Source organism: Sus scrofa, chromosome 5, assembly GCF_000003025.6.
Source record: "Sus scrofa isolate TJ Tabasco breed Duroc chromosome 5, Sscrofa11.1, whole genome shotgun sequence".
In the NCBI taxonomy this organism is placed as follows: Eukaryota; Metazoa; Chordata; class Mammalia; order Artiodactyla; family Suidae; genus Sus; species Sus scrofa.
In genome coordinates this window covers 76,801,625-76,932,137 of record NC_010447.5, presented here as the reverse complement: position 1 = coordinate 76,932,137, position 130,513 = coordinate 76,801,625, and the positions used below count along the sequence as shown (strand labels likewise).

Here is a 130,513-nt window from a genome sequence, read left to right as displayed (position 1 = left end):
CAAATACCATATGATATCACCTATATCTGGAATCTAATATACGGCACAAATGAACCTTTCCATAGAAAAGAAAATCATGGACTTGGCGAAGAGATGTGTGGTTGCCAAGTGGGAGGGAGAGGGAGTGGGAGGGATTGGGAGTTTGGGGTAAATAGATACAGAATGTTGCCTTCGGGATGGATTAGCAATGGGATCCTGCTGTGTAGTGCTGGGAACTCTGTCTAATCAATTATGATAGAGCATGATAATGGGAGAAAAAAGAATGTATACATGTATGTGTAACTGGGTCACCATGCTGTACAGTAGAAAAAAAAATATATATATATAAATAAATGATAAAAAAATAAAGTAGTCTGGACAAAAAAATGAACCTGAGTCTGATTAAAACTCTGGATCCAACAACAGATTTACAGGCAACTGAAAGGACAAAGGAACATGTATAACAACACTATAGGAATAGAATCAGCCAAACCTGCACCATAGGGAAGTACCAGAGAAACAAACAGGGTTCTTCAAAAATTTGAAAGGTTAAAAAGAAAGAAGGCAGAGGTGGAATCTCAAGACATATTTCCCAATTACAATGAGGGACCCTTATTTGAATTTTAATCCAAATAAATTTTTTTTGAAAAAGAGAGAGATAATTAGAAATTTGATCCCTGACTGGCAAATTTCTCATTAAAGAATTATTACTAATTTTTATGTAGTAGTATGGTAATGTTTAACTAAAAAGCATCATTTTCTTTTCCAGCTGAAATATTTATAAATAAAATAATATTGGCTGAAATTTGTTTCACAATAATTTGGAAGGGAAAAGTGAGAAAGGTAGTGGTATGCTGGTAAACATTTAAAAACCAGTCTGGAGGCGGAGTTGAGAGAGGCCTGATGTGTAGCTTTTGTATCATCTGCTAACTGCCATGGTGTAAATACTCACACTGTGGCTGACTGCAACCTCAAGAAGGTGAAGCTGTGAAGGGATGCTCACAGCTCACTTTCTGAGAGGTCTGAGCTGGTCCCAGCATAACACCAGAGTGTAGAGGTTTCAAGGTTGGCCAAGAGTTGTTAAGTTCTTTACTTCAGTGGTGGAGTCAAGCACCTTCAAAACCTTATACCATACATTTGTAGTTGTCCACAAATAAAACATTTTAAATGAAAGTAAATTCATTTACTTCCCTCAGAAAATATGCAAAACAGATCATATTAGATATCTAAGTCATTCTCAATCAACAACTGAGTTAAGAATTCTTGCTTGCTCTTGCTTTTCCTAAATTACAAGGCTGAGAGTGAAATAATATTTTTAATGTATGTGTGTAGGTATGTAGCATATGTGTGTGTGTGTCTACAAATGTATCTCCAATTCTCCATGTGACTTGAATAAGCTGGCCTTAGAATGTACCTGATTTAGGCAATGATGATTATAGACTACCTTTCTCAGGCATTTTGCCACAAACTACAAAGAAAATAGATACAAAGTTTCCCAGACAAAAATAACATCAGGACTATCTCTTTATGATATTCTCCCAATTAAAATAATGCAGAAAATGTATAAAAGTAGAGGCTCCTATTATATTTGGGACACACTAAATGACACATAGCTTTATGAGGAAGTAAACTGTTCTTTTTTTCGCAAATTCCAAGAATACTTCTCAAAAAACTCCATGATGTTTTATATTAAATTTAGCAGCCTGAAACCTAGACTTTTTCTTTCTTTCTTTCTTTCTTTCTTTCTTTCTTTCTTTCTTTCTTTCTTTCTTTCTTTCTTTTTCTTTCTTTCTTTCTTTCTTTCTTTTTCTTTCTTTCTTTCTTTCTTTCTTTCTTTCTTTCTTTCTTTCTTTCTTTCTTTCTTTCTTTCTTTCTTTCTTTCTTTCCTTCCTTCCTTCCTTCCTTCCTTCCTTCCTTCCTTCCTTCCTTCCTTCCTTCCTTCCTTCCTTCTCTTTCTTTCTTTCTCTCTCTCTCTCTCTCTCTGTCCCTCTCTCTTTCTTTCTTTCTTTTTCTTTTATATGGCTGCACCTGCAACATATGGAGGTTCCCAGGCCAGGGACTGAAACTGAGCCGCAGCTATGACCCAAGCTGCGGCTGCAGCAATGTCAGATCCTTTAACCCACTGGGCCAGGCTGGGGATGGAACCTGCAGGTCCACAGTGACCCAAGCCACTGTAGTCAGATTCTTAACCCACTGTGCCACAGCAAAAACTCTGAAACCTAGACTTTTAATCACAAATATAGTAATGATGACATTTATTTAACATTTACCATATGCCCGAAAACTGCTGTAGGCATTTTAACAAGATAATTAATTAAACATTTCAAAACCACTATGCAGCAGGTGCTATTATTATCCCATACAGATTAGGAAAGAGAGAGACAGAGAGATTAAGGTTACACTGCTAATTACAAGCAGAGCCAGGATTTCAACCCAAGTAGCTTGGATCCAGCCCTCAACGAGAGAGTGGCCTCATTTATATCATCATTCACCAAGTGGCCACTTGCGGCAGAGTGGAAAACCTGGAGCAGAGGATGAGTTCAGCCTCAAAATGGCTGTGTCATTATTAAATTACTAAATCACTGTGAGTTTCAAGTTCTTGTCCATAAAATGCAGATCTCAATCTAGAAAAAAAGTACAAATGAATTTATTTACAAAACAGAAACAGACTCACGGGCATAGAAAACAAACAGGGTTACCAAAGGGAAGGGGGGAAAGGGATAAATTGGGGGTGTGGGATTAATAAATGCTCACTACCATGTATAAAATAGAAAAACAACAAGGACTTACTATGTAGGATAGGAAACTACATTCAATATCTTGTAATAAATGATAATGGAAAAGAATCAGAAAAAAGAATACAGATATATACATCTATATGTGTAACTGAATCACTTTGCGGTACATCTGAAACCAATGCAATATTGTAAATCAATTATACTTCAATAAAAATAAACAAATACAGCTCTCTAAGGTCTTTTCCAAGTCAAAAACTCTAATCAATAACAATTTTGATAAGTGATATTATTAGTACACATTTAGTCAGTTTCCAAGATTTAAGCCTATTTTCCCAACTTTGTCTATAATGAAATATGTCTAAGGTTTATAGAAACAGATACCTCAGAGGGCTCTTTTGCAATCTAGACGCTGCATTTGTTGAATTTTATTTTCCTACTATTCCCCACCCCCACCAAATATTCCTATACTTGATCTCAATCCAGTACCTCTAAAACTTATTATTATTTTTTTTTTTTTGTCTTTTGTCTTTGTTGTTGTTGTTGTTGTTGTTGCTATTTCTTGGGCCGCTCCCGCGGCATATGGAGGTTCCCAGGCTAGGGGTCCAATCGGAGCTGTAGCCGCCGGCCTACGCCAGAGCCACAGCAACGCGGGATCCGAGCCGCGTCTGCAACCTACACCACAGCTCACGGCAGCGCCGGATCCTTAACCCACTGAGCAAGGGCAGGGACCGAACCCGCAACCTCATGGTTCCTAGTCGGATTCGTTAACCACTGCGCCACGACGGGAACTCCCTAAAACTTATTTTTAAAATTGTTACCCAAGCAGGAAGAAAGCATTGCCTTTTGGAAAGCTGAATCCAGTTTTCTCAATTAACTTCTACAGAGCCATTGTTATAAGTTATAATGTTATCAAATCCATTTAATATTTTAACTTCTAGTTCTGAGTTTTCCCAATTTTACAAAGCACATATATAGGTATCAGCTTGAACTCTTTTGAACGAGAGAGTTAGGATACAAAGAGAAACTGTCATCATGAGTTTACTTCAAATGTCCTGCTTGCCATTATCTAATTGCCTTTTGGGCATCACCAGATATTCCTAATAAACCCTGCGTATCAGAATACTTTACACCACATAATTTAGATTGAATTTTATAACCTAGACGGCAGCTTTTTATTATCTGCTGCAATTTTAAACTTCTCTGGGTCTCTATTCCCATTGTTCTTTTTTCTTTATATTCAAATACTTTCATGAAATGGACCTAGTGCCACATATTACATTGCTACTCCATCACTCACTCTATTAATCAAGATATTAAACATGTAGAGAGCAATCCCACTCAAATCCTGTTGAGTTTCACATATTGTTATTACCATGGCCTCTTTATCTATAGATACTTAGCCAGTTTTCATTGGGTCATTCCATTTTGTGATTGCTCGTGTTTAAGTCTAAGCTGAATTATTTAAAAGTCCATGAGGAATTGGCAAATGATTTGATAATGTCCAAATATAACTGTCATCCCATAAAGGGATGATTTTATAATTCTATCAAAACCGCAACTGGTTTTGTCAGAAGTGATTTGTTTTATAGAACCCATAGCTTACTCCAAATTATAGTTCCCTTGGCCTTTAGATATTTGCATTTTCTTTTAATGTTTCTGCCATTATGTAATGGCACTGAGGTAGATTAAACAAATTTATTGCTGTCCTGCATATTTAAATATGATGGTACACCGTTCTATGTGTAAGAATAGCTGAGAGACTGAAGGTGATCTGTAGGGTATGTCCAGCTGTGACACCCAGAGGGTATTTGTCGAATATTCTCTTTGTGTGTTTGGTTTGGCTTTGAAGGTTGCATGGAATGTATGCTGGACCTGAGCCATCCAAGTCTCCAATTATAGCATCTCATCCTAAACTGCCTGCTACTATCAATTCCTGGCAGTAATCTCCCAGGCTTGATTACTCACACTAGTATTTTTCCTGGGCTACTTGCTTTCTGATTTCTGGGGCATCTTGTTGTCAATTATTACTGCTGTTGTTACCATTTCATTGTCATTACACTCCCTATCATCTAGCAACATATCCTGAACTTTGTATATGCTGGATTCATACATACCACAGAGAAGGCTCATTTTCTGCTCTCAAAAGAAGATGAAATGGCTCTATAGCTTTATCTTATCACTAACCTTGTTTTACCAATAACTACCCTTTATTACAATGTGCTGGATGCCATGTTAAGCAATTTATAAGCATTCTTCTATTTAATCCTCAAGGTAGAAGATTTTATCTGCATTTAACAGATGATAAATTGAAATTCAGTGAAGGCAGGTAATTTGTTCATACAGAAATGCATTGATGGAGCTGCCCTTAATTCTTTTGGGTGAAGGATTTCTGGCCACAAGAGGACTGAAGGGGGCTGGGACCTATGTCACATTTACAGAATGTAGATTGGAGGCTCAGGGAGGAGAGAGTAAACACAGGCTCCTGAGTGGACTGATGGAAAGACAGCAAGGAGGGAACAGGAAGGAGGAGCATTGTTACAGAGGTCTACATTTTATTAACACAAAATAACCCTCCTTGGTTTTATTTAATACTTTTCACCTTGAGTTCTAATTCATCCTGTTTTAATGGAACAGTTATACTGAATGAACTGAAATTAATAAGACACAGTTTTAAAACAAATGTATCCTTCCCCATCACTCCTTACTAAACCTGTTCCATTAAACCTGCTCTTGGATGAAATCTCAGACAAGTCCCATGGTTCTTTGGGTCACCCTTAAATAACATACAAACTGTCTTTTTGTTTTGACATATAGAGGACCAATCCAGTGTGATAACAAGAATTGCAAGCTTCATTTTACCCAGTTTTTCCTTTATGCCTACTTGGGTCTGCTCCAGTCATGGAAGTCTGCAACAGGGCAGATGGATATGGTCCACTCCTCTCTCCTTTGCTCACCTCCTTCCTCCAGGGCTGAGAGGTATATTATCTACTAATACTATTTGATCTGGATGTTCCCAGGTGACTCCTTCTCTTGAGGGGCAATTTTGTGGGTTTCTCAGTGACTCCCCCAGTGGAAACATCCCATTGTTGATCCCCGGGATACCAGCTGGCTGCTTTCTACTCCTCCCTCAGCCCTGAGCTCCAATGGATCACCATTGAATTGGGTGTCCTCTCAGCACTCCTTTGGGGGAAAATCCCTCTTCTAGACTTCAGGCCAGCTCATCCCTCCCACTCCACCCCATGTGGTTCATTTTTGGTCCACAGGAAACATGCATGTTACCCTAGCTGTCATGCCACCATCAACAACCACAGCTCGCTTCCTAAGCAGCCCCGCCTCTCTCTCCTTTGCTTCTTCAAGCCAATCTAGCCACAGCTTCTGACACAGTCCACATGCTCCCCTAATTCCAGAGACCCCCATCAAGCCCTCTAAATGAAGCCCTCCTTCACGTGACACGAGGTGAAGAGGCATCACACCCTCCCCTTTCCCCATGATAGTGGAAGAAGCACATAGTATCAAACAACTCTCTCCAAAGTACATCTTTCACACCTCTACTTTTGTGGAGACTGGGGAAACAGTCTTAGGATTTCTTAGCAGGTCCTCTTTGGGGAGTCTGGTTCTTTCCTTGGTACCCACTGTACTATTTTTAGCTTTTGGACTCTCAACCAAAACTGAGACACAGAAGCCACTCCAACATTCTCTTAACATTTATATTGTTGCTTTTGCCTTCTCTCTGTAAGTATTTGCTAGTGTTATCTTTTTCCATCCTTTTATTTTCAACTTTCCTGTGTTATTTTGGTCTATTATAGTCAATTGATTTTTTTAAACCTGATACATAAGTCTCTGTATTTTAATTAGGTACATTTAACTCATTCACTGGATGTAGAATTTATTTCTGCCATCTTATGTTTTCTGTTTTATTGGTTGTTTCTTTCCCACATTCCCCCCCCCCTTTTTTTTGGCTTTGGATAAGTTGAGTTTTCTTCATTTTTTTTCTCAAATGATTTGAAAATGATAGTTTATTTCTCTTTTAATGGTTTCTCTTATTAACATACATAATAAAAAAATTTTTCTAACAATTTCTAGCACTAATCAGAATCTTCACCCCCTAAGTAAGAATCATAACAGGATTCTACTGCCCTCTGTGCTTGACCAATTCTCCCTCCCATCACCCATGTTGATGTAAATCTCCTTGGATTTTAATTACAGACTGTCATTAATTTTTTACAACCAATACCAGCTTCTTGCCTATCATGCCAATTTTATACCATTGTTTTACCAAAAAGACTTTTGATTAAATGACCATCTTCCTTGAATTCCACATACTGCTCTGCATACTTTTCTTTAAAGAATTTCTATAAACAAATTGGGACCATTATTACTGGGAGAGGCAGCAAGCAAAGTGGGCAATACCTCTGAGGCTAGGCCTCCATCCTTGGCTTTGATCTCCACAGCACCCTTGGAGGGAGCATTTTTTATCTCCTCTTGTCTCCTCCCCTGCTACGATCTGAACACAGTCCTGACCACTCTTTATCCGAGCCCCTAAATCTCTAACCAATTCTTACTCTTTATTTCACTTATGAGCACTTTAAAAAACAAAACAAAACAAAAACATCTTTAATGACTTCAACAGAGGATCCACAAAGGGAGGGAGTTTACCTGTTTCACTGGAACAATGAAGCGATTCCTGGGCTGTTTTCATGAGATGCCAGCCTCAAACGCTATCCTCAAACTAGGAAGTCAGTTGGTCTATTGTACCGAGGCCCTGGATTTTTTGAGCTCCTCCTTGTCCGCCTCCGTGTAGTCAGGCAGAGCAATATCCTTAAGTTCTATTGCCTTTGCTGCTGATCTACCTAATGATTCTCCAGGCCAATATGAATAAATGACTCTTCAAGCTCCCCAACCTCAGGCTCTGGCACCCTCTAGTGGCCATCGACACACTTCAATGTCAGCCCTGAGGTCTACACTCTTGCCTCCCAGCTGTTCTCCTCAAAGGCATCACCTTCCAGTAGAAGCCATTCAGCTGCAGGAACAAGGATAGGAATTGAAAAGGAGAACTCGGCCCAGTCTGCTACCATCACCTCCAACCTTGTCCCCCCTCCTGCTGCCACTCTTCCAGGAGAAATTCACAGACAGTTTGGAACACTCTAACGAATCTCTCTATTTTAGGCGTGCTTATCTGTGGTTTTCAGGCAAGCACTAGGGTTGACTTCCAGTTCTCAAACTTGAGAGGGTATCTGAGGGTCAGCAGTGCCTCTCTTTGGTCATGCACAGCCAGAAAAGTCCGCTAGCTTCTTAGGAGGATTAAGCTTCAGGTTCAGCGTCCCTACCTTGTGATGTCACCACTAACACTATCTGCAGACTTTGCCAGGAATCTGTCAGCAAACTGCCCAAAGGAGAAGCGCTTCACCTAAAAGCTGAAAGGGAACAATTCAGTCACGAGGTTCTAATTCTTAGAAGACCGCAGTGGGACTGGATGACAGGAGGTAATACATATTGCCAGTAGCTTGTGTGTGCCCTCCTTCCACGGGACCCACTCTAACCCTTACCCAGAGGTCCAGAGACACACAGTGTGATATTCCACCTTCTCATGGCAGGGTGGTCAGTGAGGGTGGGGGACATCTTCTCAGTAGGCAGTAAGAGACTTAGAGATGTTGGGCACCTCATGTGACACAAACTACACCACTACAGAAGAACCCTAACAATGGGTGACAAAGGACACCTTCATGGAGAGAGGAAGTGCTGGTTTTGCCACCTCTAGTCCTTGGCCTTGCTTGACTCAAAGCCCATGATCAGTGATCTCCTAGGACAGGGGCTGGTGAAGAATGGCCAATGGGATCCAGTCTTCTACCTGTTCCTATATGACCCATAGGCAAATAATTCTTTTTACACTTAAATGGCTGGGAGAAAAGTCAGAAGAAGAATAACATTTCATGACATACAAAAATTATACAAAATTAAAACTTTCATGGAGTTCCTGTTGTGGCACAGGTGGTTAATGAATCCGACTAAGAACCATGAAGATGCGGGTTCGATCCCTGGCCTTGCTCAGTGGGTTAACGATCTGGCATTGTCGTGAGCTGTGGTGTGGGTTACAGACACGTCTCGAATCCCACGTTGCTGTGGCTCTGGTGTAGGCTGGTGGCTACAGCTCCGATTCGACCCCTAGCCTGGGAGCCTCCATGTGCCACGGGGGCGGCCCAAGAAATGGCAAAAAGACAAAAAACAAAAAACAAAAACTTTCATGTCCATTAATAAGGTCTGATTGGCACATGGTCATACTAAGTCCTTTATACATTGCCTATGGCTGCTTTCATGTCATAATGGCAGCATTGAATAGTTGCAACAAATACCATATGGCCCACTAAGCTGAAAATATTTACTATTTAGCTCTTTACAGTAAGTTTGCTAACAGTGTTGGTGGTATAGTGGTGAGCATAGCTGCCTTCCAGAAAAAGTGTGCTGACTTATCTCCTAGAAGATCCATGTCTTCTAGTTCATTGTAGACTTCAGGTACTCGATTAGATAGGGTAAAAAATGTTACTGGTCGCAACACAACAATGGGAGGAAAAAGTACGTGTAACTTGGTCCCCATGCTGTACAGTGGAAAAAATAAATAAGTAAATAAATAAATGTTACTGGAGTCTTGCAGAGAAAGATTGCAAATGTATATTATGAAGGCCCTAATTGAAGACTTTGGCTTTAATCCAGTGGGCCATAGGAAGTCTTTAAAGTTAGTGCCAGGATCAAAGCAGTATATTTTAGGATACTTAACACAGCATTAGTGGGTAGGAAGGATTGACTGAGAGGAGAAATCTGAGGTAGGAGACGAGTAGTGATGAGGAATAAAAACTGAGGGCTTGAAGTAAAAGAGTCCAGGAAGAGGAAGAAGTGACTACTCATGGCATGCTGGTGACTATGGCAAAAAGCAGCAGACAGGCTACGATTGAAGAGGCAAAGACAAAGAGGCTGAGGCCATCAGTAGAATACAGTAAAGAGATACCAAGAGCCCACAGGACCTCAGGACATTCCTGAAGGTAATCTGGTTTTGCCAACGGCTATCATTCTCAACCAGATAATCCTGAAGGTAGATTTACATTGGCTTTCCACTAGCATCTTTAAAATACAACATAGCACCTGACAGATTAGAGAAGAACAAAGAGATCGACAAAGGAAGTAAGCACTTTGAGATTGATGGACATTGTTACATAAATTCATAGGGTAGAAATGGCTGGAGAACTGTGAAAGCTAAGCAGTCTTTTCCAAATCCCCCTAAAGTAACAACTTCTGCCCAGACACCTCAAGGGTCCTTGCCATACATCTTCATTAGACTGAAATTAACTCGTATGATCAGAGTAATTAAGGAGAGGAAATCATCATAATTTATAAAGAAAAGTAGGCCATATAATTGTTCCTACAAAATTAAATCAGAAGACAAGCTATTATTTCAGCCCTGAAAATTTCCATGAGAAAAATCTATTTACTACAGGAAAGGAAAATGATGAAATCACTATTTTACAAGAAAGCACATTGCAATATGAAAATAATTTTATCTTATTGCTTGAACTTATACATAGTACTATTTACACCATTCAGAACTCATCCTTAGTTTGTAAATGTACTAGAACATATACAGTCCAAATTAAACTTTGATTTTAAGATTTCAGTGATATGAACTATAGTGGAAAGAACAGTTGATTTTTATCTTTTACATTTCCATTTTTAGGGTGGAGAAATTTCATCTACGAGAATGACTTAGCAGCATAGTTTATTATAATAAACATAGATGGGATTTTTAAAATAACAATTCATTGTTGTAAGCACACATTTGAGAGTATGTCTCTAAAAAAAATTTTTTTTTGTCTTTCTGTCCTTTTTAGGGCCACACCCGCAGCATATGGAGGTTCCCAGGCTAGGGGTCTAATCGGAGCTACAGCTGCCGGCCTATGCCAGAGCCATAGCAACACTAGATCCAAGCCACGTCTGTGACCTACACCACAGCCCACGGCAACGCCAGATCCTTAACCCACTGAGTGAGGCCAAGGATTGCATCCGCAACCTCATGGTTCCTAGTCAGCTTCATTTCCACTGTGCCATGACAGGAACGTCTCTAAAATTTTTTATATGTTTAATTTTCTATCATCGATCTCAAATTTCCTACTACTCTTAGTTCATCAACTTAGAATTATAGAACTTACTAGCTCAAAATATTTTTTTGAAATAATGTTATATCTAAGTGTCTATAAGGTGGGACGTCTTTCTGAGATTTTTAGCCACAAAAAGCCAATGATGTCTATAGCATGTCCAAAGCTATACAAGAAGCAGTGACCAGAATCAGAGTAAGACTTTCAGAGAATGTATACTACACAAATGTGAAATGCTCCAAATGACTTTTAAAAATCATGATTTCAAAAGCAACTCAACATAAAAACATAAACACTTTAAATCTGTATACAGAAATACCACATTGAAAGAGGTAAAGGTGAGAAATTTAAAAATAGGAAAGCTATATGAATAAAAAACAACAAAAAAAGAGAGATCATTGGCCCATTCTCTCTGTCCTCGCCTTTTTCCAGATGATTCACATCAATTCTTCTTCCTCATAAAAGACTATCAGTGAAGCCCCTGTTTTCTGGCTCTAGTTGGGTATTGCTTAAAATGTAATATTTTCTGTGGGTGTGACCAAGATGGAACAGGAAAACCTGGAGCTCAACTCCTCCCACAGGTGAACTAAAATTGTACCATTTACAGAGCAACTACCTAGGTGAACAACTTGAAGACTAGTAGAAAAATATTTTCACATCTAAAGATATGAAGAAGAAATCAGAATCGAATGGGTAGAAAGGTTAGAAACACAGTATAGTCAAGACACATATGCCTGGGTAGGTGACCCACAAACGGTAGGATAGTCACAACCACAGAGATTCTCCCCAAGGAATGAGGGGTCTGAGACCCACATTGGGCTTCTCAGCCTGGAATTCCCTCAACAGGAAGATAAGCCCCCAGAACATGTGGCTTTGAATGCCAGCAGAGCTTGTGTACAGGATAGCCAGACAGCTGAAGGAAAGAGAGACTCTTGTCTTAAAGAGTACACGCTAAATATTATACACTCCAAGCCCCAGTGCAGAAGCAGGAATTTGAAAAGAGCCTGGGTTAGACCCAACTGCTGATCTTAGAGAGCCTCCCAAAAAACAAGATTGAATCAGCCACAAGAAATAAAAAAATATGATCAGCCCAATCGCCAGTAATGAAATTGAATCAGTAATTAAAAAAAAAAAAACTCCCAATAAGCAAAATCCAGGACCAGATGGTTTCATAGGTGAGTTCTACCAAACATTTCAAGATTTAACACCCTTCACAAACTTTTCCAAAAAGTTGGAGAGAAAGGAATGTTTCTTAACTCATTCTACAGAACCAAAACCAATGATGCCACAGAAAGAGAAAATTACAGGCCAATATCACTGATGACCATAGATGCAAAAATCCTCAACAAAATGTCCAAATTCAACAATGCAGTAAAGGATCGTATTCCATGTTCAAGTGGGATTTATCATAGGGATCTAAGGGATGGTTCAATATCCGCAAATCACTCAATGTGATACATCTCATTAACAAACTGAAGAATAAAAATCATATGATCATCTAAACAGATGCAGAAGAAGCTTTTGACAAAATTCAACATCGATTTATGATTAAAAAAAAACTCTCAACAAAGTTGTATAGAAGGAACATAACATAATAAAGGCGATATATATGACAAACCTATGTCCAACATCATACTCAATGATGAAAAACTGAAAATATTTTCTCTAAGATCACAAACAATACGAAGATGCCTACTTCTACCATTTTTATTCAGCATAGTATTGCAAGTTTAGCTACAGCAATCAGACAAGAAAAATAAATAAAAGTAATCCAAATCAGGAAAGTAAAACTGTCACTGCTTTCATATGACATGATACTAAATAATATATACATTTATATACATAGTAATACATAATAATGATATATTTATTTTATAAATGAAATTCTAAAGATATCACCAAAAAACTGTTAGAACTAGTCAATGAATTCAGTAAAGTCGCAGGATACAAAATTAATATATAGAAATCTGTTGTGAATCTAAACATTATCAATGAACTATCAAAAAGAGAAATTAAGAAAATAATCCCATCTACAATTTCAAAAAAAGAATGAAACACCTATAAATAGGATTTACCAAGGAGATGAATGGTTTATACTTGGAAAACTATAAGAATTGATAAAAGGAATTGAAGGCTACACAAAACAAATGCAAAGATACACCATGCTCATGGATTGGAAGAATTAATATTGTTAAATGACCACACTCCCCAACGCAAGCTATAGCTTCATGTAATCTCAATTAAAATGGCACTTTTCACAGAACTAGAACAATTAATTCTAAAATTTATATGGAAACACAAAAGATCCCAAATAGCCAAAATAATCTTGAGAATGAGGAACAAAGCTGGAAGTATCATGCTCTGTGATTTCAAAATATACTACAAAGGTACAGTAATCAAAACAGTATGATACTGGAACAAAAATGGATACATAGATCAATGGAAAAGAATAGATAGCTCAGAAATAAACCCAAGCTTATATGGTCAGTTACTCTATGACAAAGGAGGTAAAAATATACAATGGAGAAAAGACACCTCTTCAACAAATGGTGTTCGTGTTAGGAAAAGTGGACAGCTATGTGCAAAAGAATCAAAATGGACTGCTTTCTCACACCATCTACAAAAGTAAACTCAAAATGGATTAAACCTATTTGCCATTTCTGCCCTAAAATATACCCATGAAGTCAGGTTTAACAGTTACAATCTGGGAAACTCTGGGAAGGTTACTTCTCTATTTCAGAATCCTAACTTCTAAAATGATAACAATATAATAGGTTTTAATTCAAATTTCAAATTATGAACATAAAAAGCTACCAAAGACTACTGGGTATTGTCAAAAGGACTTATATTCCCACTTGAAAAGGCTGGCTAAACAATTTAAGCATCAGAAACAATAATGACTACTATCACTGAAACACACAAAATGTACTAAAATTCACGAGTTCATGAATTTTTTAATTTTAAAAAAGTTTGACATTTCTGAAGACTCAAGTTCATTATTCTGAAAACTAGTGAATAAAGGGGGGAAAAATCAAACATTTTTCTTGTTTTTCCAGTATAAACTATCTGGTTAAGATATGCAAATATCTGACCAAAGCATTCCAGGCAAATGTAAAGACCCTGAAAAAGCACATGCCTGCCCTATTAAAAACAAAAACAACAAAAACAACAACAACAAAAAACAGCAGAGACGCTATGTATACGGACTTCAGTACAGAAGAGGGAGACTATTGTGAAATGAGATCAGAAGTGGAAATGGGGTGAGAGTTGGTGTGTAGAGTTTTCTAGGTTATTGTAAAAGTTTTGGCTTTTACTTTGAGGTAAACAGGGAGCCACTGCAGGGTTTCGAAGAAAGAAGTATACGATTTCACTTTTGGTTTCATGGCGTCATTCTGATTGCTGTGTTGAGACTATGCCGACAGGGGAACAAGAGTAAACTCTGGGGGACCAATGAGGAGGTTATTATAATAATCATGTGTGAGATGATGGTGGCTTGAATCAAGATGGTAGCAGGGAAGATGAGAAACAGTTGAATTCAAAATGATATCTTGAAGTTAAACCTGGCAGGAATAGCTGCTGGTCTGGATGTAGAGAATGTAGAAAGAAGAAAGACAAGGACCACTGCAGAGCTTTAGTTCTGAGTAAATGGAAGAAGTATGATGTGCCTTAAATGGAGACGGTAAAGACCACAGGAGGAGTAGGTTTGGACAGAAGGTGGGGTGAGGAAGAACAGGAGCTCAATTTGGATATGTTAAGTTTGTGAAGCTTACTATATATATGCCCAAGTGAAATGACAAAGGGACACCTGGGTTTAGTGGGTCTAGAGTTCAGGAGAGATGCTTGGGCTGGAGATATATATCAAGACATTGTTTTCAAAAGGGGGGGGGGGCGGGGGAGTGTCAGATTCCCTGGTGGCCTAGTGGTTAAGGATCCAGCATTGTCACTGCTGTGGCTCATGTTCTATCCCTGGCCCGGGAACTTCCACACGCCATGTGTGTGGCACAAAAAAAAAAAAAAAAAAAAAAGTGTGTCAGTTGTGTCAAATCTTGCTGATAGGTTAAGAAAGTGAGGAAGAATCGATCATTGGATTAAGCAAGTTGGTGGCCACAGATGACCTAGATAAAAGCAGCTTCACTCACATGGTGAAGGCAAGAGTGTGACTGGAAAGAGTTCAAGAGGAAACAGGAGGAGAGAAACTGGTGACAGTCGATGATATTTCTTTTACAGAGTTTTCTGAAAAGAGAAGGAAAGAAATGAAACAGTAGCTGGCGGGAAGGTGGGCTCCAAACAGGGTTGTTTGTTTGGTTAGTTCCTTGGTTTGGTTTAGTTTGGTTTTAAGATTAGAGAAATGATAGCATGCTTGTACCTTCATGAGAAAGATACAATAGAGAAGGAAAAATTATCAGTGCAGAAGAGGAAAGTGATGTCACTGAGCAGGTGACACTGGTTGGGAAAAGTTGGCTTTGCCAGAAACACAGTTTAGCCACGGTTCTGGGGAGGACATGTATCTGGCACAGATGCAGGTAAGAACCTAGATGGAGTGCTGCCATTTGCTAAGGTGTCTGGATGCATAAAAGGAAGAACCTAAAACTTAGAGATGCCTTCCAGAACCTCAAGCAACTATAAATTTCCCCAAAGCAGTACCATTGTTCTTAAAAGCCCCTCTTCCCTAAAGCCAGAAATCTGCTCTCAGCTTTAGGTGCTCTCTGGCCCTGGCATCTACAGGGTCAAGGATACGCGGCCCCCTGGAGCCTGTGCTCACCCTCCAGGTACCTGAGATTCAGGAACTCTTGTCACCTAAACAGGTCATCTTTCAGGGTCTGTATAGGCCCTTTTCCCTTGGCTTCCTGCTGAGAGGAGAGCTGACTCTCCCACTCACCTCCTCTTCCTCAAGGTGTGCACTCTTAGTCTAGGGGATGGCCACTGGCTGACTGCAGGGCTGTATGCAGAAAAGGAGCTTTGGCAGGTGAGCTGGGGGTCTACACACATATGTGCCATCCCCTCAGGTTGCAGAGCAGAGCACTTTGCACAAGTACAGTCTACAGAAAGGAAGAGCTGGTCATTCCTGATCAGGAAGATGGTAAAATCTAGCAGTTTTAGCCATCCATGAGAACAGAGTGTGCTATTCTGTAGAAACCCAATACTATAACAAAGAATGACAGTGAAGCAGAGAGAACATGTTATTTCTAATAACTAAGTCCAAGCCATGTGACTTACGTTTCCCACTGAAATGCAGTAGGATGAAGGAGGAAGGTCCTGGGAGACTTTGCTGCAAGGCCTATCAATCTTGGAAAGTCAGAAACTGAGATGAAAAATTCCCTCAGGGGAAAGGAAAGATCAGAAATAGAGAAAGGATACTGGCAAAAACAATCTAGGGATAGGGTTGCCAGATAAAATATAGTATGCAATATTCATGATAGTCTTATACTAAGAAATTACTTGTTTATCTGAGATACAAGTCTAACTGGGCACCCTGTATTTTTATTAGCTGCATGTATCAATCCTACCTCGGAGAGGTAGTACTGCTCTGGCTCATCCATCTGCGTCTTACCCTACTTCTCCCACCATCACTCCCATATTATTCAGCAAACATGAGTAATAAAAAGGCAGACAGGAAGAAGTGAAGGAAGGGGAGAGAGAGAAAGAAGAGAGAGGGAAGAGAAGGAGAGAAGAAAGCAAAGAGAGAGACAGAAAAAGAAACAAAGGAAGATAGAGGCATGTATCTAAAACAAACAAACAAATCCAGGGAAACAGATTTTTTTAAGGTTAAAGAAATGGTTTCAAAGAAATTACAAACATGACCTTAAATTAAAAAGAGCTGAGAAAATAAATAAAATAATTCAAAGAAGACCTTACAGCCAATAGAAGAAGACTAAAAAAGTGAGCCAAGAAAAAGTAGGAAAGAAATGAAAGAAAAATGAAAAAGTCACAGAGATAAAAAGCCACATTAGAAGCAATGAAAACAGAATAAACAAAATTTAAACACAATTCTGGGGGATAGTATGCATGAGGAAATAAAATAAAATAGAACAAACTACAGGGATAGTTCTTGTGAACATGTTGTAAATGGTAGACACAGCAGATACACAATAGCTATTATTTGTGTACCTGAAGAAGAAAGCAAAACAAATGGAACCTTTTTAAAATCTGGTAACAATAGTAAATGTAATAATAGCTACTATTTATTTGAGCACTTGCTATGTGCTAGGCACTGTTCTAAGAGCTCTGATGATTACTCATTTAATCCTCATAACAATCCTGCTAGATGAGGAAATTGAAGCAGAGAGAAATTAGGTAACTTCCTTAAAGTCACACAGTAGTGGTAGAGCTAGGATTTAAAACTGGGCAGCTTGATTTAATCACCTTTATTCTTAAATACTCACGGCATTTCTAAAATCAGGAAAGGCTTAAAACTGCAGTTCTAAATTGACAGAACATTGTAAACCAGCTATAATGGAAAAAATAAAAATCATTAAAAAAAAACCAACAACCCTGCAGTTCTAGAAAGCATATCTTGTCCCAGGAAGAACTGATTCAATGTAGGTAACCCCGGTTCTTGGGGTAAAGACTAAAATTTAAGGATAAAGAATGATTGGAGAGTTCCCGTCGTGGCACAGCAAAAACAATCCGACTAGGAACCATGAGGTTATGGGTTCAATCCCTGGCCTCGATCAGTGGGTTAAGGATATGGCTTTGCCATGAGCTGTGGTATAGGTTGCAGACGTGGCTCAGATCCCATGTTGCTGTGGCTGTGGTGTAGGCCAGCAGCTGCAGGTCCAATCTGACCCCTGGTCTGAGAAACTCCATATGCCATAGGTGCAGCTCTTAAAAAAAAAATAATAAATAAGAATGATTGGAACTGGAGTTCCCCAGTAACTCATTGGGTTAAGGATCCGATGTTGTCACTGCCATGTTTCAGGTCTCTGCTGTGGTATGGGTTCGATCCCTGGCCTGGGAACTTCTACATGCCATGGGTGCAGCCAAAAAAAAAAAAAAAAAAAAAAAAAAAAAGAATGATGGGCGCTTTCAAGTGGAAAATGCAGATCATAGACCAGGAAAAAAAAAATGAGACTTCGCCATAACCAAACTTGATGCTATATGGTAGTGCTGCAGTTTGTAAGGTCTGAAAGACAGGAAGTGGAATTATGAAAAGCTTATAACAAGCTGAGTTGTTCTGAAAGTATAAAACTAATGAGAAATATTTTCAATATGAGATTCCAGGAAATTCAGTATCATTCTCCTGCTTTAGACCCTTCAAGACTGGGGGGTAAAATCCAAACTCTGTGGTCTGCCTTTATGAATTCCTTCACAGTTTCTCTTCTACCTACCTTTTCAATCTTATCTGGAGCCATTTGTTCCAAAGCCTTTGTTGTACTAAGCATCATGCTCATGCTTCTAAACCTTCCTTCATTGTTTTCAATTCAGCACCTATGATGTTGCAGGCCCTGTGCTAGGCTCTGGATCATAGCAATCGTGTAACTGAGCAGGACCCTATGGGGCCGTCCTGGGACAGACCCCTCCCCCCATGTCCTCTTGTTTGTAGAAAAGCTGTAGTCTCCCAGGCCTCTCCGGAGTCACCAAAGCCTGGCTCAAGAAATAGTGATTGAAAGGATATGAACATGTAGTGACAAAAACAACAGCGGGGCCAGGAGAACTAGTAACACTTCAAACGGTAAATCAGCTATATGACAGCCATGGAATCTTTAGTTCCTCCCTGAAATATCTAGATAACAGTATCTGATGCACATTTCCTGAGATGTTTTGCAGGTACTAAAATCCCCACCAAAGAGAAGTTAACCACTTGAGGACCATGAGCACGTAGCATCCAGACCTACCAGAGTCTGAGGATTGATAAAGTTAACCCTGGTGACACCACCCTATTACTTCACAGTCAACAAGAGGATTGTGCATGAGTGGTCACACACCCTGAGACTCCCCTCCTCCAGCTGGCCTTTATAAGCTCTTCCCTGAAACACATCAGGGAGTTCAGGTCTTTTGAGCATGAGTCATGTGTTCCCCTTGCATGGCCCTTGCAATGCATCTTTCCCTGCTCCAAACTCTGATGTTTTGGTTTGCTTGGCTTCACTGTGCGTCAGACACATGAACCTGGGTTCGACAACAATCCTGTCCTTTAGGCAGCTTATAAACTAGTGGAGGAAGTCAGATTAAGCTAGTCATTACAAGTAGGATGCATGCCACAAATGGAGAAGTACAGTTTGCTGTCTAGGATGCCAGGGAAGGCCTTCCTGAAAAATTGGCATTACTGTTGAAGGATAAAGCAGAATTAACTGGGCCAACGGGGTCAAGACTGCATTTGGGACTTGAAGAGAATTGCAAGCAGAAGGAAAAGACCCAGAGCTAAGAGAGGGTAGTGTATCTATAAGGAATTTTAAAAAAAGTTCAGTATGGCTAGAATGTAGTAATTAAGGGAAGAGTGGTATGAGATGTGGCTACAGAAAGCAAAGGAAAGCAGACCAGCTATACCTACAAGTCATGTGAACGTCTTTGTGTGGGAGCCTATGGTCACAGCTGTTTCCTGTTTGTCTTCAGTAAGAGTTATTAATAACAAAGTCTATAGTGACTGCAGAGGGCAGTGCTCTAGGTCCAGGGCACCCCACCACTGTGGTCTCCTCTGACTTGGTGAGCACAGGCTCACGGGTGCTACAGATGCCTAGGTTCACAAAGAGACAGCTGGAAGACCTGCATCACCTGCTAAGGCATCCTTATGTGCTAAGTTCTCTTTTTGAAAAATAAACTTTTCATTTTAGAAGACTTTAAACTTAGAGAACGGTTGCAAAAATAAAACAAGAATTACCACATACCTCCCACACAATTTCCCCTTTTGTTAATATCTTATATTAGTGTGGTACAACTAATTTTGTCACAACTAATAAACCCATATTGATACACTATTACTAACTAAAGTCCATATTTTATCTTGAGTTCCTTAGTTTTTACCTAATGTCCCTTTTTTTGTGTGCCAGCATCCTATCCAGGATATTACACTACATTTAGGCACCATATGTTTTTAGGCTCCTCTGAACAGTGAGAGTTTCTCACTTTTCTTGCTTCAGAGTTGCAAGGAGTATTGGTCAGGTATTTTGTAGAACGTCCCTCGATTTGGGGTTTGTCTGATGTTTTTCTTATGATTGGACTGGGTTTATGCATTTTGGAGAGAAATATTTCAGAGATAAGGGACCATTCTCAACACATCATCTCAAGGCTACCTACCATCAGCATGTTAGTGTTGATCATGATCCTGCAGTATTTTGCAGTTCTAGAAAGTAAGGCAATGCCCAAAGAAATAAAAACCACAACACGGTATGTTAATGAGACACAGGAGCCAAATGGAAGAGCTCCCAATGGCCTAAGCTGGAATGGTTTTAGCCACAAAACAAAAGAGTAGCATTGGATTATAACCCAAATTAATAAATATAGTATCTATGAATCCATACTCATATAAAGAAGTGATTAAATAGGAATTCCCGTTGTGGCTCAGCAGAAACAAATCTGACTAGTACCACGAGGACTCAGGTTTGATCCCTCCCCTCGCTCAGTGGGTTAAGGATCTGGCATTGCCATGAGCTGTGGGGTAGGTCACAGATGCGGTGCAGATCTGGCGTGGCTGTGGCTGTGGTATGGGCCAGCAGCTACAGCTCCAATTAGACCCCTAGCCTGGGAACCTCCATATGCCAAGGATGTGGCCCTAAAAAGACGAAGATGAAGAAGAGGAAGAAATGATTGAATACTTGAGTAAATAAGATCATTACAAATTTCCTATGCAGGAGCATTCCAAATTATTTAAACACTTTCTGTCAAGGAAGTGGAACATATCTTCCCACCCCTTAAGTATGGGCTCTGTGTAGTGACTTTCTAGCAAAGAATACCGTATGGAAAGGAGGAAAAAAAGAGTAACTTTCCAGTGGAGAAACCTGACAAATACTACCTTAGCCAGGTGATCGAGGTCAATACCAACATGCTGATGGTAGACAGCCTTGATATGAGGTGTTGAGAATGGTCCTTTACCTCTGAAGTATTTCTCTCCAAAATAATAACATGAGAAATATTTTTTTCTTAGCAACATGCATTTATGAGTCATACGTTTTTGCATGGTTGACAGCTCATGCCTTTTTATTGCTGAATAGTATTTCATTGTACCATACTTTGTTTATGCATTCAAGTATTGAAGGACATTGATTGCTCCCAGGTTTTTTGGCAATTTTTTTTTTTTCGGTCTTTTTGTCTTTTCTAGGGCCACACCAGTGGCATATGGAAGTTCCCAGGCTAGGGGCTGAATTGGAGCTGTAGCCGCCGGCCTACGTCACAGCCACAGCCACGCCTGATCCAAGCCACATCCGTGACCTACACCACACCCCATGGCAATCTGGATCCTTAACCCACTGAGCAAGGCCAGGGATTGAACCCGCAACCTCATCGTTCCTAGTCTGATTCGTTAACCACTGAGCCAAGACGGGAACTTCTGTTTTGGCAATTGTGACTAAATCTTCTATCAATATTTGCATTTTTTGTAAATAATTTTTAAATTAATTTGGTAAATACTTAGGGACATGATGGCTGAATCATATGGTAAGGCTATGTTTAACTTGCTAACCCTAATCTTTACAATTTCCTTCTGCTTCCTTCGGGTTTCAGGTTTTCTTCTTATTCTGACTCCTTCATGGGAGAGGCTAGGTTATTAATTTGAGACTGTCCTTCTTTTTAAATATGGTTTTTCACAGCTATAAATGTTCCTTTTAATACTGCTTTTGCTGTATCCCATAAATTCTTATGTTGTGGTTTGTTTTCCCAGATTTATCGAGGTATAATTGATGAGTTACATTAAGTTTTTTGTTTCGTTTTGTTTTGTTTTTTGCTTTTTAAGGCCGCAACCTGCAGTATATGGAAGTTCCCAGGCTAGGGGTCGAAATGGAGCTACAGCTGCCGGCTTACGCCATAGCCACCGCAATGCAGGATCCAAGCCATGTCTGCAACCTGCACCACAGCTCATGGCAATGCTGGATCCCCGACCTGCTAAGCTAGGTCAGTGATTGAACCAGACTACTCACGGATGCTAGTCAGATTCGTTTCTGCTGCACCAGCATGGGAACTCCCACGTTGTGTTAAGTGTAAGACAAGTTTATGATTTGATACACATATATTGAAAAATCGTTACCATCATGGTGTTAGCTAACACCTCCATCACATCACATAACTACAATTTCTTTTCTATGGTGAAAACATTTAGGATTCACTCTCCTAGCAAGTTTTGGAGTATATAATATAGTGTTATTAACTATAATCACCATGCTGTATATTAGATCCTCAGAACTTAATCATCTTTTAACTGGAAATTTGTACACTTTGGCCAACATGTCCCCATTTCTCCCATCCTCAGCCTGTAGCAACTGTTGTGTTTTCATTAATATTTGTTTCAAGATACTTAATTTTATGTATTTATTTTTTTCTTTTTAGGGCCACACCTGTGGCATATGGAAGTTCCCAGGCTAGGGGTAGAATTGGAGCTGCAGCTGCAGGCCTATACCACAGCCACACTGGATCCAAGCCACATCTTCAATCTACAACACAGCTTGCAGCAATGCTGGATCCTTAACCCACTGAGCAAGTCCTGGGATTGAACCCACATCCTCATGGACACTATGTTGGGTTCTTAACCCACTGAGCCACAATAGGAAGTCCCTATTTAAAGATATTTAAGTTTAATTTGCTTTACTTTGTTTTTATTTTAATTTGGTTCAAAATATTGTCTAATTCCTCTTGCTATTTCTTCTTTGACCACTGGTTAAAACTGTGTTGTTTAATTTCCACATATTTGTGAATTATCCAGACTGCCTTCTGTTATTTATATCTACTTTCATTCCATCATGCTTGGAGAAGATACTCTGAGTGATTTCTATTACTTTAAATTTGTTGAGACTTGTTTTGTGGCATAACATGATCTATCCTGTAGAATGTCCCATGAGCACTTGAGGTGTATTTGTCTGTTGTTGGGTGGAGTGTTTTGTATTTGTTAGGTATAATTATTTTATAGTGTTCTTCATGTCATCTGTTTGCTTCTCAATATTCTGTCTAGTTGTTCGCTATTGAAAGTAGGGTGGTGAAGTCTCAAGCTACTGTTATTGAACTGTTTCACTCTTCAGTTCTGTCTGTTTTGCTTCCTATATCTGGGGGCTCTGTTGTTAGTGCATATATATTCATAATTATTACATCTTCTTGATGGAGTCACCCTTTTATCAATATATAATATCTTTTTTATTTTGAAACAGTTTTTGAGTTAAAGTCTGTTTGTTCTGACATTAGTATAGCCATGCCAGCTCTCTTTTATTATTTGCATGGCATAACATATTCCATCCTTTCATTTTTCAGTATATTTGTGTTTTAGGTAACTAGTAGTCTTTCATAGTTGCATCCTCTTAAAATTCATTCTACAATCTCTGTTTCTTAATTAGAGAGTTTAATCCACTATCATTTAATATGATTACTGATGGTGGAGGAATTACTGCTGCCATTTTTCTATATACCATATCCTTCGGTTTCTCAAATCCTCTATTACACCTTTTCTTATATTTCATAGATATTTTCTGGTGTACCATTTCGATTCCCTTCTTGTTTCTTTAACTGTATACTTTTTAGTTGTTTTCTTAATGATCATCAGTAACATCTTAATTTATAAGAACTTAGTTCAAATCCAACTTAGTTTCAGTAGTGCACAAAAACATAGTGTCTATATGGCTCCATCCTCTTTATGCTGTTATTGTCACAAATTACATCTTTATACATTGAGTGCCGATTAATATATATTTATAATTATTGTTTTACGCATTTGTCTTTTAGATAATGTAGGAAAAAAGAGTTACAAACTCAAAATACATTAATGCTAACTTTATATTGATCTATGCGGTTATCTTTATTTCTTCAAATGAACTTAAATTATCATTAAATGTAGACTGGTAGGGCTACCATTACAAAATATCATAGATAGGGTGGCTTGAACAACAGAAATTAATTTTTCTCACAGTTCTGGAAGCTGGAAGTCCCAGATCAAAGTTATCAGGCAGTATTGATTTCTGATGAGGCCTCTCTCCTCAGCTTGCAGATGGCACTTTCTTGCTATGTACTTGTATGGTCTTTCCTCTGTGCCCAAGAAAGAGAAATCTGTGGCCTCTCTATCAGATCAGGGCCCTGCTCTTACAACTTTATTTATCTTTACACTAAAGTTAAGCTTTCTTTTTCTTTATTAAAGGATGTTCTGCTTGTTGTAAGCTTAAGTTTAGATTCCACAATCCCCCAGAAAAGTTTATTCTGACAGTTTTTGCCAACTTATTCATTGCTCGTGTGGAGGGATGGACTTTTTGAGTTCTCTACTTTGTCATTTACTGGTAGTTCTCTTTCACCCATTTTAAAACTCATACTGTTGAATTTTATGAGTTATTTGTATATTCAGAATACATCTATACTATTTGATATGGAATTTGCAAATATTTTCTTCCATAAAATGACTTGTCTTTTCATTTTTTTTTCCCACTGTACAGCAAGGGGATCAAGTTATCCTTACATGCATACATTATATTTACATTTTTTTCCCCACCCTTTGTTCTGTTGCAACATGAGTATCTAGACATAGTTCTCAATGCTACTCAGCAGGATCTCCTTATAAATCTATTCTAAGTTGTGTCTGATAAGCCCAAGCTCCCAATCCCTCCCACTTCCTCCCCTTCCCATCAGGCAGCCACAAGTCTCTTCTCCAAGTCCATGATTTTCTTTCTGAGATGTTCATTTGTGCTGGATATCAGATTCCAGTTATAAGTGATATCATATGGTATTTGTCTTTGTCTTTCTGGCTCATTTCACTCAGTATGATTTTCATTATTTTAACAGTGTATTTTGCAGAGAAAAAAAAAACTGAATTCTAATAAGTCCAACGTCCATTTCTTTTCTTTCATGGATCATGCTTTGGGTGTCATATCGAAAACCTCATCACCAAATGCAAAATCATATATATTGCCTCATATGTTTTCTTCCACAAGCTTTACAGTTTTGCATTTTACATTTAGGTCTGTGATCTTCTTTGAGTTAATTTTTGTGCAGGGTGTAAGATCTGTGTCCACACTCATTTTTCTTTTCTTTTTTTTTTTTTTTTTTGTCTTTTTGCTATTTCTTGGGCCGCTCCCGCGGCATATGGAGGTTCCCAGGCTAGGGGTCGAATCGGAGCTGTAGCCACCGGCCTACGCCAGAGCCACAGCAACGCGGGATCGGAGCCGCGTCTGCAACCTACCCACAGCTCATGGCAACGCCGGATCGTTAACCCACTGAGCAAGGCCAGGGATCAAACCCGCAACCTCATGGTTCCTAGTCGGATTCGTTAACCACTACGCCACGACAGGAACTCCCACACTCATTTTTTTTTTTTTTTGCATATGGATGTCCAATTGTTCTAGTAATATTTGTTGAAAAGACTCTTTTTTTCTTCATTGAACTACCTTTATACCTTTGTCAAAAATCAGTTGACTATAGCTGTGTCACTTTATCTCTGGGTTCTATAGTCTGTTTCATTGATTTATGTATTTATTATTTTGTCAATATTATGCTACTTGATTACTGAGGCTTTATAGTAAGTTTTGAAACTTGGTAGTGTGAGTCCTCGAATTTTACTCTTCTTTTTCAGTTTTGAGTTGACTATTCTATGTTTGGATCTGTATTTTTGACTTTGTCTTTTTCAGACACACCATAACTGAACAATTGCTAAGCATAGTGAGCTTTACAGTATGTAATATTAGGTAAATGTGTTTGAGAAAGTGGAATAGAGGTGTTCCAGAGGTCCCTTGCTAAGAAATCATGAAAAACACAGGAAGATTTGTTGAAAAAAACATAAGGAAGTGCAGAAAATTTATGAGGTTTGATAGCCTAAGCCACTGTGGAAAATGTGGAGTTGTTAACATTGTCATCCTACATGACACATTTCATCCATAATTACCAGTCAAAAGATCTAGTTGGGTCAATGTTCGAAATTGTGAATCTACTCACTAGAACCAAAACCTCTTCCAACATTATGATTATGACAAAGATCTCATTTTACTAGAATTAACATACACAATCTTTCAAGTAAGCCTATCCTTCAAAAATAGAATAACCAAAAATGTTGGGATTTTGATAAAAAATAATGTTTGTGACAAAAACAACTAAGAGATAAGATAGTTGTCACATTCTATACTAGTTTTTTTTCAGTGAAGAAATTTTAACTTGTTGCTAAGATGAACAAGTGCCCTATACCTATTCCTGACGTGTCTGGAAAAATTGAGTAAATCAGGGAAAAGGAATCATGACAGAAGATGCCTCTAAATATTTTAAGAGTTTCTTCAGCTTAAGGGGCAATTCAAAGCTGTCACATATTTAATGTTCCTGCTTCCAAATTAGTTTAAGTAATCAGAATGATGGATTTTCAAACAAGCCAGAAAGCTCAGGGAATTTTATTTTTATCACCATTTAAAAAGAAACAATGTTCATTTCTTCCTTTGAGTAATATAAATTTTAGTGTCTTCTTTCTTGAACTAAGTGTTTCAGAATCCTCAGGAAATGTTAAGTGTTAGAACTAAAACAATATGACATTAAAATAATCTGTGGGGGAGTTCCCATGGTGGTGCAGCAGAAAAGAATCCGACTAGGAAGCATGAGGTTGTGGGTTCGATCCCTGGCCTCGCTCAGTGGGTTAAAGATCTGGTGTTGTGGTGTAGGTCACAGACGCAGCTCGGATCTGGCGTTGGCTGGCAGCAACAGCTCCGATTAGACCCCTAACCTGGGAATTTCCATGTGCCATGGCTGCGCCCTAAAAGGTCAGAAGACATAAATAAAATAAAATAAAATAATCAGTGGGGATCCCACTTAAAATAACTTGATCTCTATTTAAGGAAAACCATCTATCCAGTATATTCCTCAGGAGACAATATGGCAAAGTAGCATTTTATAGTCAATTATCTAACATCTCATTTCCTTGTTCCTCCAAAACACATGAACTCTTTCTTATAGGTTCTATAATTGGAACTTTTTTCTGTCGGATGCTATTAAAATTTCCTTTGTGTGTTCTAATTTGGAAGTAACAGTGTTAGTGCTGGTGGCCTCTAAATTAGGATGGCATTTATTTTCAAATGCGTTTGGGAGAGGATTCAATTTCTTTAAAAGAAATTAGGATGAGTCCTTTCTTTAGTACAGACTAATACAAAACTCATTTTGAAAGTAGCATGCAGCATGACATAGGTAATAAATACTAGCTTGCTTTTACCTTTTTGATACAATTGTAAGCCAACAGGAGTTTTACTTTATCCCCTAATCAGCTAAGCATATGTCATTTTAGCAGAGGTTCTTTTACTTATTTACCTCATTCATTCACTGATAACGACTTTAGGCTAAGAAAAAAAAATCTGCTGCTTCTTACTAATAGTAACAAGGGTAGAAAGGATTTATATATCAAGATATTTAGTAGATATTAATACAATGTAGGCAAATTTCACTTGGGCAATACAATTATGTCACATATTTATCAAGGCCTAAATTTTACTTCCTAGTTACTGCCTAGTGATGATGTAGAGTCTTCTGTTTGCTTGCAAAGTACCCCAAGTGTTCCTAGGATATCTCTCATATTAAATGCTATCATATTTATTCTATTAAATTCCAACAACAACTACAAAAAACCATGCTCTCCTACTGTTCTATCTAACAAAGCAATTCTTTGCTGATGACTACTGCTGCCCTATCGAGCACTGGTGGGAACTTAATACCATCACATGCTGTTCCTCTGCATTTCACAGTCCCTCCTACAGCTCTGCCAGGTGCAGAGTTTTCCAGAGACAACCACACGTAGCTCTCAAGGGGCCCAAGTTACACGGCGGCCCATAGCAGGGAGGGTGAGATGGCTCCCTCTGATTTTTCTAACTTACTCTGAATGCAGTGCCAAAGATGTTTGGGATCCAGAGGGTTAAAGATTTTAGTAAAACAGCTCTTTGAGTTTTTACTTAAAGCCATTTAGTTTTCTCTTCCTGGGGCCCAGAAATGTGTCCAGGGTCTTAGACTCAAGGCAGATTGAATAATAACCACTGAGCTATATTCAAAATCCTTATTATTCTGCCAGCAGAAAACATGTTGTATCTCAAGCTGAGAATCTCTATGGTCAATTAGAGGGAAGCATTGACAAACTGTTTTTTCTTACTAAATATACAGAGGAATTATATATATATATATATATTTTTTTTTTTTCTTCTTTTTAGGGCCGCACCTGTGGCACACGGAAGTTCCCAGGTTAGGGGTTGATTCAGAGCTGCAGCTGCTGGCCAATGCCACAGCCACAGCAATGCTAGCCATAATGGAAACTCCATACAGAGGAATAATATTTAAATTGAATATTGATAATGTTTGAATTGAAGTTTACAGAAGGATAATATTTGAATTTTAAACTATTGTATTTTTTATTCAACAGTTCTTTGTTACTCCTTCCATTTCTTTCTATCATTAAAATGATATCACAGAACTTCCAGTTTCCAGTCCAACATATAAGGAGCTTGGAAGTTGCCACTCCATCCTGACAATAAGTAAAAAGCTGAACAAAAGGAAAAATCAAAAACTCTTTGTCCATCTGTCAGAGAAGTGAGGTCATGGGGCAAACCACTGTTCCCCAAATTAGAGAGACATACAGACCAATACAAAGAATCACAACTTAGGAGAGCAGAAACCCACAAGCCGAAACCTCAGGCCAGGGTAGGAACACCAAAATTGTCAGTGTTGAATTTCTGGAAGCTCAGTGTGGACAATTCTGATAGTTAAAACCTCCAGGGAGATCCAGGCACAGAAACGGTCCTGATACTTCGAGGGTTTTTAACTCTAGTAGGAGACCTACCAGGTTCTCATAGTGACTTTGGGGGAAATACCTTTATGCTTCCAGCAGGGGGAGAGGAATGGGAACCATTGTGAAAAAGCCAGAGCCTCCTATTCTTAAAAAGGCCTACCCTCAAGAGAAATTATTTTGGCAGGGCATAAACTATTGGAGTTTTATCAGAGTCTAACACATCTGGGGTAGGTAAATACTCAACTTCATCCCACTTGAGCCATAAGGCCTACCTAGGAGGAGGTGGAGGGCTGAGAAGAGCGTATGAAGTTCACGGTTCAGAGGCATAGGCTCACCTAAGACTGAGACCTAATCATTAGGACAAAAGAATACTTCCCTTCTCCCCATAACTTACTGCCACATTACTAAAGTCCTGTTTTTTGTTTGTTTTTTGTTTTCTTTTATGGCCACATTTGTAGTATATGGAAGTTCCTGGGCCAGGGCTGAATGGGAGCTGCAGCTGCTGGGCTATGCCACAACCACAGCAACACCAGATCTGAGCCACATCTGTGACCTATGCAGCAGCTTGCAGCAATGCTGGATTCTTAACCCACTTAACCCACTGAATGAGACCAGGGATCAAACCTGTATCCTAAGAGAGATAATGGTGGTTCTCAACATGCTGAGTCACAGCAGGAACTCCACTGAAGTCTTTTTTTTTTTCTTCTTCTTTAGGGCTGCACCTGTAGCATATGGAGGTTCCCAGGCTAGGGTTGAATAGGAGCTACGGCTGTTGGCCTACACCACAGCCACAGCAACACAGGATCTGAGCCACATCTGCAACCTATACCACAGCTCACAGCAATGCCAGATCCCCAACCCACTAAGCGAGGCCAGGGATTAAACCCAAATCCTCTTGGATACTATTCAGATTCGTTTCCACTGCACCACAATGGGAACTCCTAAAGTCCTATTTAAAACAGTTACTTTCACCCAGCATGTCTTAGTCCATTTGGGCTGCTATAACAAATACACCATTGACTGGCTGGCTTACAAACAACAGAAGCTATTTCTCAGAGTTTTTGGAGGCTAGAAAGTCCAAGATCAAGGTGCCAGCAGATTCAGTATCTGGTAAGAGCCCACTTCCTGGTTCACAGAAAACTCTCTTCTGGCTGTGTCCTCACATGGCAAAAGGGTCAAGAGAGCTCCCCGGATCTCTTTTATAAAAGCACTAGTCCTATTTGTGAGGGGCTTTACCCTCATGATCTAATCACCCTCAAAGGCCCTGCCTCCAAATACCACCACACTGGTTTCAACATTTTGGGGGTGGATATTGAATTTGGTGAATACACACATTCATTCTATAGCACAGACTGAATCGTGGATGGCTAGCACACCAAAAAATTACAAGTTATTCTAAAAGGTAAAAGACAGTTTGAAAGACAGAGCAAGCATCAGAACCAGACTCAGATGTGGCGAGGATATTGGAATTATCTGTCCAGGAATTTAAAACAACTGTAATTAATGCGATAAAGGCTCTAGTACAAAGTAGACAACATGCAAGAACAGATGGGCAATGTAAGCAGAGAGACAGATGAAAATTCTAGGAAAGAATCAAAAAGAAATGCTAGGGGTCAAAAACAGGGGAACAGAAATAAAGATACAACTGAGGGAAGAACACCTGAGCTTGAGGATATCGCAGTAGAAACTTTCAAAACTGAAATGCAAAGAGAAAACAAAAACAGGAAAAAAACACAACAGAATATCAAGAACTAAGGGACAACTATAATCAATTCTTGAACAACACAGGGATTAGGGGTGCTGACAGCTTTGTGAAGTTGATTATCTGCATATAATTTTAGAGTTGGGAGTTCCCGTCGTGGCGCAGTGGTTAACGAATCCGACTAGGAACCATGAGGTTGCGAGTTTGATCCCTGCCCTTGCTCAGTGGGTTAACGATCCAGCGTTGCTGTGAGCTGTGGTGTAGGTTGCAGACACAGCTCAGATCCCGCGTTGCTGTGGCTCTGGCGTACACCGGTGGCTACAGCTCCAAATGGACCCCTAGCCTGGGAACCTCCATATGCCGCGGGAGCGGCCCAAGAAATAGCAAAAAGACAAAAATAAAATAAAATAAAATAAAAAATAAAAAGGGACTCTTCTTTAAAAAAAAAAAATTTAGAGTCAGCCCTCCTTAACTGTGGATTCAACCAACCACAAATGGTGTAGTACTGTAGCACATATTTATTGAAAAAAAAATCCAGCATATAAATAGACGTAACATGGTTCAAACCTGTGTTAAGGGCCAATTGTAATGTAAAATAATAAAAATCACATATATATGGGTCTCTGGCCCTAGTTCTTGGCAGCAAGCTCCCAAAACCCATGTAACGTCCTAAGTGATAAGAGTATTAAAAACATTTTTTTTTTAATATTTGGTCTTTGACCCCAGTCACTGACACTGAGCCCTTAAATCCCATGGGATTCCTGGGTAATAGGTATGTCCTTTGTTCTAATGAAAGGACTCTTAGGGGGCTTTGGGATAGCTTCAGAATGGGAACTGGTCCCCAGAAACACCAAGTCATGATTAGAAGTTGCAAATTTCCACCCCAGCCCCAGCCTCTGGGAAGCGGAGAGGGCCTGAGTTCATGATTGATCATGACTGTATGATAGAGCCGCCACAAAAATCCCCAAATGGCTGGGTTCAGAGAGCTTCTGGGTTGGTGAACACCTCCATGTCCCAGGAGGGCTGTGCACCTCAGTTCCAGGGAGAGAGAGGTTCCTGCACTCGGGACCCTTTAGGACCTCACCCTATGTGTGTCTTTATCTGGCTGTTCATCTGCAGCCTTGCTCGTGTCCTTTCTCACATCCTTTACGTAAGCGATTTTTTCCCCGAGCTCAGTGAACTGTTCTAGCAAATGACCAAACCCTAAGGGGGAGATCACGGGAACCTCCAACTTATAGGAGTAAAGTGAAGTGTGGTGGTGAGAGTGTGAGAGTCAAGGAAAACCAGGGAATGTTATTTCCGCGACAACTGCCAAAGTGCAGCATTTATGTGGTGGGAATTCAGGAAAGGAAGGAAGGGACGGAGGGAGGAAGGAGCAAGGGGAGAGCGAGGAAGGGAAGGAGGAAGAGGAACAAAAAGGGAGAAAGAGGAAAGATAAGGAAGGGGAAAAGGGAAAAGAAGAAATATTTGAAGGAAAAACTATGGAGAAATTTCCCCCAATTAATATCAGATACCAAACCACAGACCTAGGGACCTTAGAGAATACTAAGCAGGTCATGCAAACAAATCAACAAACAAAAATAACAGAAACACACTACTTATACCTAGGCATACTGTATTCAAACGGTGGAAAATCAAAGATAAAAAAAAAAACCTTGGCGTTCCCCTCGTGGCGCAGCAGAAACGAATCCGACTAGGAATCGACTAGGAATCATGAGGCTGAGGGTTTGATCCCTGGCCTTGCTCAGTGGGTTAAAGGATTTGGCATTGCCTTGAGCTGGGGTATAGATCACAGACGCAGTTTGGATCTGGTGTTGCCGTGGCTGTGTCTGCAGCCAGCTCTTGTAGCACTGACAGGACTCCTAGCCTGGGAATTTTCATATGCCCTGGGTGTGGCCCTAAAAAAAATCTTGATTATATTTAAAGTGGCTAAGCAACAATGCCCTACACTGTATGGCACAGGGAACTATATCCAATCTCTTGTGATAGAACATATTGGAAGATAATATGAGAAAAATAATGTGTATATATGTAGATATATGACTGGGTCACCTAGCTATACAGTAGAAATTGGCACAACATTGTAAATCAATTACACTTAAATAAAAAAAATAATAACTAAAAAAAACAAAAAAGAAAAAAAAACTTGAAAAAGAGCCAGAGGGGGCCAAAAAAAATACAAACAAACAAAAAAACAAACAAAAAAACACCTTATTATAAAGAAGCAAAGGTAAGAATTACAGCCAACTTCTCAGAAATCATGCAGGAAGACAGTGGGGAGTTTTCCCAAAGGAAAAAAAAAAAAAAGCAAAATGACTGAAGAAGACATTTCTCACTTGTACCTCCCCCCACCAGCAATTTGCTTTTCACCTACCAAAAAAGTGTTCATGGGACCTGTGGGATCCAGCACCACACTCCAAGGGATCCAGGAGGAGTCTCGGCCACCCATGTGTTGAATAATAGGCATATGGACCTCAGTCCTGGCTGTGGACCCTGTAGTGACCCTATAAGCCAGCTCCAGTCCCCAGGAGTCTAGCAGAGAAGTTCCAGGATACTGTTGGAGCAAATAAAAAAAAAAAAAAGTTTGTACACATTAAACAGAGTATGAAGAACTTTTTGATTTTATTCATGCCACCCCTTCTCCAAAGTGGCACAGCTCAATGTTGAGAGAAAACTCAGCCCATGTTTCCTTCTGCAGGGGAAATTTATGAATGTGGAGGTTCCTGTTGTGGCTCAGCAGTAATGAATCCAACTAGTATCCATGAGGATGCAAGTTTGATCCCTGGCCTCGCTCAGTGGGTTAAGGATCTGGTGTTGCTGGGAGCTGTGGTGTAGGTCACAGACACGGCTCGAATCGCAAGTTGCTGTGGCTGTGGTAAAGGCTGGCAGCTACAGCTCCAATTCAACCCCTAGCCTAGGAACTTCCATATGATGCAGTGCGGCCCTAAAAAAACCACAACTATATGAATGAGTTCCCAGAGTCCTCTGCCATGCCCAGGTGTGAGTCTTTGGGAAGGTAACTTGCTTCCTCACCCTGGGCAAAGCTCTTGATTGAGAACCAGAGAAACATCAAGGAAGCTTTGGGGCTTTGAAGGGTAGATGGGTCTTGAGGCAGCAAGTTGGATAGAGAAATCCTCCATAGAGATGAATGATGTTAGTCTTGGCATGTCTGACCAGGAGGGCCTGAGGTCCCCTCACCCCTCCCAACTCTATGAGGAGCACATATGAAAATTCCCTGAGACTCTGAGGGCGGAGAGAGGCTCTAGATCATGTCAAGTGGGTGGATTCTTCCCCTGACAAGTAAGAAGAGCCACAGACATTAGCAGATGCAATACAAACAGAGGCTCATGCCCCAGAACTACAAGGAACAAGGTACACTGAATCCTTATCATGAATCTGTGGAGACCAAAGATCATGGATGAATTCCCTGTTTGTCTACCACGGCTTGACTCCTAAGAGAGAGGTAGAAACTGAATTAACCAGGTTTGAATTTCAACCTGGCAAATGGCAGCAAAGCACTTACTTTAACTAAGTTGGTCTGGAAGTGACCAGATTAAGTTTTTGGAATCAGTTAGAAAGGGGCCTTGGGACAGAAAGTGAATTCAATTATATAAAAATAAAATTAGGAGTTCCCCTTGTGGCTCAGTGGGTTATGGACACAACATTGTCTCTGTGAGGATGCGGGTTAGATCCCTAGCCTCCCTCAGTGGGTTAAGGATCCGGTGTTGCCACAAGCTGTCGCAGATGCTGTCACAGTTGTTGTGGCTGTGGTGTAGGCCTAAGATGCAGCTCTGATTTGACCCCTAGCCTGGGGTCATTTGACTTCCATATGCCGCAGGTACAACTGTAAAAATAAACAAATAATAACTACTAAATTTATAATTTTGTGGTCTAAGTTTCTGAGTACAAATATTCACACCCACTTTCTGGATGACTCTCCTCTGTAATCACATCCTGACGCTACAGAGGGCATCGTAACTATTGTCTGAATCCACTCATCAGTACAGGGAGTAGGGGAAGGAGGCTTCTTTGCATAGGGCTGTCTCTTTGTGCATAATATTCTGTAACCAGAATGCATTTGGGGAGAATAAGCACAAACTACCTAGACAGAATCAGTACCTACCTGTCTTCCTTTTTGTGACATTTAACTCATATAAAACTAAAGCTTATTTAAGCCTCCCATGTACTGGAAAATATTTTTTCCTCCTCAATCTTCCTAAAAACAGAGTACATCTCAGTACTTGCACCAAACATATCTATAGTGGAAGAGGGGTAAGTGCCCACCGCAACCCCTCTCAGGTGTGCCAACTTGCACTGCAGAGGCTGGGAAACTAAAACTACACTTTCTGGTGTCCCTTACATGGAAGGCTCCAAAAACGGCTTGGGTCCTTCCAGCGGACAGAGCTGCATAAGATTTAAGAGGAGGAAGTGAGCAATGTGAGATAACAGTCACACATGAGGAAGTTAATTCTTCCTGCAAAACATGAATGCAAAGTTACTGGTTCTTCTGGGGAAGTTCTGGAGGAGGTGCTATGTCTGGTCCTAGCATAATAAGTGACAATAAGGGTGAGGTGGTGGCAGTGGACTTTTTGCTAGGACAGTTCAGTGGTGTGGTTGGATGTTTCTCCTGGCTGCTATTATTGCTGGCTGTGCCGCAATCCACATCTAGTTTTCTGGCCCTCTCATAGATTTTACAAACTGCCATAACATCTAATAAATCTCTTCGTACTTAAACTTGTTAGAGTAGATTCTGATATCTGCAGTGAAAATCCTTGATCCTTTACATTAGCCCAGTGTTAGCGTATAAAGTGATCTTGATGAAACACTACCAAGGTTTAAATTACATTAACTGGAAAAGAGCTAAAGCTTTGTAAGATAAAAGGAAAAAATAATTAAATGAGTTATAGAGATCTCGACTGATGGCAGATTTAGCATAATTTATTCTTTCAGCTATTCAAGTGACAACATGACTACATAGGCATAAGATAAACTTACTATTTGCTGCTAAATATTCTGTAAGTGGTCATAAAGTCATCTGCATTAAAAAAAAAAAACCCAGTCCTCCTATTTGATCATGGAACTACTCCCAGTTGACTTTAATGACCCACCATACAAGGAAAAGAGATCAGTTACACAAAGCTTTCATGTGTTGCTATAAAAAGTGCTTCATCAGTTGCTTTAATAATGGAAAATTCTCTTCTGTGTTCTTTTCTGATTGTTTATAATGTTCTCAGGAAGTTCTCTTTGCATGCAGAAGACACTAAGCAATTTCCAACAGTAGTGGCTCTAATCCTCGGTAGAAAGAGACACCAGTCTTCTTTTAATCTAGAAGGACCCTAGAACCAGTACTGATGCTGCTATTTCTTTCTCTCTGCTAGTCCAGCCTGGAGCTGGGGGTCTGAAGTGGCAACAAAGGACAGGAACTATCACTTTTACCTTCAAGACACTGTCTTCTCATATTTGGTATGATTAGTAAAAATCTAAACTTTTGAAGTTATTGTAAATTTGTTAGATATGTACATGTTAACCTAGAAATTTGTTCAAGACATATTCAGAAAAGAAAGCTGCAGAGCAATGGATATGGTTTTATTCCATTTTTTAAAAAGAAAAATCCTTTATATTTTAATATAACTGTGTGAGCAGTCTGGAGCTCTGGTTAAGGAGGGAAATAGGTTGTATTCTTATTGATAGATACCTCCAGTGGGTGGGACTTGACAAGGAACAACTAGACAAAATATCAGTCAGAACATGGATGACCTGAAGAACACAATCCACTATCTTAACCAAATTGATATCTACAAAATAGTACACCCAATAACTGTAGAAGAGATGTTCTTTTCAAGTGTACATGGTACTTTTTATCAAGGCATACAAATATACTTGGCCATAAAAGAAGTCTCAGTAAATGCAAAATGACTAACATCATATGAATTATGTTCTTTGAACAGAGTGAAATTAAACTCGGAATCAATAATAAGATTACATTTTTAAGAAAACCCCAATATTTGAAAATTAAATAACATTATTTCAAAATAATGGGTTAAAGGGAAATGACAAAGGAAATCAGAAAATATTTAGAACTGAGTAGAAATGAAAACAAAATACATCTAAATTTCTAAGATGCAGCTAAAGCAGTGCTTAGAGTGAAGTTTATAGCTTTAAATGTTTCTGTTAGAGAATTCTAAAAACAATGATCTAAGGTTTCATCTTAAAAACTTTCTAAAAAATGAGCAAACTTAAACTAAGTAGAAAGAAGGAAATAATATGATAAGAGTGGAAATCAACAAAATACAAAACAAATAACAGGGAAAATTCAGAGGCAAATACTGTTTCTTTGAAAAGATTAGCTAAGGCCATTACCCCCTAGCTAGACTGATCAAGATAATGTGAGAGCACAAATGACTAATATCAGACATAAAAGAGGGGTCCTCCAGTACACACTTTACAGATGTCAAAAGGGAAAATAAGGGAGTTCCTGTCGTGACTCAGCGGTAACAAACCCAATTAGGATTCATGAGGATATGGGTTTGATCCCTGGCCTTGCTCAGAGAATCTGGCGTTGCCACGAGCTGTGCTCCAGTTCAAGCCCTAGCCTGAGAACTTCTGTATGCTGTGGATGTGGCCCTAAAAAGACCAGAAAAAAAGGAAAATAAAAAAATATTTTTAACATTATGCCACATTTTCAACAACTTAGATGAAATGGACAGATTCCTTGAGAAAGCCAACTTATGAAATTTGGTATGACAAAGAAATTATATCTGGTATCTAAAAACCTCCTTCAAAGAAAATGTCAGGGTCATGTGGATTCAATGGTGAACTCTGTAAAATATTTAAGGAAGAAATAATACTGTTATACAAACCTTTCAGAAATTAGAAAATAAAGGAACACTTCTCAATTCATTTTGTGAGGCCTGCATTTCCAAACACAAAATCTGAAAAAGACTGTATTAAATAAAATAGAAGCTTCATCTTAAAGTAGTGGAAAACAAAAATTTCTGTAAACAAATACCCATTTCCTAATGTATGTAGACTCACACCTAAGTGCCTATAGCTCACACTTTTCTATCTAGATTGTCTTATTAGACACAGCTGTATGAAGGTACACTGAAAACTCAGAGACATTTAATTAAATTAACACTTTTTTAAGCTTCTTTATTTATTAAACCTTTCACAAAGCTTTATTTCTATTTTAATAATCTGTTTTTATACAGCCTCAAATCCTTTTTCAAGTGTGTGAAATATAAACAACAAAGACATAATTGAAATATTCTAGTAGCTGGAAAGAAAAACAATAATTAAATTGTGAAACATCCTCATAGGAATACTGTAGTAACTCAATTTATGTCAATCAAATGGCAATAGCAGAAATTTTGTTATATAATAATAACAAAAATAAAAACATAAAATATATAAACACTTTAACTGTATGTGCTATGTGTTCTATATGAAGAAATACTGACATAAAACATGCATAAGGGAAAAAATTACTCTATGAGTAGGATGATAGCTGCTAATTTTTCCTGCTCTGTATTTTAGAGTTGTTTTAGCATCATTGAATGTTCACTGTAATTACTGGAAGGGAAAAATTAAGAACAAATTTACTTGTATTTATTGAAAAAAGCAGGTGTTTTCTAAAGAGGCAAGTTCTGAATATATTTCCTGGATGTTAGAGCTTAATCAAAGTAAAGACTAAAAAGTTTTTTATTGTTACAGAAAGCATCAAGAATAAATTAGTTTGAAATTAATTTCACCTAAGAAAAGATTCCATTTGGAAAATAAGCAATTATTGCTTATTTGTGTGTGTGTGTGTGGGTGTGTATACATATGTGTGTGGAGATATATATATACATATATATATATCTCCACACACACACACATATATATACACACACTTATTTTTTCTTTTTTTAGGGCTGCACCTGAGGCATATGGAAGTTCCCAGGCTAGGGGTCGAATTGGAGCTGCCAGCCTACTCCACAGCCTAGCAATGCCAGACCCAAGCAGCATCTGCAACCTACACCACAGCTCACAGCAGCACTGGATCCTTAGCCCACGAAGTGAGACCAGGGATCGAACCCACATTCTCATGGATACTAGTCAGGTTTGTAACTGCTAAGCCACAACATGAACTCTGCTTATTTTTATATTAATAGATCTTTCTGAGAGTAACTTCATCTCACAGATGTTTGTAATATTATTTAAAAACGGATCTATACTAGAAAGCAGAAATCAGGGAAACTCATTTGTAAATTCAGAAGAAATGCAGATCTATATATCTGTTAAATGTTAATATTCTGCTGGTTTGAGAGGTATGCAAATACACTTGTTAAAAATAAGATATAAGAACTCCTCACATATTCTGAAAGACAGTAAAAAATTAACAATAATTTGTGTAGCTGGCAAAAGTATTGCTTGTTAGCTGAATGTGAGGGTATAAATAACCTTTATATGTCAAATACCATTTTAGGAGAGAATGTGGTAGCTTTTTTGAATACTTCTGTCTTCTCTTGGGTCTAATGATTATAGGGCAGCTCCGGGTAATAGAATGGCTGGTTTATTAAACTGATGCAAATTTCCCCATGTTTTAATAAAGGAATTTCTCAAGGGTGAGTACACATTTGTCTAATAAATCCCATTGTGTCTTTTGGATTCTCAGTGCTTGAGAGAGTACTTTCTTCCTATTCCTAAGAGTTCCTAGAAAATAGCCAGCATTTTTAAAGGGTCAAAAATCTCACTTAACATTAAATAACATTTTTTAATTAAACAAAGTACCGCTATTTAGGACTGCTTTGAGTAGGGCTGCCATCTTTTCTCTAGTCTGTTTCTACCTTAAATTAGTTGTATGAACATGACCAAGTCATTTTATTAATCTGGGCATGAGTTTCTGAATTTATAATGAATTACAGATGGAGAAGAAAAAGACAGGTAAACACTTATATAATCTTCGTACCAGAGGTAGTGGGAGAAGTTTTATTAAGCATGGAACGAAATCTGAAAGTCACAAAGGAAAAGCTTGAAAGATTTTTACCAAAACCAATTACTGCTTGGTAAAACAAATAAAACTTCGGTATAAACAATGCCAAATGGCCAATAACAACCTGGGGAAATTATTTGCAATAATTTTTTGCAAATGGTCGTATACTAATATTCCCTGTATACAGAGCTTGAAGAAATTTATAAAATACAAGAAAAAGACAAAATATTCCAAAAAGAAAAATAAGTAAGATCACGGGTAATTTCCAAAAGAAGAAATGCTAGTCTCCAGTTTTTAAAAAAATTGAATTTAACAAATGCAGATTCTTATAAGTGTGTTATCTTTTACTTGTCAGATTGATTATGACAAATCAACACAGAACATCTAGTGTGGCGGAATAAAAAAGATAACTCGTTTGTTTTAGGGCAAGAGCTGCCTTATTTGTGAAAATATCTTGGTAACTTATTGGAATTGGCAAAGGAAAAAGAATTAGATAAGTTACTCAGGAAATAAACAGGGGAGTTCCTGTTGTGGTTCAGCAGGTTAAGAACTAATATCTGACTAGTGTCCATGAGGATGTGGATTCGATCCCTGGCCTCACTCAGTGGATTAAGGATCTAGTGTTGCTGTGAGCTGTGGCGTAGTTTGCAGACATGGCTCAGATCCTGTGTTGCTCTGGCTGTGGCAGAGGCCAGCAGCTGCAACTCACATTTGACTCCTAGCCTGGGAACTTCCATATGCCACAGGTGCAACCCTAAAAAATAAAAAATAAAAAAAAAGGAAAGAAAGAAAAGAAATAAACAGGGATTTGGGGATGAGATGAAAAGAAGAAAAAATAAAGAAAACAGAGTAACACTCCTTATGGAAGCCTGAAGCTTGTGTTGGGAGAAATGACCAAGGATCTTTTTTTTTTTTTTTTTTTTTTTTTAAGGTAAGTCAAATATTCCATTTTATATTATTTCCTGTGTGGTTCTTTGATGAATCTCTGACATCATCTCCTGAATTAGTAGAAGAATTCAAGCAACATTAATGCTTTGCTTTTATCTGAGAAGGCTACTAGCTGCCATAAATAAAAGTGGACTCTGGCTGAGTTAAGCAAAATGAGATTTATTAAAAGGATGTTGGACAGCTCATCGTGGTACTAGGAGGGCTAGAGAACTAGGCCTGGGACTAAGCAGCTGGGAAACATCATGCCTCAAGCCTGTTTCTGGCAGAGAAACACTTATTGGGTGTGTGGAGGAGAAGTTTTATCTCACGTTCAGTGTCATCAGATCCCAAATTCTAAACAAACTAAAGTGTATGTGATTGATCATGTGCCCCTGTCCTAGCATCAAGGGAGGTTGCAAAAGTGAACTGTTTTAATTCTTATAGTGAGAAAGAGACTCTTCTCCTTACCATGACTCACAAGAAGCTCAGATTTCAAGTACCAGGTAAATGAGAAATGATCACTACAGTGATATTTGGAGGAAAATCAAGGAGAAGTAGCCATACCCTATATTTGGGCTAATAGCTAGACACTGATGAAGAATCAACTGCAAAATATATAGGTGAACTAACAAACCTAATCCAGCTACACGTAAAAAAAATCACAGACCATAACCAGATGAGATTTATCCCAGAAATATAAAGTAGTTAATATCAGAACAATTGATTAATGCAATACGCCATAACACAAGAACAAAGACAAAAATGGCATTATTGCCTCAAAAGATGCCCAAAGAAAGGATCCAACACCCCTTCGTGATTAAAAACTAAGACTAGAAAGAAACTTCCTCAACTTGATGAAGGACGTCTATGAAACTCCACAGTTAACAGCACACTTGATGATGGAAGACTTAATGCTTTCCCCCTAAGATTAAGAAAAAGAAAGGATGTCTGTTCTCATCACTTTTATTCAATATTGTTCTAGAGATTCAAGCAAGGGCAACTAGGCAAGAAGAAATAAAATGTATCCAGATTGGAAAGGGAGAAGTAAAACTTTCCATTTGCAGATGACATAATCTTGTATACAGAAAATCCTCAGGAACCAACTAAAAAACTGCTAGAACTAGCAAATGTTTTAAGCTAGGTTGCAGGATATAAGATCAATACACAAAAAATTATATTTCCATATACTTGCAATGAACAACTTGAAATGAAATGAAGAAAACAATTCCATTTGCAATAGCATCAAAAAGAATAAAACAGAAATAAATTTAACCAAAAACCCCACAATACTTATACATTGGAAGATACAAAACATTATTGAAAGAAATGAAAGACCTAAATAAATGGAAAAGTGTCCCATGTGTTAGATCAGAAGACTTAATATGGTTAAGATGGCAACACTCCCCAAATTGATCTACAGATTCAACCTGGTCACTAATCAAAATTCCATCTGCCTTTTTTTTTTTTTTTTTTTGCAGAAACTGACAAGCTGATTTTAAAATTCATAAGAAAATTCAAGGGATTCAGAATGGCTAAAACAATCTTGAAAAAAGAAGAACAAAGTTGAAGGACCCATACTTCCTAATTTCTAAACTTACTACAAAGCTACAGTAATCAAGATGTAAGGTCACCTGGCACAAGAGTAGACATATAGATCAATGGACTAGAATGAGAGTCTAAAAATAAACCTTCACCTTTATAGTCAATTGATTTTTGAAAAGGATGCATGACAATTTAAGGGGGAAAGGAATCTTTTCAGCAAGTGACATTGGAACAAATGGATATCCACATGCAAAAGCTTAAACTGCATAAGCACAAAATTTATGTATATATACATTCCTCATCCCTCAAAAAATAATGGATCAAAGACTTAAATGTATGAGCTAAAACTATAAACTCTTGGAGGAAAACATAGGCATAAATCTTTGTGGCGTTGCCATTAGGCAACTGTTTCTTAGATATGACACCAAAGCACAAGCAACAGAAGAAAAAAATAGATGAACTGGACACCAGGACAATTAAAAACATCTGTGCTTCAAAGGACACTATCAAAAGAGTGAATCCATAGAATGAGAAAACATTTGCAATGCATGTATCTGATATGGGACTTATATCTAGAATATGTAAAAAATGACAACTAAAGGACAACTAGCACAATTAAAAATGGGTAAATGACCTGAATAGACACTTAGAAAGGTACAGCTGCTTGGGAAAGAGTTTGACAGTTCCTCAAAAGGTTAAACATAGTTACCATATGACCCAGAAATTTTACTTCTAGGTATGAACACAAGGCAAATAAAAACATGCTACATAAAAACCTGTATATGAATATTCCTAACAGTCATTTATATTAGTCAAAAAGTGGATACAACCAAAGGGCTATCAACTGATGAATAGATAAATAAAACCTGGTATATCCATACAACGAAATATCATTCAGCAATAAAAAGACATGAACAAATAATACTTCTTAAAAAAATGAAGTACTCCTACATGCTAGAAGAATAAATTTTGAAAACATTATGCTAAGTGATAGAAGCCAATCATGAAAACTTACATATTTTATGATTCCATTTATAGGAAAGGTCCGGAATAGCCAAATTCATAGCCAGAAGGCTTGCCTAAGGCTGGAGGATTGGGGTGGGGGATGAGGAATGACTGCCAGCGGGTATGGAAGTGGCAGAGGAGGGTGATGAAAACAATGTTCTAAAATCGACAGTGGTGACAGCTGCGTGTCTCTGTGGCTGTATCCCCAAACCACTGTACTGCACTCTTTAAATGGGTGAATGGTATGGTGTAGGGAGTATATCTCAATACAGACGTTATTTAAAAAAAAAAAGAAAGAGAAAGATAAATCAATTGAAATCAGAAATTAAACCCAGAAGTGACCAGGAATAAAGTACATTCCCGGAACTTTCAGAATACAGATGGTGGAGGTGGGACTCTAGATTTATTGCAGAACATAAAATACAAGTTTAAAAAAATTTTTATCTACCTCTTATCGGAAGAGCTACACCCACAGACATTAGGATCACCACTATTGTTGGTGAGCATATGGAACTGACACTCCCATGCCCTATTGGTTTATGGGTAAATTGGTGCAGTGTGTCTAAATTTCAAACATGCATACTCTTTAATGAAGCAAATCCACTCCAAAGGATGACTACATAAAGACGTTTGTCAAAGTTTTTGTAATACTGAAAACTAGAAATACTCCATGCCATCTACAAGTAAAGCTTCTCAACCTTAGCCAACTCAGTCCTCCTCCTTGAAATAAATATTTTATAACACTCCCTTTAAATCCTGAAATGAAAGCCATAGACTTCTACAACAAAATATACCTAAAAATATTATAAAAGAGAAATAAAAGGAAAGTAATTTGTAATAAAGTAATAGGTATTTCAATTTGTAAATACTCTAGACACAAAACATACTCTAGAGGGCAGTACCACCCAGTTAACTCATTACAGCAAACTGGTTAAATAATTCAAGATAGAGCCAAACACATGAATGATGTAGATCCAGATTCACTGACAAAGTGTCGAATCAGAAATCAGATTGTACAATTTGTTATTGGCACAGGAATAGACAATAGATAAACCAAGGAACAGAACAGAGTCCAAGAGTAAATTCAAATGTATTCAGAAATTTTTTTTTTTTTTTTTTTTTTTTTTTTTTTTTTTGGTCTTTTCCAGGGCCACACCTGTGGCATATGGAGGTTCCCAGGCTAGGGGTCTAATCAGGGCTATAGCCGCCAGCCTAAGCCAGAGCCACATCAACGCCAGATCCGAGCCATGTCTGCAACCCACACCCTCATGGTCCTTAGTCGGATTCGTTAACCACAGAGCCACGAAGGGAACTCCAAATTTTTTCTTTTTTTTTTTTTTAGGGCCGCCCCCGTGGCATATGGAGGGTGGAATAGGAGCTACAACTGCCAACCTACGCCACAGCCACAGCAAAGCCAGATCCAAGTTGAGTCTGCGACCTACACCACAGCTCATAGCAAGGCTGGATCCTTAATCCACTGAGCGAGGCTAGGGATCGAACCTGTAGCCTCCTTGGAAAATTATTATATGCTAAATGAGATAGTTAAAATCAGTGTGGAAAAGATGGATTGTTCAATTGTTCAATAAATGCTGTTGATAATGGAAAAGAATATGAAAAAGAATGCATGTACATATGTATAAATCATTTTGCTGAACAGTAGAAATTAACACGTTATAATTCAACTATACCTTCATAAAATAAATTTAAAAAAAATTAAAACATCAAGTTGTAAAATAGCAATTACATAGGTAATGTTCTTTACGTGACTACACACAAAAAGGTCTAAAAAGAGGCTCAACCAGGATGTTGATGAGTTGACAGGAATTATCCCCAATGATATTTGTAAGGATTTTTTTTTCTTTATGCATTTGTATATTTGAAATTCTCATCTGTGTAAAAATTTAAGTTTATGGCAGGCTCCAATGGGAGAATCAAAACACAGATCCCTAGGGTTCTAGAAGAGGGCAGGTCATTTGCAGTGGACATTTATATACTTTTTTGTAAGACAGCTCCTGGCTTTGCCCAGACAAGCTGCCGAAGGTGGCAGAGGGGCCTTTGAATATTGAGGTCACCTTCTCATCTCCAGGCAATCACTATGGTCAAGTAGTTACTGCCAGACATGGGGGTGGTAGTTATGCACTGTGAGGGCATCCACATTTCTAGTAATTTCTATAGAAGCAAGTTAGTTGCAGTCCATGCTCTTTCACAAACACATAAATACCAACTTTCCCCGAGGCGCCTACTACATCCAGGCCTCTTGCTGCTTCTGTCGGCAGAACTATGCAAAGTGCTTTGCCACTCAAGCTAAGTGAGGCCCGGCCCTGGGCTGCTTAAAGGTATCTCATGGGACACAGACCTTGGCCCCTCAAAGCAGAAGAAGGAAGAATGGATGACAGTATGTTACTCCCCCAAGGCTGTGCATCTGAGGCCCATTCAGAAGTTTGCTGACCTGGGGTACCAAGCTCACACGTTTGCCTGAAAGTACAGGTGCTGACAGCCCTCCTGGGAGAAAAGGAAGGAAAAGGCCAAGATTAGGAAGACGTTACAGTCCATGAGGCCATGGAAACAAGCTGAGAAGAATGTGGAGGAGACAACCGACAAATACAGAGAGATCCTCAATGGATTCCTCGTCTGAGTCCCACACAGACTTTTTTTGTTTTCTCATACTTAGCCTGGTCTTCTCTTTTTCCATTGCAGCCCTGAGATGTGGGAGACCTAAAAGCAGCAGTCTCAGTATCTAAATGTCCCAGGAAATCACTTAGGAGTGACCCTGAAAAACAGCAGTGAGATAAGTACCTCTAAGTGGGCAGAATTTTTGACTTGTGTCTCTGGTGTGAAAAGTACAGACACTGGCAAAAGGCTTGTCTGCTTGGTCAGAATCTGGAGCGATAAAGATGGGGAGTGGGGATAAAGAGGTCCGAGAAAAGAGGCAGGTGGAGGAATCTCTATAATAAAGTCGACATGAAATGTGAAGCTCTTTGTTTCACATGTTAATGCCCAACAGAAAGCATCACAGAAAAGGCACTGAACAAACCTCAAGAAACAATGACTTGTTCAGATGACATCAGCCAGGCTCTGCCTTTGGCCAGTGTTAGTCCAACAGGCATGTGATAAGAAAGGGGATAGGAATGGAGGTTATACATGAGCTCGTCTACATGTGCTCCCACTCACCAAGGCTTATCTCTGTACCGCCACTGTCAAATATCCAACCTGCCAACCACATAGACAAATGCTTGGCTCCCAATATGGCACTCCCTTTAGAAAACCTACCAGCTAGTTGGTGGCAAGTTGGAACCATTCCCTCCTGGAAGTAGTATCAATCTCTCTTGGCTGGAATTTAAACATATTCCAACTTAGACCTCCTGCCTGAAGGGTCTTAGCCAGTACCACTGAGGATTTAAAGTGTTTGATCTATTGACCTGGGCATTGGTGCAGCAGCGGGCACATGATCAGGGGCTCCACTGATCATTTCACATGCTACACCACCTAGATAAACTGCTAGACTGACAGAGCATTGGAAGACCTGTTGAAGTTTCAGCTGAGGAGCTAGCCTGCACAGAATACAAGGGGCACCACTTTCCAGAACTCAAGGTATACTCTAAATGGATATTATATGGTACAGGGTCCCTAATAGGGAAAATACATGGGTCTATTAGGTGAAAGGTAAAAGTGGAAGTCCCTCTGAATACTGATTCCCAGCGATTCATTTAGGGAATGTTTAACCTTCTTTCCCGAGAAGTTAAGAGATTTTGGCCTCCAAAGGGGAAATGCTTCCAACAGGGGACATAGGAAGAGTCCCACTAAATTCTAGCTTCTGGCTGGTCACTTCAGGTTCTTCATTCCAAGAAACCAGCAGGCAAGGATAATTGACCTTGATCTTTCTTAGGCAGCTGTTAGGCAACTGGGATAAGAAAGAGCAGGTTTGATACTTAGGTAATCCATCTTTGTCTTGGTTTTCACTTGCTTAATTTAGATAGTACATGGACAGGTGCAGCAGCCACACCTAGAAAAGGACCTGGTGATGAAGGTCTTAGGCTCCTTAGTGGAGCCTTAGTCCGTCACTGGACTAAGTAAGCTACCTAGAGCAGCAGAGAGCGAGGGGAGGTAGCAGTGGAAGATGATCAGCTTCAATTAGGGCCCCAAGAGCAGCTTCAAGGGCGGGGGTTAATACCACCAACTCTTTCCCAGGAAGTTTCTCAGGAGTAGAGACTCGACGGAATTTCTGAAGAGCTGTTTCTAGAACTTACTGTATGTAAATGGGTGGACAGCTATGAATATCCTGTGTAGAACTCTCTCCACCCAGGAATGAAGCAGTCATTCCAACAGCTGCTAGGAGTGTTGGAGGCTGATAGCCTTCATCTGAACCCATCTCTAGAACCCACCCTTGGCTCAAGAGAGCCACCTTACCTTTCTGGGTTAAGCCGAGATGACTGGTCCTTGTGGTAGTACAAAGTGTTCAGAGCTCCCTATAGGAATGGCTGAGGCCTTTGTTAGACTACATCACAGTTCAACTTCTTCCTCGGCCCAATCCTGCTTCCTTTACTCTTTTAACTGGTGGAATCCAAAGGCACCCCTCGGTGAAATTTCTGCACCCTAATTTTCATCTCTAAGTATATTTCCTAAGGTACTCGATTTATGGTAGGTTCCCTTCCCTGTGCATCTAATAACTGTTAGGACATTTACAATGTAAGTTTTAAAATAAGTCAAAATAACAAAGGAGATTTATTGGCTCCCACAACTGGGTAGGTTTCTGGATTACTGTGATTTGGTGGCTTAATGATGTCAAGGACCCAGTTTTGCTCCACTTCTTTGCTCGGCCTTTCACAGAAGCAGCATTAATCTAAAGCTGGCTTTGCTCACAAGTAGCTGCAGTAATTCCAGGGTTTATATTCTTAGCTCTCCCCATCTGAATGGAAAGAGAGTAGCCTTTTACTAGCTTTTATTTGAAGAACAAGGAAAAATCTTTCAGTCACCAGCTCTTCAAGGTCCTCTGATACAAACTGGCCAAAGTCTGGATTTCATAAACTATCCACTGTGACAAGAGGTATGGGATTACCCTGAATGGCTTAAATAACCAGAGTTCATTGCTGGAATGAACTTAATCCTTGCCTTCCACAACCACATGGGTGCTACTCAAGAGGGAGGGATGGGAGAGACGTTATGGAGACAAACTATATTGGTTTGCTAGGGGTGTCATAACAAAGTACAACAGACTGGGTGCTTAAACAAGAGGAATCCATTTCCTCACAGTTCTGGAGGCTAGAAGTCTTAGATGAAGGTCTTAGCAGGATTATGTCTTCTGAGGTCTCTCTCCTTGCTTGTAGATGGTCATCTTCCAGCTTCCCTTGGGCTTCCCTCTGTGTACACACATCTTGTTATATGGACACCAGTCATCTTGGATGAGGGCCTACCCTAAAGATCCTATTCAAACACAATCACCTCTTTAAAGGCCTACTCTCCAAATATTACATTCTGAGGTATGGGGGTTAGGACTTAAACATAAGAATTTTGGGGGGAACACAATTCAGCTCATAACACAAATTCAACATCTAGCATCAATTACACATTGAAATTATGTTCCTCTGCTTGACTGGTGCACTAAATTTAGGTTCTTTAAGGGTAAGGACAATATCTTATTTATTTTTATATCACTAATGCCTAGCATTGATCCTGCTACACACTGGGCAGTCAGTATAAGATAATAACTGCTTGCTGAGGACTGTAAAGAATTTGGGAGTTCACACTGTACCTCAGTGGGTTAAGAACCTGACTAGTACCCATGAGGATGTAGGTTCATCCCTGGCCTTGCTCAGCGGGCTAAGGATTCAGTGTTGCCTCAAGCTGCTGCAGAGGTCATAGATGTGGTGCTGATCCTGTACTGCTGTGGCTGTGGCCAGCAGCTGTAGCTCCTATTCGGCCCCTAGCCTGGGAACTTCCATATGCCACAGGTGTGGCCGTAAACAAAAGAAAAAAAAAAAAAAGAAAAAAAGGAAGAATTCACTGTATTTGGCATGTACAACTTTTTCCAGGAGCAGTTTCAATGGACTGGTGGTGACATGAGCCTAATGTCAGTGGATTTAAGAGTGAAAGGTCAGATTTGACAATATAAAATTAAAACCTTCTTATGAAAAGAAAAGCCACCAGGAGCAAAGTCAAAAGAGGAATATAAAAAAAATATATATGGAACGTCAAGAGTTACAAGCTCTAAGATAAAATGGATCCTAAAAAAGATCGAAAAAGGTGACAAACAATATAAAAACATACAAAGGCTATGAACACCCCAAAAATATATGAAAAGAAGTCCAAGTCCATCGGTAGTCAGGGAAACACCAATTAAAATAACAGTGAGATAGGTTTTAAGGCATATTATACTGACAAAAATTTAAGATTCATATGTGAGTCCTGGCAAGAAACAGAGAAAGACATTCTTCTACCTTTGAGTGGAGAGTAAACTGTCATAATTGTAGAGATAATCTGGCAGTGTGCCAACTCAAAACATTTTTGGTCATAAGTAACAAAAACCTAACAAACCCCCACTCCAAAAATTATTTTACAATCACATAACTGAAAATCTAGTTGTAGATGGATCAAATCTACCTAAATATAATCAGTAAAATCTAGTTTCTGTGTCTTAGTTCTGCCTTCCTGTGAGTAGTAGTCATTTTCAGTAAAGGTCTCTCTTTATGAAGAGAGCTTTACATTCTTACAGCAACAAGTCCAGCAGAGAAAAGTCCTTGATCTCATTCTTGTTGGCCAGAATTGAGTCATGTGCCCATCCTGGAACTATAGAACATTCTAATTAGTGGGATATCATACCATCAAATAGAAGCCAGTGGAGGAGTCAATACCTGTTGTAATCCCACAGATTAAGAGAGAAGGGGAAATAATTCATTTAAAGAAAACTGAGGTATTGTTATGAGAAAAAGGAGATGGATGCTGGGTGGCAAACCACACCAAACCAAACCAAAACAATATATAACCTCTATAGGCATTATTAAAATAAAAAAAACATATATCTTTTGCTTCGGTAATCTCATTTTAAGGATTTGATTCCCTAGAAAAGTCATACAGTATTAATAAGATACACGTAAAGCATAACTATTTCGGCATTGTTTATAGTGGCACAAACCCTGAACAAATTTGCATTATTAATAAAAGAATGGCTTAAAAATGTAGTACATTAATATTATACTACTATTATACTAATAATATTGTGCAGCTCATTAAAAAAGAGCTAGATAAGAGTATTTATGACACACAAGTTAAAAAAAGGAAGTTGCAGAAAAATATATATGGTATGTTTCATGATTTGTGTGAATAAAAATCAAAACTTCTAATTTTAATGTATGCGCTTCAATAACCATTGGAGAAAGTATGGAGCAAAACATCAATCTTTTAACACTGGTTTTATCTAGGATTGGGATAGAGAAAAACTATCTTTTTCTTTACATGCTTCTGAATATACTTTGTATACTTCTGTGCTGTTTGAGTTGTTAAAATGAATGCTCATTAGCTCTTAAACAGTGAATAGAAAGTGAAATGAGGAAGTGTCTTAAAACGTAAAGTATTTTTAGATTTGGAGAGAAGAGATAAATTCATCTATGGTGAAGGAGAGAGAGAAAATGTTGAAGACAGAGTAACCCATGGAAGAGCCCCGACGGCAGAGTCCTAAATGTATCAGGGCTGATGGCTTCACTGTTCCACAGAGAAATGCAAAAACCAACCAACCAACCAAAACAGAGTTGTTCCTAAAAATTTAGGGGTTTTTTGGTGTTGCAAATACATTTCTTTTTGGACATAAGAGATGGGAGGACTTTAAAAATGTATACTGTTATTTGTCAGGATTAAAAAGTTAGCCACCCTAGGTTAGTTCCCAAACGGTTAGAAATGTTAATGGTATGGAAATCCCAAAGTCTGGAAAACAAACAAACAAACAAATCTACAGCCTCAGTAGAAACATAAGCCTTCATTGATAGAAGGGATAGTTTTTCCTCTGTGATGGGGGGAACAAGTTAGTGTGGGTAGAGACAGTGATAGACTTTGTAGGTATAGGGAAAGAAGGTGAGGAAGATTATTTCCTAAGAAGACTGTGATAAGATCTTCTGCTGGGTTGGGGGTTGAGGGGCTCAGAGAGAGTGACTGTAGGGTGAGCCTTGAAAGGAGTGGTAAAAATGGGGAGGAGGTGCTATGGGGAACAGGAGACTAACTTGAGAGAATCTGGAGTCTTCAAATTTGAAATGCTATCTGACTATATTTTGGTCAGATTTACTCTTTCTGAAATTGCTCTTGGTCCTTGTATTCCCCTCCCTCCTTTGACAACCCCAGCCCCCACTAGGCACTTCGCTTTCAGTCCTTTTATGACATTTATATTCTTCCTTAGTTTTTGTATTTGTGTTATCTGTACCCATTAAACTGTCTCTGACACATTGTTCATTTATCTATGACCGCCTCACAGCACCTCCCAGACAGTGGACACCAAACTGATTGTTTGCTGAAATAAATTTAATTCCACACAGAAAACAATTGGACAATAATCAGTTTCGTTGATTCAAACCTTCACAGTTGTAAAAACCACTGGCCTTAAAACAAACCAAGCAACCAAAAAACTCCTACAAATTAACTTGGCAGGCATTTTTCATTTTTCTTACAAAAATACTGCGTATTTGGTCATAGTTTGCTTATAAAAATCCTAAACTGTACACCCTTTGAATTTATACACTTCTGCTATGAAAATGCCACAGAGGTTATTAAATGAAAAACTTCCACTGTAATAGGCATGGAAACTGAGATCAGAAAAATTGGGCCATTTGTTCAAACTGCAAAGGTCTTAAGTGACAGTCTGTGTTAGGACCCTGTTTCCCACTTAACCAAGTGTCTTTATGCCATAACTATCCCTCTTAACTTTTACTTTGTATTATATTCAAATAGTTAAATTAATAATAGCAGTTATGCCTGATAAATCTCTGTCAAAATCAACACACTGATTACCTTTCATTTCTAAGTATGCGAATACAGGTTTCTGTTGCTGCCTGACAGGTTAGATATTTTAAGTTCTGGGTAAGTGCAACACACCAATTGGACATTTAGTTACAGGAAGTTTTATGATGCATATCATTTGCTTTTTTTTAAAAATGGCTACACCTGTTGCACATGGAAGTTCCCGGGCCAGCAACTGAATCCAAGCAGCAGCTGTGACCTAACCACTGAAACAGCAACAATGGATCCTTAACTCACTGCACCAGGCTGGGGATTGAACCCATGCTGCCACAGAGACAATGCCAGATCCTTAACCTGCTGTGCCACAGTAGGAACTCCCTTTGTTTTTTTTTTGTTTTTTTTTTTGTCTTTTTTTGTCTTTTTGTCTTTTTGTTGTTGCTGTTGTTGCTATTTCTTGGGCCGCTCCCGCGGCATATGGAGGTTCCCAGGCTAGGGGTTGAATCGGAGCTGTAGCCACCGGCCTACTCCAGAGGCACAGCAACGCGGGATCCGAGCCGCATCTGCAACCTACACCACAGCTCACGGCAACGCCCGATCGTTACCCACTGAGCAAGTCAGGGATCGAACCTGCAACCTCATGTTCCTAGTCGATTGTAAATATAGATACAGGATATAACTCATCATGTAAATATTAGATGCTGCATATACAGACATATACAGTGACAAAAATCACCACCCTCTACCACACATAAAGCAGAAACCAGCATATGACTATGAGGTCTTCCTGTCTCTACCGCCCAGCATATGGAGCCAGCAGGGTCAAGCTGTGCCACCTACGCCAAACCACAGCAACTCAGATCCACTGCACGCACCTATACCACAGCTCACGGATCGTTAACCCACTGCAGCAAACGAAACCATGGAGCAACTACCAGGAAAATTGGTTTTTTCTTATTTCCATCAGTAGTTTATTCTTCCCAGTCTTTTTCTAATTAGTTAAAAATTAGAGACAGATCTTCTGCTGTTAATAACACAGATAAACCTGGAGGCCAAGTGTAAGAAAGTGAAAATTTTATCTTCTGCTGGTGAATAAATATATCAAAAGATTTGTGTTGTTCAGTTTTGCTGAAATGGTATACTATTATTGTTAATTAAAAATTATAGTTTGGAGTTCCTGTTGTGGCTCAGCAAGTTAAGAACCCAACTAGCATCCATGAGGATGCAGGTTCGATCCCTGGCTCACTCAGAGGGTTAAAGATTCAGCATTGGCAGGAGCTAAGGTGTAGGTCACAGACATGGCTTCGATTCCACATTGCTGTGGCTGTGGTGTAGGCTAGCAGCTGTAGCTCTGATTCGACCCCTAGCCTGGGAACTTCCATATGTCTCAGGTATGGTCCTAAAAAGACCAAAAAAAAAAAAAAAAATTATAGTTTTTAAAATTAAAAAAAATTTTTTTAAAATTTTTTGTCTTTTTTTGCCTTTTCTACGGCTGCTTCCTGTGGCATATGGAGGTTCCCAGCTAGGGGTCTAATTGGAGCTGTAGCCCCTGGCCTACACCAGAGCTGCAGCAACGAGGGATCTGAGCCAAGTCTGCAACCTACACCACAGCTCACGGCAACGCCAGATCCTTAACCCACTGAGCAAGGGCAGGGATTGAACCCGCAACCTCCTGGTTCCTAGTCGGATTTGTTAACCACTGCACCACGACAGGAACTCCATTTACAGTTTTTTTTATTTGGCAAACGTTATCATTTGACCTTTGATTAATTTTTAAGAGAGAACATTTTCCCCAAAAACAAGTATGTAAAGATATTCGTACATAAATTTTTACATAAAAGAATGGCACACTAGAAGTCTCTATCTGGAGTTATACTCCAAGAAGTTGGATTTTCTAGGGTGAGGATTATATATATATATATATATATATATGTAATTATACCACAAAGCTTGGTGACATTCTCATTGTATTCAGTTGAATGGCTCCTAACAATGCTTGTTGATCTGGTTATATCATATAATTTCTTAAGCAAAGTTTTCTTAAGTCATTCTTTATCATATTCTTTATAATGTACTGCTATAAACTTCTCTAGATTATCATTCTTTCAAATACCCAAACACGGTAAAGCCCATTTAAATTCCCAAAGCTTATATCAAAAACTATACATTGTAAAAAACCTCACTTTGAAAATAGAGACAACATTGCAACAACATTGCAAATCAACTACATGCCAATAAAATTTTAAAAATAATAAATTACAAAAAGAGAGACAAGCCTGCCATTCATACACTCCTTCAGCAACTATTTACCAAGTCCTTAATTGAGTAACAGGCACTGTGCCAGGAGCTGTTATTAAGAAGGTATTAAGACATTGTCCCAGTGCTCACAGTGTGAGACTGACCCTCAACAGACCAAACACGAGGCACAAGATGGGGGAGCCAGAGAAGTGAGGAGGGTCATGGCAACCAGCTACCTCGGAGGAGAGAGGCAGAGGGGTGCCCATTCGGCAGGGTCCCGAGAAAGTGAGGAGGAAAAAGTCATCCTGGGCAATGAGGACATAAAGGAAGGGGGCAGACGACACGAAAAAGTGTGAGTGGCAAGGTGGCTACAGCTGAAACTTGGGTGAGCCAAGTAGGTGGGGCGGCCCGGGAAGAGCTCCAGCACACGGTGCGGGGGTTGGGGGGTGATGGCAGGACAGTGGCGTGGACAGGGCGGGGGGCGCTGCCAGGACCTGCTGGTAGAAGAGGGGTGGACACTGAGGGCAGGAAGAGCAGTCAGGAGCCGTGAGGAAACTGTCCGGGAGAAACTATGCGGGTAAAGAGTGACTTTAAAAAAGTCTGAAAGGTATTTTGGAGGTAAAACAAAAGATTTGACGACCGGAGGGAGAAGGAGTGGCACACATGTTCCGTTAGGCGGACTCGGACACTTGCTGGAGTGAATCATTACCTGTCACTATCAACCAACGAGTGGATCATCAAGTTTAATTTTTTGTTGTGGGAATTAAGACACGGGGCTATGCCTAAGTTTGATGAGTCACGTGGGAAACTTCTCCCCTAGGCCTGTTTAAAAAGCCCACCTGGAGGGAAGAGGTGGGCTAACGAGTTCTGGCCACTTCAGCCTCCCCGCAAGATGCGGTTCAGGTGGGCAATGCTGCTGGGTGAACACTCAACCCAAAGCCAAACAACAAACACTCTTCATATCAGATTACCATAAAGAGAGGATAGCAAATGCCGCGCAAACCCCCGCACGTCCAGGTCCCCAAGAGCCTACTTCATTGTGTTTCAAACAGCTTACCCGGTACCGCTGCCAAAGCAGAGCCAGCAGCGGCGCTCCACGCACGGCGCATGCGCAGGGCCCGCGGCGTGGGGGGAGAGCCGGGCACTGAGAATGTTTCCCAGAAGCCACTAGCCGCTGTTTTCCCTCCCGCTCGCAGGCCACGGGACGTGACTCCGCCCGTCACGTTCCTCTGGCGCAAAGGGTGGTTTGCCAGCGCCCCCCTGCGGTCCGGTTGATTGCTGCGACCTTGCTCGCAGGGCTAGAGCGAGCAAATGAGTTGGGAAAGCGCCGACCGTCCTGCTGCCGCTGCCGCCGCCGCCGCCGCCGCCGTCGCCACCGTAGCGCGTCGACCAGTGGAGGCGCCGCTGAGCTGAGAGGAGCAGAGCGGGAGGGAGGGGGAAGGGGACGCGCGGAACGGGGAGGGAGGAGGCCCGGCGAGGAGCGGGGGAGGGGGAGCAGCGGTGGCGCAAGACGCGCGGAGCAGCGCAGCCCGGGTCCGCTCCCTGCTTCGCCGCCGCCACCCGCCCCAGCCAGCAGAGCCGGCGCCCCAGCGGCCCCCGGAACACCTGAAAGCGGACGAAGGAGTCCATGTTGGGGAACTTGGCGGCGGCGTGACGGGGACCTAGGGACCTGCATTGGGGCCGCCGCCGGAATCCCCGCGCCTCGACCTCGGCCTGAGGTAAACACCGGCCGACCCCAGGGGTGGACTGGCGCGGGCCGCTCTCGGGCGGGGTGGGGGTTACGCGCCGGCGCAGGGCGGGGGAGCGGGCCCGGGGCGACGCGGGAGGGCGCACAAAGTTTCGGAATCCCGCGCGGCCCAGGCGGCGTCCTGCGCTCGGAGGAAAGTTGGAGCTGCCTCTGGAGGCGGGGGAGGTTGCGGCGGGCAAGGCCCCCCTTGCCTCTCGCCACCCGGCGAGGGAGGCCGCGCTTGGGCCGCCGCCGCCTCGCTGTCGGTACCCCGTCCCATTTCCTTCTTGTGGCCTACCCGCCTCCCGTCGGCGGAACCAGTCCCCGCCCGGGGGTCCTGGGGGAATGGGTTGAGGTTAGAGGCTCGGCGACGGAGTCGCCACACGGACACCCCCCTCCCCGCGGTGGAAACGTGTCCTGCTGGGCTTCCGGGCGCTCCCCGACCCCCGCGCCCGCTTGACTTGCGAGACTTTGCTTTTGTCGGTAGCGTCCAAGCTCGCTTGTGAAACCAAACTTTACTGCGCCGTGACCTCTCGGAGTGCGCGACCAGGGCAGAGCCCGCACTTGTGAGCACCCGCGTCACCCCGTGCCCTGAATTTCAAACTCTTCTTCCACCCCCAATTTCTAAACCAGTTTCCTGGGCTGACAACAAAAGGGCCAGGAGATCTAAACTTAGCTCCATCAGGCGTCCCTCCTCAGATACAAGGAATTTTGAATCTTTAAAGACGCTGCTTACAAATGGATGTCTGTCTTGCCCCCCCCCCAACCCCCCGTATTTTGAAAAATTGTGTTAAAGTAAGCGCCTGATTTGGAGTAGTTGATTAAAGCATTCAGATTCAAATGTGGAATTTTAAAATATCCTCAAAGTGTTTCTGTGCCGTATTACGTATAGTGCCTACGAGTTGAGCTTTTTTCATTCATTTTGGCTTTCATTTTGACATCTTTATCATACTATCTGTGAGCTAAGATTTTTTAGGCCAAACTGACCAAAAAGTTTTTAATATAATGCTTTGGCTAGTACAGGCTGTTCTTAAATTTTTGCAGTTTTGGAAATTAACTGAATATTGGAAAAAGCGTATTTAAAAGGTGTTTCTTCATTTTAAAAGAAAAGCTAATTCATGCATATTACTACTTAACCTCAGTCGCAGGATTTTGAAACACATTCTTAAAATAACTGCTAGTTTTTGTGTTTTGTTGGCATTAAAATTTTGATACATAATCAAGTGTCTTTCCAGACCATTGCTTTCTCTTTCCTGTTCGGCAGTTGGCTTAATCTTTTTTTTTTTTTTTTTTTTTTTTTTTTTTGCTGTTGGCTGAGAGCTGAAATTAAAAGTTTATGGGACTTTCGTTTTTCTTGTTTTAACTTACTGTCCATAAGAATTGAAATTTTTAAATTGTTCTGGATTTCTTTTTGCATGATACTATTTTATCAAAGATAATTGGAATTTATGTTTTGTTTATGCAATGTGAAGGATTTATTTAATATTAGCCCTGCTTATTGTAACTGCACTTTTTTGCTATAATGTATTTTGGTCTTACAAGTATATAGTTTTACATTCAGATAGTGACCTTTTGTTGCCTGAGAATTTGAGTACATCTTCACATTTTGGCCGTGTAAGATTTGGATGTCTGCTTACTCCAAGGGTACTCATGTACTGTTCTGTAAAGACATTCTTCAGTATGTTAAGGGGGAAGAAATCTGTGAAAGAAAATGGAAATTGTTCCTAAATATGCTGCCTGAAACATGTGTCATGGAGAAATTTTTAAGGGGAATTTTTTTGTATGCCTTTAGGTGGTGGTAATGGGGGTCCAGGAGATTGAAACTCTTTAGGGGTCACTCAGCTTCCCCATAATCCTTTGGATACTAACCAATACTTAGGCAGTTTTCTTTAAAGTTGTGCTGTTAATCAGCAGAGATGGGATGAATCAGGGCTGTTACATGATGATGTTGATTTGTCATCAGTAGCATCTTAATAAGAGAATTCAGTATTACACTACTTCTCTACCTTTTTTTAGGTACATCAGTGAAAAATAGTCATAAAACCTAACTGGAGTGGCTGGCGTAAAGGTGATAGTCAGTGTTTGAATGATTTTCGTTGTAACTTCCTTTTAGTAAACTCTACCATTATTTACTCTTGTCTTTAAGTGAAATTGGATCTTGATTTACCTTGCCAAATGAAATAAAAATTTTTAATTATATTCTTAGTCCCAAAGAATAAATTAATAGCTTTGCACCTTATTTTACATCTGAATGGTGATAAATGTTAGTAGCACTAAGTACAGCCCAGTGTTTAAATATCTTGAATCATTTTATTGCTCTTCCCAAAACTCATCTTTGCATTGTTGCGGTCCTTGCGTTTCTTTTTTCTTTTCTTTTTTTAAGTTGTGGCTTTGTAATTCCTAATACTTAATTACATAAAAGTTCGATATAAGATGTAAAAACAACACTCATCTATCACTTGCAAAATAGCATCCCAAAAAGTCTCACTATGACCTTTGTTCACCTATAGTCTTTAATACTCAATAGCCAGAGTGATCCTGATAAAATAAATCAGATCAGGTCACTTCTCTTCTCAAATGGCTTCCCTTCTCAGTCATAGTAAAATCCATAGTCCTTATTATGGTCTACCAGGCTCTCTAACTTCATTACCTCACTCTTTCTCTAGCCACAATTCTGCTCTGCTGTTGAGGTTTTCTTTGACTCTTCTGTGTAAGACAGCACGCCTTCCTCTTATATTTCTTAGCTCTTTTTTAGCCAGATTTTTCTCCACTGCACTTATTTTCCAAGATACTGTGTAATTTACTATTTTATTTTTTTCTTCAGTTTAATACAAGTTCTGTGAAAATGGAATTTGTCATTTTGGGTCACTGTTTGGTCCCTAAACAGTAAACAATGTCTGACACATTGTAGGTGCTTAAATAGTTCATGAATTAACATGTTTTCAGCTAGAAACATTAAAGCATTAAAAAAAGTAATTGTGGTTTGAAACGTTATACAAGTCTCATTCTTTTGCATAAATTGCTAAGTTACTTATATCCATGCACTATGATCAGTTCAGTTTAAGGGAGCATATGACAGAATGTGACCCTGAAACTGAATTGCCAATATAGAAGGAACTAAGATGCTTAACCAACTGTAGAGTGGTATAACTTACTGTTAGAAATGTTGTCATTACAAGTCAGATTAGTCTTATTTTTAGTAGTTTCAAAAGGCAGAACTAATATTGTGGTGATGACTGTGGAAAAGGAGGAGAGACAACAAGAGTGGATGTGGGAAAATTAGTTAAGGCTTTTGCAGTAGCAGTCCAGAATAGACGAGGATAGCTTGAAATAGGCTGAGAATTGTGGAGATGGACAAAAGTGAATGACGTTTGTGATCATTAGGCCTCAGTTGATGGACAGAAGGTAAAGGAGAGAGAAATTTCCTGTGTCCTGAGTTCTACAGCTGAGTTCATGGTGATACCAAATAAAGATCAAATCACTTTTGAGTCTAACGTGGTGGGTTTGAAGTACCTTTGGAGCTTTCAAGTGGAAATTTCTGTAGGCAATTAGATATTTCATTCTAAAATTTAGAAGAGAACTGTGGCTGGAAATAGAAAATTAGAGTCTTTTATATAGGTTGTTGAAACTATGGGGAGGGGACTCTAACTTGGAAAAAAGTTTCTAAAATCAATCACAGTGGCCTCTAAAAGAAAAAAGAAAAAAGCTTGTTGGAGGAATGTGAGCTCCTAAAGAATACTGTGAAGGTCTGAGAAGTAGGAGCTGAGCGTGGTATTATAGAAGCCAAAGGAAGAAAGTAGTTCAAGTGGATGGATAGTCAGTAGGGTCAAGTGTTGATGACAGTTTAATAAGGTTAGAGCTAAAAGATTTTTCTTTGAATTTAACAACATGGAGCTTTTGAACAAACACTGATGCTCTTGTAATTGCTTAACTAGTTCTAAAAGTACAGAGGTCAGAGTAAGACATTACCTACTCACATTACAGAAGAGATCTAATGTTTATCGGATATTTATTATGTGCCACATATGCTGTTCTAGACATTTTGCATGGATTTTCATTTGATCTTTTCAGCAGCCTTGCAGTTTAAGTGTATCAGTCCATTTTACAGAAAGGAGTCGGAGGCTCTGGAGAAGTTAAGCAGTCAAATGACTTGCTAAGTGTCAGAGCACTTGCTGAGGATCCATATCCAAGTCCATCTGACTCTTTGGCCTTTAGTTGGTCATTTGTAGCCTCCCAAAGTGCATCAGTATTGTCTAGTAGTAGACCTTCCTGTGGTGAGGGAAGTGATCTGTATCTCTGTTGCTCAATACAGTAGCTGATAGTAACTGTAGTAGATGGTGGCTGTTGATGCAGCCAAGGAACAGAATGGTTACTGTATTGGACAGTGCAGATATAGATCAAAAGAATCCTAAAATAATAAAGCGGAGACTTTTATGATGAGAAGAGATGGAAACATATTCTTCATTTGAAAGGAGGACTGTTTTGCTTATATTCTGGTTTTAGATGCTATAAATGAATATTGTAGGTAATCTTTTTCTTTTTTATTAACAATCTCAAATTTTGAGAAAAGTTCCTGCAAAGAACTCGCCCCACCCCCAAACCATTTGAGAGTTAAGTTGCCAGATGCATTCTCATCACCCCAAAGGAGGACAAGGAGTTTCTGTTACATAAAGGATCTTAAAGATAGGAAATTAACATTGCTGTATCATTACTATCTAACCCTCAAACCTCCTCCAGGTTTTACCAGTTTTCAGTTATTTCCTTTGTAACAAAATGATCCACTTCAGAATTCTGTGTTGCACTTATTTAATTGTAATGTCTTTCTACACTTCAACCTAGAGCAGTTCTTCAGTCTTTTATTGATTTTCATGACGGTGACACTAAAAAGACTACAGATTTGTTTTGTAAAATGTCTCACAATTTGGATCTGCCTGATATTTCCTCATGATTGGATTCAAATTGTACATTTTTGGTAGGAGTAACACAGTGATGATGCTATGTTCTCATTGCATCCTATCAGATGGCATACAGTTTCTCTTTGTTCCATTACTGGTTATATGCACTTTGATCAATTAATTGAGGTTGAGGTCTCCCAAGCTTCTTCACTGTAAAGTTTTTTTTCCCCTTCTTAGTACTTTGTAGGGAAGTAATCTGAGACTACATTTAACCCAAGATTGATTCCTTGATAAGGAATTGATAATCTTGTAATTTATTAATTTTCAAATTGTCCCAGCTTTGGCCAATGAGAGCCCCTCCAAAGGCATTTTCTTTGAGCACTTCCTTACTTTTTGACACAAGAAAATGTTCCAGGCTCACCTTAAACGTCCCTTGCTACAGCCCTGGAATCAACCTTTTCTTCAAAGAGTGGTTTCTTTTAGTGGAGAAAGATATTTAGGAACCAATATTTGAACACTGTATTTATATCTGTATAAAGAAAGCCATGGGTTTTCTCCAATTTCAACACACAATGTTTTAGTTTTCTCCTTTTCAAAAGGAGTAGCAGAGCTCCCATTATCTTTAGTGTGTTTACTTATATGATCAATCCCCAGTATGTAGCCAATTTCCCATTGCCACTTCTGCTCCCTCCCTCTTCTTGAGTTAACATTTTCACTCTGCTTTGGCTCTGACACCATGTGCATCCTCACTCCACGCTTCTCATAAATCTTATATGGAAAATCTTGCCACTCTGCTTGAGTTCTAGTACCTCACTCTGGGCTCCTGCACCATCCCTTACCTTGACCACGGACTCGGGCTTCAGCGCATCCAGACAGAATAGCATAACATGTTGCTTGTTTTTACAAAAGGTTATTACACTGAAAGTTGTAATGAGAATTAGTGATCAAATATGTTCTCAAATTTTTATTTAAACCCTCTTGAGATTCTCACATCTCTATTAGTGAAGACTAATATTCCTCATTTTTCCTTCATTCTAGAGTTCTCAGATGTACTTTTAAGAGAGTCTTTTTAATGTAATTTTACTTTTTTAACATTTAGCTTGTTTTTATTGAAGGTGTTTTTATTTCCTGTTACTCTTTAGACTCTTTTTTTTTTTTTTTTTCTTCCCCCATGCCTCATAGCATGCAGAAGTTCCCAGTCAGGGGTTGAACCTGCTCCACAGAATCAGTTCTATATATAATATGTATATATAAATTTTTTTTTTTTTTTTTTTTTTGGTGTGTAGGCTTTGGAGTCAGTCAAACCTGGCTTTGAATGCTGATTGTCCCATATACTAATTGTCACCTTTTCTAGGTGACTTAATCAGTGTCCCAGTTTTCTCACCTATTTTAAGGTAACATTTACCTAAGTCCATTGGCAATGGCAGCTAACTCCATCTCTGCCTTTCGTATACCCTTAAGTTAGCTCTGTTTAGTGAATAATTTTCAGGCCTTTTTAGCAGTGTTCTAATATTCAATTTCAGTGTTGTTTTAATTTTTAGGATGTACTGTGGTATTGTATTTTGATGATTAAATGTGCAAAGGTGTGTCAGTGTTTAGTTTGTTGCTTGATATAAAGTAGACATTCTCGGAGTCCTCTTGGGACACAGCAGGTTAAGGATCCAGCATTGTTACAACAACATCCCAGGTTCAGTCCCCTGGCCTTGGAACTCCACATTTCCATGGGTGCGTCCAAAAAAATTGATATTTTCTCTGCCTCTAGTCCTACACTCCAGGTTTGTTGATATCTACGTGTCTGTTAGGTCTGAGAATGAAACATGGCCTTTGCTCTTGGGGAGTTTAGTCCTTATCAAGCCTTCTTTTTTGCTCCCCAGTGTTGTTTCTGTTTTTTTCTAACTAGTGTTCCATACCTTCCTCCCTTTCTGTTACTGCATTATCTTCAAAACCTTCAATTTAAAAATCTCAGAAACTATTCTCAAAGTAGATAAATGAGAGATAGCTGAGCTTACCCTCAGTGATTTTCTACTTTTTACAAAATACAGTTTAAATCCTACCTTGGATTTTAAGTTCCCTTACATTCTGGCCCATAATTATGTCTTTGCCCTTATCTCCTACTGCTATCCTAAATCAATTCTTTCTGACTAAATTAGTCCTGGAAAGTCATGTTTGGCCCTTAGCATATATCGTATGCTATTTTGTTGTTCATCTTTTGTATCATATTTTTCCACCTCTACTTTTTGCACTAGGAAGGGGTATAGTATCTTAATATGTCTTTGAAATTCAATGCCAGGCCCAGTACCCTAACTGCTTAAAGTAAACAAAAATGGAAATATAAACATTAAAGACAGCAGCCACAGCAACACTGCTTTGAGAATTCTCTGGGATCAGTGAAAGCTTACAATTGATATATGATTTGTTAATGTAAATATAACACTATTTTGTAATGCTTGGATGGTCTGTCAAGAAAATTATTTCTCGGAGCTCCCATTGTGGTGCGGTGAAATGAATCCGACTAGTATCCATGAGGATTTGGGTTCGATGCCTGGCCTTACTCAGTGGGTCAGGGATCTGGTGTTGCCATGAGCTGTGGTGTAGGTCACAGACTCAGCTCAGATCTGGCCTTGCAGTAGCTATAACGTACATAGGCCAGTGGTTACAACTCCGATTCAGCCCCTAGCCTGGGAACCTCCATGTTCTGTGGGTGTGGCCCGAAAAAGACAAAAAAAGAGTATTTGCTTTTACTTGTTGAAACATTTTTATACCTGCTTTAAATCTTTGTGAGACAATTCACCCAGTGTAACATTATCTGTCTTCTTGGTTTTATTTTCTGTTGGTTGTCTTTTTCCCCTGTGTTCATTTGAGATTTTCCTAGTTCACTAGTTATTTTAACTATTTTCCTAGTTATTTTAGATTGTGTTTTGGACATTTTGAGCAACTTGCTGTCTCAAGCTCTTTCTTCTCTGTTATATCCATGCTATTTTTTAGATCCTTGGGACAGCACTCCACCCCCTTTCCTTTTTGGCCCTTTCGCCAGAAAGCGCAGTCTTTGGCTAGAAAAGCTCAGTCTGCACTGTGGTGTGTAATTTCCACAATTGCATCTGGAACCAGATGACAGGAAGACAGGAGAAAAAACAAGATTAGCCTAGAGTTTCTTCAGTCAGTGAGGGTGATACCTGTCCCTTAGACTTTAGGCTTCTATTGGCCCTGGCACTGCCTCTGTTGCAGCCATCACCACCACAAGATTGATTGGGAACTGGGGCGTGGGGAATGAAGAGAGAAAGAAAAAGAGCTATGTCTTACTCTTGAGTATTAGAATACTGCTTTCCTACTGCTTGGGCAGAGCTAGAGGGCTTTTTATAGATCTCTCTCTTTTTGTTACAAGTGGTTACTTAGTAGGTTTCAGGCTACATTAAGCTCAGGCTGGGGGCAAAACTGGATGGGAAAAAAATTACAAATTCACTACCAGTTTGATAATATATCAGATTCTGGGCTCCAGTCCACTTGTTATTATTTACCTTATAACTTTCAGTTAGCTGCTTCATTTATTCTGTCTAGGTTTTATAGTTTCATTCAGTGCTATTAACAAGGTAGAATATGCTTATTCTATTTTGTGCAGAACATAAACTCTCATTATCTATTTTGAAAAGTAATAATAACTTGAATCTCCTTATTTTAATGGTTAAATATGGTCTATCATTTTTTTCAATTTATGTGATCTTACCATGTATAACAGTACAAATTCTGTTGAGATGCTATATTAAATGAAGAAGGAAAAACAAACATTCATTTTCTGTTTTAGATTAGCTCATAATTTTCATGAATTCTAATATTCCAAAATTAATTTGAAAAACTGTTTTCCTATTTTCAATTTAATCTGTTTTCTGCCTGAGAATTTCTGGCTTGCTTTTCATTTTGGAAATGTTTTAATTTTATTCATTTTAACCTTTTAAAAATGATTTGTTTTAATAATTGGTCATCATAGAGCATAGTATGAGGTGACATGCTTCATATTAGTGGACTCTGTTGTCACTCATTGCTGTTGCAGACACTGCAAGAATTTTAGTCATTCTGACGTGTGTCTTCACTTCACTTCCTTTATTGATATGTGAAACTGATTTCATTATAAGGTCTTTAAGTGTGGATTTCTTCAGCTTCTTTATTTTCAGTAAAAGAAAGTTGTTTCTGGTAAACAAAAAGATTATTTGTTCATCAATGAATGCTGCTTTGAAAACAAACCTTTTCCTAGATAGGTCCAGAACAAAGGAAATGAATATGAAAAGATTCCTTGAAATTGTTGTTGTTGATCAGCTGCTGACAAGCAACCAAATCACTGATAATGCCGTGAAAAAGAACTAGGAAGTATTTTCAGGTACTGATGTGCAATACTGAATGCAGAGCTTGTATCTTAGCCTGTTTGGGCTGCTGCAACAAAATACCAAAAGTGGTGGCTTATAAAAAACAAATTTATTTCTCAGAGTTCTAGAGGCTAGAAGTCGAAGATTAGGGTGCCAGCCTGGTTGGGTGAGGGCCCTCTTCCAGGTCTCAGATTTCCTTGAATCCTCATGTGGTAGAGGGGTTAGGGATATTTCTGGAGCTACTTTTATTAGGCATTAATCTCTCTCACGGAGGTTCTACTCTCTATAAGCACATTCCAAAGGTTCCACCTACTGATAATACCATCACCTTTAGGGGTTTGGATTTCAACATGAATTTTTGGGGAAAATAAATATTCAGACCATAGCAGCATGTGTAAATGAGTCCAATAAAACAAAAATTGATTGAAAGTCTTCTGAGTTTTAGATCCATTTCAGTTTTACTGTTGTTTGGTATTTATAAAGTTGAGGTGAAATTAAAACTGTTGGCAGAAATGAAAATTTTGTTGCTGTTTTTGTAAAAAAGATATCCTATGTTGTTGATTCTCCATTGACTTACTTTCTGATTAAGAATTTTACTTTTTTTTTTTTCTTTTTAGGGCCGCATCCGTGGCATGTGGAAGTTCCCAGGCTAGGGGTCAAATTGGAGCTGCAACTGCTGGCCTACGCCACAGCCAATCGGGATCCAAGCCATGTCTGAAACCAGTAGCACAGCTCATGACAACGCTGGATCCTTAACCCACTGAGCAACGACAGGGATCGAACCCACATCCTCATGGATACTAGTTGGGTTCGTTAACGCTGAGCCATGATGTGAACTCCAAGAAGTTTACTTTTAACTTAAAAATCAAATGCTGAAAAAATATGTCAGTATTGTGATCATAAATAGAAATTGGTTTGTTGAAAGGACAAAGACTTTGTTTATTAAAGACCTGTAGTTGTTTTTTAAAAATTTTTTATTATAGTTGATTTACAATATTTTGTGAATTTCTGCTATACAGCAAAGTGACCTAGTTATACATGCACATACACACACATTCTTTTTTTCACGTTATCCGCCATCATGTTCCATCACAAGTGATTAGATATAGTTCCCTGTGTTGTACAGCAGGATCTCATTGCTTTTCCACTCCAAATGCATTTGTTTGCATCTGCTGACCCCAAACTCCCAGTCCATCCCATTCCCTCCCCTGTGACAACCACAAGCCTGTTCTCTGAGTCCATGAGTTTGTTTCTTTTCTGTAAATAGGTTCATTTGTGCTGTATATTAGATTCCAAATGTAAATGATATCATAAATTATTTCTCTTTCTCTTACTTACTTCATTTAGTATGGGAGTCTCTAGTTCCATCCATGTTGCTGTAAATGGCATTATTTTGTTCTTTTTTGTGGCTGAGTAGTATTCCATTATGTGTATGAACCACATCTTCCTAATCCATTCATCTTTCTGTGGACATTTGGGTTGTTTCCATGTCTTGGCTACTGTGAATAGTGTTGCAGTGAAGAAAGGGGTGCGTATATCTTTTTCAATGAAAGTTTTGTCCAGATATATGCCCAAGAGTGGGATTGGTGGATCATATGGTAGCTTTTTAATTAGTTTTCTGAGTACCTACATACTGTTTTCCGTAGTGGTTGTACCAATTTACATTCCCACCAGCAGTGTAGGAGGGTTCCCTTTTCTCCACACCCTCTCTAGCATTTCTTATTTGTAGACTTGCTAATGATGGCCCTTCTGACTAGTGTGAGGTGGTACCACATTGTAGTTTTGATTTACATTTCTCTGATAATTAGTGATGTTGAGCATTTTTTCATGTGCTGCTGGCCATCTGTCTGTTTTTTTTGGAGAAAGCCTCTTTAGGTCTTCTGCCCATTTTTAAATTGGGTTGTTTGGGGGGTTTTTTTGGTTTTTTGTTTTTGTTTTTATTTTGCTGTGGAGTTCTATCAGTTGATAGTGTATGTTTTAGAGATTGAGCCTTTGTTGGTTGCAGTGTTTGAAGCTGTTTTCTCCCATTCCTTAGGTTGTCTTTTTTTTTTTTTTTTTTTTTTTTAATAGTTTCCTTCGATGTGGAAAAGCTTTAAGTTTGATTAGGTCCCATTGATTTATTTTTGTTTTTATTTCTATTGCTTTGTGAGACTAACCTAAGAAAACATTTGTATGGTTTATGTCAGAGAATGTTTTGCCTCTGTTCTCTTCTAGGAGTTTGGTGGTGTCTTGTTGGTGTCTTGTCTTAATTTTAGTTTACTTTTGTGCATGGCGTGAGGGTGTGTTCTAGTTTCATTGATTTACATGCGGCTGTCCAGTTTTCCCAGTACCACTTGCTGAGAAGACTGTCTTTTCCCCATTTCATATTCTTTCCTCCTTTGTTGAATATTAATTGAGCGTAGGTGTCTGAGTTTATTTCTGGGTTCTCTGTTCTTTCCCATTGGTCTGTATGTCTGTTTTTGAACCAGTATCACATGTCTTGATTACTGTAGCTTTGTAATACTGTCTGAAGTCTGGGAGAGTTATGCCTCGTGCTTGTTTTTTTTTTTTTTTCCTCAGGATCATTTTGGCAATTCTGGGTCTTTATGGTTCCATATAAATTTTTGGATTGTTTGTTCTAGTTCTGTGAAAAATGTCACGGGTAATTTGATAGGGTAATTTTGCATTGAATCTGTAGATTGCTTTGGGTAGTATGGCCATTTTAACAATATTAATTCTTCCAATCTAGGATCAGGGACTACCTTTACATTTGTTTGAATCCTCTTTAATATCCTAGATTAATGTTTTACAATTCTCAGCATATAAGTCCTTCACCTTAGTCAGGTACACTCCTAGGCATTTAATTTTTTGGGTGCGATTTTAAAAGATACTGTATTTGTATGTTCCTTTTCTAATATTTCATCCAGTATACAGAAATGCAACCGATTTCTGAATGTTAATGTTGTATCCTGCTACTTTGCTGAATTCGTTGATCAGTTTGGGTAGTTTTTATGTGGAGTTCTTAGGGTTATCTATATATAGTATCATGTCTTCTGCATAGGGTGACAGTTTTACCTCTTTTCTAATTTGGATATTTGTTTGTCTGATTGCTGTGGTTAGGACTCCCAATACTATTATGTTGAATAAAAGTGGTGAGGGTGGGGCATCCCTGTCTCATTCCAGATTTTAGGGGGAAGGCTTTTAGATTTTCTCCATGAGTATTATATTGTAGTTATTTTTTAAATTCATGATATTTGGTTTTAGTTAATGTGATATTATAATTGTATGAAAAATGTACTATTTTATGAAATTTGAAAAAAAAAAAAAGAGAAAAGATTCTTCCCTCCACCTCTCCATTCAAACATTAGTCTGAAAAGCTTTTTCTGGAGATAAACCTTTATTGTGTGGGGTCAGGCACAGTGTATTTTTCATGTTTGCCTAATGGTCAATAAAGGAAATATAAAATGGCCAGAAAATCAACTTACCTGTGTTCTCTTACTTGTGAATATCCTTCCTTTGTTTTGAAAGTTAAAATCCTCACTATTATGTTAAAATTGACACTTCCATTTCTGAGCCCTTTAAAGATGTAAATGTTATAATGGTACAGAACAGTTGGGAGAGGGGTAAAATATTTTTAAAATCTACTTGGTCTTAGTTGGGAATCCTTTTTTACAAAGGCTTATGTTGGAAGAATTCGGTGCTCATTGTGTCCTTCTATAGTACCTTCTGCTTACATCTATTATAGCACCTGCTATACTCTGTTGTTATTGTTGATTTTTATTTTTGTTTCTGTCAGATGTGTTAGTGCTTAAGGCTTAGTGGTGCATAGAAAATAGACAGCACTGACTAAATATTTGTTAACTTATGAACTAACAGGCTTTAGAAATGTGGGGAGTATGGTGTAGGGCTTGTTGAAAAAAAAAAGTGGTTACTGGCTAAGGATACTTAAGAACTGTAGATCAGGAAGAAATTTAAATATTAGTAGTTGAATTTATGGGCTGTTTAAATATCTTTTTCTTAATTGCCTTCTTAGACGATAAGACCTAGTCTATGTGTTGGGTAGGTTTCTTTTTCTAATTCGTCATTGCTTCGTTTTCACTTTTTTTCCCTCCATATGCTGAAATGTGATTTTTTGAGCTTCTCCTTCACTGAACAAAATGTTTTCATTATTGTTTGCTTCCAGTACCTATGTATGTCTTCATATTTGCAGGCATATAGTCACTCTATCAAAGTATCTTACATTCTAAATAAATTATACTCATATCTGGGGGCCCTCTATAATAAGTACTAATTTACACTTTCCTATTCTCATTTCTTCTAAACCCAAGTTAAGTAAGGGAGCATCTGGGTGAAAGTACAGTAAAATAGGACTAATTTTCATAATTCCCTCTCCAGAATAGTTTGATGGAAAACCCACCTGAAGAATCTTAGGTAAGAATGGTAAGAAGCCTAGGAAATACTTGTAAATTTACTAAAAATATTTAAGTGACACTCTTAGGTACCACCTAGAAAATTGTGATTGTAGCTTCACTTAAACATGACCTCTTCTTTTTTGCTGGAGTTAAAATATGTTAATAGCATTTAGTGTTTTATCTCCTTTAACTATATAAAGTAGGAAACAGGATACAAAAATCCTGGGGCTATTTACTTTGTGAATCCTAGATTTTGTGTCTTGCTTCAATATTTTTATTTCTAGATAAAAAGGAATCTTGATAAATAGTGTAAAATAAAGAACTTATCTATTTTGTATAAAATCTGTTTGAAGAATTTAATTTGACAATTTAAATTTTGTAAACTTTTTACTCATACCTTTCTATATGTGGATATTCTTTGAAATACAGGAGAGTTTAAAACTTGTTTAATAATGAAAATCTGTTCTTAATGATAGTCATACAAATTTATCAATCTTTTTTTAAATTTTTTCAGCTTTTTAGGGTCACACCTGTGGCATAGGGAGTTTCCCAGGATAGGGGTCGAATCAGAGGTGTAAGTCGCTGGCCTCTGAACCATATGCCAGCAACAACCAAATCTTAGTCACATTTATGACCTACACCACAGCTCACAGCAGTGCCGGATCCTTAACCCACTGAGAGAGGCCAGGGCTTGAACCCGCATTCTCATGGATACTAGTCAGATTCATTTCTGCTGAACAGTGGGAGCTCCTCCTGGATTTATCAATCTTAATCATATGATACACCTAAAATGTCTTTGAGGTTGGGAGAATTCGTGTGTTTGTGCATATGTGCTAGTTGTTGAGTACTTCTGTTGTGCTAGTCTGGGTGCTGAACACCCTAAATGGATTATGTGATCATGTAATTTAATCTTCATGATGACTGAAATGGTTACTACTTTATCTCCATTTTGTACATGAAGAGCAGGCATAAAGAAGTTGTCACACTACTAGCAAGTGGCAGACTAGGTGATATTTGAATCCAGCAGTCTTTTTCTAAAACCTGTGCTAAAGGGACATTCCTATCTACTGAAGAGTACTGTGCTGTCAAGTACTACTTAAATTTAATCAAAACTTAAATAAAAGTTAAGTTCCTCACTCGCCCTAGCCATATTTCAAGTGCTTTGATAGCGCATGGGTAACACTGTTAACTGAACTATCTCATACAATACTGTTACTTGAATGTACTGTAATGGCTGGTTTGAGACTCTGATGTATTCCTAGATTTGTATAGGAAAATGAATTTTTGGCTTCCTGAAAACTGATTTGTACCAATGCTTTTTTTTTACTCCAAATTTGAAGTTGATGGCTTTTATGATACATAAAATTTCTAGATTAGGTCATTCTTCCCAAACTGCTTTATGAATATATTTAGAATAGAATTTCTGACACATAACAGAAGCAAAATGTAATGAAATAGAATAGGGCAACCTGAAAGATGAGGGATATTTTTAAGATAAGGATAAGAGATTTAAAAAGATATTTTGGAAAGGTAGAAACTCTAGCCTGGGAAGAGATATTAAGGATTGAAATTTATAAATTAAAATCATCTGAAAAGTAAACGGTTTACCTAAAATTTTAGATGAATGTACATTTTTTGAAAATTGGGATAAACCGAAATTAAAAGAAATTTTGGTTTGTCTTATAGATAATTAAAGAATTTATTAGTAGAACTAATAAATGATCTAGGTGGAATATGACATGATTATAGAATCATAAATATTAATATTGTGAAATTGGGTTATATCTAACTTTTTGGATAACTGCAAGGAAGGATAGTCCAGCCCACTTATAGCTTATCTTAGGTCTTTTGTTGACCACAAATTACTCACTAGAACCATGAGTCTGTATTGTATCCCTGTATTTATGTTACTGGAAGTTCATAGCAAAACTAGTATTAAAAACCCTGGAGTTTTAGATTAAAAACTGGAGTCCAGGCAGATAGAACATGAACAAGTTGTGATAAGTTGTTGAACTGAAACTCGTGAGTTTTATCTAGTGAAGTGCTAAATAACATCCCATCACTTTGAATGAATGATTTGGTAACGTGGCATAATTGTTTTTAGGTATGGAAACAGTGAATAAAACATGGTATGTTCAAGAAGAAACACACAACTTCTAAAACTTGGAACACTTAAACAGTTTTTAAAGCAGATTTCTAGCATGTAAAAAAAGGCAGTCTGTAACTTGATAGAGGTCTCTCAATTGCTCAGTGATGAACTGTTACAGATCATTGCATGAGTTAAAGACAATATTGTAAAGTATTAATTATAAATTTTATTACATGTAATATATAAATATAAGCTTAATATTCTTAGGGAAGAAATGGGAAAATAGCATAGGTTAGACTCCCCAGTAGAGTATAAATTATTTAGCTATATAAAAGGATAGTGTATTACATTTTCTGAACACTTCCTAGGTTTCTAAAATACTGTGTTAATTTTCTTTCCTTTTTTTTTTTTTGTCCTTTTGGGGCCGCACCTGTGGATGTGGAGGTTCCCAGGCTAGGGTCTAATCAGAGCTGTAGCCGCGAGCCTGAACCACAGCCACAGCAATGCCAGATCTGATCCGCAACCTCTACCATAGCTCAAGGCAACGCTGGGATCCTTAATCTGCTGAGCAAGGCCAGGGATTGAACCCATAACCTCATGGTTCTTAGATTTGTTTCCACTATGCCACGACGGGAACTCTGAAATACTGTGTTAATTTTCAAGTTGACATTTTATTACATTGAGTTAAACTTAAATATTTCTTAATTTTCAGATAATTTAGGATAAAATGGGGAGATGGTATGAATTTGCCCAAATAAAGAATTACACTCAATTATCATACAGGAGTATACTGTGACTCTAAAATCAGCTAGGTTTGGAAGTTTCTAGAGCAGTGTTTCTTAGGCTTTACTGTACAGAAGTTCTTTGTCAAGTGCAGATTCTTATCGGCTAGTCTAGAATGGTGTCTGAGGTATCTTGAATTTGTAGCAAGTTCCAAAATCATATTGATACTGTCCTTCTGAGTAAATATCAAGTAGAATAGTAATCTGTGACTATCTGAATATTTTAAGGTAACCTCCTATCTCAGCAATTCCATCATTCTGGTTGCTGAAGTCAAAGTATTGTGGAATTATCTTGGACTCTTGCTCTCTAACACATACTCCACCCTCTGTCTGTCAGCAAATCCTTATGGCTGTATTTTGAAAACATTGCTGGAATCTGAGCACTTTTCATCACCTTTGCTACTGCTCTAGTACAAGCCACTGTCATCTCCCCCTCTAGGTTATGGCAGTAGTATCCTTGCTGGCCTCTGCTTTTCCCTTTGCCTTCTTTCTCTTCTGCTTAAAAGCCCTTACTGGCACTCTTTAAGCCAATGTATTTAACTTAGTCTGTAAGGTGTTATATGACCTAAAGAATGGCACCAGAACTAAAACAAATGTTGCAAATGTAGGCTGAAGGGGAAAAGGTTTTTTCTGTTGTCCTTGACATTCTACTTTTATTAAGGCAGACTGAAATTGAATTAACCTTTTGAAAGTAACTCTAATCCTGACTCAAATTTCAAATTTTTAACCTACTAAAACCTTTGAGTTATTCTTATATGTGTTAGTTTCTTACTTTCTACTTGGGTTTTGAACAAAAGTATGCGCCTTTGCATTTCTCCTATTTGACCTAATAGAGAATTTTCCTAGGCAATACGTATGTTTAATGTAGATACTAGCATTTGTACATTTTTTTTTAACAAACTAAAAGAAAAATTACTTCTTATATACATGGGAGATGCAACACAACTGATGAAATTGGGGATTTCTTATGCCTAGATGTTCCAAAATATATTTGAATAGTTCATTGCAATTACTTGTCTTGCATCAGTTCAAGAAAGAATTCTGAGTTGACTTAAAAAATAATTTTACCTCATAAATTTGTTCCCCTTGCCTAACAAATTCCTTTCCTTTCCTCTTTTTCTTATCTTGCTTCTTGTAATCACCATTTTCCTAGTCCTCTAGACCAGAATGATCTTTTACTCCTTCCCAGTGTTTATTCAGTCACCAAATCTCAGAAATTCTTCAGCTCTTTTGATTTCTTGCTTTTTCTCCACAACCAGTTCACTCTAGCTATTCAAGTGTCTGCCTCTAATCTCTCCCCACTGTAATCCCATTCTGTGCTTTGCAGGCAGATCATTCTTTTAAAAGATTCATTTACATTACTTAACTGCACCTCAGTCTTCTTCAGAGCAGTCATAAGACTGAATCTATCTAAACCTCTCCGTCAGTCATTAGAGAGCCTTCCTTCTGTAATCAAGCCCTGCTTGATTTATATTGTTCTTATTGCCCTTGTTACCTTCACTGTAATCTTTCAGATACATGTCTTGGTTTATATGCCTATCCCTCCTTACTGTATATACACAGTTGCGCTTTCACCCACTTTCTTTCACTTGTCAGACTGGCCTAGCTAAATGCCATTTTATTCCTTTATACTGTATTGCTCCTCAATTGCGTTAAGCTCCTTAAGCACACATAACCTATCAACTTCAATGAAAACTGTAGTCCAAACTGATCTTTTCTGTAAGTGCCAATTGTATTTATGTCTGTAGCAAAAAATTTATCATTAGTCTTTCTTACTTAATATGTCTTCTCCTTTCAGTAAGACTATGTGCTTGGTGGCAAGGAGTATAAAAGTGTATTAGTTTATTCAAAAAACTTACTGGCTTGGCTTGTATTGTGTTCTTTCATGTGTAAAATAATTTCTTACAGTTTGGTTTTTTAAAAAATATATTTATATTATTGAGACAAGGCAAACATAAAAAATTCTCTGTTATAATTCATCCTATAGGAATCCCTTTTTCAAGGAGAAATGAAGAAGAAAACTCTCTATACCCTAAATGTGGGCGATCAGGAGTATGAAGACATGGAAGGTAACTTACTTTTTATAAAGTTTGTGTGTGGAAAGCAGCACTTAGTGTTTCCAAATTGTTCATGTGTATTACATTTTAAAATAATACTGGGAGCTTTTTGTACTTATATTTTTTGTTCTTAAACTGAAATAAGCTGCCTAAATAAGAAGTACACTCTTTTTTTAACCTGTTCTCCTTCATGATAAGATTGATGTCTTATCTTCCATGTCAAGTTTTTTAGTTTGTTGAGCACTCTTAAATTTTTTGCTCCTTACTGATTTAAGAATGACATTTTTTGTTATTTTCCTTTTTTTTGTCTGTTCCTTTTCTTATTCCTAAAAAAAATCTTAAGGAAAGCTCCTTTAGTGAAAGTCTCTTGGTGGTAAACTCAAGTTTTTGTATTTATTTTATCCTATTCAGAGCTACTCAAAGATATGTAAATCTGGATTGATCATTTTTTTTGGGCTTTTAGCACTTTGAAGATATTATTAGCCATTTTCTGGTTGTCTTACTGGCTCTCAGGAAATGTCTTTTCAGCCTCATTGTCATTCTGTTGTAAATGATCTGTCTTTTCCCTCTTTTTTCCTTTAAAATCTTATTTTTATCTTTGATGTAAAGTTTTGCTACATCGTTTCTACGCATTGATTATTTTCATTTATCCTCTTTATCATGCCTTGTGTGTCCTTTATCTGTTGGATTATGTTTTATATTTGTTTTTGTTTATCATTTCCCAGACATTATTGCTTTAACTACTGCCTCCCCTTTATTCTCCTCTTCTGGGCTTCAATTAATATGTTAGATTTTGTTCTGACCTCACTTCCCAACCTCTCTTTCACAGATTTCATCTCCTTGTTTTTTACAGTCTAGATAGTTACTTCAAATCTTTCTTCCAGTTCAAAAGTAGTCTTTACTTTTGGGTCTGATCTGCTGCTAGTTATTCTACATAGTATTTGAAAGTTCAGATATTTGAAGCCAGTGGGCATCTAAATAAAGGTATAATACATAAATATGTAGATATGTAAATATATCTAAAAACATTCTTGTTTCTGCTGATGCTTACTCAAAAGGTAATGTTTGATTATGAGCTCATATTTGATCCCTGTAATCTGTGTAATCCTTAGGACCTAAATTAGGGATGCTTTCCTCCAGAGGATTTGTATGTGTTTTTTTCTGAATCCATGCTGGGGCCACTAAATTTAGCTCCATTTGAAGGTCTTGGCTTAATATTGGAATGTCTCAGGATCAGTTCCCCTACCTGGGTTGGTCCTAAGGGTTAGGACAAGATCTGAACATTAGTATGGACTTGTGCTCCCAAGACCATCTCAGCTTTTCCATTTGCTTGGTGTATACTGTTCATATTTCAGCTGACTATTTCTTTATTTTTGTTTTATTTTGAATCCTGGAGTTTCTTTTACTCTTGAGCCAGCAATGCATACTTTTTTGTGTGTTGGGTGCATTTGTTGCTGGTAGGTATTTAAATTAGTACAAATCCTAAGGGGTATAACTTGACAGTGTCTGTTCAGATTACAAATGTACATACATGTTGATCTAGCATTCCATTTTTAAGAATTTATCCTGTAGATATTCTGTTAATTGTTTCTCCACCTTTTGGCCAAGATCAAGTGTAGATATACTGATAAAAATGTGAAATGAAAGGATTTTCACTGAAGTGATGTTCGTAATAGCCAGATGTTGAAAACATGTGAATGTCCTACCTGTAGATTAAAACAACAACAAAAATGCAGATTAGTGTGTATGGTGTTTTAACATTTGTGTGAATAAAAAAGTTTGAAAGACTGTATATTGGGATTTGCTTATCTATATATTCCATCTTGTTGTCTTTGGAAGAACACAGAGCAAACTTAAAGTTTGTTACTTGTTGCATTGGGAGGAACTGGATGGATGGGGGTAGATTTGAGTGGGAGATTTGTCATTATAACCTTTTTTACTTTAAAGTATTTGAACCATGTGACTATTACTTATTTTAAAATTACATTCATGAAAAATTCTTTTCATTCCTCCATTAAAATGTAAATTAGTAAATGTTGGAGGTCTTGTGTTCAAGGTGTATCTAATATTTAATTACTTTGTAGTAGGAGGGCCCTTTTAGAGTATTTAGTCCAGGATGCTGCCACAAATAAAAATCATTTGATCTGGAGAAATTGAAAGTATATATGGCTGCTTAACTTTATAGGTGAAGAAAACAAAGATAATACTGCAACCACTGGCCTGTTGTACAGTGAAGCTGACAGATGTCCAATATGTCTCAGTTGCCTATTAGAGAAGGAAATTGGTTTTCCAGAAAGCTGTAATCATGTCTTCTGCTTGACCTGTATTCTTAAATGGGCAGAGGTGAGTCTGAGAACAAGTATTAAATATTATTGTATTTTAGTTCCCTAGTATGATTTCATTCCACCTAGTTTAAAGAGTTGATACTGCTTTTCATAAATTATTTCGTAGTAATATGTCTTCCTCCACACAGGACAAATGTCCCTGTATTGCTCAAATTTTGTCAGTATATTGCCTTCTGAATTCTTTATATTCAGCTTTCTGTTCTTTTATAAATTAAAAAAAAAATTTTAATGCTACCTTTAAAAAAAAAAACCCTGGAGTTCCCGTCGTGGCGCAGTGGTTAACGAATCCGACTAGGAACCATGAGGTTGCGGGTTCGGTCCCTGCCCTTGCTCAGTGGGTTAATGATCCGGCGTTGCCGTGAGCTGTGGTGTAGGTTGCAGACGCGGCTCGGATCCTGCGTTGCTGTGGCTCTGGCGTAGGCCGGTGGCTACAGCTCCGATTCAACCCCTAGCCTGGGAACCTCCATATGCCGCGGGAGCGGCCCAAGAAATAGCAACAACAACAACAAAAGACAAAAAGACAAAAGACAAAAAAAAAAAAAAAACAAAAAACAAAAAACCTTAATAACCTTATGGGAATAGCAGATTAAGCATTTTTTTCTGATAAGAATACAGTAATTCATTTTCAGTATACTCAATGCTCTTGGGATAATAGCTATTTAATACTAATAATACCACCTTTCTCTGCTTTTTGTTTTATATTTTTCAGAGAATTTTTACATAGATTACTAAATTTTTTCTTTATATCAGTCTTGTCGGATTTTGCAGAGCATATGTAATAGTGTCCTTCCATTTTACAATAAGGAAACATGGATTTTGTGTTCCATAACTTGGTCAAGGTCTCATAGCTTAAGAGGCAGAAGTAAATTTGTAACTGCATTTTCTAATTCCTGTTTTTGACTTACTAATTTCAAAGTTAGATATATCATTGAGGTTCCTCCTAGATAGTAAACGATTAAGAAATAGGGAAATTTCAAACTTTTTAATATATTATGTTGGTTCAATTTGGGTCAAATAGACCATGGTACTATATATTGAATATTAATATGAGCTCCATTGTTATGAATTATTAAATAAAAATTTGTCATTGATCATGCTATGTTCTGAGTTAGTAAATTGGCAGTGTGTAAAAATTAGTAAAGGAGATAAATCTTTTTTTTTTTTTTTGTCTGTTTTTAGGGCTGCACCTGCAGCATATGGAGGTTCCCAGGCTAGGGGTCTAATTGGAACTGCAGCTGCCTACCTATGCCAAAGCCACAGCAACGTGGGATCCAAGCCTCATCTTTGACTCACACCATAGCTCATGGCAATGCCAGATCCTTAACTTACTGAGTGAGGCCAGGGATTGAACCTGCATCTTCATGGATACTAGTCGGGTTTGTTACCACCGAGCCCCAACAGGAACTCCTAATGATATAAATCTTAAAAAAAAAAAAAAAAAGTATGTATGTATATATATGGTCTTTTTAAGGCCACACCCGTGGCACATGGAGGTTCCCAGGCTAGGGTTGAATTGGAGCTGCAGCTGCTGGCTTATGCCACAGCAACACCAGATCCAAGCCATGTCTACAGCCTACACTACAGCAATGCCAGATCCTAACTCACTGAGCGAGGCCAGGGATTGAACCTGTATCCCCATAGATACTGTCAGTTCATTTCCCCTAAGCCACGAAGGGAACTCCTTAAAAATATTATTATTATTTTTTTTTTGTCTTTTTGCCATTTCTAGGGCCGCTCCCGTGACGTATGAAGGTTCCCAGGCTAAGGGTCGAATCGGAGCTGTAGCCTCCGGCCTACGCCAGAGCCACAGCAACGCGGGATCTGAACCATGTCTGTGACCTACACCACAGCTCACGGCAACGCCGGATCGTTAACCCACTGAGCAAGGGCAGGGACCGAACCTGCAACCTCATGGTTCCTAGTTGGATTAGTTAACCATTGCGCCACAACGGGAACTTCCTTAAAAATATTTTTAACACAAGTGGCATTCAAATTGTTTGATATCCTTAAGCACACTGGAAATGAATCTCTTATTACATAATTGGGGTTTGAAAAGCTCTGTATTTTACTTACATTTCATTAATAGTGTAGAAAGGAGAACATAGCTTTATACTGACTCTATGGCCAAGTTCCGGGAGGAGAAAAAAAAGATTTGTTATACCATTTTAATTCATAATAGTATACTTGGAAATAGTTCTAATTTGATTAAAGTCTGAATTGGTCTTTGGCAAGCAAGGACTAAGGATAGGTGAAAATGTATTTTGGGAAAAAAGTGTTTTGAGTTTAATTATTTAATATAATTTGAAATCTCTGTGTTTGCAGGAGCATTGACTAATGAAATAAGAATGCATATTTTTCTCTGCCATCCAACTAATGATTTCATCTGTGTTGCATTTAGTGCACCATGGTTTGCTTTGTGATTAAATATCTTCAAAATAGAGGAGATTTTGCTTCCAATAGAGAAGCAGTATTACTGCATGGGTTGAAGGCTTCAGTTCAGTGCTTCTCATAAGATTGTGTTTAGTGACTATGTATTTGTGAGTTTCAATAACCGTAGTTTTGAGTATGTGCTTTTTTCTGTATGAGGAGAATAAAATAGGCTTGATTCTCTATTTTTCATTACGTCCTGCATGCATCTTTGATATAACCACCAGCTTTATCGTGGTGTACAAGTTCAGATTTCTTTAGAGTATGTATCTAGAAGTGGTACTGCTGGGTTATAGACTATGTACCTAACATATTCAACACAACTAGACAGTGTTAAACTTGTCTATGTTTTTAACTCTTGTTGAATATTTTTAGGTTGAGAATACTTGATAATATATATGCGGTCAACACTTTTCTTACATAATTATTTTCCTTTTGTATTACTCCTTTGTATATAAACATTTTGTTGAAGCCAAATTGCTTTTAAAAGAAAGTACTTATCTGCTATAAGACCTTATATTGTGATGGACAGTGGGGGAGTTGTGGTATTGTTTAAACAAAAGTAGTTAACCTTGAAAGCAGAGAACAAATGGAATATTCTGCATTATTTCATTGTTCCTAGTGGGGATAGCAGATATGAGTTAAATAAACCATTAAGTTGAGCAGTAACAAGAGCACAGTCTACTTATAAATTGTTCATTGTTAATAATAAATGAGTACTGGTTAACAAAATTACTTAGGCTTTGCACTAAATTTTCAGTTTGAATCTTTTATTTGTATGGTAAAAGTTAAATATGTCTTGGAAGTATATAAGTGCTTTGACAAATAGAAACAGATTTCATATTCATTAATGTTTTTATTCATGACCATTGGTTATTAAGATCTCTCCTTCTCATTTTCCTCATCATCCTCTGTTTTTAAAAAGAGTCATGTTCATTTACTTTGGATTTCAGGATTAGGAATAAGCATCGATATTCAGACTCTGCTAAGGCTTTCTTAAATATTCTTTCATTGAAATCACTGTGTTAATGTTTATTTAATATTCAAGGCAAGGATCCTGAACTCTTAATTTGTTTCTAAACACTTCAAGGGGTAGCCTGAAATTAAAGTAATTTAAAAAAAATTGATCCATGGTTTAAAATTTTACTGATGTTCACTTCTAGTAGGAAGTCAGAAATAAAAATTGAGATTTAGGAGTTCCCGTCGTGGCTCAGCAGAAATGAATCTGACTAGTATCCATGAGGACACAGATTCGATTCTTGGCCTTGATCAGTGGGTTAAGGATCTGGTGTTGCCAGGAGCTATGGTGTAAGTCTCAGACACGCCTCTGAAACCCAATGCTGTGGCTGTGGTATAGGCCATCAGCTACAGCTCTGATTTGACCCCTAGCCTAGGAACCTCCATATGCCACAGGCATGGCCTAAAAAGACCCCCAAAAAGAGAGATTTAGAGTGGTTGGAAACCTACATAATAGGCAAAAAGGATAAAATTATTCAAGTCCACTTTCCTAGTCTTGTATCTTTCAGAAATTTAGCTGAGCTGAGATTTGTACTCAGAGTTCTCTAAAATAGGATTCAAAATAGATATCAAGAACCAAGAAGAGTGACTCATTTATTTACTTTCACCTTAATATTTTAGGCATTGAAGAAGTTCTCCTTTAGAAACAAGTATATTTATTTTAGACACACTCCTGAAAATTTTCATCTTCTTAAAATATCTGTTTCCAAAGTCATAATTAGTTTCAATCTCTCAAATTTTGGTTCTGTGGTTATTTAAAACAAAAGCTATGTAAGGACTTTAAAGTGATTAAGTAACTGAATTTAGTCTCTAGATATTTTGTAGGATCTACCAAGGGAAGAAAGATCCAGGATAATGGAAACTAGTGGTTTTCATGGCCCATAGACTAATTGCCTCCCATTAGGGAAACTAGTACAAATTAAAATTAAACTTGTCCACTCTATGTTTAGTTTCAAGGAGCTCACAGATGGTAAGCCTGTTGGTTTATAAAACAAAAATGATGATGTAGAAGTAGAATATCGATCTAAACAAAGACACTTAAGGAAAGCTGAAGTTCTTACTAATTTAAAACATCAGTATTAGAACTGAGAATCTGAAATTAGAGGTCTTTGACCTGATAAAATGTGTATAGGACCAATATACAAAAGTTTATCAGTCACTCAGAAAATTATTTATTTTAGCTATACTGTGAGCAGAAATGCAGACTAATCATATTGAGGGCATTTAGTTTAAACATAAAGTTTTTTTTTTTTGTCTTTTTGTCTTTTGTTGTTGTTGTTGTTGCTATTTCTTGGGCTGCTCCCGCGGCATATGGAGGTTCCCAGGCTAGGGGTTGAATCGGAGCTGTAGCCACCGGCCTACGCCAGAGCCACAGCAACGCAGGATCCGAGCCGCGTCTGCAACCTACACCACAGCTCACGGCAACGCCGGATCGTTAACCCACTGAGCAAGGGCAGGGACGGAACCCGCAACCTCATGGTTCCTAGTCGGATTCGTTAACCACTGCGCCACGATGGGAACTCCAGTTTAAACATAAAGTTTAATCTTGATTGTCTGAATTGGCACATTTGAAAGTAGATATTTAAGTGAAGACTAGAGAAGTTTGACATACGGCCATAGTATTGACAGCCGATTATAATTATGATCCACAGTAGAAAAATCTACACACACACACATTCAGAACATAAGATCGATGATTTGATAGGTTGCAAGAAGTGGTTTTGACTCTTTAAAGTTTGAGGACTTAGGAACATTTCATGTTTAAAGTAAGAGTTTTTATTGTATTTAAAGGGACATGCAGTATATGTGATTAGCAGGTTCTTGATATCCACTGGGGTTCTTTTTTACGTAATGTAAATATTTCCCTTATCTTATGTAATTTTTTTATTGCAGTTAACTTTCCTAGTATAAGCACATTACCCTCCTTCGACTTATTTCTCTCAGTCCTCCATTTTATATCCAATACTGACAGCTTCAGTTTGAGAAAGTAAGGTTAATGAAATCAGAATAGGACAGTTGGCAGAGGTGTATTTTCTCCCATGAGAGTAGAAATGGAGAGAGTGTTACTGTGGTGATTTACAGTTCTCGAAGTCTGACAGCAGTGTTCAGTGCAGGCAGGTGAGGAGTATATTTTTGAACTAATAATACATACTAAAAAATACAATCAAAATATGACTTTAGTTGACTTACATCTTGACTATAGATGTGTTTAATGTACAGCTGTTCCTTTATGCAGTGAGTAGAAATTTATATATCATTCTGGTGATTAGATTACTGTTCAGTAGCATAATCCAGTGAAGTTTTATTGCCTGGATCTTCCCAACAGTTTTACCTAACACTTTAATTTTTCTTTATTCCTGAATGAAACCAAACCTCTCTCTTATATAGTTCTCTGTGAATAATAATTTAAACGTATCTGTGGAGCACTGCTCTTAGTCCTTATCTTTATAAAGCATTGTCAAATTCATTCATTTAATTATTACAGCTTGTGCAATAGGTGATTTAGGGCTGTGTGTCTTCATCCTTAAAGTGGGTTAGAGAGGTTACTATTTCTTGAATTTGTAACTAATTATTGCAAATCCTCAGTTGTTTTATTACCTTTAGTAGCACAAAGGATATTTTTAAATTGTGAGTGTTTTATTACCTAAAGCATATGTGTAGTAGATTTTTATTTAATACTCTGTTTTTACCAGTTGGGCAAATGAATGTGTATTTGTGTGTAGCCTCATTTTAAATGTCAGAATTTGTAAAATGATTTACACAGATAGTTTATGGGATTTTCCATTTTTATGCTGGAAAAAGAAAGTCATAACTATTAAATGTCAGAAGAAAAGACAGAAAAAAGAAAGAGTAAAAGTAATTCTACCCAATTGTTGTATCTTTAAGAACATGAAAGCGTTCCTTTTGATAGATAAAATGCTTTCTTGCTGTTAATTTTTATCACTGACAGCCATTTGTCCTATAGGATACATTTTTGAAAGCTGTTGTAAAGAACTATAGTTTCACTAATATGGGTCGACAAGGACTGCCTTGAAAGAACTGGTTAAATGTGATAGAATATATATAGGCCGACCACAGGTGAGCACTTTCTTTAGAGATCCAGGCTAGGTATCTTGGGACCATCAATGAGAAAAGATAGGTCCTGGTGAGTAGCTTTAGAATAAGCATCAACCTCTAATGATATGCATTCCTAAATCATCTTTATTTGATTTTGAACTGCAGTTTTATATAATGTGTTTTGTTTATTAGTAAGAGAGATAAATGTTCTAAAGTTTCCCATGATCAGACAAACCTACCTAAAGCATAGATACTGAGATTAGTCTTTAAGCACTTACCTTTAACACTTGCTTCTCTCTCTCTAGGAGGGCTTTCGGTAGGCAGCCTTTGTGATTGAGGATAGAGCAGCAGCAGAAAGCAAGAAATATTAGAAATCAAGAATCCTGAATTCCCAAATAAGGAAGGTTTCCTGTTCTTACATTTAAATGTGGGTTTGTCAGAGCTGGGAGTTTACAACGCTTCAGAATACTAGGGTATGTTTTACTGAAATCATTAGGAAGATTATTTTTTTCTATCAAAATTGCCTCCTTAACTTATAACCTTAGTACAGAGCATCACAGTAAAATGTATGCTCTGTTTTTAAATACACAGTACATTGTTAAGTAGTAATCAAATTCTGTTAATTTTGGAGCTGTATCACAAAGTTGAATGATGATATTGGATTACTTTGACTATGAAACTATTTAGGTACTTTAAAAATTATTGAAATAGAACTCATTGTTGATTTAAAATAGGTGAATACTTGAGGCTATTTTTGTTGTCTATAAGGACTCAAAATTGTGAATAACCAAAGGGTATTTGTTATTTATTTGTTTGTTTTTGTATACAAGGAAAACAAAATTCTGGGATAATTTTCTTCAAAACTAAAAGTACATTTTTAAGCAGAATTAAGTATATTAGTTAGATATTTTCAACATTAAGTTTTAAATATGAATTTTTAAAACCACACAACTTAAAAACTAAATTATTTTTAGTGACACAAACTCTGGAAACTAAGATTAAAATTTCTTTGATATTTTCTAAATAATACCTGCTGGATTATAAGGGTGAAGAATCCTTAGGGATGCTTTAAAGTTAGGTCATTTTCTAAAACTTATTTGTTAACCTTTTCTATTAAAGCTGTTTGATCATCATGTGATGTGTAACTGTATACTTGAGTACCTTTTAATGATGGTGGTCTTTGAACCTTGGCATGTGGTAATGTAAAGTAGCCATATGTTTTTCTTACAGTGCACAGTAACAAAAAATTAAAGATCTGCTTAATTTTTGAAATCTGTTTTGATTTCTTTTTTATTAAATTCTTCTTTAGCCACTATTAATTTATTGATTTATGCTGCGAAGACTTAGGATAACTTTTCCCTTTGAAATGCTTTGCTAAACTGTTTTAAGGTCTGAAATGGATATCATCATTTCTCAGTAGCCATAGCAAAGATATTTTGTTTACTATAGGTAGCTTATTTTCTGACCTGTGCTTTTTTTTTAACTGGGGTGGATATCTTGGTTTCAAGCAGTTTTTCTAATGGCTAAGCCTGAGCCAAAAAAATTCTTTTGACGTATTTTCTAGTGTTAACTAGATTGATTATCTTTAGGAAATATAATATATATATAGCTTATCATAATATATAGTAGTATATTTTTCTGGCTACTGCTTTTTTTTTTGTTTTCTCTTTCTTTTTTGTTTTTGAAGTAGCCGTGGACTCCTTTCCTCAAATGAAACCTTAGATAAATCCATGACAGTTATGCATAAGGGGAAAAAAAAACCCCACAAGAGCTTACTCAGAAGCCTATTGTCTGAAACAGATCAAAATGGAATGATCCAGGTTAAAACTCTGTCAGTTTGAACATGGTAAAGAGTGCCATTTGGCTGGTGTCAACAGAGGAAATTTAACAAAGAAAATGAGATTGTATAATTTCGGAGTTCTTGCAAGATTTGATGCATCTGATACAGAATAAACTTGTTTAACATAGTGGCTTTCTTTGGATTTAGTAGGTGTTACAACCTGAAATAGATATAATAAAATGAAATACTTTAATTTCCATAAAAATCATTGAGAATTCATGTCTCATATATATAAACATCAAATTGTGAGTTATCTTTTTATTAGTGAACTAGGCTTTGTTTAATTGTTAGTGCAGATGTTTAGAAGATTTTACACAGTACTTAGTCTATGCCATTAATTTCTGTAAAAACCCCAGAGATGATGATTATCTCCATTTTCACAAATGAGGTAACTGAGACGAGGAAAGGCTCTGTAATTTGCTCAAGGTTATACACAAGGACGAGATAGGGAAATAGTAAATCCAGAGTCTGACACATCTGTATCATAGTTTTTTTTAAAAAAAAATTGAAGGAAACAAATTTTATTATCTTTTTAATGAATGTTTAGATTTACCTTCAAAATAGAAATGAAAATATTTTGAAATTTTAGTAAAAATAGGTACTTGAAAGTTTCTACTTTCTAGTATTCTTTTGAATTACAAATGTATTTATATAACCTCTAGTCTAAGAAATTTCATGCAGTAAATGCTAATATGAACAACAGTCACACAATTATAATGTTGAGTTCTTTGAACTAGAATTGCTGTTTGCATTGCATTACTAAAAAGATGTGGACAGCTTTGCTGCTACTTGTATCAAAGCTTCTTAAGGTCAGGTTTTCTGTAGGGAAAGTAATAGCATCCTAAATCCGTAGTGTTTAGACGTAAGCTGAGCTGGCTTCTACCAGCCTGAACTGATATAATATAATACGGTCACATTTCATAATTCAGATATGATGTAAAGCATTTTATCAAGGCCTACCTACTTAGGAAAAGAAAAATCGCTTTTTAGCAGAGTAATAAAAAAGTAACTCTGTAGTTCAGCTGACCCCGAAGTGACTCTTAAGCTTTGTGAAAATAGATGATCAAGGGCCACCACACACAGTCTTTTCTACTGTACTTATATAAGCATATTTTGATATGTGCCAGCGTCCAGAAAGGAAAAAAATCACATTTTTCCACTAAGATAATTTATCAAAATTCTATTACTATCTTGTCTTTTAGGCTATTGCTATTAAATTGTTAGAATCCTGTTTTATAACCATATATATATTCAAATATCAACTTTTGGTATTTTCTTCATAGGCTACAGAATCTCCCCTCCTATCTTAGTAAACAACATACCTATCTTAAATTATTTAAATAATATAAACCAATTCCTATACAAACATTTAATAGTATCATCAGAGAAACTTTTTTTTTAATTGACCGTGCCTACAGCATGTGGAAGTTCCTGGTCTAGGGATTGAAACTGCACCACAGCAGCAACCCGAGCCACTGCGGTGACACCGCCAGATCCTTAGCCTGCTGTACCACAAGGGAGCTCCAGAAACTCTTAATTATAGTTGATGCACATTTGATTTGAAAGTACAAGAAATATATTTATGTCAAAATTAAGTTGATTTGCAGCATGATCAAAGGACAGTTTTTCTTAAATCTATACAGAAAGTCTACAATTTAGCTTGAAAAAGACCAGCAGCCTAATAAAGGAATTAGGCAAAAGGCATAAGTAGACAGTTTAAAGAAAAGCAACTTTGAAGAGTCCTTAAATATGAAAATATTTTTAACCTTAGTCATATAAAAGGAAATGTAAATTAAAACTTATGACATACCATGGTATTAAGAATGAAGCAGCTCTGCAATAGTAATATGATACATAAGAGAAAAACAAGATTCAGTTTAGCATCTGAGTTAATTATACTGTATAAGGCGTGTGTGTGTGTGTGTGTGTGTGTGTATGTGTATATATGTATATGTATAAGCATTGGCTGTCTCCAAAAGGATATGTTAAGAAACTGCTTCTGGAGAGGTCACCTATGTGGCTAAGGGAGGAGTGGAGAAATCCTTCATATCTAAAATTTTTCTATTGCTGATATAACTGCCTATTCCAAATTATTTTGGGGGAAAATACTGGCATATAATATTAAATCTATAAGGGACCTGTCCAAGCCATTCCTTCAGCTTATTTAGAGACTCACAGAGCTGATAGCTGCAGCCCAGCTTTCCTTTCATTATACTGGGCAGCAGTTCTCAACTTGGCAGCAGGTCTTACTAGGTATTGTTTTGATAACAAAGATCTTTTTTCTTGTTCATCACTGTATTCTGCTTAATTTAGCTCTCAGTAGGTGCTTTGTCAGTGTTTGAATTTTTTTAAGTTAAGGTATTTATTGCTCTGTTGTATGATAAAGGTGGAAAGTATTTCGTCTTTACCTTTGAAAGAAGAAAAAAATATTTTTCTGTTGTTTCTTGTTTCGATGAAAAACAAAAATGCATTTGTTTAATTTTGATCTATTTTAAAGAGACATTTGTAAAGTTATAATTTGTTAATCATTTTTCAGACACTGGCTTCATGTCCTATTGACCGGAAACCTTTTCAGGCAGTGTTTAAATTCAGTGCATTGGAAGGTTGTGTTAAGGTAAGACTTAGATTTTCTTTTGCAGAATGAACTGTATAAACTTAATTAAGATGATTTTGCTTTAGTAGACTTTGAACTTGAATATGTTTGTGAATTATTCATCTTTAGGTTTAATGTGTTTAATTTCCATTGGTAAAAATGTTTGGATGGAATATTAGATTCAAAGACAAACCCCACAAAAACTTAAGTCCAAAATACCTGAAAATTATGTTTTCATGAAAAACTTAAAATGTTGAGAAGATTAAACAAAAGGAATTAATTATAAAATGGCGTTTTTGTGCTTAAATGCTGGTGCTTGAAGGAAAGTCAGTTTAATTGAAGAAGAGGAAGGGGGTTTATGGAGATCTTCAGAGGGACTTCTCATAGTTTTAAGGTTGGCATGAGCAGATGATTTTTAAGTTCGATTTTATGGTAATGCTTAATCCTAATCACATCCTTGAGATGAGCATACCACACTGATGTTACTTATGATTATAAACCATGGTTATGATTTGTATTCACATTTATCTTTGAAAGAAGAAAAAAGAAATAGGAACATATTCCTGAGTTAATGAATAAAAAGTGAAAAGAAGAAAAGCATAAGTAGTTAAGTAAAATGTATGAGAAGGAGATTTCTTGAGGTATCACTAACAAGTCAGGAGTGATATACAACTGAAAACGAGAGTACTCAAATATATACATACATGATGTACCATTGATGGGGAAGACAGAGTAGCACCAGCAGCCTGGTTGCTGTCTTTGTGAGTAGGAAGAAGCATAAAAGTTACATACAACTATTCAAGCATTAGATGTTCTTAAGTGTTTATAATTTGTTTTGATATGTTCTTTCCAGAGAGTCTCAGTGACATAAGGTTGAAATAAGACTGCAATTCAAATGAAATGCCATGTGTAAAAGATTTTGCATGTTGTAATTGCCTAACTCTGGGCATCTATGCAATATTAGTATATATCTTGGAGAAAGATAAAACATTATTATATGTGTATGATATTATAATCAAAATTAAAGCATGATTTCTCTGAAAGACCTGTTCTCTATTTTTTCAGACTATATTATGTTACTAAAGATCATTAGCATGAACTGGCTTCCAAGGATATTTTCCTATAAAATTGAGTTTTGTTGTGTCATGTGAATTTTGTTCTGTTGACTGGAGTAAAAATTTGTTTCATTTATTAGAGTTTGTTCTTAAAGTTTGGCCAGTGTTAATCTAATTTTGTCAAATGTAAAAGGTATTTCTTATCATATGTGGTATTATCCACTTACTCTTCATATCTTCCTTTGCCCTTTTACTTCTTTTGAATCTTTGTTATCCTTTTCCCTTTACAGTTAAATTTAAATGAGACATCTATAGTTACTTGTATTTTCAACCACTTGTTGGACATCTCCATCTAGAATACCAAAGGAATCTAAACATTAACAAACCAGAAACTCATCTCATTTCCTGCAACCTCCCCAACCCCATTTGTATGGTACCACAGTCCCAGTCAGCCAGATCAGAAACGTCTGGGGGTTCCATTTTTTCTCTCTCCCTTATCTTTGTCTGTTTGTTCTTCTGCACAGTGTCTTAAATTTGTTCCTCCATACCTCTGCTGTTCCTTCTTTGTAGGCTCTCATGCTGTTATCTAGACCTTCTCTGCCAGTACCACTCTATAATATAAATATTTTAATAGTTATATTAAAAGAGCAAAAAGAAACAGTTAAGATGAATTTTTGTTTCATTTAATCCAACATATCTAGTGTATTATTTCACCATGTAATATTTTAGAAGAATTATTAAGGGATTTTAACTCTTATTGTTGATTTCATTGAAGTCCAGTGTATATTTTATTTACTAGTACATCTCAGTTTAAAGAAGCCACATTTCACATGTTTAATAATATGTGGCTAGTGACTGTTGTGTCATGCAGTGTAGATCTACACTGCTATAAAAACTTTCCTCTGGTTTCCTGGCTTTTAGAGTCTCTTCTTAACTGGTTCAACCTTCATATCACTGCCAAAGGAAACATATTTGATCATTTCATTCATTTGCTTTTAAAACTCCCATTTATTTTCTGGTTCCTATAGAACTGTTTTCTTATTCAAGGCCCTTTACACTCTGGTCCTTATATATTATATCACCTCTATATCCTGCTTATTTTTTCTTCCCAATCTACATTGGCTTCTCACTGTTTCTTGCAACTGTGTGTTCCCTCCATTTAGAATAGTTTTTCCTTGGATAAATTCTTACTTATTCTTTTAAGACCAACTCATAAATCATCTACTGATTAAAGTCTTCTTTGATATCCTCAGATAAAGTTAATCTCTTAGTTCTATGCATATACAAAGATCTGTGCTTCTGTTTCTCTTATGAACACTTAAGCTATTTACGTGCCACTCTCTTAACTGTTTTGTTTCTCCAGAGCTTAGTACACATACTATGTTTATAGCTTTAGCATGCTTGAATTAATAAGCATATGTATTTGGGCTACACTTTCATTCAGACAATTTTGTTTCTTTAATTTTTTGTCCTTTCAACGGAGAACGTATAGATTATCATTTGTGATGCCGGATTATCACTCTAAATAGGTGATTTTGCTTTTCTCGCAGGTTCAAGTAAAAAGACAGTTGAGAGAAACAAAAGACAAGAAAAATGAGAGCTCTTTTAAGAAACAGCTGTCCTATCAGGAAAATTCTAAAAGCTGTGTGAGGTTAGTGATGAACTTAAGAAATGAAACCCAACTGTGTAGAATCAGAAGATAGCTAGTTAAAATAAAAACAAAGCCTCCTTAAAAAATAATTTGAAGCTTAAATATATTTACTTACTTTAAAGCACACATTTAATCATTTTAAGGAAGGATCAGATGAAATCTGAGAATATAAATTGACCTCTGTCTTTGATGAATTAGTTTTTTTTTTTTTTTAGTTTTTTTCCTAATTTGTTCTAGATATTTTTGTAAAATAAAAATGTTACAGCAATGTAAACTTTCTGTAAAATTTTCTGAATGCTTACTCAGTTTTATATGTATCATAAGCCAATAAGGATAAGCATTGGTGTAGAGCCTACATTTTGAGTAACTGCCCTAGTATTTATGGACAAAAGGTAGAAAGTAGCCATTGATGCAGCATACCATTCTTCATGAGACAGTTGTAATTGGAATTACTCATTATCTTTTTCATTTTTCTTCTGTTAATATAATAAGACACTTGCTACCTATTTTAACAAATGTTTGTTAAAATTTTTAATCATGTTTGGATTTGTTTCTTTAACTGCTCTTCTTAAAACATAATTGTCCAGAAATACTTAGTACTCAAGTATAACAGGTACTAACATTTTTAGAAATAACTGATTATTATACATTTAAAATTTAATCCCTTTTGATCTGAAATATATTTTAGAGCTGTCTGAAAATTGTATTCTTTTTTTTTTTTTTTTTTACTTTAGGGTCGCACCCACGGCATATTAAAGTTCCCAGGATAGGGGTCGAATCAGAGCTGCAGCTGCCAGCCTTTGCCACAGCCACAGCAGCCAGATCCGAGCCATGTTGGCAATCTACACTGCAGCTCTGGATCCTTATTAACCCATTGAGTGGGGCCGGGGATTGAACCCACGTCCTCATGGATATTAGTTGGGTTTGTTACCAGTGAGCAACAACAGAAACTCCCAAAAGTTGTATTCTTAAGTCGGTACATTGTCAAAATGTGTGACTGGGTCACTTTGCTGTATGGTAGAAATTGACAGAACACTGTAAATAAAGTATAATGGAAAAAATAAAAATCATAACATGATTTTTGAGTACATTTATGATTCTTGAGTACATTTCTTCAGAATACTAAATATCTTAATAAATTATTTAGTTACCAAAACAGTTGACAGTATTCCTTGAGGTTTATCAAATCATGCCACTAATTTATAACACATAAGGGATTCCTGGAACATTCAGTTCAAGAGCCCACCTATAACCCTATGTTAAAAACTGCAATAGAACAAATTTTTTTTTTTTTTTTTTGGTTGCACCTGCTGTGTGAAGTTCCAAGGCCAGGGATTGAACCTGCCACGCTGCTATTTTGACCTGTGCCACAGCTGCAGCAACACCAGATACTTAACCTGCTGTGCCACATGGAAACTTCCTAGAAGAGCAAATTTTAATTATGGTTTCTTTTTCTTTTAATTATATCTGAGTCACCTTTGATTCTTGCATTTATATTTGCACTTTTTTCCCAGGCATAATGAAGAAATACCTTTTGCTAGCTTCATTCTTTTTTCAGCTCCTATTCCTGGCTGTGACAATGTCCTAGAAAGGCATTTTTCCACAGTTACCAGTTCTCTTGGCTCTTGCTGAGAGGGCGGTGGTCATCATTGTATGACCTGTAACAGGGTCATACAGTGAGTGGGTCTAACAGAACTAAGGTAGACTACATACTTAACTTTTTTTCTAAAGGATTTGTGGTAGGGTGTTGGTATAGGGAAATAACAGATGCAAAATAATAATTTGCTTTTGCCTACCAAATCAGACCCTTAATAATTTCTCACAAGGTGGAAAATTTGTTAGGTATTTACTGTACATTCTTTTTAGAGTCCTTTGAATGTTTTTAGTTTTCCTTCCATTCAGTCTTATATTTATGAGGCATATGCCTCATTTCTCCAGCACTTAGAAAATATCCATTCAGTGTTGCCTCCCTTCTAAAGCCATAAAACTCTTCTTTTTCTCATATTTTCCACCAGTTCCAAGGAAAGGGATTGCAATGGTGTTCTCCTTCTTGGTAGTGAATCTCCATTGCACTCACTGGAGTAGAGTGTTAATTAACTAAGTGGCGAGTCCAACTCATCATGCTTTTGTTGCTAAAGTTTAAAACTCAGTGCATAATAGCTTTCATTTTGGTGTGCAGTGGATTGAAAAATAAATGAGCAAAGTGACAATTTTCTCTTATTTCATCTTTATTGATGTTTACAGAAAAAATGTCATAAGAGAAGATCTATTAAGTACAAAACTTTATGACTTGAAGATGATATACAGTAAGTGACTTTTTACTTGTCTGTTCTATCTTTTTTGTTTCTTACTTTAATGCTTGTGCCAGAGTTCTTATTAGTGATATTTTGGCTTGGGAAATGGTCATACACAGAACTCTGTTGAACTCTCAACATTGTAGTCAGTTCTGTGTAAACTGCTTTCACGGGGTCATTTATACTGTTCCCTGCCTTTTCATTTTTATGCTCAACTTGAAGGATGGGAAGAGTGAATGAGTGTGAGAGAGCATGTATGTGTGTGTTGGGAACGAAAAGGAGAAAAAGGTGTTTTCCAGTTACTTGGTGGTTAGCAACCTACATTGTGGTCTTACTCCACTCATTAGTGCAGAAGTCCTTAGGAGAAATGAGATAAAATACCTCAGGGGTTAATAACTGTAAGCAGTAACAAGGGAAGTCTGTGACATTAGAAGTTAATTCATAGTTCCCAGAGGAAGTTGTGGTTTGGCTTCTAGCCACACTTTTAATTTGAAACTTCATTTGGAAATAAAACATCTCTTACATATTTATCTATATGGGCAGTTAAGTATGCCTGACTTTTGTGGTAGTGTATGGATTCTCTAATATAGGAAAGTTTTGAAGCAGGGCCTGAGAAAAATGGCACTGCAGTGCTTTGTGACTCCCCTTTGGGGCTTGTGCTGTTTATTCTAGTTCCAAAGAACAATTTACTGTGAGCTGTTTCTAAGCCGGGAGAGGTGAGCATTAGGTTACAATGAATTTCTATTTATAGATAGAATTCATTGTTCTTAAAGACCAGTGATAATCAAGTTCATTTTTTATACATTTAAATACCAAGTTTGGTTTTTGTTTTTTGATTCAATTAAGATGATCTCTCAAGATTATAGGTAACTCCAGATTTACAGATAAATAAATGTCTGTCTTTGATAATTTACCATTAAAGTGAAATTCTGGAGTTTTCTTGTGGCACAACAGGTTATGGATCCGGCATTGTCACTGTGTGGCTCAGGTTGTTTCTGTGACACAGATTTGATCCTGGCGCAGGAACTTCCACAAGCTGCAGGCATGGCCAAAATAAATAAATAAATAAAGTGGAATTCCACAAAAGGACTTTAATGGTTAGATAAGCACTTTTCTTTTGTTAAAGAACTTTAAATATCAAAACTTCTTTGTTTTTCTGTGGCATTGCTATAGGTTAACATCTTTTTTTTATGGATAGCCTTTGTTTGGTAACTCTAGGACCTGATATAAAATTTATTGCTAAGGATGATTAAACAGTGTTACAGATTTTCTGTAGATAATTTGGTTCACTCTCACTATGATAATCTTAGTTTTCAGACTGCTGTAATTTTCTTTAAGTATATACCGCCTACCTGGACTTACTTTTATTTAAAAAAAGTTTTAATTTTATTCTTTGCCCATGTCTGTGGCATGCGGAAGTTCCTGGGCCAGAGATCAAACCTGCACCATAGCAGTGACCTGAGCTGCTGCAGTGACAGCACCAGATCCTTAACCCCCTGTGTCACAGCAGAACCTGGGCTTATTTTGGGGAAGAGAAATATAGGCCTATCTTCAACCTATAGTGCTTTAGTATAGTGAAGGCCATTTATAAGAATCTGTGATTCATTTGGATTGAGAATTTGTTTTACTATTTAGAACATGAAATGATAAACAAGTTTTAGTGGACATCTTAAGCCAGTTTAATATTGAATAGCTATTCAGTTTTTTCCTTCCAATTTATTGAGATATAATTGACATACTAGGCAGTGTATAAGTTTAAAGTATATAGCTTAATGATTTGACTTATATACATCATGAAATGATTACTGCAGTGAATTTAGTGGACATCATCTTGTGTAGATACAATATTAAGTAAATAGAAAAAAAAATTTTTATTTTGATGAGAACCCTTAAGATTTACTCCCTTAACAGTTTTCATATATGATGTACAGCAGTGTTAATTTTCAAGTTGTATAGTATATCAGTAGTACTTACTCACCTTACAGCTCAAAGTGTGTATCTTTTGGCTGCCTTTATCCATTTGCCCTCCCTTTGTCTCTGAGAACCCCAAGTCTGATCTCCTTTTCTCTGATTTTTTTTTTTCAAATATAATTGACCTGCAACAGTATGTTAGTTATTGTCACACAAATTGTGATTCGATATTTCTGTACATTTCAAAATAATCACCACAGAAAGTCTATAGTTACCATATATCACCATACAAAGATAATACATAATTATTGACTATATTCCTCACACTGTACATTTCATACCTGTGACTCTTGTATTTTGCAACTGGAAGTTTGTACCTCTTAATCTCCCTTACCTATTTGTCTCTTCCCCTTAGCCATGTCCCCTCTTCCAATCAGTATGTTCTCTGTATCTGTGACTCTTTTGTTTAGCTATGCTTGTTTATTTGTTTAGTTTTTTAGATTCCACGTGTAAGTGAAATTGTATAGTATTTGTATTTCTTTGACTTATTTCACTTAGCACAATTCCTTGAAGGTCCATTCATGTCACAAATGGCAAGATTTTGTTGTTTTTTATGGCTAAGTAATATTCCTCTGTGTGTGTGTGTGTGTGTGTGTGTGTGTGTGTGTGTGATCTTTATGCATTCATCTTTTGATTCACTTAGGTTGCTTCCATATCTTAGTTATTATAAATAATGCCAGAGTGTACTGTGAACGTGGAGTGCGTATGTCTTTTTGAATGAGTGTTTTTATTTTCTCCAGATAAACACCCAAGAATGGAATTATTCGACTGAGCGGTAGTTCTATTTTTAATTTTTTGAGACTCTCCATCCTGTTTTCCATAGTGGCTGCATCAGTTTATATTCCCACCAGTAGTGCACAAAGGTTCCTTTTTCTCCACATCATTGCCAACACTTATTTGTTATTATCAAAAGATAGTAACTGTTCTGATGGATGTGAGATGATAGCTTTTCCCTGACATTTAGTGATGTTGAGCTTATCTTTTCTGGTGCCTGTTGACCCTCTGTAGGTCTTCTTTGGGAAAACGTCTGTTCAGCATTTGCTAATTTTTTAATCAAGTTGTTTATTTTGATAATAAGTTCTGTGAGTTCTTAATCCCTTATTTGATAAATTGTTTGCAAATATCTTCTCCCATGCAGTAGATGACCTTTTTATTTTGTTGATACTTTGGTGTCCACAGCTTTTTAGTTTGATATTCCATTTGATTATTTTTTAATTCCCTTGTCTAAGAAAATATATCCCAAAAAATATTACTAAGACCAGTTTGCCTATGTTTTCTTGTAGAAATTTCGTTTTCAGGTCTTACATTTAAGTCTTTAATCCATTTTGAATTTATTTTTGTGCATGATGTGGGAGAGCTGTCCATTTTGATCCCTTTGCATATAGCTATTTGGTTGTCCCATTACCACTTATTAAAGAGACTGTCTTTTCCCCATTGTATGTTCTTGCCTTCTTTGTTGTAAATTAATTAATTGCCCATAAGTGTAGATTTATTTCTGAGTTCTCTATTCTGTTCCATTGATCAGTGTATCTGTTTTGTGCCAGTACCATACTATTTAGATAACTGTAGCTTTGTAGTGTACTTTGAGATCAGGGAGTGTGATACCACCAGCTTTGTTCTTCTTTCTCAAGATCGTTTTGGCTACTCAGGATCTTTTCTGTTTCCATACAAATTTTAGAATTATTTGCTCTAGTTTTGTGAAAAATGCCACTGGTATTTCTGTAGAAATTGCATTGAATCTATAGATTACCATGGATAATATTTTAACAGTATTCTTCTAATCCAAGAATGTCTTTCTGTCTGTTTATGTTGTCTTCAGTTTCTTTCATCAGTGTCTTAGTTTTTCAAGTACAGATCTTTTACCTGCTTAGATTTATTCCTAGATATTTTATTCTTTTTGGTACAGTTTTGAATGGGACTGTTTTCTTAATTTATCTTCCTGATAGTTTGTTGTTAGAGTAGAGAAATATAACAGATTTCTGTATATTAATTTTGTATCCTGTAACTTTACCAAATTTATTGATGAATTCCAGTAGTTCTTTTTGGTGGCATCTTTAGGATTTTCTGTGTATAGTAGAATCTTGTCATCTATAGTGATAGTTTTATTTTTTCTTTCCAATTTCGATTGCTTTTATTTCTTGTCTGATTGCTGTGGCTAGGATTTCCAGAACTATGTTGAAAAAGGCAGTGAGAGTATCATCCTTGTCTTGTGTCTGATCTTCTGTTGAGTATGACATTAGCTGTAGGTTTGTCATATATGGCCTTTATTATGTTCCCTCTATATCCACTTTGTTGAGTTATTATCATAAAGGGATGTTGAATTTTGTTGAAAGCCTTCCTGCATCTGTTAATGTTATCATACAATTTTTCTTCTTCAGTTTGTTAATGAATAGCACGTTGATTGATTTGTGGACATTGAACCATTCTTTCATCCCTGAGATAACTCCCACTTAATGATGGTGTATGATCCTTTTAATCTACTATCGAAATTGGTTTGCTAATATCTTAATTGAAAACTTTTGGATGTGTGTTCATCAGTTACACTGGCTTGTAGTTTTCTTTTTTGTGATATCTTAGTCTTTTTTAGTCTTAGAGTTGCTGGCCATGTAGAATGAATTTGGAAGCATTACTTCCTCTGCAGATTTTTAAAATAGTTTGAGAAGGATAGGCTTTAACTCTTCTCTCAGTGTTTGGTAGAGTTCACCTTTGAAACTATCTGGTCCTGGACTTTTTTTGTGGGAGTTTAAAAATTTTGAACACTTAATTTTAAATTATAATTTTTTTAAAAAATGTATTTCCTGCCAGAAGGTTAACATTGTCCAAGGCCTGTAACCTAATGCCATGTCTACTTATGTTAGGATGTCTGAAGTCATTTGTTTGGTTTAGGACAGGCAGAAATATTGCTAATACTTTGTGAGTACGTAGAAGAAGAGTACTAATAATACTTTTATAATTATGAGCCTCTGTACATACCTATATATATATATACCTATGTAATGTCTTAACAAGTCTGGATTGAGTTGAGGGGTACTGAGTACTTATTGATTACCCATTTAGTTTTTTTCTATGATGTTACTTTTTACCTGAGGAATTTAATACATCCAGTTTGGCCAGCTTTTTTTCCTGCACTGAGATAGATTATGTACTTCATGAAATAACTCATATTTAAGTTTTACGTAAACTTTAATGAAAATTACTCAGATGTAAAATCTACATCCAAACTTGGAATATACTCAGTATGAGATTTTCACATTAGGAGAGTATAAAAGGGAAGTGAGATGCACTCATTCATTCAACAAACTTAGGCTCTTACAGGTGTAGTAGTGCGTAAAACATTATCTTTTGTGGACATGAGAAAGAGAAATGTATAATTTTTAAAAGTTAATTATACAGTATGACAGGTGTTGAGAAGTGCTTTAAAGAATAAAGTAGGGATAAAGGGTTATGACATCCTGGAGGTGATTATCTTATAAGGCATTAGGGGAAGCCTCACAGCTAAGATTATATTTGAACTGCAATCTAGAAGTAGGGGCTCAAGCCATAACGGTATCTTTGAGGAGAGTGTTCCAGGAAAGGGAACTGCAAATGAAAAAGCCCTAAGACAGGAGCATTCACTGTGTGTTCAAGGAATAAGATGGAGATCAGTATGACTAGCACAGTTGAGTTAGGTAAGGGGTGGAGGAAGAGTAAGACATTGGTCAGGAGATCATTTATGGCTTGTGTAAGATGAGACACATTTTCATGGATAGTATGGACTGACATGATATTAAAGGATCATTTGACTATTAAGGTTAGAATAGTTCATAGGAGGGCAATATTCTCATAGGAGGACTGAGAGTCTAGTTTGGTGGCTGTTTTCTAGGCCACTGATTATAGTGGCTTGGGCCAAGAAGATATTAGGGGAAGTAGTGAGAAGTGTCTCACTTCTATAAATGATGTATTTTAAAGGTGAAATTAACAGGATTTGCTGATGATTTGGATGTGGGGTAAAGAAAGAAGTCAAGAATGACTCTAAGGTCTTGGCCTGAGTAACTTTTAAAGTGATGCTGCCAGTTACTGAGATGGGGAAGGCTGATAGAATATTTGGGACATTATAATAAAGGATTCTCTTTTGGACTGTATGTCTTATGTAGATTATATATATCTTATATAGATGCCTACTCTACAACCAAGTTGAGATGCTCTAAAAAAAAAAAAAAAAAAATGGGAGTTCCCATCGTGGCGCAATGGTTAACGAATCCAACTAGGAACCATGAGGTTGCGGGTTTGGTCCCTGCCCTTGCTCGGTGGGTTAACGATCCGGCGTTGCTGTGAGCTGCAGTGTAGGTTGCAGACGCGGCTCGGATCCCGCGTTGCTGTGGCTGTGGCGTAGGCAGGTGGCTACAGCTCCGATTAGACCCCCAGCCTGGGAACCTCCATATGCCATGGGAGTGGCCCAAGAAATAGCAAAAAACAAAAAAAAAAAAAAAAAAGGATGTTTACGTGTCATGCAAATAAGATCTTTTCCTCTGTGGATTGTCTTAGTGGTAATTGGTTCATGTTGATAGATGAATTTATGCTTAGCTCCTCAGTTAAATAGATGGTTTCTTCCAGTTGTCATTTCTTTCCTCACTCCTGACTTCAGGCAAAAATATTAAAGACCATGATCAGAAATAAGACTGGAGAGGAAGATTGAGGTTGTCATAGTTGAGCAATAAAGCAGAAATGTCTGCATATTATAAAAGAGTAATGTTATATGAGTTGATAACATAATAAAAGTTCTTTTTTCCACTGGATTACAAAGTGGTGAAACTATTTTAGGAAAACTAATTCAGTAAAAGGTATTCCAAAAAGTTAGGAAGCCAAGTATCTGCTCGAAAAATTCTAGAGCTATCTCTGTCTTCTCAGATTGTGTTTCGTTTTGTCTTTATGACTCTTTTAGCATACGCCTTATTTGATCATTTCTGAGAACCTATTTCTTCACATTCTAACATCTCTGAAATGGGAGTTTGTCTTACCGTTTGTCCTGTATGATCACTCTTGACCAAGCAGCATACTGTCTCTCACTGTATCAGCATACAAAGCGCTATCATTAAATTTGGAGGATAGCAGAAACTTAGCAGAAAATCTATAGGTTTTCTTAGAATTTTAGAATTTCTTAGAATTTCTAGAATTCTCTTAATCCCTAGACCCCCTAATTGAGAGTGAACTAGGGGAGATTCATCAGATATGTGTGCCAGCACTTTCAAGAAAGTTGTAAGTTGGCTAATTCCTCATACTTAATTGCAAAGCCAGTGTATGAAGCCGTTAGCAATGGTTTAGTTCTTTTATAGACTTCCTGAAGAAATGCCACTGTTCTTTTTTTCTTTTTTACAGTTTTATTGAGATATAATTGACATATAGCACTGTACACGCATAAAGTATACAGCATGAAATGATTATCACAAAAGTTTAGTGAACAGCCATCATCTTACATAGATACAACATTTAAAGAAATAGAAAAAAATGTTTTTCCTTGTGATGAGAATTAGGAATTTCTCCCTTAACAACTTTCACATATAAGGTATCACAGAGTTAATTATATTTGTCATGTTGTACGTTACATCTCCCATACTAATTTATCATATAGCTGGGAGCTTGCACCTTTTGGCTGTCTTTATCCAATTCCCCCCTTCTCCCACTCTGCGCCTATGGTAACCACAAATCTGATCCCTTTTTCTATGACTTTGTTTGTTTTGAAGTGTAATTGAACTCTACAACACTATATTCGTTTTCCTGGTACACAACATAATGATTTAATAGTTCTGTACATTTCAAAATGATTATCATGGTAAGTCCACTTACCACCTGTCGCCATACAAAGTTATTACATAATTATTGACTATATTTCCCACAGATAATCACTGTTCTTGATAGCACCGAGAATGATGTCATGTGAAAGTGGTCATCAACAAACTTGAGTTGAAAAATAATTAGAAAAAGTTGGATTTAACATGTAAAGAAGTTTTACAGATACCTTAACCAATTTATTATGCCTATATATTCATTTTTATTTATTAGTCAATTAAAATAAAACTGCGCTTAGATCTGTATTAATTTCCTAGAACTGCTGTAAAAAATTGATCAGAAACTTGGTGCCTTGGAGTTCCTGGTGTGGCGCAGCGGATATAATCTGACTAGGAACCATGAGGTTGCAGGTTTGATCCCTGGCCTCGCTCAGTGGGTTAAGGATCTGGTGTTGCTGTGATCTGTGGTGTAGGTTGCAGACACGGCTTGGAACCCATGTTGCTGTGGTTGTGGTGTTGGCCGACAGCTGTAGCTCTGATTAGACCCCTAGCCTGGGAACCTCCATGTGCTGTGGGTGCGGCCCTAAAAAGCAAAAAAAGAAAAAGAAAACCAGAAACTTGGTGCCTTAAAACAATAAAAACTTATTTCTCACTGTTGTGGAGGTTAGAAGTCTGAAGTCACAGTGTTGGCAGACCCATGCTTCCTCTGAATGTCTAGGGAAGATTCCTTCCTTGCCTCTTTCCCTAATTTGTGGTGGTGGCTCCTGGCAGTCCTTGGCATTCTTTGGCTTGTAGCTGCATCACTGAAATTCTCTTCATATGGCCTTCTACACTTTGTCTCCCTCTGTATCATTTTTTTGTCTGCTAAGGATACCCTCATTGGATTTAGTGGACACCCTAATCCAGTGCTGATCTTATGTCAGTCTTACTTTAATTGTATATGCCAAAACCTTGTTTCCAAAAGTCATATTCTTAGATTCCAAGTGGACATAAATTTTTTTGCGGGGGGTTGATGGGACACTTCAACCTACGACAGGGTTAAAAAGAGCTCTTTTAGTAATTATGAAATAAAACTTCTAGTTGACAAGGAAACACTGTAACGCAGCTTTGGATTGTGTTTTCTAAATAACATTTCCCAATTAAAAAAACAGGGATCCTTGAAATAAATGACTGTTTCCAGGTTTGAGGTAGTAAATAAATAAGATATGCCTGGAACTTTTTTTTTTTTTTCCTTCCTAATAATAGAAAGCAAGGAAACTTCGAAAGACTGCTAGGATTGAAACAAAAAAATCTCAATAATCAACTTGATTGTGCTTCCTCTAGCCAGAAATGGAACAATTTGAGCATCAAGAAGGATAATAACTTCAATAACTGTCAAGAAGGACAGTTATGGAAACCTGTCAGATACGTTTAAATTTATGAGTTCATTATGCTACCTTATAAGTAAACAAACAAATTGGTGTGTTTGGGAGGTGCTAAGAAGTTAACTCATTTTGAAAATCAATATATGGAAGTTCCTGTTGTGGTTCAGCAGGTAAAGAACCCGACATAGTGTCTATTAGGATGTGGGTTCTATCCCTGGCCTTGCTATGTGGGTTAAGGATCCCAGGGTGGCTCTGGCTATGGTGTAGGCTGGCAGCTGCAGGTCCAATATGACCCGTAGCTTGGGAACTTCCATATACTGCATGTGTGACCATAAAAAGGAAAGTGAAAGAAAGAAAATCAATATATGAAGGGAAAGATACAATCTACCTTGCCTTTCATGTGTAAACTATACATCAAGGTAATCGAACAAGTAATAAAGGAAAGTTTATTTTTATAGAAGTATTTCACCAAATAATTGCAGATGAATAATGGCATTTGAATATCAGCATTTTGTAAATGCTCATGAATGAATGGGTCTAGGCATTGAACAACAGTGGCTGTTAGCATCACAAGAGACAGCCAAATATTAAACACCTCCTGTGGAAATAAGTAACAAATATGCAGTTGTGTGACCAAAAAAAACCCACACAAACCCAAAAAACAAAAACCTGCATCCGGAGTTTCCACCGTGGCTCAGCGGTCAGTGAACCTAATTAGGAACCATGAGGTTGCGGGTTCAATCCCTGGCCTTGCTCAGTGGGTTAAGGATTCGGCGTTGCTGTGAGCTGTGGTGTAGGTCACAGACACGGCTTGGATCTGGCATTGCTATGGCTGTGTTGTAGGCCGGCAGGTACAGCTCCAATTCGGTCCCTAGCCTGGGAACCTCCATATGCCATGGGTGTGGCCCTAAAAATTAAAAAACAAAACAAAACACCTGCATCCGATTAATAAGTCTTACTACTAATTTATAAGATATACAGAGATAGAAACACATAAGTTAGGTGACAACAAGGAGATGCAATCAGCAAAATGTAGTTCATGGACAAATGACCTGGTTTCTTCTGTCAAAAAATTCCAAGGAGATTAAAAGTAGGAGAAGTAGACTAAAAGAGACAAGAGAAACATTCACCTAATCACATTTGGATTATTTTGATCCTTATTCTAATGTGTAAAAAAGAAAGGAAGATGTATCTATTACTTTATGGACAGTTGGGGAAAAATGAACATTAGGTGCTTAGTATTGAGTTATTGCGGGTTTTTTGTTCATTTACTTGTGAGAATGGTATTAAGAACATTTTTTCCCCAAAGAGCACTTTTAGAGTTAGTCATATACGTATTAAAGTGATATGACGTCTGGAATTTGTCTCAAAGTGACCTTGAAGGTAGTAGATAAAGTAACAGTATATGTGAATTAATAATTGTGGAGGCTGGGATATGGGTATAACAGAGTTTCAGAATTATGCTAGTCACTCTATTTTGTATTTGTTTGAAATTTTCAGTAATTAAAAAAATGTGTCATGAGAATTTGCTCATTTTCCCTTCATAGTGGTACATAAAATAATTCAAGTTCTTACAGTAAACTTCAGAAAAATAAAATATATTAGCTTGTTTTGTGTTTTTTTCCTAGGTAAGATTTTAAGTTTCTTGTGGGTAGTGATTTTGTTTTCTATATTGCATTTCCTAGGATATCATACAGAATGATAATGGTAGTTAAGTACTTAGTATTTGATTGCCTTTGGCTAAAACCACCTGATAATGAAAGGAAACTGATATAGGAAACAGACTTCAAAAAGCTTAAGTAATAAAAACATGCATAAAAATAAAAACTACTTTCAGGAAAGAAGTTTTCTCTAGTGAAGGCAAAGAGGCTGAAACAAAGAGATTAATATAAAAGTAAAATAGGTAACTGTTAATAGTTAAATCTGCTCTGTAAGTGTCCTTGTTTGTACTTTATGGAATGTTCAGAATTGTTCATAATTATAAACTTTAAAAGAGTTTTAAAAAGCTAAGTATCTTGGTCAAGATTACACAGTTGGAACAGACAGAATTTGATTGAATCCTCTGACTCATATCTCATCCTACCACAGACTAATGGTAAAGTATCATGTTGTTAATGTTACCTTAAGTCTCTCACTTTAGGGTTGTCTACAGCCTTTATAACTCAAATTTTTGCTTTATTCTAATGGGTCAATATAAATAGTGAGTGCCCGTTCCCTACTTAATAGACCAGTTAACCTTGATTATTTTGTGTTTCCTTTCAGAAATGTAATAGATAACATTTTTTCCCCCTTTCAGGCTAAAGTTTATAAACCATAGCTATAGGAATAGAATAACTAATAATTTTAACCTTTATTTTTCATGTTCATTATGAGATTTCTTAGATAATAATTATTAGCAAACTGCATTGTAAGATTAAGAGAATCTGGAGTTCCCTCTGTGACACAGTGAGTTAAGAATCCGACTGCAGTGGCTCTTTGATCCCCAGCCTGACACAGTGGGTTAAAGGATCTGTCATTGCCACAGCTGCAATGTGTGGCATAGTTCACAGCTGTGGCTGACCTGGCATAGGTCGAAGCTGTGGCTCAGATTCAGTCCCTGGCCTGGGAACTTTCATAAGCCATGGGTTAGCCATTTAAAAAAAAAAGGATTAAGAGAATGTATAAATGTTACTGTGATTGGCTCAAACTTTAGAGGCAGTAACGAACCTATCATGCAAGAAAGAAGCAACCTTGAACCCTTAGATGTAGGCCCTTAATGACTGAGCAAGGAACTAAGAGACACAAATTAGAGTTAGTGGGAAATTGTGCAGATAAAGAACATTTTTATCTGTTTACCCAGTTATACTGAGCAGGAACCATAGTGTCCAAAGGGTTGTATAAATTTCTTTTTATGAAAGAACTTGAAGGAGTTCCTATTGAGGCTTAGAGGTAATGAACCTAGCTAATATCCATGAGGACGCGGGTTCGGTCCTTGGCCTCACTCTGTGTGTTCAAAGGGATCTAGTGTGGCCGTGAGCTGTGGTATAGGTCGAAGACGTGACTCGGATCCCATGTTGCTGTGGCTGTGGTGTAGGCCAGGGCTACAGCTTGAATTTGACCCCTAGCCTGGGAACTTCCATATGCTGCAGGTACGGCCCTAAAAAGACCCCCATTAAAAAAAAGAGCTTGAGAAAATATTGTCTGTCTCCTTAATGAATGCTAATTGCATTCTTTAATTATTTCAAGTTTTTCAAAGTGGGAAGGGATGGTTCTTTGAACATTTCCTGTGTGACTTTCTACCCGAAGTTACTATTTTTATATTATATTGTACTCAAAATAATGAATAGAGTGATGAAATTATGAAATTGTTTTATCTGGATTAGAAATTATTAGTGAAACATTTGTTAAAACTCTAACAGGTTATGGACAATATTGGAAGTTGGGCCACTTGGGTTTTGTAATGGTTTTTTTTTGGGGGGGGGTCTTTTTAGGGCTACACCTGTGGCGTATGGAGATTCTCAGGCTAGGGGTCGAATTCGAGGTGTAGCTGCCAGCCTACACCACAGCCATAGCAATGGCCAGATGGCCAGATCCGTGCTGCATCTGTGACCTACACCACAGCTCATTGCAACTCCAGATCCTTAACCCACTTAGCAAAGCCAGGGATCAAACCTGTGTCCTCATGGATTGGTTTCCACTGAGCCAGGTCGGGAACTCCTGTACTGGTTTTTCATCTGTGATTCTAGTAATATTATATAAACTGTTTAATTTACTTTCTTTAATGAAGGTAATATTGTCTTACTTGGAGGTATTGTGAAAGATTGGACAGTGTACCTTTTGGCAAATTTGTTAAGAAACTATCACTTTCACTCTTTAGTCATACCGGATAACTGAGTTGTCATACTCTTTAAATTTTAACCTCCTTTATGTACTTTGTCCTTCGAATGAACATTAATCTTTGGTTTAGGCTAATAGTTTATAATTGATGTAGTTTATAAAAAGTATCTTTTTTTCAGGCATTTCTTAATTCCTTAAGTACATGCTAGATCTGTTTAATTATGGCTTTATTAATTTGGGATCAATTAAACTTTAACTGGGTGCCTGCCAAGTCCTGGGCTCAAACTTAGAGGCTTTGTTATATTGTTTGTATTGTAAAAAATGATGTCATGAGACATCTTTTGAGATATGCTGGATTATTAAAAATAAGCTTCCTGTTAAGCATAACAGATTGAGCACCTGTTTAATTCTCTAATCCCTCCCAGAATCCTATGGAAATGACAATAAAGGAATGTAAAGAAAAATAAAAATTTAAAGCCACAAAGTCAAGAGAACTGGAGAGAAGGGACAGCAGATGAGATGTCTACAAAATAGAAGTTTGAAAATGGTGGTTTGAGGCAAATGGTTAACTGTCTTAGCAGAAAGCTGAAACCTAAACCTTTCTTGGAACTGCCAATATAATAGAGAGCAATACAGAGCCAAAAGAAAGGGGCCTGATAGAACAAACCTAATACTGGGAAATAGGGAACAACTTAGAAATTAATATCCTCAGAAATTGGAGAAGGGATAGTTTATCAATGAGACAAGAAAGGACTAAAAAAGAAACTTTTGGAAATTAAGGATTATATAGCAAAAATTTTAAAAATTGAATTGGAATAGAACATGACTGAGAAATCTCAGCAAGTTGAACAGAAGTCAAAGAGATGATAGATTTAGTCCATGAGGTTCAGTACTGAATACTAAAATTCCAGATGGGAAGAATAAAACAGAAGGCATAAAGTTATCAAGAAAATTACGACAAAAGAAAATTTCCCAGAATGGTAGAGTATGAGTTTCCAGATAAAGAAATTAACCTAATGCCTAGTATATGAGGAAAGAACTCCACTTAGGGGCTTCATAAAATTCTAGAACTCTGTAGAAAACAAGATTTGAAGAGCTTCTAGAGAGAGAAAATAGATCATGTATAAAAGAATGTTATCAGCCACAAAAGATGGAGTTAGGGGAGCACCTCCTTGAAAATTTTGGGTAAATTAACTACTAACCTAGAAAATTCTGTACCCACCAAACCAACAGTCAAGTGTTAAGAGAGAATAGACTTTTGCAAATGCATTAAGAGCTCAAAAATTCATTCTTTTCTCTTAATTATACTGGAGGATATATAAGCTTCACTTAATGAGAAAGTAAAGAAACAATGTGAAATTCAGAAAATGAGTTGCAACACAGGAAGAAGATAAAGGAGATAGATTATCAAGATGTTAGAGGACAGTCCCAGAATGATGGTTGAACTGTAGCTTTTAGAGTTACCAGTTCAGGTTGGAACAAGTCAAAGAAAAAATATTTGGAAGAAAGTGGGAAGCAGACTTGAGGGGTGAGTTGACATATTTGAGTGTATTAAGAAGTTGTTTAGCTAAAGAAATGATAATATAAGAAAGAAAAAAAAAGCAAAGCAGTTATTAACCCTAAGAAAAGCAAGAAGTTGTACAAGAAAAGTAATCATAATTCAGTACACTGTTCAGCTGAGAATAATGTTTATATAGTTATAATAATGTAGTAATCCTTAGATCAAATTCTGATATGTCAAAAATGACATTAGGGTAGAGGAGCAGAAGTCTTTATCTTTAGTAAAAAAAAAAAAAATTGGAAAATATCTGAAACCAGAGTTCCCATCGTGGCTCAGTGGAAGTGAATCTGACTAGTATGCATGAGGATGCAAGTTCGATACCTGACTTCGCTCAGTGGGTTAAGATCTGGTGATGCTGTGAGCTGTACTGGTGTAGGTCGCAGATGCTGCTCAGATCCCATGTTGCTATGGCTGTGGTATAGGCTAGCGGCTGCCGCTCTGATTCGACCATTAGCCTGGAAACTTCCATATGCTGCTGGTGTGGCCCTAAAAAAAGAAAAAAAATCTGAAACCAAAAAAATCTGGTAGTGTAACATAAACATATTATTTAGAAAGCAAATGGTAATATTAGAAGAAATAGGTAAAGGGTTTGGTGAATGCTCTGGTGGAGCTGAAATCAAGAGTGGGAATTTCTATAGTTTCTCTTTTTAAGACTAGAAGTGCTGTTTGACTTCTTTAAGTGTCTACATGCATTAGTTTGAAAAAAATTAAATGAAAAGACACAATCACTGCTGTCTAAAGGATAGAATAGTATGAGTGAACTTGTGAAATGGTCTCCAGGAAACCACAAATTTAGACAAATCTTCACTGAAGTTGCTCAGTAATTACCTGAGAATTACCCAGAAATATGTGAAATAACTTTTGGACTAGGTTTTTCCTACTTAGTATTGGCCAGAAAACTAACAGTTTTCCCATAGAGAGCATTTCTTCTAGTGGTGGCTCCTGACATAAGCTTCCAGGTGAAGGAACACAGTAAACAATATGTACTCATTTAGTATTGATTGAATGAAAACAACTCAGCAACCTTTAGGGCACTAAAAACACCATGTAGCTGCAACACAGCAATTCTCTGACTAGTTGAAGGAAATAGTTATTTCTGAGAATGTGGCTGGGTAACTGTCACACATTTTTATTCCTGGCTTCTTTAAGCACTTCAGAAAATCATCTTCATCTTTTAAGTACACATCAAAGGGTAAGAAAATAAATACTTGGATCTCAGCCAGCAACTTTCTCCCCAACCTGAAATTACATTTGTTAACAGTAGTTCTGAGTGGGACATGTGTGAAGGGTGGACAATAGCATGAAACCAAACAGCTGTTGTATAGTAATTTAAAAGAAAATTAGTATGCCACTAAGTAGAAAGGTGCTTACCACCTGGACTGACAGAAGAAAAACCCTAAATACTTAAGGTCTTGCAGGAAACAGGCCTCTCAGTCAGATTGATTGATTTTGAGCAAAGTTAGTAAGGGCCTTTGTGAGATGAGGAAGGCTCCAGTTTGAAAGACCAGTTGTCATTTGTACTTAGACTTTCTCCAAAGTTCTGAGGCGAGAACAATGACAGTACCAGCAGCAGTTTATTGCAGACATCAAGTGTATTGATAGGTAGAGATGACCTATAACATAGGCTGGATAGTAAAGAAAAAACTCAGGACGGTAACCTATAAAGATGTTAATACAGTTTTTGTGCTTAGCAGAAACTGTTTGTCTTTATCTTTCTTAACCTGGAAGTACACAAATTTTCAGATGAGACAAGTAAAACCAAAAAATAAGTCATAAGCAGTACAGTCCAAAATATTGGTGTAACAGAGAGCTGTTGTAATTAACACTTCTACTTTTCCAAATTCTGTAAAGTTTCAAGACGAAGGGAAGGGTACTTAAGTGAAGCTGGTAGTTAAATGGTAACTTAGAGTTGACAAGGGCTGGTGGCCCCAGATTCCCTGGTCAGCTCCTTAGCCACTTGAGGTAAGTTAACAGTATCTGTTGTTCATTACAGTGGGAGCTGGAAAGGACATATTTAGTACATGACTGATATTAAGTAATTTGACTTCTTTTATACACACATACACACGAACATGCACACGCACACACACACTCTTAAGCCATCTTTGTTACAAGATGGTTTAAGTTTGCACTGAGTGCCAGAAAATACTGACTAGAGTTTTGATAATAGTGTCTGAGCATAACAGTTTTATTTGCTGGACTAGTTTTCTGTATTGTGGCCTCTTATAATTTCCTTGTATCTTGGCTTAACAAGAAAAAATTAACATTTGGATCAATACAAATTCAAGTACTATTATTTTAAATGCAGTTTTTCTGCATATTTTAACTTTGTCTTGTCAATATGCCAATATCAATACTGGTTTACAACCTTTTAAAATAAAAGTTAAGACAAAATCTTTTTGTGTCTTTGTACAGGAAACTCTAAATACAGTGAAATGGGAGGAAAGAAAAATGCAATAATAAAGACAAATAAGGTTTGTTGAAGTAAAGAAAAATATTTTTGTTAGATAAATAACAGTGAATGGTTATTTAGTACCTAACTCTAGTGCCACAAATATATCAAAATATTTAAGTAGAACTATTACCTACTTCTTACGGAGAGTTTTTGTTCACTGTTTCACTAACCTCTTTTTACTCTTCTAGCCTCGAAGATCAAATCAGTGTACAAATCATTGCTTCAGAAATTTTTTCTCCAATATCTTTTCTTCTAGTAGTCACACTGGAGAATCTTCTTTTACCTGTACAGCATACTGGTTAGTATTTTCCACTTTTAATTTATGCTATTTATGTTTGATGTTTTAATTAACTTTTGGTAGAAATTTAAAACTGATTCAACATTATGAAAACCCACCTTGGTTTTTATTTTTGTTTCTTTTGGCAAATAAACCTGTTATTTTGTGACTCTTTATTATGCAGTGATTGCCTATGCTAGTAGCCTTCATTTCCATTAGTAATAAATTAAGTTGTTCTACACAAGCTTTTTATGTGACAGAGAAGTTGGCCAGTTGTTAAATTATGGGGGTAATACCTAATAAAGCAGAATCCTTTCAGAGGCGATCCAGTCACCTTTGAATCCATAGTGACTGGCGTGTAGATACTAAGTGGATATTTGAAGATTAAGTTGGGATTTTAGTATCACATGGAGTTGGCTGAATGAACAAAACATATTAAGACTATGGTTTAATTTTAGAGGTTGGCAAGGTACCAAAGAAACTAGTTACATCTGAGTAGCCTTTTGAAAAAGCTGTTCTATACCCATTTTTGGTTACAAAAATAACCATGCTTTCTTTTATTTTCTTCTGTTGTCTTATGCTTAGTTTCAGATGGCAAACTATTGCACCTAGAGTTTCGGCTGGAACTGCTTCCTGCAGCTTTGATTCATGGGATAGAAATAGTGTTGCATTTTTCTCTCAATAATAAGGATGTTAGTCTGAATTGACTTTTTAAAAATTCTGTCGTTTAAGATAGAAATGTAAGCGTTACTTTTATGAATAAGATAAATATAATTTTGGTTTGTAATATAAAAATTTCAGTTACTTTAGGAATGAATTCATTTTGAATGTGTTTAAATAGAAAAAGACTTTTTTTTTTTTAATGGAATTTATAATGTTAGTTTTGAAAACGTCCTGCTATTCATGATATAACCCAGTTGTTACTCCAGACTTTTGGAATTCTGATGAGGGTCTAAAATTTATCTTTTAGTGCAGAATTTATAGAAGGCAGTGAAATCAGTGCATTGATTAGGCAGAAGAGACAGGAACTGGAATTGTCGTGGTTTCCTGATACATTACCTGGAGCTGGAAGGTAAAAAAAAAAAAATGTTTATTAAAGTGTTTATGTTCTAACATGCATATAAGATATTATTAATAGTTAAGTACAGAGGTGTCTTATTCTATAGTTAAGTTTCTAAGAAAGATTTGTCTAAAATAAACTTTGGAGTTTCAGATGCCAAATGAAAAGCCCCTATTTAAGGAACCACTTGAAAAGTAAAGAATCTTTTATTTATTTAATAAAAGTAGATATTTGATTCATTTGAAAGGGAGCGTACCTAAATGGTTTATTATTAGTAATATCATTCAGATCTTTCATCCTTCCTCTATTTTTCCCTTCATTCCAAATCTTCCCTCTCTGCTATTAGCTGAAGCACTGCTTTTATCATGACACTTCCTGTCTCCAAAATGTTTTTCTCAGCTGTTTGATCAAGTCCCTACTCTGCCCTGACATTCATGACTTTCTATAATCTAGTCCTTTCTTAAAGTCCTGAGTCTATTAGCACATTCCTAGGTATTTGATATTTACCTAAATCAAGCCACCATGTAAAGAGCAAGTTCCTTGCCAGTTTTATATTCATTCCTATGACATGTGGTAAGTTTTATATGTCACTGTAATATAATTCTGCACAAGGCCTTCATCCTCTAGGAATGACAGTGGAACATACATAAGTAAAATGAGAAAATCCAGATATGGGTGTTACCACTGTGGTGTAATGGGTTAATGATCCAGTTTGTTTCTGTGGAGGCACCATGGGTTAAGGATCTGGCATTGCTGCAGCTGTGACCTAGGTTGAAGCTCCAGCTTGGATTTACCCTCTGGCTTGGGAACTTCCATATGCCATGGGTGCAGCTATTTAAAAAAAAAAAAAAAAAAAGAAAAAAGAATCCAGATATGTATAATGTGAAACCTAACTTTTTCTTGGTGTTACATATTTTTGTTCATGTCCAAGTTACACATTGGGTTTGTCTTGTTTTTTTTTTTGCTTTTTAAGGCCGCACCCATGGCACCTGGAAGTTCCCAGACTAGGGGTCAAATTGGAGCTGCAGCCGCTGGCCCATGCTATAGCTACAGCAACGTGGGATCTGAGCCTTGTCTGCGACCTACATCACAGCTCATGGCAACATTGGATCCTTAACCCACTGGAGGAGACCAGGGATTGAACCTTCATCCTCATGGATACTAGTCAGGTTCATTTCCACTGAGCCACAATGGGAACGCCTACACATAGTTTTTCAAGCTTTTTTTCTCTTACTCCAGAATCTCACCTTAGACTGGATGAGATAGTCTTTTATTAGGAGACCTGAACTGAACAAATACGAATTAAGAGAAAGAAGTAGTGAGTGTGAATGCAGAAACTCTGTGGTTGTAGCAGGTCCATAGGGACACTGGAAACTTTGAAAAGCCATCATCCTCAGATTGAGGCATAATGTTTTTGGATCTGATATATACTATAAAGCCTAGAGAAATCTAACAAAAATATGATAATAACCATCTGGGATATACTTCAAAATTCAGATGATATAGTTTTACTTTCAATTTTTTTTTTTTTTTTTTTGTCTTTTTGCCCTTTCTAGGGCCGCTCCCGCAGCATATGGAGGTCCCAGGCTAGGGGTCCAATAGGAGCTGTAGCCACTGGCCTACACCAGAGCCACAGCAACGCGGCGGGATCAGAGCCGCATCTGCAACCTACACCACAGCTCATGGCAATGCCAGATCGTTAACCCACTGAGTGAGGCCAGGGATGGATCCCACAACCTCATGGTTCCTAGTCGGATTCGTTAACCACTGCGCCATGACAGGAACTCCAAGTTTTTATTTATTTATTCTCCTTTCACCTAGCTAATTTCTTTAAAACCCTTATTTGACTTAACGTGACTAAATTACCTCTTTGGTTGTCTGGACATGGAGGGGAAGGTACAGGGAGCAGGAAGGTGCTTTCTGGAATGGTGGAGATGTTCCATATCTTATTGGGGGTGGTTGTTATGTAGGTAAATTGGCCAAAAGTCATCACGCTGTGCGCTTAAAATCAGTACCTTTCATCTGTGTATTTTATTTACATGCATTTTGTTAACAAGTTGTTTTTAGAATGGTGAAAAAAAATAAAAGCTAAAAAAATTCTTGAGAGAATATTGTGTTAACTTATTTCAGCAAGAAACAGGTAATACGTATTAACTTGTCCTTGATCTCCCTTTGCTATTAATTAATCAAAAAACATGCTTTTAAAAGGTTTTTTATTTTGTTTTATTTTTTGTTTTTGCAGCCAATTGATAGCCACCTTTGAACAATGAATAACCTTGAATTTCCTTTTTGGAAAAAAAAAATGTATTGGCTCTTTGGAAAAAAATAATTTAAGTACCCTGTATTTTAATATGGCCGATCTGATTTGGCAAATTAATCCTTTTAAATTGCTGGTTTAGGAGTTTCCATCATGGCTCAGTGGAAACAAATCTGACTAGTATCCACAAGGATGCAGGTTTGATCCCTGACCTCGCTCAGTGGGTTAAGGATCCAGTGTTGCCGTGAGCTGTACTGGTGTGGGTCACAGATGCCGCTTGGATCACCTGTTGCTGTGTCTGTGGTGTAGGCTGGCAGCCACAGCTCTGATTCGACCCCTAGCCTGGGAACCTCCACATACTCTGGGTGCAGCCCTAAAAAGACAAAAAATAAATAAATAAACTGCTGGCTTAATTTTTTAAACCATTTAAGCAAAATTGTATTTTGTTTTGAATTTTCAGAATTGGTTTTATACCCTGGAATATTGAAACAGAAGTCCTTCCTCTCATCTCTTCTGTGTTGCCAAGAACTATTTTTCCATCAAGTACCATATCTTTAGAAAATTTTGGTAAAGTTTTTGAAATTTTTTCTAGATTTAAAACACATATGTATTTCAATCTTAAAAGAAGTGTGTGTTGATGACTTAGAAAAGCTGTAAAATGTAGATAGCAAGTCCTAGATATTTCTGTAAATATTTATACAATTTGACTTTAAAATAGTTCCAACTAGGAAGTCCCTTTTATTTTAAGAAATACAACTTCATTTCTTTGAGAAACTGATTAGAGGTGTCCTTTCTGCTTAGGACTTCAGTGTCCAAAGCATAGAACTTTAAAAGTAATATCACCTATTAATTATGAACAAATCGTTTGAATCTTTACTATTTGTAGATAGCATTTTGTCTCTTGCTTTTACCTGGGTAATAACAATTCATAAATCACATGGCCATTATCAGACCAAGCATATTTTCCTTTGTTTTTTCCCCCTATAAAATTGTCCACATGGATTCAAATCTTGTGATAATTCATTTCAGTGGTATTAAAAAAAATTATATTACTCAGATGTTAGTAGCTATGCATTTATTTATAATTTGATTCACAAGTATATGTCGTTTGATTCTGTTATAGATGTTTATTTTGTGCTAAAATAAGTTGAAGCCAAATTGTTATCATTTGCTGAAACATATACTTTTTACTTTTTACAAAACATATATTATTAGGTACTTCTTGCAAAGGGTATGCATTAGCACATACTCAAGAAGGAGAAGAGAAGAAGCAAACTTCTGGTACCTCAAACACCAGAGGGTCAAGACGAAAACCTGCAGCAACAACTCCTACAAGGAGATCTACACGTAACACGAGAGCTGAACCAGTCAGTCAGTCTCAGAGATCCCCAATATCAAATAATTCTGGGTGTGATGCTCCAGATAACAATAATCCATCTGTGAGTGTTTCCTCTTCAGCTGAGTCAGAAAAGCAAACGAGGCAGGCTCCAAAACGGAAGTCTTTAAGAAGAGGAAGAAAACCACCTTTACTGAAAAAGAAACTTCGGAGTTCTGTACCTCCCCATGAAAAATCATCTTCCAGTGATTCAGTAGATGAAGAAATGGCAGAATCTGACATACCACCTGTGTTAGAGAAAGAAAACCAATCAGAGGTAGAAAGTAGTGACACTGTGCAGGTAAATAGAGAAAATGAGCCTGCTAATGGCTTGAGAAGTTGTAGTGGGTTAATAGAAGAAAATGAGGAACGTACTGAGACCAGTGATACAGAGGAAAGAGTGGAATCTTCATATTCTGGATCTGGTGCCCAAGATCCTCCTGTGCTAGTTGGAGAGGAGGAAGAAATTAAAAAAGTTAAGAATACAGGTATAGAGGCTAATGTTTTATGTCTGGAAAGTGAGATTTCTGAAAATATTTCTGAAAAAGGAGGTGATCCGTTGGAAAATCAAGACCAAATAGCTGGACCTACAGATTCAGAGGTAAGAGCAGATACATTTACAGATCATCCTCCAGATGGTTTTCTTCCATGTTCAGGGTCTGAAATTGAAGTACACCAATCAGTATCAAGCCTAGGTGACTTACCTGTGAATGCAGAGTCAGTGGCTAATGAAGAAAAAGTTATGGAGAGTCCTGTAGTGGAAATGATTGATCATAAAGATTCTACAATAAAAACAGAGCAGTTTGGTGACAGCCCAAAATTAGAATCTTCTGAGGGTGGAATTACACAAACATTGGACAGAAAATCTATTAAGAGCTCAGAGGTTGGGCATGTTGAAAATGAAAATGTAGAAATAATTGCAACATGTAATACTTCAGGGAATGAAAATTTCAATAGTATTCAAGACTCTGAAAATAATTCATTAAAAAATAATCTTAACACCCAATTGGACAAATCTTTAGAAGAAAAGACTGAATCTCTGGTCGAACATTCCAAAACAACAGAATTGCCTAAAACACACATTGAACAGATTGAGAAGCATTTTAGTGAGGACAATAATGAAATGATACCTATGGAATGTGAGTCATTTTGCAGTGACCAGAATGAATCTGAAATTGAACCATCTGTTAATGCTGATGCTAAACAATTGAATGAAAATTCTGTGGAACACAGTTTCCAAAAGAATATGTCATCTTCTGATCCTGTAAAAGAAAAAGTTGAATCTGTATCTCAGCCATCTGAAAGTCCAATAGATACGATAGAAAAAGCCAAAAAGCCTCGTACACGAAGATCTAGATTTCATTCTCCATCTACAACTTGGTCTCCCAACAAAGACACTGCGCGAGAAAAGAAGCGGTCTCAGTCTCCATCTCCCAGAAGAGAAACTGGAAAAGAAAGCAGGAAGTCTCAGTCACCATCTCCCAAGAAAGAATCTGCAAGAGGACGGAAATCATCTCGTTCTCAGTCCCCAAAAAAGGATAGTGGAAGAGAAAGGAGACCATCTCAGTCTCGATCTCCAAAAAGAGATGGCGCTAAGGAAGGCAAAAGATCTGAATCACTCTCCCCCAAAAGAGATACTTCTAGGGAGAACAGAAGATCTCAGCCAAGAGTGAAAGGTTCCTCCCCAAGAGAAAAATCCAGGTCCCAGAGCGGGGAAAGAGAAAGTGATAGAGATGGGCCGAGGAGAGATCGGGATAGAGAAAGGAGAACCAGAAGATGGTCTCGGTCCAGATCTCGTTCTAGATCACCGTCAAGATCTAGAACAAAAAGTAAGAGTTCATCATTTGGTAGAAATGACAGAGACAGTTACTCTCCTCGATGGAAGGAAAGATGGGCAAATGATGGTTGGAGATGTCCACGAGGAAATGAGCGATACAGGAAGAATGACCCAGAGAAACAGAGTGAAAATACAAGGAAAGAAAAAAATGACATTTGTCCAGATGCTAGTGATTCAAATTCTGCTGACAAACATAGAAATGACTGTCCCAACTGGGTAACAGAAAAAATAAATTCTGGGCCTGATCCAAGAACCAGAAATCCAGAAAAGTTGAAAGATTCTCATTGGGAAGAAAAGAGAAATGAAAATTCAGGGAATTCTTGGAATAAAAACTTTGGTTCAGGCTGGAGGTCTAACCGTGGTAGAGGTAACCGTGGCAGAGGCACTTACAGAGGTGGTTTTGCCTATACAGATCAAAATGAAAATAGGTGGCAAAACCGAAAACCCCTCTCAGGGAATTCAAATAGTTCAGGGAATGAGACTTTGAAGTTTGTGGAACAGCAGCCCTATAAACGGAAGAGTGAGCAAGAGTTCTCATTTGATACACCGGCAGATAGGTCGGGATGGACATCTGCATCGAGTTGGGCTGTGAGAAAGACTCTACCAGCAGATGTACAAAACTATTATTCACGTCGAGGGAGGAATTCTTCAGGTCCACAGTCTGGATGGACGAGACAAGAAGAGGAAACAACTGAACAGGGTAACATTATGTTTATTAATTAACACTGTTTTATTCAAAGAAAGATTATAAATTTAATACTTTATTTGTATAAATTGAAATGACCCTTTTTATAGTTATATACTTCAATATTTATTTTCTTTTTTTTTTTCACTCCAGCCCTGCCCCAAACCTTGCCAAACACCTAAATGTGTTAAAGTAAATTTCCTACAGTAGAAGAATTTGGGTTCTTCATAGGCAGGATTTAAATTCTATTTCATTTATATTAGATGTGTGTACTTGAGGCTTTTTGATCATTGCTTGCCTTTAAAGAATTCTGCTAAAAAAAGATTTATCTTTCCTTGACTTCTCTTAAGAACATGTAAGAAAAAAGCTGTTGAAGATTTAAAAAGTGATTAACCTTCTAATTTAGTAATCTACTTAAATTTTATGTGATTATTTCTTTAACTAGTAAGTTTTCTTGAGCTACCAATTCTTTTTGATGCTTTTCTAGTGTTGACTGATGTTAGAATGTGAAGTTACTCTTAAAAATAATTTTAGTTGAATGTTTTCTTCTAGTTAGACAGTCAGCCCACATTATTTAGAAGTGACAGGATTAAACTGAATAACTGGGTATTGGTTTAGGTGTTCTGAATATTTAATTGCTAATTAATTTTACTGGAACCAGTGGTTCTTTGGTTCTCCATCAAAAGAAATTTGTAACATGACTTTTTTCATAAGCTTTTTTTCTTTTGATAGATTCTAACCTAAAAGACCAAACAAACCAACAAGGCGATGGTTCTCAGCTACCTATAAATATGATGCAACCACAAATGAATGTAATGCCGCAACAAATGAATGCGCAACACCAGCCTATGAATATCTTCCCATACCCAGTTGGTGTTCATGCTCCTTTGATGAACATCCAGCGTAATCCATTTAATATTCATCCTCAGCTGCCCTTGCATCTGCACACAGGAGTGCCTCTCATGCAAGTAGCTGCTCCTACCAGTGTAACTCAGGGACTACCACCACCCCCACCCCCACCCCCACCATCCCAGCAAGTCGGCTACATTGCTTCACAGCCAGATGGAAAGCAATTGCAGGTATGTTTTTAGCAACTTAACTTTAATCAACATAGTCATTGTAAACATTTAGTTATTAGGGACAGATGTTGAAGAAAGGGCTGCCTGGCAGCTCCACACAATGGCTTACTTGATAGGTATATGGTATACCGTCATAACACCTCTTTCACTGTCCTTTCCCCAAACCTCCCACCCCCAAATAAGAAAAAGAAGTGAATGCATGTTATCATATGTAAGCTATATTATGCTATTACTGATACTCAGACAGGTTTTTTGGTCAAATTAAGAGGGCCAAATTATGAACCAAACCAGAATCAAGTGGTGGACAGTTAAAATTTTTTCCCTAATTTTTTGGACTTTTTAGGTGTTGGGAACTTGTTATTAAGTACTGTGATAGGAGTGCCCATTGTAGCTCAGTGGTAATGAACCCAACCAGTATCCATGAAGATGATGTTTGATCCCTGGCCTTGCTCAGTGGGTTAAGGATGCAGCATTTCTGTGACCTGCAGTGTAGGTCACAGAAGTCCAATTTGACCCCCTAGTTCAGGAACTTCATATGCTGCGGGTGTGGCCCTTAAGAAAAACCAGAGATAAAGCTCGTACTATCTTGTTTGGACAGACACCACATAAAGTTCATTGTCCATTACCATCAGTGTTTCATTTTCACAAATTTACCATGCTAAAAAATGAAAGAGTGCCTCTGAGGCATATAGAAAATTGGAATAATAATTTGTAAACATTGTGTTGCTTATGGTTTCGTGTCTGCAGCTTAGAATTTCTAGAATCCTGGCAGCAAGATATGTTCGAAAGAACAGGGAAGTGGTACTTTGGGACCTTATATCTTTTTCTACTGTCAGCTCACTGCAAGCCATCTGATTTCACTGTCTTATTTTCTTCCATCTTTAAAGTGAGGGTACTTAATTTAAAGAGCCTTGTAGAAAGTTACTATTGTTAATACTGCTCTTCTTGTTGGTTTTAGTGTTACTGTCAGAACATTACAGTACCTATATATGATTTAGACGTCATCATGGCATATTTGAATAGGGTTCTTTTTCAGAATGTTACTCGTTTTTCTTCAGAGTCCTTTAGATATGACCTGAAATATGCATTTCTCTTAAGTATTTATGTATTAAAATCGCTTTTTAAAAAATGTTATTTCTAATAGGTGACTAAATGACTTCTGTTGAGTGCAAGTAATTCATTAACTGATGATAACTCTTTAAAACAGGGTATTCCTAGTGCTTCTCATGTAAGTAATAACATGAGTACGCCAGTCTTGCCTGCTCTGACAGCAGCCCCAGGAAATACGGGAACAGTTCAGGGACCAAGTTCTGGTAATACTTCGTCATCAAGTCACAGCAAAGCTTCTAATGCTGCTGTAAAATTGGCAGAAAGCAAAGTAAGTGTTACAGTGGAAGCCAGCGCAGATAGCTCGAAGACAGACAAGGCAAGTTCAAAGTTGAGAGCAAACTATATAATTCTGTATATGATAAAGATAAAAAAAAAAAATAACAGCTTTCTATTGTACAGGTGGTGAAGGGGATTTAATAATTATTTGAAGGGTGTTCCTGTTGTGGCTCAGTGGAAACAAATCCAACTAGGAGCCATGAGGTTGCGGGTTCGATCCCTGGCCTCGCTCAGTGGGTTAAGGATCAGGCATTGCCATGAGCTGTGGTGTAGGCCGGCAGCTGTAGCTCTGATTCGACTCCTAGCCTGGGAACCTCTGTATGCCATGGGTGGGGCCCTTAAAAAAAAAAAGGTTTGATATGTGTTAAGAAATAACTACTTTGTTTTTACGATGCTAATATTTGAACTGTTCTTTGCAGTAATGTAAAATGTGTTAGTGTTTCCAGTTTTATATTTTTAAAGATTTTTTGAAAGTATGTAATTAGGCAAATAATAATTATACATTTTCCTCTTACCAGAAATTGCAAATTCAAGAAAGAGCAGCACAGGAGGTAAAATTGGCCATTAAGCCATTTTATCAAAATAAAGATATCACCAAGGAAGAATATAAAGAGATTGTACGCAAAGCGGTAGATAAAGTAAGTTATAGTTTTAGTGGTGTTATATATATATTATTTTGAACCATCTCTATTTTAATAAAGGAATACTTAATTAAATCTAGTTGAAATAGTAAGAGATAGCTGCTTCTAATTCTTGTCTCCTTTTACCTTTTGAGTAAGCTCATATGAGATATGAAACATGTAAAAAAAAAGAGGTCATCTCTTTAGGGGTAGTTTTTCACAAAGCTTTCCATTTTGCTTTTATCCCTTTAATTATGAAAAAAAAATCCCCATCCCTCTTTTTTTTTTTTTTTTTATAGGTTTGTCATAGTAAAAGTGGAGAAGTAAATTCTACTAAAGTAGCAAATCTGGTTAAAGCCTATGTAGACAAATACAAATATTCACGGAAGGGAAGCCAAAAGAAAACTCTGGAAGAAACTGTTTCTACTGATAAAAACATAGGCTGAAATGGGGCGCTCTATAAAGGACACTGTCAAGATATCTGCAAAGTGCAATTTCAACATGTACCCTTAACTGAAAATCATAGAGAACTGTGATTGAAATTTGGTTTTGATAAAATTATTTTTTTTAATGTAGGAAATAATGTTTTGTTCTAAATAAAGATAGTTCTACACAACAGCTTCTATATCCCCCCCCAATAAAAACAAATTCAGAGATAAGTAAAGGGGTTAAAGGAATGTGCATTTTTACTCAGACTGTGTTATATTGTGGATACTGGAAGATGTACAGCTTTTTGATTTGAACAACGAAGTGCATAAATTAGAAACTTCCAAGTGCACTGGTTTTGGAAGAGATATATATATATAAAATACATTTATTCTGTCAGGCTAAAAATAAAGTATGATCTTTATGATTCTTCTCTCTAATTATAGAAAGATAAATAATGTATTACCATGAAAAAGATTTCTAAGAACATAGCAGTTGCAGGGTTCCTAATGTGTATTTTGAAGCACACATCTGAATAAATTGCTTAGATAGAAAACAAATTATCACATGAGTAAAATTCAGTGTTCAAATTTTTAGAACACTGTTCACCTATTGTATCACCAAATAAAGGTTATGCTGCTTGTTTTTCTTTTGTGCCTTTTTTTCCCCAATTGAGATGAAGCAATCTGATTAGCTAAGTTTACAACTCTAACAGTCCAAGCTCTGTTGAATTTAGAAGACCTGTTTGGAAAAAGTGTAAAAATTATGTTCTTCCGTATCTTCTCATCTAGTGGTAAATCGTTTGTGCCAGTTGGAGAATTGTTATTAAGTAGTGACCTTGGGATTAAGGTAGGATGGGGACACTCCAGCGGCTTTCAGGTTGTTGCTCACTGTCTAATCACTAATGAAATTCTTTTCACACTTGAGAAATCTCTAAATGCTTTACAGTGGATATAGTGGCAATTTGATGTTGCAAAATCCTAGATATTAAAACTTGTGTTTTGGAAAAAGTGAGGAATTAATAATGGAGTCTTGGTTAGGCTTTCAGGGACTAGAGATTTGGTTGTTTTGTTTTTTTTTTAAAGTACTAGAATATGTTAATTTTTATTAAAGGTAAGTTTCAAATGTTATAGCCTTATTATTTTAATTGGCATCATGGATGAAAAAAATGGGTTATCTCCATGATAAATTATATTTCATTCCAGTAATAATTTTCAACACATACCGAATAACTGGAGATTTATTCAGATAAAGGTATTAATGGCTCCAAGGTAGATATATGCCTCAGACTAACCCTTAAACTAGCTAAATAGTGAGTCAACTCTGTAGGACTGTGCTTTTCTGAACTAAAGATGATCTGTTTCTCAGTTTTATGTGTATAATACTTTGCTGGTGCTAGAATTGATAGAATTTCAAAATGTTGGCCCCAATAATGATTGTGTTAGTTCATAATCTTTATTAGGTTATGAGTATAATTCCAAAAAGTATTAGCAATATTTCCAAGCAGTTTTTGATCTTTATTCTGTGTTTCTGGGCATTTGTAATATGGTATTCTACTGATTTATATATATTTTTAATTAAAGTTTGTGTTTAGATTATGATGGGGAAAGAATTTTGGAAGTATATTTCTTCTTATAAAAAATACTAAGACAAGTGTTTTGAATATCAACACACACCTCCTCATTTATTTCAGTTGAACTCTAGAAACAATTGTGTGAACTTTTATTTGATTTTGGGTTAAAGCTGGTTCACACTTAAAACTTATTTTGTAGCACATTGCGTAAATTGATTAAACACACCATACAATATTTTTCGTACATTTTTTTCAGTGACATTTTGGAGTTGGGTAACAGTTTAAAATTTACTTTATACCATTTAGCTTGTGCAAACATGTTTAAAGCTTTTGAAGAAAAACTAGGTGATGTGGTCAAGAGTAAAAGTCTCACATTTTTGGTAGGAGTGTCATGAATTAATTCTACCTTTCTTAAATAACAAGTATGTACTTCATATCTGGTTGGGGTACTGGTTCAACTGCATTTTAAATAGCTAATGAAGAATGTTACTGGACTGGAATCAAACTTAGAGAACTTTGAAATATTTAAAATGTATTAGAAAGTGCATGCTCTGTGTTAAAAAAATACATTGCTTTTTAACATTTGCCATTCTTGCTTTTTTTCAAAAATTTACATTAATTTTGCATGTGCACAGACTTAATCAAAAAACATTTTGTGGGGTTACAGATTTCTCTTATTTGTTATTTATGAAGATTCAGTATTAACTTGACCTTTTGAAACCTTAGTCCCTTTACCTTGTCCCATTGACTGATGTTTTTAGGCTATAGTGATGCCTAGAATTTTGAGACTAAAATTAGTTACTTTTTATTTTAACATTCCAAAAATTCTGTGGTTTTCTGGTTTTTACCACATTTTTTCCATTATGTTCCTTTAAATGGCCACAGTATGTATTAGATGAATGTTCTATCCAAAAGATGTAGCTTTGGAAGCACAGTGGTTGCCCAAGGTCCATTGTAGTATGAGGATGGAGTGCTATCTACTGAAATAATACTCATACAGATATGTAGTATGTAATATTTTCTAATAAATTCTTTTGATAAACAGAGTGTAGTGTCTTTAACATTTTATTATTAAGATTCCTGGGAAATGGTGACTTTATTATTCCTCTTTATAAATCTTTTCAACATGTGTTACAGTATTTCTTGGATTTGTACCAAAGTAGCTAGCCTCATAGGTTAATGTTCCGGTTGTAATCAAGCTTAGTGTCAACTATAGGCGTATATTTTAATAGTGTTTTTTCCTAGTTACATAATCATTGTAGGAAATTAGAATAACTTAATAAGAAAAAATGTGTAAGCGAGGGAAGAACCCCCCCAAAAAAAAAAACGGAGAAAAATGGCTTGTAATCTTAACCATTTAAAGGTAACAATAACACTGATTATACTGTACATAACTATGTTAGAATTTTTCCGCATAATAATGTATTGAGAAGTTTGTATTTATTTTTTATTGCTTGTGGAAATGCCAGATCCTTTGACCACTAAGTGAGGTCAGGGATCAAACCTGCATCCTCACAGGGAAAATGTGGGGTCATTAGCCCACTGAGCTACGTTGATAACTCCTGCAGCATGATTTTTAATACCCATGTAATATTCTGTTCACAGGTATACTATTACCTAAAGTAATCCTCCACTGTTGGATTTTTTAAAATAAGTGAAATGTAAATTGTACTAATATAAGTGATTGATACATCTTTATATATAAATTGTTCCCATTTCAGATTGTTCTCTGGAGATTGATTCCTAGAAGAAGAACTAAATCAGTTTTTATTTCCCCGTAAGTTTTTAAAAGATGTAATTTTATACACCCATTTCAAGTATTTTTTTTAACGTTTATTTTTTATTGGAGTATAGTCCATTTGCAGTGTTGTGTCAGGTGTATAGCAAAGTGATTCACTTACACATATATCCATTCTCTTTCATATTTTTTCCCACGTAGGTTACTATGGAATATTGAGTAGAGTTCCCTGTGTTATACAGTAGGTCGTTGTGATGAACTGTTTCATGTAGTAGTCTGTATATGTTAATCCCAAATCCCAGTTTATCCCCCTCCCTTTCTCTTTGGTAACCATGCATTTGTTTTTAAGTCTGTTAGTCTGTTTTTGTTTTGTAAATTCGTTCATTTGTATAATTTTTTTAGATTCTGCATATGTGATGACTTAACAGAATTCCTGTCGTGGCACAGCAGAAACAATCCGACTAGGAACCATGAGGTTGCTGAGTTCGCTCCCTGGCCTTGCTCAGTGGGTTAAGGATCTGGCGTTGCCGTGAGCTGTGGTGTAGGTCACAGACTCAGCTTGATCCTGTGTTGCCGTGGCTGTGGCTGTGGCATAGGCTGGCAGTTGTAGCTCTGATTTGATCCCTAGCCTGGGAACCTACATATGCTGTGGGGCGGGTGGGGACCTAAAAAGAAAAAAAAAAAAGTGATGACTTAATGATAAATGAAAGACAAATTCTTTGTCTGACCAGTACCATAGTATGATAATCTCTAGGTTTAGCTATATTGCTGCAAATGGCATTATTTCATTCTGTTTTATGGCTGAGTAATATTCCGTTGTATAAATGTACATCTTTTTTTATCCATCCTCTGTTGATGGACATTTAAGTTGCTTCCATGCCCTGGCTATTGTAAATAGTGCTGCAGTGAACATTGGGGTCCATGTTTCTTTTTGAATTATGGCTTTCTCTAGATAGATGCCCGAATGGGATTGCTGGGTCATATGGTATTTCTACTTTCAGTTTTTTGAGGAGCCTCCTTACTGTTTTCCATAGTGGTTTTACCAATTTACATTAACATCAACAGTGTAGGAGGGTTCCATTCCTCCACACACTCTAGCATTTATCGTTTCTTTTTGTTTTTACTTTCATCACTCTATGAGGTGGATCCAAAAAGATGTTGCTGTTATTTATGTCAAAGATTGTTCTGCTTGTTTTCTGCGTTTTATAGTATCCAGTCTTCCATTTAGATTTTTAATCCATTTTATTTTTGAGTATGGTGTTAGAGAATGTTCAAATTTCATTCTTTTACATAGAGCTAGAGCTATCTAGTTTTCCCAGCAGAGCTTATTGAAGAGACTCTCTATTCTCCATTGTGTATTCTTTTTTTTTTTTTTTTTTTAGGGCCATGCTTGTGGCATATGTAAATTTTCAGGCCAGGGGTTGAATCAGAGCTGCAGTTGCCAGTCTACACTACAGCCATAGCAACATGGGATCCAAGCCATGTCTGCAACCTACACAGCAGCTCACAGCAATATCAGATCCTTAACCCACTGAATACAGCCAGGAATCAAACCTGCATCCTCATGGATCCTAGTCAGGTTTGTTAACTGCTTAGCCACAACTGGATCTCTTCCATTGTGTATTCTTGCCTCCTTTTTTTTAGATTTGTTGACCATAGTTGCATGGATTTATTTCTGGGCTTTGTATCCTGTTCCACTGATGTATATTTCTGTTTTGGTGCCAGTTCATGCTGTTTTGATGACTCTAGCTTTGTAGTATTGTCTAAAGTCAGGAAGCTTGATACCTCCATTTTTGTTTTTCTTTTTCAATATTGCTTTGGCTATTTATGGTCTCTTGTGTTTCCATACAATATTCTGTTCTAGTTCTGTGAAAAATGTCTTTGGTGATTTGATAGGGATTGCATTGAATTCTAGAATGTCTGGGTAGTAGAATCATTTTGACAATATTGATTCTTCCAGTCCAAGAACATGGTATATCTTTCTAGCTGTTTGTGTTGTCTTTGATTTCTTTCATCAGCATCTTATAGTTTTGGAAGTACATGTATTTTGTCTCCTCATGTAAATGTATTCCTAGATGTTTTATTCTTTTTGATGCAGTATTAAATGGGATTGTTTCTGTATTTCTCCCCAGATCTTTCATTTTTAAATACAAAAATGCAAGAGATTTATGTGTATTAATTTTGTATCCTGCAACTTTACTCAATTCATTGATGAGCTCTAGGAGTTCTCTGATAGCATTTTTAGGATTTTCTATGTATACTAACTATCATGTCATGTGCAAACGGTGACTGTTTTACGTTTCCAAGCTGGATTCATTTTATTTTTCTTCTCAGGTTGCCATGGCTAGGACTTTCAAAACTATGTTAAATAAAAGTGGTGAGAGTTGGCATACTTTTCGTGTTCCTGACCTTAGAGGATATGCTTTCAGCTTTTCACAGTTGAGTATGATGTTAGCTATGGTTTTGTCATATATGGCCTTCATTATGTTGAGGGAAGTTACCTCTGTGCCCACTTTATAGATAGTTTTTTTTAATCATAATGGGTGTTGAATTTTAGCAAAGTGTTTTCTGTATCTATTGAGATAACCATACGGTTTGTATTCTTCAGTTTTTAAATGTGGTGTATCATTGATTTGTGGATGTTGAAAAAGCCTTACATGGGATAAAATCCTACTTTATTGCAATGTTTGATCCTTTTGATGTATTTTTGGATTCAGTTTGCTAATATTTTGTTGAGAATTTTTGTATCTATGTTCATCAGTAATCTTAACCTGTAGTTTTCTTTTTTGTGTGGCATCTTTGTCTGGTTTTGCTATCAAGGTGATTGATGGTGGCCTCATAGAATGAGTTTGGGAGTTTCCTTCCTTTGCAATTTTTGTAATAGTTTCAGAAGGATGGGTGTTAACTCCTCTGTAAATATTTGATAGACTTCATCTGTGAAGCCATCTGGTCCTGGACCTTTGTTTTTTGGAAGTTTTTAAATCAGTTACAATTTCAGTACTTGTAACTGGTCTGTTCATATTTTCTTTTTCTTTCTGATTCAGTCTTAGAAGGTTGTACCTTTCAAATAATTTGTCCATTTTTTTTTCTAGATTGTCCATTTTATTGGCACATAGTTGCTTGCAATTGTCTCTTAGGATCCTTAGTATTTCTGTGGTGTCTCTTGTAACTTCTTTTTCATTTCTAATTTTATTGATTTGAGCTCTCCCTTTTGTTCTTGATGAGTCTGGTTAAAGGTTTATCTGTTTAACTTTTCAGGAACCAGCTTTTAGTTTCATTGGTCTTTTCAGTTGTTTTCTTTGTCTCCATTTATTTCTGCTCTGATCATTATAATTTATTTCCTTCCACAAACTGGGTTTTGTTTGTTCTTTTTCTAGTTGCTTTAGGTGTAAGTTCAGATTGTTTGAGATTTTTCTTCTTTCCTGAGGTAAGATTTGCTTTTGCTGAGCCCCTTAGGCTTTGTATCATTGTGTTTTTATTGTTATTTGTCTCTAGGTAGTTTTTTATTTTCTTTTTGATTTCTTCAGTGATTCTTTGGCTGTTAAGTAACATATTGTTCAGCCTCCATGTAGTTACGTTTTTTAAGGATTTTTTTTTTTTTTTTTTTGTAGTTACTTTCTAATCTCATAGGGTTGTGTTTAGAAAAGATGCTTGGTGTGATTTCAGTTTTCTTAAATTTTCTGAGGCTTGGTTTGTTGCCCAGCATGTTACCTACCCTAGAAAAGGTTTCCTGTGCACTTGGGAAGAATAAATATTCTGCTACTTTTGTATGGAATGTTCTATAAATATCAATTCTGTCTGCTCTGATATGTCATTTAGAAACTGTGTCCTTGTTGATTTCCTGTCTGGATGATCTCTTCATTGATGTAAGTGGTGTGTTACTTACGTCAATTAAGTCCCCCACTGTTACTGTGTTGCTGTTGATTTCTTCTTTTATGGTTGTTAGCATTTGCCTTATATATTGTAATGCTCTTGTGTGCACATATAATTACAATTGTTAAATCTTCTTGGATTGATTCCTTGATCATTATGTAGTATTCTTTGTCTATTGTTGCAATGTTTTGTCTGTTGCATTTTTCTGCAGGGTGCCCCACAGCATATGGAGCTCCTGGCCAGGGATCAGATCAGAGCTGCAGTCATGCCCTAAGGTGCAGCTGCGGCAACACCAGATCCCCAACACGTGCTGCACCTGGGATCGAACCCACATCCCAGTGCTCCCGAGATGCTGCTGAACTGCACCACTGGGGAAGCTTCATAGCAGTGTTTATTTTGTAGTCTGTTTGTTCTGATATGAGTATGCTACTCCAGCTTTCTTTTGATTTCCATTTGCATGGAATACCTTTTTCCATGCCCTCATTTTCAGTCTGTATGTGTCCCCATCTCTGAAGTGGGTTATAGACAGGATTTATATGTGTCTTGTTTTTGTATCCATTCAGCCAGTCTTTTAGTTGAAGCATTTAATGCATTTATATATTTAAGATAATTTTCCTTATGAACTTTCTTATTGCCATTTTGTTCATTGTTCTGGATTAGTTTTTATAGGTCCTTTTTTCTTCCCTTCTGCCTTTGTTCTCATAATTTAATAATGACTATCTTTAGTGTTGTGTTTGGATTGGTTTTTCTTTTTTGTGTATATATCTCTTGTAGAATTTAGGTTTCCAGTTACCATAAGGTGTTATATATATGATTAAGTTGCTAGTCTGTTAATTTCAAGAGCATTTCCAGTATCTTGCATTTGTACCCTTTTCCCATTATTGCTGGTTTTGACACCATATTTCTGTTTGGGTGATTTCCTACCTTTACTGTATTTTTGCCTTTGCCAGTGAGCTTTCCCTTTTGTAATTTTATTGTTTCTAATTGTGGCCCTTTCTTTTCCGCTTAGAGAAGTCCCTTTAGCATTTTTGGTAAAGCTACTTTAGTAGTGCTGAATTCTCTTGGCTTTTGATTGTTATGCTTTTGATTTCTCTATTGAATCTTAATGAGAGCCCTGCTGTGTAGAGTATTCTTGGTTGTAGGTTTCTTCCTTTTCCTCACTTAACTATATCGTTGCCCCTCCCTTCTGGCCTGATGAGTTTCTGCTGAAAAGTCAGCTGATAACCTTATGGGAATTCCCTTGTATGTCATCCCTTGTATGCAAAAACCCGTTGCATTTTCCTGGAGGCTTTTAATGTTTTTTGTTTGTATTTAATTATTGTCAGTTTGATTAGTATGTGTCTTGTCATGTTCCTCTTTAGGTTTATACTGACTAGGACTCTGCACTTCCTGAACTTAAGTCAGCATTTCCGTTCCCAAGTTTGGAACGTTTTTGGCTTTTATCTCTGCAAATTTCTTATGCCCTTTCTCTCCCTCTCTCTCCTTCTGGAACCTCTATAATGCAAATGTTTGTGCATTTATTGTTGTCCCAGAGGTGTCTTAGACTATCCTCATTTCTTTTTATTCTTTTTCTTTATTCTCTTTCTCCCACCAGTGATTTCCACTAACCTGTCTTCCATCTCACTTATTTGTTCTTCTGCCTCATTTATTTTGCTATTGATTCCTTGTATATTTTTCAGTTATTGTATTGTCATCTTTGTTCTTTAATTCTTGTAGCTCTTTGTTAAATGTTTCTTGTAATTTCTGATTCTGTGCCTCAATTTTTTTTTTTTTTTTTCTGAGATCTTGGATCATCTTTACCATTATTGCTCTGTATTCTTTTTTAGGTAAATTGCCTATCTCCACATAACTTAGTTCTTGTTTTTTTTCTTGTTCCTTTAGAACATATCTTTGCTGTCTCAGTTTGTCTAACTTCCTCTGTGGTCTCCATTTTCAGGCTGCAGGATTGTTAATTCCTTTTGCTTCCTGTGTGCCCACTGGTAGCACAAGATGGTCTCGGTGCTTGTTTAGGCTTTGTGGTAGGAAGGACTGGTACCTACCTGACAACTAATGGGTGAAGCTGATCTTGTCTCTCTGGGCAGGGCTATGTCAAAGTGTGTGTTTCAAGGCAGCTGTGAGCTTAGGATAACTTTAGGAAGACTGCTGATGGGTGAGTCTATTTTCCCACCCTGTATTGAAGCATCCTAGCACTGGAGTCTGCATGCTGTTGGGTCGGGGCACAGTGTATGCTTCATGCCAATGACTATTCCCAGGGGATCTGCTTTCCAGTGTCCTTGACCCCACAGTGAGCCACAGCCAACTCCTGCCTTCCAAAGAGACCCTCAGGAACCCCAGGTAGGTCTTGCCTTGGGCTCCTATGGTGTTACTGCTTTGCCTTGCATCCCTGTGCATGAGAGACCTTGTGTGCACCCTTCAACACTGGAGTCTCTTGTTTTCCCCCAGTCCCGTATAGCTCTTGCAGTCAAATCCCACTGGCCTCCGAAGCCAAATGCTCTTTGGACACCTCCCAAAGCCAGACCCTCCAGGCTGGGAAGCCTGACAATGGATTCTGAACTCTCCTGTGGGAGAATCTCCACTATATAGTTATTTTCCAGTTTGTGTGTTGCCTACATGGCAGGCATGGGATTTGATTATATCACGAAAACTTCCCTCATACTGTCTCATGGCTTCTTCTTTGAGTATAGAATATCTTTTTTTGGTAGTTTCCACTCGTTTTTGTTGATGGTTATTTAGTAGTTGTGATTTTTTTTTTTTTTTTCCCATGAGAGGGGTTCCACTCTGCCATCTTGT

At 37.3% G+C, this 130,513-nt stretch overlaps 1 protein-coding gene across 6 annotated transcripts; it reads left to right on the top strand.

The window, feature by feature from the left end:
- SCAF11 (SR-related CTD associated factor 11) lies at positions 55,485 to 122,697 on the top strand. 6 transcript variants are annotated; one of them, XM_021092988.1, is made up of 15 exons: positions 55,485 to 55,749; positions 74,257 to 74,338; positions 76,512 to 76,669; positions 87,549 to 87,626; positions 90,211 to 90,311; positions 92,556 to 92,617; positions 109,498 to 109,556; positions 109,726 to 109,835; positions 110,785 to 110,886; positions 113,592 to 113,698; positions 114,347 to 117,043; positions 117,761 to 118,107; positions 119,315 to 119,533; positions 120,012 to 120,131; positions 120,413 to 122,148. In XM_021092988.1, exons 2-15 carry the CDS (start codon positions 74,278 to 74,280, stop codon positions 120,557 to 120,559), a joined length of 4,368 nt encoding a protein of 1,455 aa, XP_020948647.1. In that variant the 5' UTR covers positions 55,485 to 55,749; positions 74,257 to 74,277; the 3' UTR covers positions 120,560 to 122,148. The 6 variants fall into 6 exon arrangements, with proteins under 6 accessions (XP_020948647.1, XP_020948648.1, XP_020948649.1 ...); XM_021092989.1 differs by having other exon boundaries at positions 55,487 to 55,749; positions 119,315 to 119,485; positions 120,413 to 122,697; XM_021092990.1 differs by lacking the exon at positions 76,512 to 76,669 and having other exon boundaries at positions 55,525 to 55,749; positions 120,413 to 122,697.

Bases quoted from the DNA above. Each gene is read 5' to 3' on its own strand.
- SCAF11 (XM_021092988.1), top strand. From the start codon at position 74,278: ATGAAGAAGAAAACTCTCTATACCCTAAATGTGGGCGATCAGGAGTAT. The intron at 113,699-114,346 runs GTAAAGTTTTTG...ATATATTATTAG, and splicing joins CATATCTTTAGAAAATTTTG to GTACTTCTTGCAAAGGGTAT. The intron at 118,108-119,314 runs GTATGTTTTTAG...TCTTTAAAACAG, and splicing joins CAGATGGAAAGCAATTGCAG to GGTATTCCTAGTGCTTCTCA.